Genomic DNA, 128,434 nt, shown 5'->3' with positions numbered 1-128,434 from the left:
ATTTATTGGAAGGGTTTGTCTCAAGGAAAACACTGAAGTGCTATTTGTAGTTGAGTAAGGAGGATAAAAAGCAAGCAGCAGTTAGAGTGGTGTCCCACAGTTAGAGTGGTGGAGTATTTAGGGTGTCCCTGTTGTCTGAAAATTAATATCCCCCCATAAGGTTTTGTACATCTGCTCCTACATAATGCTCAGCTGTGTGGCTTTCCATCTTCCTGGTGATGCTGGAGTCTTGAAAGCTGCTGTATTGGTGTAAATACTGAACAGTGAATACATTAAATTTCTAATTTAATTTCTAATGTGTTTACAGTGATTACAGTTTGAAAACATGCACTAACTTCTGTGCTGTCTCCAGCTGCTTGTTCTCAGACCAAATTTGTACTTCACGGCTTTTCCCAGGGGCATGGTCTATCCTTTCTGGTCAGCTGTCATGTAAAGTGTGCATGATCGTAATTATTAGAAGTGCTTTTTGGAGGATTATTATTAAAAGCTCCAACGGTAAGGTTTGATTTTACCTGGGAGAGTTTTCAGATCATTCTGGATAAGCAGCTCAACTAATTGTTGTTCAGTAACCGCACGTGCGAGAGGCAGAGCTCTGGAATCTGCACTGTTGCTGCGACCAAGGTGGTGTGGGTGAGCTATCTATCTGGGAGGGCAGCTTGGCCAGATCTCCAGCCTGGTTCCATCTCTACTTCAGGGGCTGCTTTACCACAGCTACTTCGCCCTAAGGGTGCAGTGTTTGGAACTCAGAGGCAGATGTTGGTGGAATGGCCATAGAGGTTGAATCTTTCCACAAACAGCTGTTGTTTCCATGTGACAGAGAGCAGTACAGGGGCAGTCTGGCAGAATGGAAGAGTGGATGAAGCAAAGCTGTGTCACTGAATTCTTCTGTGCCAAAAAAAAAAATGGTGCCCATTGACTTTTATTGTTGCTTGCTGAACATTGATGGAAACCAAAGAGCAGATGCGAGCACAGTCAGGAAGCGTGTGGTGTGTTTCAGCAGTGGTGACAGCAGGTCACTTCCAGAGGAGCAGATTTTTATGAGCATGGCATGCAGGCTCTTTTCACTGCTGGTGAAAATGCACCGCTCAAGGTAGTGGTATGTTGAAAACAGAGTTTTTAGGGTGAGAATTTTCTCTATCGAATACTATTACTTTGTTTTTTGTATTGGTTGTTGTTTCCATGGAAGCAAATAGGAAGCTCTCCTTTCAGAGTGACCTATGTATAGTTTTTATGCTTTTGCCCTACAGTTCTGGCTATAGGCTGCTATCCTTAAGGATAGGATGTGAGTGAGACCCTGGTCTTGTCCAGAGAAACCGCTGCTTGTAAAAATGAGACTACAAATTGAAAATCTATGGATATAAGAGGAAGGTAGACAAATTGTGTTATTTATCTTAGCCTGTAATGATTATATTTAAATCATGTGAAAGAAGCAATTCCACTTCCCCCTTGTGCCCACTCCCTCCTTATGCATACTTGTGAGGCCATATGGTGAACTGTAGTAGATAACCAACCTTGCTGAAAAACAGCTCTGGGTGATGTACGCTGATAGTAACTAGAGAAGACTTGCCACTTGCTATTACCTAGAAGCTGAACGATTTTATCCATTTGTTATATAGAATCACACAGACAATCTGCTTACCACTATTTTTTGTAAAATGGTTTTTGAATGTTATGCTTCACTTCTGTCAGGAAAGACAAAAAGAGGAGGGGGTAAAATCCATCTTGAAATGAGGAATTAGGTCATATTGGGCTTCTCAACCCCTTCCTCCCCAAAGACAACAAATTCAGACACTTCTATGTTTTGAGCCATTCTTCCTAACACCCAGCATATCTTCCAAGTAGTAATTGGTCCCCAGGCTTCTTTTATACATCTTTTTATAGAATTAGGGTGTTTCTTTTCTCTGCAGCAGGCAGAAGCATCTGTTTTCTTCCTACCTGTTTAGAAATTCTCTTTTGCAGTCTGCGTGTATGCTACTTTGGATTATTTTGGATATACATCTAAGGGCATTTATTCAGTGTATATTGAAATAAATTCATTTTCAAACTAGCCAGTGCCACATTCAGCACACAGCTGCGTTAAGAATAATTTTTTTCTGAATTAGATTTCAACAATTTCTCCACTTACGTGCTTAGGGCTCTGACATACCACCCTGTGAGAAAATCAGTGTGCACAATAAGAGAAGCACTAATCTCTAATTAATCTGTTCTCACTCATGGCTGTAATTTAATTTTAATGTTAGCTTCACTGAAACCATAGATAAGTTTATCTTCTCTAAAAATACTCCTTTGCCCATCTGTAGGCCTGCTTATCTTCTCTGATCTCTCTGGTTTTCCTCACTTGCTCTGACATATGTGGAAATAAACAGGTTTCTGAGCACAAGCAATCAGTTGGGGTTCTGGTAGGTGATCTCTTGCTTTCATGCTTCTCGTCTAGGGAGGTTGTTTTATTTTCTTCCTAAACCTCCTGCAGAAGGATATGAGATGATAGCCTGGAAGAGCTGGTACTCTCACCCCACGCTGTATTTTATACATGTAAATGTTCAGAATACACATCTACCTCCTTGACACAAGGTCTTTTTCTTGACCCTAAATGTTAATACTCTCCTATATAGGCTCGATTCTTACAGTACCATGGAGTTAGTCTCTTCTCCATCTTCCAGATGGATATTTATGCAAACAAATATTTGGCTTTAATTAGGTCTCTGTTAGAAATATGTTCAGTTACTAATGGATGTCAAAACGCTGGGGAGTAAAAGGCTTGACCTCTAGAGATGGAAATGTTATTAATGCTTAAATGATTCTATTCAAATTTCAATTAACGCATCAGTTGTTATGAATGTCAGTGTGTTTGTACAGTGCACTTGGTGATACAGGGCTATCATTTTTCCCACAGGTATAAATGAGTTAATTTAATTTGAAATGTAAGGTTTTGTGCCTCTAAAGATAAAGGTCTGTAGACTGTGAATTTGCAACTGCTCATATGTGTGCTTAGCTGTCATTTTTATATAGTTGTTTTGCTTTCAGGAGACGTTTCTTGTGAAAGGAGCCAAGCATGTGTCAGCATTCGTGAGATCAAGATGTTAATGTCTGGTTTTAGGCTGTAAGTTTCTGCTACAGGACAAATGTTCCCATTGCGTTGGTGGTACCAACAGGCACAGGAAAGGCACAGTGGTGGAAGGCTGGATTGGTCCATGAGCTAATCCCCCAGACACAATTGTTGATTTTAAAGAAGAAACATTTGGGCTTCCAAATCAGAGATTTTCAGTGTTGGATTATGTCCAAAATCCACTGTTTCGTCCCATTTTCTCCTGTATAATCTCTTTGCAGAGTCTATGTAATTTTTTTTGTGTTCTGCTTTGTTCTTCAAAGCACACATTAAACCACTCTTTTCTCTACAGATAAATTCCAGCAGCACTGGATGCTAGAGCAACCCTCCAATTTCACAGACCAGAGAGCCACAAGAAGAAATAGATATGGTTGAGCAGACATTTTTGTCTTGGGTTTTTGCAAGGTCAGAAACTGACAATAACAGCAAAAACGTCTGATGTTTACATATGTTTGTTGGATGCTGGCAAATTGTAAATATTTCAGCTAAGCAGAAGTAGATCCTACGCTTATGATTGTTTTTTAAAATTAAAATGTAAATTGGGAGCCTCTCCTGAGCAGCACCCCTTACTGCCCCCTCATTACTGCACCTCTGCTAACTGTATTCTCACCCAGTCAATGCAAGGAAAGTACCAGAATCAGCTGTCTTCATCCCAATACATAGCCAGCAAAATTAAGGAATTGTCAAGGTGAAGTAGTTTCGACCACATTTCTGTGCGTTAGTAGGATCATGGTCTGTGGTCCTCCTAATGGTGACTCATGCAGAGATGGCCATCTATCTTAGTGACATCTACAAGCTTCTAAAGCACTTAATAACCCTGTCAATAACTGTCAGACAGGAATTAATTCTGGGCCCACTTCTTTTAGTAGGAGGGAGACTGGAGGTTCATCATCCTTGAGCAAATTATTTGGGCTGGCATCTCCTCTGCTTTTAAAGGAATAGTGAGACATGACATCCCAGTATCAAAAGGAATCTAGCCTAAATGACTACCTGAGGGTTGCCAGACAGGAGTCTGATAGATGGGAACTTGCTTCTCTGTCCCCTTTGCTGTTGACCTCTCAGTTCCTCCTCACCCTTTGCAGGATCAGTGTGAGCTTCAGACTCGAAGCTCAGAGCTTTCAGGGAGTGAACCCAAATGTTGTTTAGGAAAGGTGCCAGGGCTGAGATGACACTTGAAGGTAAGAACTGCTTATGCCAAATCCTTGCAGCAGTCACACCAAATATTTTGACTTGTTATGGTGATTTCCTCTGTGCTGCATGCACTGATTTGATACAAATGGTAGCAATAGGCTCCATCAGGACCTACCCTGAGGGGTTGTTGATTCACTTTGGTCTTCACTGTTGGCAAGGCAAGGCGAATCCAGTGCCAATTTGCATCAACACACTGGAGATGACACACCCAGGTTTCAACTGATACTTTATTTGATCCTTACATTTGGCTGGGAGACAAGCAGCACCTTTGTGATGTGTTACCTTTATGAAAAGCAAAGTGACAATACTCCCAGTGAAGAGCTGTCACCACTGTGTTCTGCACCTTTGATTTCTGTGCGCTTCTGCATAGATTCAGGTAGGAGACATCACTATGGACCTTGGGGCTTCTGAGGTGCTGCAGTGGCTGGGACTGCCTCTGCACCACATTCACCTGAAGGCTTCCTACAATTCTTTATTTTATTTATTTATTTTTTTTTGGAAGGGATGAGCAGAGCAAGCAGCAGCTTGTTGATGGAGCCCTGATGGTACTGGCCTGACAGGATGCAGGAGACAGTTCCCACCCATACTGGGGGTTCCCACATATTCTGCACTGAATCTGGAGAGCTCGCTGGCACTCACCTGCCTCCCAGGTATGGGGGTTAAATACTCTCCCAGCACTTTAAAGGACCATTTTTTACATTCTCAAAGACAAAGCAAATGGAGCTGTCTTTCATCCAGGAGCTGCAGTTGACTCAGCTCTGCTTTGCCCAGTTTTATTTAAAGACCATGACTACCACTTTTGAAATGTTATTTGTGAATGCTATGGCATTACATTATCTGGTTCTCCATCTGTTAAATGCCATGGTTCCAGCAGCAAAAATACTACTGTCTGACAGTAGCAGCTGTGAAAGGTCTTATTTAGTAGTCTTCCTCAAAGAGTGGTATAAGAGTGATTACTAGTAAAAATAAGCCAAGTTTTGTTACAATAGAACTTTATTTGGAAGAGATTTTCGGAATGTTACTATTTATAGGAGCTCTAGGTTGTTATTATTGCACACTGGGGAGGCTGTACACATCTATATTTGTAAATGTGATTATTTGTTTATTTCTGATTTAAACAATGATTTGTCAGTGTTTACAACCCACCTACAAATGTATACCGCCCATGTAAATGTGGCCGCAGCATCCTGTGTGTGCTCATTGCCAACACTGGGATACAGCACCCAGGACAAGGCTGCTTCACACGGTATGTGTACAGCAGTGCTTAGGCCAAACCACCTCCCATCTTCTGCGTCACCCCCTGACCTCATGACAACCTGTAGCCAAACGTTGAGCAGAGCTGGGGAACCAGGCTCTGTCTGGACCATGTGCTGTGTGAGCTGAAGCCAGACACAGCACAACATGTTCCGGCATGGAACACGGTGCTCCCATGGCTCCAGCATTGTTCAGTGCCTGCTGGCCTCAGGCCACTGAGGGCTCCCACACCACTCTGGGCCTGTGCTGCACAGCACCCACCTGCCAGGCTCCCTGGGCCCTTAGGCTGTGCTGGGCAGGGGTCGTGTGCCGAGGGGAGGGCAGGGAAATGGAGTGAGGAGATGTGGCCATTGATAAGACTCTGAGCACCAAACCGGTCTCAAAGCGTGTGATCTGGCACCATGCACAGAGCTGTCGCTGGCAACACAAAAGATGAAGGATTGCAGGTCGTAGCATTCATTCTCCCAAGCTGGAAACGATTGCACTCTCAGTCAGGGCAGGCAGCTGCAGGTTTGGGCTGCCTCCTATATCCCAACAATGGCTGAGGTGGCACCAGCATCTCGCGGAGCCATGTTGCCTGGCCAGCCCATGCTCAAGGATAAATTTTAGAAGAGATTGATGCAGGGCACGAGTGCAAGCCCAGCCCTGTGCCGAGGCTCCACTCCATCTTCTGCTCACTTCTCCCGAGTAGAAGAGGGAGCACAAGGCTGGTGAGCTGAACAGGGTGCTAGTGACAGGGAAGGACCAGCACAAGCTCCAGTCTGGCGTGCCCAGCCCTCTGCCAGCTGTGCTGCTGTATTTGGAAACAGCAGATGGGTGTAACTGAAATGAAAGAGCTAACAGCCAGTAGCAGGGAGGTTTTTAACACTGGGGCAAATTAAAATACAAGGTCTGGCTTCTGATTATCAAACTGTAACCTCTATATCAAAATCTCTTATCAGGATTGCCTTATTTAATTATACATTCTTCTCCGATGCTGGTGAGGTTCTAGGAATGCCTACAGATGAATGTGTCCTTGAAATACAGAAAAGGAAAACAGTAGCTGCTGCGTGTTGCTGCAAAGGACTCAAGACTGCAGAGAGAATCCTGAGGACACTGCTATTAAGTGTGAAAATATCTACTTCTCTGGGACTGCTGCTGTATGATTGGAGCTGGGGAGGCACATGAGTCTAACTGTGCATCTGCTATGCCATGGTGCTGTTGATGTGACATCTTAAGCCCAGACACTAGGAGCAGGAGCTCAGACTGGCAAAGCAGCAGTCCTGCAAAATGCTCCTGTCCACTGGCTGATGGAAGTCATGTAGTCCTTTCACCACTGCAGTCAAAACATGGTTCCTCTTGCCCTGACTGGAGAGTCTTGCTGTTACTGGATAATTTATTCTTCTCTATTGTTTTCCAACTTTTCTCCATCTAGTCCCATTCATAGCCCTCTCTGCCAGCCTCCTCAGTGGCTGTGCAGCTGCTTTCAAGCCTGCAGAGATGTCTCCTCAGCTGATGCCTTGCTGCAAGAAGTAATGCAGCACAGACCTTCAGCAGCAATTATCCTGGAGATGAAAGTTGGGAAGGTGGGTGGGGTATGAAGGAGAAAGTGCTGCCTAAAAGAGCACCTGTTGCAAATCAGGGGAGAAAGTGCATTACAGCAGACTTGGGAAAGATTGGTGTTTATCTGTCACTTCTTTGCACAGGGTAGGAGAAGCAAAGGGCATCGATCAACAGCACCAGAGCAAGTTACCCAGTGCTTTGCATTAAAAGCTGTATTAACTACCCAGGCATGCAATTTGCTTCCTATGAAGAGCAACTCCAAGTCATCCTTTCCTGGGGAAGTGCAGGTAGCGTGTGTCCAGAGCCAAAGAACAACTTTAAAATGGAGGGTGGTAGGGAGAAAACCCACTGTGCACAAGGTACAGCACTCTACTTACTTTTCATGAAGAATCTCACAAAGCTTTTCCTTTAGGGTCACCTTACTGCGTGTATCTGCATAGGACCGGACAGTCTTTGCACATAAGCTATCAGAATTCATATGATATTGTGTAGAACTCACAGGAAAGCTTAATTAAGGTGCTCTGTGATGCATACAAGCCTTGAAATAGCAATCCATCTCCTTTGGGGGTCCTCCTGTTGTATGGGGCTATGACACAGCTTCTGGATGCTGCTGCAGTTGCAGACCTCTAGTTTTCTCTGGAAAGCTGCCTTTCAGCTTACAGGGGAAAATAAGGCCAAAAAACTCCACAGAAATAATTCTGAGAAATTCTTGGCCTCTTATTGCTTAATACAGAGTAGCATCTGTCCAGCCTGTTAGCACCCATCTGCTTCATTGGCAGAGGAAAGTGTTGAAAGCTACCAAACACCATCATCCTACTTGGGGCATTCTGCTTCTGAAAGATACGGCTGCCTGCTGATCCTGAGTCCTGGCTAGCACAGAGATATCTTTATGTTTCACTGGATATACAAAGGTCTTTTCTTAGAGGCTTTGCTCTCGGTAATTTTGCAGTATTTTGAGGGGAGGGTGAGAAATGGCCTCACATGGATCATTCTTTTATTAAAGAAGAAGAAGAAAAGCAAGGATTGTGTGGGCTTGGAGCAGGAAGAACAGTGTTCCCCAGTGCCTTGTGGAAATCTAGGAGGAGCTGAATTTAGTTTTCTAGAGGCAGGCAGGACAGAAGGTACTCTACAGGTGCTGCTAGGTGCTGGGAGGCCACAACCAGGACCCTGCTGTGAACTACCCAGACAAGTCAGGAGGTGACTGGAGGATAGCAGCACTGCAGGCAGCTGACCACCCAGGAAGCCACTGAGGACCTGGCTGGGTGCTAGAGCCACATGATGGAGGACAAACAGCACTGCAGAGTGGTTTGAGATGACTGAGGACAAGTGTGTGGGGGTGCCTCTGGGGAATGCTGCTCCGTTGATTTAGCATCATCTATTTCTCCAGCACTACTGCAGACAATTGATCAGGGATGTGAAACCTTCACTTCCTTGCTTTGCGGGCTCTGGTGGGAGCAAGCACCAGGTACTGTGTCCTGGTTTTACCAATATTTCATGTCATGACATCATATAGCAAAACTCCAGCTTTGCTGGTCCTGAGTAAGTGAAGTCTGCAGACAATAAGCGACAATTCTTGTTTCTCCTCAACGGGTTAACAGCTCATGCTCTTCCTTGAAGCAGGGAGAGGTTTCTGTGAGGAGGGCTGAAGATCTGTAAGGCACATTGCTATTGAGGCTACTTGAGGGATAAACTATCCTGGCCCACATGTAAATATTTGCAGTTACAGACAGGAGCAAGAGTAACTGGAGAAAAATGTGAAAGACTCATGAATTGCTGCTGTCGTTAAAGTTTGCTTTAGTGGGATTGAATGACTTTTAAGTCATTTCCATAGCAACTGCAGCACAACAAAGCCTGCGTCCCTGCGGTCAGTGACTGCCCACCGCCCACAGGAAGGCTGGTGACCAGGCCCCAGTGGCAGCAGGCTTTTAGCCACAGCCCAGCTCTCTGGGAGCTGAGTTCTGCCTTGCTCTACCCTGGTGAGAAAAAATTGTTATGGAAAAGAACAGGCAGTTACAGCAAAGGAGACACAGAAATAACCTGTTTTATTATTAAAACACAGCTCTGAGCATCCAACTAGTGCTTGGCTGCTCATGAATTAAAGATCACCTCAGGACCACAAAGCGAGCTGTGTGCTCTGCAATCCCATTTCAGGCAGTGCAATCATCACAGAACACAGCTTAAAACAGATATTAAAATAGTGGACAGCTGATTAATAAACTTCAGGCTTGGGTACATCAAGAAATGAAAGGCTTGCCTGTGTGTGCAGCTCACTGATGTTAAGAAGCGACACAGCCTCTCTCAATTGATGAGATTGGTGAAAGCTGGGGGTGAAAGCCAGTGGGGGGCAAGCAGGCCCCCATGCTGCCTCCCCTCTGGGCAGGGCCGCTCCGTCACTGAGTTCCCAAGCATTGTGTTCAGTTTAATTTTAAGTAACTTTGTCAGTGTGGCTGCCCCCGGGAGGCTCGGTTCATTAGGTCCATTAGTGCAATTAGGGACTTGACACAGCAGGCCACTTGAAAAACATTAGTCCAAAGGGCACTGGCAGCTGGTGCGGCTTCTTCATTACTTGCAGGCTCCAAGAGAAGGCTGTGTGAGCACAATGAGGATGCCTGAAAGTGCTGCCATGCCGGGAGGGACCCTGGCAGGAGAAGGCCAGGCTGTGCAGCCAGGAGGGGAGGTGCTCTGTGTCTGGAGCACAGTTTTCCATGTCATCCTGCTGACAACTTTCTGCTGAGTCAGAGGACAGGCAGTGCAGCAAGAGGAAAATCACTGCCCAGGGAAAGATTTGTGGCATGTGCTAAGGCTGTCAGGGGAGTGTTGTCTGGCTTCAGACAGCTAGTTTTTATTTGGCGGTGTGGGAGATGAGCATGGTCCTCTTTTCCATTTCAGTATGGAATAATATAAGATAGTATGTCAGTGAGAAATGAGCTTATTTATGCTAGAAATAATGTGGGCATGAGAAACCGGAATACCCATATGCTACACAGTGTTATGCCATGCTCCCCATGTACTTTTCTAGTTAGTTCCTTACAATTCAGTATGCTCTAAGTAGGAGCAGGCTGTGCTACGCTTCTGGCATTTGTGCAGGCAGAAAATCCTGTCAGAGCTACAAAATCTCTAAGCCATGGCCTGCATGTCACACGTGCTGCACTGGCAATTGCTATGTGCTGCAGGGCAGGCACCAAGTGGGCCAGGAGGGCTTTGGAGAAAGTCCCTGCAGGTGGCTTTTGGTCATGGGGAAAGGACAGATCAGCTCCATCCAGATATACCTGTGGATCACTTGGGGGGCTAGGTCAGGTTAGCTGTGCCAAATGGGTGCTGCTGCCTGCATCAGCCCTGCTGGTGCAGAGGGCAGCTCAGCATCCTTGGCTGCTGCTCTTGGTCTTTCCAGTGTCAAGGCAAGCTTGTACTGCTTGTACTGTTGCCAGAAAAACAGAAATCACTGCTGATCATGGGCAGTTGGTGGGCTTCTAAACCAGTGCCTCCAATTAACCAATGTTTATTATAATGAACAAATTCTTCTGTAGGCCATCTGAGCCACACATCTACAGTCTATTCAAACTAAAGTCAGCAATCACATCCCAGTGTATAACTGACCAAGCAGCTACACCTAATGCTGTGTAGGCAGAGGATCTGAGCATTGCAGCCTTCTGATAAACTCATGGCCAGCTGCATCTCCTGTTGCCATGGGAATGAACCTCAGCTCTGAAAGATGGGCTTTAAAATCATCACTCCTCATATTGGAAGAAATTCTGGGGTGATGTAAAGTAAAATGATGAAAGCAACAAGACTGTGGATGCCCCTTCCCTGGAAGCATGCAAGGCCAGGCTGGATGGGGCTTTGAGCAGCCTGATCTAGTAGGAGGTGTCCCTGCCTATAGCAGGGTTTTGGAACTAGATGATCTTAAAGGTCCCTTTCAACACAAACCATTCTATGATTCTATGAATGATGACAGAGCTTGTGGGATATCATTTTAGTTGGGTTTATTTTATAGCTGTGTTATGCTTGCATTTCTCTTGGAATTTTCTGGTCAAATGAATGCTGCTCTTCTGACCACAGCGCTGAGGAGTTAGATTCTGCCCAGATCCAGCAACAGGGAGAGCATCACTGAGAAAATGGGTTTGATGAGGAGAATCGTTTGCTGCAGCTAGCCAGCATGGACACAACAGATCATTTCTTTTATCTTGGCTGTCTGGCTGTACAACCACTCTTCCTTACTCCAGAAATCCTTGATCTAATGCCGTTATAGTATATGACAAAGTTCAGCATCAGTATGTCGCACATTACTGTCCTTTCATTTTGGTGTGTTCAGGCAATCTCCAGCATTGTCCTTGCCCTAGTTTCATAGGGTTTTTAGTTGTACTGAAAATGTTTGTGCTGGCATCAGAGTAACATCTTGCTAATCAAACAGTAATGACACAGAAAATTATACTCTGCAGATAAACTTGACCATGAGAGGAGAGTTTAAACTGCATAAAATTTAAAGCATTTACGGTAAAATTGTCATTGTAATCAAAGGTTGAAATATAGGGCTGCAAATAAAGAATGTGAAGGTTTGGAGCCATTTTCTCAGCCTATGTTTTTGTGGAAAAACTTTCTACAGTTGCCTTTCAAAGATGCCTGGAAAACAAAGTGTTCATATGCCAGTCTTAACTTTGGGATATTTTACTAGGTTGTTCTTAAGCTATTTACCTTTACCAAATTAGTGGAAGAGTATATTTTACTCTAATACCAGCTCGAGGAATAACATTGTGTACCAAAACTGTTGTTGCTTTTTAAATTACTACAGCTTATTAAGTTCTGTTCTTAAAATGCTTTTAAACCTGAACTGTGTGTATATCAATGTATTGTAGTGACACAACATGCTTTTACTTCTTGAAGAGTTCTGGTCTCTTACAGAACATGCATAAGTATTACTCTGAAGTAATGCTGATTCCGTGGATGCATAGATACTCCCCACTTTAATTTCTGTACTCACAGTGTGCTCATTTTAGTTATTCATCAGCTATTTGTTATGCAGATAAACGTTTTTTGAGGCCATCTACTCTCAATACATCCTTCATCAATCTTCTATAGACAGAGAAAATTCTTTAACTATTTTCATCTATTCTCCCAAATCTGACATGCTTCCCCATGTTGTCCAATGGTATTACTTAGAATGATCCCTAAATCTATGCAGAGAGTTCCTACTATACTTGTTTAAAGGGATTCCTGAACTTTGCACTTTATATATAAGGAGCTCTGTGGCAGAGATTGGGTTTTTGTATTCTGAAGGGATGCTCGTGATGAAGAAAGTTATAGCTTCTGTAGTAGCAGGCATTAGGCATGCAGCCAAACTCAGATCTTGCAGACCTCCTCCTGGCTATGCTTGTTAAACCCAGAGTTATTTTGATTAGATTGTTTTTTTCAGAAGATTTTATGGAGAGAGGATTGTGCTGTTTTCCTTCAGTGACTGCTTTTTTCATCCTTGGAGGCCAAATAAAGGCTCACTGATGGTTAATTAATTTCTGCAGAATCTTCTGATCACTTTCATGTGGGTTTTGTATGTACTCATTTTAGAGTCACGATTGCAATTCAGAGCACTGAGCAGCACTGAGCTGGTACATATTGCCACTTGCAGAATAGGGTTAAAGTTGTCCAGACTACTGTCAAACTACCACAGTCATTTCAAGTGCTAGATACTGGCACTGCCAAACTGGCACACAGTCTTTTGCTGCTCAAGAGACTCTTAGGACTGGAGTAGACAGGTAAGGATGATCTACAGGAGAAAAAGCCAGTAGCACAGCTCTGAAAAGAATCTTTCACAACCCTTGTCTTTTTTTTTCTTGTCTTTTTTTTTTTTTTTTTTTTCCCCAGAATGATTTGAAACCTGCATTACCTTTTCCTTGCATTAGTTCTCAGCCTCAGAATTAAGCCAATAGCAGATTTCCCACTGACTTTAAAGCAGTGAGTTTTGGTATTTAGAGGAAATCACTGTGAAGAACAACAGTACCATATAAACACTTCTGTTCCAAATGCAGAATGTAAATAACACTTTTTTATAGCATTTGTTTAAATCCCGAGGCACTAGTGGAAAATAGGTCTCCAAATAACCTAAATAGTTTGCCACATTAAACTCTCAGCCTTTTACAAATACTGGTACTGTTTCAAAGAATGCATTTTTAAGTGAGCAGTAAAAAGTAATTAGCCATGTAATTGTTGTTTTAGAGACCTAATCCAATTCCCAGTGCAATCAGTGGGAAGCTTTACATTTAATTCAAAGTGGGCAGGGTAGGGAAACAACACATTTTAAGAAAAACAAAGGTGGTGGTGAGTAAATCTGTACAAAATCAGAATCCAGAATTTCATATGTCTACATAAAATGCATACAACATACGAGATAGCAGCAGACATATTTTATTATCAGAAAGCATCAACCAACCACAACAGAATAAGATTCCCCCTCCCTTCCATGCTATGTCCCTTCTGCCACTTGACAGCCATGTAATTAATTAAAAGGACAATAAACTCTTTTGAACTTCCTGAAGACTTTGTGCAGGTTATTTGTTTGGTTGTTGTTGTTTTGTTTGTTTTTCTGTCAGATGTCCAGGATGTCATGACATACAATTTAAATTCATTGTATTTCTGTATTTGGCAGGAAATACAAACGTTGTCTTTATGGCAGTGTATAAATCATTAATGTGTTAAGCCTTAGAGAGCTTGTAGTTATCATTCATGTCTGACCTAAGTATAAGTTATCATAGCAGATAGCTGGAAAGTTTTGGTTTATATTTGCTGATGTTACTTGAATTGAAAGTAAAAGCTAGATTTAGTTTATAAGGCGAAAATGATATAGATAAACCATTCAGAGCATATTTGTGAAAATCAAGGATGGTTTAGCAATACCTATACACCAGAGATCTGAGTTCAGGATTATATGTACTTAGTTTTCTCATTGCTGGGCACGTGGATATAGCCCATTTGTTAATGCAAAAATGAACAACTAAAAACCAAGCCCCATGGATAAATCTTTAGACCTTCAAGTTGTTGGTAGTACATCTGAGGAGAAAATTACTCTACTTACTACATTTGCTTAGCATATTTTTTTTTTATTCCAGAGGTATGGCAACATCTCATTTTTAGCATTTCATTTTCTGCTGAAATGAGACTGCAGCAGGTGCCTTGGTCATTACCCACTCAGGTGTGCTGCTTTAGCTGCAGTCTTAATAAAATAGAAGAAGATGGATGTAAATGAGCTCCTTGGAGGTCTGGTGGAGTAAACGCTGCTTTTTAAAAAAATCTGAAAGACAAAATTAGGTTTTTCAGTTCTGTAGGGGCTGGCGAGCCAGAAGCAGCAGGCTGGCCAGGACCAGCTCCCAGGTGAGGCGATGGGCATTGCGGTGATCAGCCCAGTGCGAGGCGGTGCTCTCCACCTCACCTTAAAGGTGAGATTCTAGAAACAAACATGAAGGAACAACTCCTCTTGAAGCCTTTATTCAGGCTGGGAAGAAATGGCACTGGGCTACTCCGCCCAGTGATATTTTCCTAGTATGGCCCGTAAGGAGACATGACGCAACTCACTTCAGTGATATGGCAAAAATACATGCCCAAGGATTTACAGCCTCACAAGAAATAGATCTGCTGATTTACAGCGGCACCCAACAGAGCGTGGCTGCAGTGCCGCGTTCCAGTTTGCTTTACCTCGTCACAAGAACAGGGCTTTCAAATCAAGTGCACCAGAGTCCACTCTGCAATTTCTTCGGGCCACACAGAATTCATCATTCGATCCCCGGACCGCGCAGTGTGCCTTGCTGTGCTGGCCGGACCGCCAGCGCAGCGCACCGAAGCAGCCCCAGGCAGCGCCAGGATGGACACGGCCCGCGGCCTGCCCGCCCCGAGCTTTGCCTCCTGACCACTGGGTGCCACTCTTGTTCCACCGAAGCGCAGCGCCGCATCCGCCTCCTCCTCGGCCGGTTCGCTGCCTCGGGCGAGGGAGTTGCAATAGCGGGAGCACGTGCGATTTGCTGCAGAGCAGTGGAGGCTGGCTCTGAAACTATTCATGGCTTTCACTGCGGTCGATTGATTTCCCTAGGAGTCGCTGCTCACCTTGACGGACGGCCGCTCCTGGGCGCTGAGAACCGGGAGCTGAGGTGTTCGCAGGGTGCACTGCCACCTGCAAAAGGCAGAGGCTTTACTTCCACCTTTGTGCTAAGTGAGGCGCCAAAGCCACCTCTTCTTGCTTCTTGCAGCTGGTGACGCTGGAGCTGTGCAGGATTCTTTCAGACTGGTGGCTTTTCCCTGCCTGCAGACCTCTCTGCTAGCGCTGGTACCAAGGGGAGGGCGTTCTGCTCTCAGCTGCTCTCACTGCTGTCCTTGAGACCTCACCTCCAGCAAGAGGTGAAGACAGCAACTGCAGGCAGCAATACCTTCGGATGGCTGCTCTAAAACTTTGCTTATGGTGTTACATGCTAGCACTTTCCTACAAATAGTACACAAGGGAAATATTTTTTTCTTCTTTTCCTCTCCTCATGAAATGCATGCACACTGTTATTCCTTCTTCTACTGGCAGCATCACATACACACAAAAATGTTGGTTGTCTGAAATTAAAATCAGGACTGTGTTTCTCTAGCTGAGGGGCCCACAATCTCATTTTGTAGTCATAGATTTTATAACTGTATTTCAAAATCCAGCAAGTGTACTTCAGTCACCAGGGAAAGGTGACTGCCATCTATGTGAAGACAGACAAAAGGGACAGTATAACTTCTGATCAAGACCAGCACAAATCTACCACACTTCTTACTGTTTCTTTTGCAATTTCCAGGAGTTTAAGTAATTTTGATATGACAACAAACCATTTCTACTTTGTTTCCTAATATTATTTCTCAAAAAATAAAGGTCTTTTTTTTTTTTCACTGTGGGTTCCTCATGTGCTGAACCAAAGGTGTGTAAACAGATTTCTTTGGCCTCGTTTTAGGAGAACACTTCAGTTTCTTGTAAATCTTGGTATGCAAAGTAGAATGTCAGTTTTCATTTAAGACAGGCTGGGCAAAGTAACAACCTGTGTATCCCAGCCTAGCCAGCAGCCAAAGCGATGAGCAAGGCAGCTGTTCCCATCCCCACAACACACAACCTGACATTGTTTCTACAGCTGCTCAAAAAAAAATCTGAAGCTATGAGTGGGCTGTTGCGGTGTTTACTGGAATGCACCCTCTGACACCACTTCTACAAAAATGATTTCACTTAGGGATGTTTTTCAAGGTCTGTTTTTTTCCATGCTGTTTTAAGGCAGTTTGCTCTGTATCTTCAAATAACAGAAAACCTTTCTCCAACTACTTACCCACAAGAGCATTATGAACAAGTTACAATTGTCTTTCTAGTTACAGAGAGCTATTGTACTAGCAGTGTTTGCTATGCTTAAACTGGGTAGGTATAAGTTAAAGACAAGTTTCTTTTCAGATTAGGAATTAAGGAGAACACAACTCATGTTACAAAGATTTTGACATGATCTTTAAACATTTAGGCTTTAAACTATTTTGCTTCTTTTTTTGTTTTTGTCCTTGCTTCTCATGGAGACACAGTATGCAGGAGGCATGACATCTCCTTTCTACAGCAGAACTTTCTCAGTAGAACTGAGATACTGCTCATTTCCAAAATGTTTTCCTACATCTTAACTAGGAAATGATTTTATCTTAAGACATCAATTTGAGTATGGTATTTTTGCAAACTGGTTTCAGCTGTTGTTCTGCTTTGACATTCACTTTTTTTCCTACTGGAGAACAGTATTTGTGCGTGTAGTACTTACAGGAATCATCATTTGCTAAACTGAGTGATATAGAACCTGAGTGATATAGATAAAATTGCTTTTCTATGCTTTTGTTCAGGTCATCCTAAAACGAAGAAAGGGAGTTTGATCTAAATGACTTCAAGTGGCAAGCTTTCCCCAACTCAGACTGCAGTTCAGTAGTGCTACATGGAGCACCCCTCATGGGAGCAGTCACTTGAATCTAGTTGCAGCTGAGGACACTTAAGAACAGGAGTATCAGCTGTGTTCACATTAGATAACTGCTGTTTAATTGCTCTGCAAGCTAGTCACAGACCAGCTGAAGAGATGCAAGACTGAAATCATTATATTCTGTTGATTTTCTGACATTTTGATTTATTTGGTGGGTCTCAATCTGAAAGGACTGTACTGTGGTGAAGTATGATTATGGAAATTTTATATTCCTAAATCTTTTTCCTGTGGTTCATAGTGGCACCAGCTGAAAGCTTTAATTCTTCTCTTCTGATGCTTGTATAATTTCTTTGCAGTCAATAAATGATGTTGCAGTGAATCTCCTCGTGGAAGTAGGGCATTTGTACTTGCACGAAGATTAATTCCTGGTAACTCTTAGGCCAATGCTGCTCCATAGGAGTGGAAAATGAATAGTAAGCTTGTGTGAGAGAGCCAGAGGCATATTTATATTGACGTTTAATTTAAAAGAAATTGATGATCTGAAATTGTAGCCAAGAAAACAAATTACTCCTCCTGGTTGTGAAATGGGCTCTCCTGAAAATAACCTAAGCCGTTCTACGAATATGCACTTGATGCCTTTAGTGCCTCAGTTCCTACGTGTTTAATATTACAATATTAATTATAAGTCCTGCTCCTTTTTCATCTGATAACCAAACAGAGTTTGAGGTTCTGCACGTTATTTTGGGCAGCTGAACAATAACACAGACATGCTTATTTGCTGACAATAAAATAAGTCTTGCTGTCATGACCAGGGAGGAAGGAGTCAGGTAAACCAGAGCCTTGTTCTGTGGACATTGCACTTTTCTCATTCACTGCTTTTCCTTGAAATGCTATTTCGTAGCTTTTCAGAAACCATGCGTGAGTTTCTCTTCACCTCCTTGATGCTACTTTTGCTCTTCTTTACAAACACAGTACAACAATTGCAAACGTTTCTGAATGCCTTAGTATTTGGTGGTGGTATTTTCTCAACTGTCTCAGCAGCTATCCTAATGAAAAGAAGCAATTGAGTACACCAGAATCAGTGATGTTTAGCCTTTTCTATAGTAATATCTCAAAAGTGTAAGATCTCAAACAAATACTTGTGAATGTTTTTCTCATAGAGATTGAAGCAGGCATGGAAAATATTGTGTGTGTTCTCAGAAGGTAGTATATGTATAGCATGGGAAAGGGAATAAAGAAGAACAACTGTTTCATGTAATGAGTTGCTATAGATGCTATAATCAATGTATTTAATGAAGTATTTCTGCATCTCTGAAACCCTTCAATGTAGTTGAATTAAGTAGCATTGTCTGTGTATTCCTTACTTCATGCAAGTAGTTTCTTGAAAACACAAAAGAAAAGTCTAAAAAAGATTTCAGAAATGAACCTGAGTTCCTACATGTGCTGTAGCCATCTGATGTATTCTTTTCCAGAGAGCACTTTGGGATAAATCCAATAAGAAGCTTTAGTGACTGCAAGCAAGATGCTTATCACAGCTTACCTGTAGCCTGGATTTCCCCCCCCCCCCCACCCCCCCCCACCTTCCTCAATCCTTGATGTTCAGTTTGCTTTCTGTAGTGCTCCTCTGACATGAAGACTTAAGGGAGGATGCCTTACCAGGCAACAATAGCCCATCTCCTGGATGCCTTTATGAATGTTGCTGTGCATTAGTTTGATCAAACCTCTGGGGAAGAATAGCTTCTGTTTATCTAGCTTTCATTATCTAAACAGAGATTGACTTGAAATGTCAGAGTTAGATGGACAGAGTGCAAGAGGCAGAAGGACTTTCAGACAAAAATTGAATGTCTTTCATACAGTGGGATGATGTACAGGGAGAAAGAGGGACTGGATCACACAGGTAACCTGTGGTATGCAAATTCCACTTAAATCCTGCTGTGGGTGCCTGCATCTTCAGAGATGGCTGAAAGCACTTAGCTAGCCTCTAATGGGCCTTGCACAGGTAGATGTATGTGTTAAACTCACTGTACTACTGGAGCTTTTAACTGAGTTGTAACTGAGAGCAGAACTTAAACTGCTTACAGTGCACAGCACAACACACAGCCTGGCTTATGAAGTTATTTTTGTGCATGTGCACAAAAGAGACATGAAAGCCCTATGAGCTGGCCTTTGTTGAGATGCACTGGTCTTACATTAAGAGACAATAAAGGCGTCGCACTCTGCCACTGGCCTATTGCATAACAGGATCAGACATTTTAATGAGCTTCTGCTAGTCAGTGGTTCATCAGCTCTGCTGACTTGTAATGAAGCAGGACGCTGCTATAGAAACCACTCCACCAAAAAGCATTTTTGAATGTACTTAAAAAGATAAGTTTGAATTCAAGTGCAAATACAATGTGGATCAGTCCATCTCTTTCTGAATTGTAGCTGCTTCTTTACTTTCTTGTCCATGTTACAGTTTAATCCTGTTTAAATTTAAGTTCATAGAGGTGCATTTTGTATTCTGTTTCACAAAGCATCCTTTTAATCCCCATTCCTCCCAGTACTTATGTCTTTCTTAATCCCACTTTTTTATTAGTATTATTTTTTTTAGCAAAGAATAACAAAGAGTAAAGGATAAAAAAAGAATTTCTAAATTTCTCTATTCATTTATTCTATAAACTATGTTTATAAAAGAAATACGACAAATTTTAAGAATAATGATCTATATCACAAAGAGGAACAGCTATGAAATACCAAAACCAGTTTGGTTTTTTTACAAACTTGTAAGGCAAAGTGAATCTCCAGATCATTCCATCAATTAGATTCAACCCAGACAAGGAAATTATAAGTATGAAAAATAAACAGAAAACTCTTCAAGGAATTTCAGTCTTAAAATTTCAGTTACTGTCAAAAACCAAATATCAACTACAGGTTATTTATGGTAAGTTTGCTCAAGAGAGCACAAGAAATGCTTGATGTCCCCGACTGTGTCTCTTAAGAACCAAAATCTGCAGTGGGATTGCAGTTTTTTCCTTACTAAATCCTACCTACCTACTACCTTGGTGTGAACCACTTTGAAAAGGTTTGATTCTTGTCACTGTGGTTTAGGTAGTCTTATGTTACACTGAATTGGTGCATTATGAATAAAGAGCGGTGTTAGGCTACTTTTTATAAGGTAAAGTTTGCTCTGATTCTGTTGCCTGAAAGCATCTCATAAAGACTTCTCTGTTTTTGACCAGCCTGTTAAAACATAAACAAAACCCAGCCCATGATACACAGCAAAGCACTCGGGAATTTCTCATTTGAATAACACCAACTTCAGAAACAGCTGCTAAGATCAAATAAACAAAGGGAATTCGGCAACACCCATCCCATCCATTATCTTTTAAAGCTGCAGGAACTTAATCCTTCCCATGAGCAATGCCTGTTGTCTCACTTGCTGTTACAATTAACATATTGTATTCTGTGTAATACTACTTCCTTCTAAGAATGCACGTGCTGCAGTGTAGAAGTCCAAAGTTTCTGCAATTAAGCAGAATCATGAAATGAAACAAACATACATATATTGCACTGCGAGGATTTATTTCCTATGAACTAAACTCTAAAAAGAAGGCGTCATTAAAAATATTTATAATTGTTACTGCCAAACCAACAACCGGTATTTCTGCAAACACTGGGAGCATGCTGCCTACACAGCAAGGATTGATCAGTGTAGCAGCCTTGTAATAATTGTTCTCTATCTGCACAGTGAAGTAATCATGGTCTGCCTATGTAAAAGAGAAATGGCCTTAATTCCAGTCCCAATAATGAGAGTACATTCCATTCCCGGGAGCTGAGTTTTGATGAGAACTTCGAAAGACTGGTTTTGACCTTATTTTTCATTCTCAAGCTGAACTTCGAGAATCTGAAATGTTGAAAGCAGAAGATTCTGGAAGCAGAAAACGATGTGTTTAGGAAATGTAATGGGGTCACAGCTGTGTTTGTGGCAGGAGAACCTTTGGATTCATTTTCTTTTGAGATTTCATCCCTTGTTGCATGCCACAGGGCATCACTGTCCTCTTTGTCATTCTGTCAAGGAAAATGCTAATTACCCGTGATACAGCCAGTATCCTGCTACCTCCTTTTTACACTGACCATGGATAATGCTCATCAATATTTGCCGGCCTGGGTGAATAGCTGAGTTTATAAAAGGGTATGTAATCATACAGTTAAAAAATAAGTATTGTTTGTCCTAATTGCTTCAATTTTTTCTTTGATGGTAGCTTCCAGATTGATACTGTGAGTATGCACATGCATGATCACAGAATTTGATGTACTTGGATTTGAAGGTATGAAGAAAAATCACTAAAGATGTGAGTGAAGGCTGCAGTCTTGCAAACCTTGTAATGACGGTAATCATCTGCTATGGATCATGACTATTCAATTAATTTTTCTGAGTTCTTTTGGGTAATTTTATTAAGATCCTCATGGATTTCATGAAGTAATGCTGGATAATGTAATCTTGCAATTCGCTCTGTAGGGGTGAAGGGGGTCGTACAGGCTGTAAAATTATAAACATGGATCCTTAAAGGCTTTTTTCCGACTCCAGAATCTTTCAAACAAAATTTTTATATTTATAAGCAAAGAAAAATCTGGTCAAATAAAAACACGTGGAGGTAAAGACCTGTAGGACTTCTTCGTTCCTCTGATTAGTCTTGTAAACTAATTAGACTAATCACACTCACAAGATAGTGATGGTATACAGCAGGTTGTACACGACTGGGTTTGTGGTTAATCAACATTTTCTTTTGCAATAGCAGAGTGAATATGCTAACTGATGTTATCCAGCACACGATGGAGTCGCACCGAGGGAGGCTGGGACTGGATGTCAGGACAGAAAGGATCTCCTCCGGACAGGGCGACCATATGGTGCGTCCCCATTCCTGCAGGTGTTTAGGAGACGCGTGGCACCGAGGCACACTTTTTAGGGTTGGGATTCAGTAAGCCAGCGTTCAAATGCGTTTTTCAGACGAGCCGGTCCCAACACAGCACAACGAAACACTAAGTACACTCTGCTGTATGGCAGCAGACGACGTTCCGCGCACGGCCCTGCCCCGGGGCGGTCCGTCACGTAGCAGCCGTCCGCTCTGCCAGCGGCCCCGGCCCGCCAACAGGTGTCCCGCCCCGAGCAGGTGCGGCGCGGCCCGCAGGGGCGGTGCGGACCCGCGGGGAGGTCTCCTAGCAACCGCCCGGCCAATGGGAGCGGCGCTGGGGGCCGGCGCGGGGTCGATGCCGCGGCAGCTGCGGGACGCGGGGCCGCGCGGAGCTGGCCCGGGAGCCGGTCCCTCCTCCTTTCTTCCGTCCCTGCTCGCCGCAGCAGGTGGTGCTACGCGGGGCTCCTCCTCCTCCTGCCCCTTCTCACCGGCGGCGCGGGTAGGCGGGCGCGACGGGTAACGGGCGCTGGGCGGCCGTTGGTGACAGCGGGGCGGTCGCGCCTCGCCTCGGCTCTGGGCTGCCCGCGGGGGAAGCCGCTGCCGACCGCTGCGGTGTGGAGGGCGCTCCTTGGCGGGCCCGGGCTGACCCGTGGGGCTGAGGGAAGCTCGTCCCTGGAAGGCAGGCCCGGCGCCTTGGCGGTGTCCGCAGGGCGGCGAGCAGCGACCGCGGGAGGTTGGGAGCCCTGGCGGCTGTGCGCGGTGGGAGCGGGGCTCTGCGGGAGGTATTGACTGTGTGGCTTTGGCTTGCTTGCGTGTTTCGTTTAAAAAAAAAAAAAGAAAAAAAACAACAAAAATTGTGTTTACAGCGAGACTCCGTTCAATTTGAGGGTCGAATTGTAACACGGGATGCGCTCGTAGTGTTGCTGCAGCCCCCGTTTGCGCAGAGCGCTGTGCTGTGATGAGGTGGTTTCGCAGGGCTCCGTGTGCTGCCAAGTATGATAGGAATTCGGGATTTTCAGGGGAATGACTCAAATCGGGAGGCGTGCAGAATGAAACGTGAATGTGCGAGGTAAACGTCAGTAGTAAGCTTGAAACGGGATTTGATGCCGTTGATGATGGTTTCGGAAGAGTAGTGGGGGAGAAAAACGTTCTTTCTGTTCTGGGAGAGAAAAAGCGTAGTATCAGTCATTGGCTGGACTGGAGAGGGCACTGGAGGCTATCCCAGGTTCCTTGGGTTCGGCTTGTCTCTGAAAGCAGCTGGCAGCAGATGCTAAGGAAAAGACGATCAGCAGAGGCTGCTGAGCAGCGATGTCTGTCAGTGTCCTCCCAGCGCACTGCACTGTGGAGCTGAAGGATTTCCGAGCAGAGCTTGCTCCTCTTCTTACATTCATTAGCTTTTGATGTGTGCCTTTCGTATGATTTTAGCCTGCTTATGTAGTGATGTGAGTCTGTGATTTAACAGTGCTTCTTTTCCAGCTTTCATGTTTAATGTTTCATTTTATTCTGCATAGCTGCTATGTTAAATGAAGTGATAATTTTTTTCTTTACATGTTTCTGTACATATTTTGTCCTATTTCTCTAGCTATTCCAGAGGAAAAGTCACTGCTTATTAATTTCTTGTATGGAAGCATTGGCTGACCTTCTTCCACCACTTGTTTTCTGCATTTTGTATAGGGAAGCTCATAATGATGTGTGCTATTTCAACTGAGGAAGCTCAGCGTTTGTATGAAACCATTATGATGTTCATTTTTTTTCTGTCCTGGGCTCCAATGTTTTATTAACTGCCTGTGAGCTGCTACTTCCAGAGGAGTAATCACAGTGACTCTGTGATCTCTTGCGTGATAATGCTTAACTTAGAGCCAGTTGATTTAAGTACATAGCTGAGTCGGTGTTGTGGTTTTTTTTTCTTCCTAATAATAATAATAGGTCACAAACATGGATTTTTATTACCATTTGTGTAGTATGCATACAACCTTTTGGGGTTCTTATCATTCGATCCTGCATTTTATTTTTCTGAATAACTCTGTACCATGAGTAAATTTTCTCACTGACCCTCCCAGCACCTGTGAAAGTTCTCCCAACAACAGATCCCATTTGTGACTTAATTTTCTTTAGGGCTTTCATATAACGCTTATACGATACTTAAAGAAGGAAGAAGGGGAAAATATACAACTCTTTCCTACCATTTCTCCTTCTCCATGAATAATCAGTCATTAGTAAATCCCCTGGCATCACTGCTTCAGAGCTTTTGGTAGGGAACATTGTGAAAAGCTTTTTGGAAATCCAGTTATACTTTCTTGCCCAGGCATGTTGACTGATTCCTTCTTTCAGGGCACTGTAGCAGACTTGTTAATGTTTCTTCTGCATTAAGTTATGGTGACACTTCACCAGTCATATTTACTGCCAGCTAACATCTGCTCTGTGACTCGTGTAGCCTACAGGGCAACCGTTCTTTGAATCTGCTGGCATTCTGTAGAGAAGGTAGTTATGTTGATGATGTGCCATTCATTTTACCTGCCACCTGTTTTACCGTACAGGTTACGTGCTACTGAACCTTGTGAATTGCATCATTTCCGAGAGCTGGAATGCTGAGATCTGGCTCTGCCCTGTAAATATTATCAGCTTTAGGAACTGGTCAGACTTGCACTCCTTTCCCTCTCTTTTTGCTTTCTGCTTGCAGACAGCGAAGTTATGGTTAATGTTGAGTTCAGGAAAAGGAGGAACTACAGAAGACAGAGTTCCTGAGGCTTTTTTAGGCACTCATGATATGGGAAGGCCTTGTAGCTGGAATAGAATATCCTGCTATGTGTACAAATGATTTTTTATTTCAACAGAGGAATAAAATTCAGAAGATTAACAGAAATAGATCTATTCTTTAACAATAGGGAAAATCTTACAAAGATCCATAGTATTGGCTCAATGTGGGGTAGGACTTTGGGAGTCAGATGAAATATTTCCACGTGTTCCAATTTTTTTCAGAGGTTGCACTGATATCATTATATGCATATTGAAGGTAGAGCTGAATGTTGAGATGGTAGAGAAGTCCTTGTAACCTGAGTGTTTGGGACAAAGGCAGTAAGAGAACATTTGTCCAACATCACATTTTATCAGCTCTAAGGGTATGTTTTTGTGTGGTTTTACTTATTGAATATCAAAGAAAAAAATTATCCTTACAACTTTTTCATGACTCATTAAGTAAAATAGATCTGAAAAATGTAGGTAAGGGATCTTCCATGCTGCTGTGCTCATAGTGAAGAAGACTCAGCAGTACTCACAGGCTGAGTGGTGGGCTTACCTGTTGAGGTTACTTTTGACAATACTGATAAGTTTAGTTGGAAATTTGACACATATTAAATAAATGTTCTCTTTGAATCTAAATAAGTGGAAGGACGCACCCTTTTGTGCCTCCCTGCCTCTTCTTTCTTTCTTTTTTTAATTGCCACAGTACTGTAAGTGCAGGGAGGAAATATCTGGATCTGCTTTGGTTGCAGGACCTGTCATTGAAATTGCAGGATTAACGCAAGTCACTACGATTGTAATAGGTTTCTGCAGGTAAAGGAGCTCTTTCAGATACACAGTTACCATCAAATCTGAGCTATGTTATAGTGCTAATTATCAACTTTGTTATTAAAACAGCCATAGAGAGAGAATATTTATCAAAATTTTAGGGAAGAGATGGATGGACCTTCAAGGCAATTGCATGAATAAAATAAGCGTGTTTCTTGTGACATTATCTCAGATACATTTGTAAACCTATAATGTGATGACTAGTATGCACCTTAAATTTACATGGACTGTTATGTCTTTGATTTATCTGGATAAAAGCCATCTGTTTGGCATCCGTGGATTACTAGACAAATGTAATAGCCTTAAGCAGATTCACAGCTCAGCTTGGGATGTTACTGTAATTAGAAGGAATCATGTTGCCTTTTAAGTAAAAACTAACTAATGCTTTAATTTTCTTTCATTTTTTTAAAGTCAAAATCTGTGTATGTGTTGAAACTTGTAGTACTTATATGGAAGAGAAATGTTTGGTTGATGCTTTTTGGTTGATGCTGACTCGCATTTTTCCATGACATTGTAACACTGAGAGATGAGGAGAGCTCTTTTCAGATTGCCTTCACTTATCCACCTTAACTTAGGGAAAAAAGCTTTCTCGGTTACCAGATAATGCGTTTTTTCGTGTGTTGTAGAATCTTTTGAGTTGGAAGTACAGCTGGATCAGGTGCTTAGAGCCCCATCCAGCCTGACCTTGAATGTCTCCAGGAATGGAGCATTCACTACCTGTCTGGGCAACCTGTGCCGGTGCCTCACCACCCTTATTGTAAAAAAAACCTTCTTCCTTATGTCCAGTCTAAATCTCCCCTCTTTTAATTTGAAACCATTTCCCCTTGTCCTGCTGAAACAGACCCTGTTGAAGAGTCTTTTCCCTTCTTTCTTACAGCCTGCCCTGAAAGGTTACTCTCAGAGCTCCCTGGAGCCCTTCTCTTCTCCAGGCTGAACAGCCTCGGCTCTCAGCCTGCCCTCATGTTTCATCCCTGGATCACTCTTGTGACCCTCGACTGCTCATGCTCTGAACAGGTATACATCTGTCCTGTACTGAGGACTCCACATCTGGATGCAGTACTTCAGATGTTGTCTCACCAGCACATTGGAGAGGAGCAGAATCATCTCCCTTGCCCTGGTGACCATGCTTCTTTTGATGCAGCTGAGGATATGGATGGCTTTCTGGGCTACACATGCATGGCTCATGCCCATCTGCCACCCACCAGTATCGCCAAGTCCTTTTCAGCTGGACTGTTCTCCATCCTTACATCCACCAGCTTGTACTGATTGCCCAAGTGCAAGACCCTGCACTTGGATTTATTGAACCTGTTAGAGTTCTGGAGCACATCTAAGTCTCTCTGAATGACAACCCGTCCCTCAGGCATGTCAGACCGCACCACACATCTTGGTGTTGTCTGCAAACTTGCTGAGGGTGCACTCGATTGTGCTGTTGATGTCATTGATGAAGATGTTAAAGCTCCCAGTACCGACTCCTGAGGGACATCACTTGTCACTGATCTCCATCCAGTCACTCTTACACCTGTGCAATTTAGAGATGACCAGGTGGTGTAATGTGATCATGGTACATTGCTATTACAAGCTTTTCTCTCCTTATACAGAGTTGCCCGAAAGAATTTTATAAACTCAGATACTCCTACTTGCTTTCAAGTTTTAAAAACTATATTCGGATTTTTGGAAGTATACTGTGATGTATGAAGTTTATAATCCTAGTGCTTACTGCTTGTGGGTTTTGGAATTTGACAGTCTGAACTTAGGCTCACTTTATCTGATTTGTCTTGAATCTTGGCACAGTTGTTGACAGTCCTTCCCCTGCACCCCAGAGCACAAAACAGTGATTTTAAGAACCACTTTTGCTTCTCTATTTGTAGTGTAGCTTTCAAAGTTCAGAGTAAACTTACCTTGAAAAGAAAGATGCACGGTAATGAATCACGTAAGAGTTCATAGGGCTATACCTGTGGGCTTTTTTAAATATTAAAAAAAGTCAGCAAAGCTTCAGCTGCATTTACTAGGATTAAATTCTAGTATATTATCACGATAGCTTTAAGTTCTAGGATTTTTTTTGTGTGTACTTTCCTGCTAGTGATTCTTTGTTTGATTCTTGATATTAATCAAGCTCTCTGTGAATTTTTGTGTGTGTGTATATTGGTGGAAGGAGGAGGACACTTTGTTTCTTTGTTTTCTTTTCAGATTTTCAGCTTTTGTTAGTTGCAGTGGGATGGCTCTGCCACTCTGTTCAGCCATGTGAAATTGGCCCCCAGATCCTCCAAGGTCTTGTTCATCACTGGAACAAGTGTCACTGCCAGTAGGCAAAGTAGTGTCTGGCAGGCACTGGGTCGTTACAGATATTTGGGTGAGTCACTTCCCTTGTCAGTGAAATAGCTGCATAGGCAGAATGGGCGCAGAAAGAAAATCATTAAGTAGTTACAGTAGCTTGGGCTGTTGAGAGACTTGTTCTTTTCTCTTCTCTCCCACCCATAGATTTTTAGGTTCAGTGTGAGATTCTGGGAAACAGCAAATGTTGATTTATTTTTATTTTTATTTTTTTAATTTTTAATTTTATTTTTAGCTTCTTACTAGGTCTTACCAACAGGATTTAAGGGGATTGGGTGAGAGAAACAAATAAGAAAAACAACTTCAAAAACAACAACAAATCAATTTCTCCTCTTTCCCCCTCAAAAAACTGAAGCAGGAAACCTCTTGGCCCTTTTCTTTAGTTAAAGCTTTCCTGTGTTAAGTTGGATAGCCCAGAGAGATCCCAAAAACACTTGAAAATCTTTGCTATTTTATTTTTTCTATAATTAAACAAATACTGCCTCAGGTATGCATTGAATGCATTCCTCCGTATGTTGTGGTGATTAAAACAAGTTCTGCAGAGTACTAAAGGTGGAGTATCTTATGAACAGAGTGTATCCAAATTTGTTTTGCATCCCCACTGTCTTCTTTAATGATGCTCATCAGTCTCTTGCATATTTCAGTGAGTCTATTTTAAGATGTGTTGCTCCAGAGAAACTGCCTAGATTGGCAAGGAAATGTAGCTGATGATTCTTAATCATGAGGTAGCTTTAAAAATCATTGCTGAGGTCCTTAACTGGCAGCAGAAGCCACGTGGAGCTGATGAGACGGTCTTAGCACGGAACTAATGGCTTGTGGCATTCCCTTCTGCAGCTGACATGGGGATTGTCTCATGCACATCTGAGTGTGGTTCTACATACAGTGTATGAAGATGATGCAAGTACAAAATGCTGACCGTGCTCTTAACTGGGAACTGCTCCAAAGCTAGTGCATTCTTCTGATGCCGTGAAACAATTTAAACTACTTTTGAGGGTTGGTTTAACAGCTGAAGTTCTTTAGTTTAGCACTCACCAGATAGTGAATCTGTGATATATGTTTGTGAGTCTGATGTATTGAACAGTATGTACTGTATTGCTAGCTGCCCTTTCAAATCAAAAAGCTCTAGAATCCTACATGTGAGAAGAATATAGTTGCATTATCTAGATGGACGTTTTCATATTCCCTCTGTATGTTTGCATTCTCTATAATTGCTAGACATCCTTCTGGACCTGTCTTTCTGCTCATTTTCATTGTTGGTGTACACTCTTGTTGGTGTACCTAGAAACAAAGCTTTGCAGAAGAGGAGCCCTGAAAACCTTTTGCTGCGAGTAACACAGCATGCAAATTGCAAAACTAAAATATGGAGAATCATTGCATTCCACCACCTGCATTAGTCCTGTTTCCACTTCCAGTCAAGGGTTGTGTGGGTTAATAGATGCTGTGTCAAAACAGATTTCTCAGTGTAAAGACCTGTGGGTTGGTGTTATTGTACTTGGAGGTAATTTGGCTGGTAAGATCTCTTAGGAGTTTCTTAAAAAATAGAAGCCAGATTATTTGGAATGAATTGCATATCTGAAGTGTTGGTGGTATTTTTGTAGAATTTCCAACAGCCATTAATGGAATTTGTATGTTTTGAGTTTCAAATTCTTAATTAGAATGCAGGATTGCATTCTATATATACTCGTAGTTTAGTTTGCCTTTTTCCCATTCTTTCATTTGCAGGTTTCTCTCTCTGATGGATCCAGCAGAAGCCGAATGAGTATGTAAGAAGTGTCTTCATTTTATTTTGTCTTTTGAATTACATTTTTTAAAAGCACAGTTGACTTCATTGGGAAAAATGAGAAGACTGCCTTACGGGCATCAGAAATGACAAGCGTGAAGCCAGTCATTTCCCTTAGGATGTGAATATCCATTTTCTTTTTCAGCACATCTTAGTTTTACAGAAAGAAAATGCTGAAAAATGCAAATGGGCAGAGGGAAAGCAGACACAACTCTTTTTTGAATAAAAATGGCCACTAGATTGTTACAACACTTACGGTGTTTTCTCAGTGTCTTATGTGAACTTTCTGACATGTAATTTAGTACTTTCTGCACATTTTCCTCTCATCTGAGCAATGGTTATGTACTTTTTCATCCAGGAATATTTATGAACCTGCAGAAATATGCAGTGGGGTATTTTGTTTTCTAGTGCTGAATGTTCTGTGGCACGGCTGTATACCAGTATGACCTCTTAAGAAGTTGACGTTAATTTGAGTGCTATTTTGCATGCTTCATGGTGTCCAAAAGGAGATTAGTGTGGTTTCTTCTCTGTTCACAAGAGACCTTGTGGGTAACAGATCACCCACAACTGTCTAGTGGCTTAAGTAGACAGCAGTTTGGTTTTCCAAATGATAGCTTTCCCCATAATGATAAAAAAGCAAGGTTTTAGTGTCAGCATTCCAGAAGCTGCATTTCCAAGAGTGTGCTTAATAGAGCATTAGGAGGAGTTAATAGCAAACTCGTCTGTACTCTTTAAAAGCTATGGTGTCCATCTCAAACTGACTTGAGATTTTGGTCAGTAGTTGTAATTTTAAAAAATGGGAGCCTTCTTTCCTGAACAGGTGAAGAGTTTGTTTTCCTGTAGGTGGCTGTTCCTATAGCAGCTGGTGAGTTAGACTGTCTAGATCTTAAGTGTCAGAGCTGGATTTTAAATTTCTGGCAGTGCACCAGCTCTGATGTTTCATGCATCTTATGAATGTGTGAATTTCTTTTGGTTTTCAGAGGGAAGGTGCTATACTGAGTGGCTGTGCCAATGGAATAAGGCTTTTTCTATTCTATAGTCCTTCAGCAATTTTGGAGATGTTGCAAAGAATGAAGGCAGCTTCCCAGGGAAAAGGCAATATAGCTGTGTATAGGCACTACAATGAATTGTATAGGTTAAGTTAAACAGCTAAATATGTATTAGAAGTTCTTTTGCCTTCTCTCTGCCAATAAATCTCTTCTTTAGCCTTTAAATAATAATCTTACTAAGACAGATTCATGTTAAGATTCACAGAAATTTGTCTTGATAAAACTGCTTTCTGGTTATGTGGCAGAAAATTATTAGGTGGTTTGGCTTGCTGTGTTTTCTCTGATACACATCAACAGAAACAATTGAATTATCTACAGTCTCTTTATTCTTTTCGTGTGCAGGTGGTGTTTAAGTCTGAACTGATTGTTTAAAAGACGTAATGAAGTCTGAGCCTAAGTATAGATAGATGCATCACTTATACAGCATAATATTTACTGTGATTCTGGTGTTCTTTACAGTATAAAGAAGAAAAAATGTCACATGATTTAGGTCTAGTAGTCTGTCTCCCATGCTTACCTTAATCTTCTAGCTGTTAATCTAAAATGCTCTTACTATTTTAGGAGATGGCTACGTAACGCAGATTGCCAGGAGTTGTGCTAAATACTTCACTGCTGAACGGGTTGCTCAGGTACCCTGCCTGTTTTGTTGCTATGGGAGATTGGAAGACTGTAACTGTGCCAGTGCTGTCATCAGGTAAACTGGTCATATTTTAAATTTAGTAAATGTGCTAACTCTACCAGGGTGTTGGAGTTGGTAAAGAGACATTAGGGCTTTAAACGTGAGATTGATTTAGCATGATATTAACCAGTCTAATAGTACAGTAATTTTTTTTATTATAGAAATGCTGCTGGAATGCAGTCAAATTTTAAACTGTCCTTTTAAAATTATTGTTGTGATATATTTATTGTGTTTTATTTCATTCTAGATGAAGTTTTAAGCTCTAGTTTTGTGAACAGCTATGAATAATAATTTCAGTAAAGGGATTTCATTTAAGATTTTTGTATGTGATATCCTAAACTACTAGTCCTGAATTGTTTCTTAATATTTTTGTCTTTTAGATAGCAAAAATATATTTCAATATACCTCAGAGAAAAGGATATCTCCTCCAAACATGAACTCTCAAGTGCTACACTTGTCACTGCCTTCATCCAAAAGCATGCACAGCTTTTTCAGTGCCTTCTGCACGGAAGAGAATATTGAACAGAGTATATCCTATCTCAATAGGGTAAGCCATCTTGCTTACTGGAGGCTTTTTGAAAATGTCTGTATGTCAGTTTTGGTAATGAAGATGCACTGTATTTGGAAGGCTTCTTTCTTAATGCTCAGAAGCTGAAGTTGGTTTGCAGGAGAATACATTTTTTTGCCTTCTTATATAGGATTTCAACTGATACTGTTTATCTCGAAGATTTATCCAGTTATTTATTCCACCACCTTCTCCAATTTGTCTTTCACCAGGAACTGACAACATTGGGCTTTCCTTCTATTTATGCAGAGTCCAAAGGAAAGGAATTAAACTTAATATCTATCATAAATTGCATGAATGAATTGCTTGTACTGCAGCATAAGAACCTTCGAGCTCAGGAAGAAGTAGAAATGCAGCATCTGAAACTGGGTAGTGATATGGATCACTTACAGAACTGCTATGCTAAATTAAAGGTAGAAAACAAGATGGTTTCACCTGTGTGTGTGTGTGTGTGTGTATAATGCAGTGTTTGTGTTAACAGATACTGTACTTATCAGTGAATAATTTTTTTTTTACCTCCCTAGTACTAATTTGCAATTGTACTTTTATGAATATTTTTATTTTTTTGAATTTTTTCATTTGAAAATTCCTTAATGAGGTGTGAACTCATAAGACAACTTTAATTCTTGCTTAGAAGTTTTCTTTAACGATTTCTTCAATAAACGAAAACAAATGTTGACTAGTTCAGTTCAGCTCATTCAATTTGCCTGAAAGAATATGCCCAGCTCTAGAAGATAAATTCACAATGTAACCGTAATCAGTAAAAACAAAGACCCCGTGTGGGTAACTTTTCTAGTATGCATTGTCACTCTTCTCCTTAAGTCTTTTGCATTTCTTTTTGTCATTAGATTTCTTGGGTAACTGCCCACCAAGCCTTTTTATAAAGATTGCTCTGAAGCTATTGGCAAAACTTAGGTTAAGCTTTGTTTTATGTAAATTGTCCCATTTGCTTTGTTGTGGACACAGCATGCATATCTACGTACATTATTCTATTGTTTATTTAATAGAAATGCTCCACTAAAATCATTCCCAACCCATACGTGTTACTTACTATATCCTCTTACTCCTGAGTTATAGATACTTACAGAATCCTGATTTATTAAAAAGCAATAACTGTATCTTTGTTTTTTATGAGTGGGAGTATTTCTTGTACTGGAGAATCTTAGTGCTTGGACCAGAAAATAGAACTTGTTGAGAATGCAAGGTGAAACATTAGCAGTCGAATATGCAGAAAGGCTTGTCTCAAGTGAGGTGGTTTAGCTTTATTTTATTTTTTTTTTTTTCCTTCTATATCTTTTATCCTTAGCTATTTTTTTATTGGTACTGAACTGTGAACCTTTTTTCTAGGAGCAGTTGGAGTTATCTAAAAGGGAAATAGTTGGCCTTCAGGAAAGAGACAGACAACTGCAAAGCAAGAACAGGAATTTGCACCAGTTACTTAAAAATGAAAAGGATGAAGTGAGTTATGTACATCAATGCAAATTATTACATAGATTTTCAGTGCTGATTTTGCAAGGTGTCTGGTAGATGTTCACGCTGAATGTTTTTTGGTTTTTTGCTGTTGTGTGCTATCTCTCAGCAAAGTGAAACTGACTCCTTGCACACCAATTGAATACATTTTATAATGGATAGGTCCAACTTATGATTCTGTTAGAGTGTACTACAGAAACATGTACAATTTTATGCTTTGTTTTGCTTTTGATTATACATTATTTTATGTTTTGTAAATATAGAGAAGTGAGAGGGAGCTGTAGGATTCGGTCACTTTCTCAAATGCACACAAATGGGAACACTTTTTCTTTGTTACATTGTGGAAGTGCACAAAAGGTGGAGGGTGGGGAATAGTCCATGCTCATTAAACCTGGGAGTCTTGGAAGAACCCAGAGCAGAAAACACTATCATTAGTTTGGTGTCTGTTTCCATGTGGTCTCCGCCACACTGTACCTACATACTCCTAAATTTCTTTAAATGCTCTCTTCGTTCATAAATATTCAGCAGGCAATCAAGCATTATCTGTATGTAATGAACTTCAAAAGTTCCAGCTTAAAACCTGGGGCGTGTTAAGCTAGCTGTATGTTGGCAAGGTTAAAACTGAGTCAAAATCCTTCCAGCCTATTTGTGATCTGTTTTAATGTTCTTTTGGACTGAACAGTATCACCCTCTTTTCCCATCCCGTTGTCCAGAAGGAGCAAAGAGTTTGTTATTTTTTTATGTAAACCTAAATAAGCCTAATTTAATGTTAAATTAGGTACTACATGTTATTTACTGAAACCAAAACATATCTTTCTTTTTGTAATGAGGATATTGGAGAAGATATCACACGAATTGCCAAAAAGTGTACTCAGTTCTTCTTAAGAAGGACTATGACATTATAATGTGTTCCTTACTGTGTTGATTTGTGCATAAAAGTAACGCAGTTTCCTAAGCTAAGTCTTAAGTCAGAATCTGTAGGCTGTTGTCAGTTCCTTTATCCAGAAAGAGTTTAATGTAAGCACCATTTCACATCTGTTTGTTTCTTTTTACTTATTTATTTATTTATTTTAAGAAATGTGTTTATGTTAAGCTTTAGTTGACAAAATCTGCTCTCTTGTGGGATTGTTTTTAGGTTCAGAAGTTACAAAACATAATTTCAAGTAGAGCTACACAGTATAATCATGATATGAAGAGGAAAGAGAGAGAATACAATAAATTAAAGGAACGCTTACATCAATTGGTCATGAACAAAAAGGACAAAAAAATAGGTAAGTAGAGTGCTATGGCAAATAAGTAAATTTTGTATGATGTTATGTTCATATCCCTTTTCCTCAGTGCTGAAGTACCCAGTGGAACATATTGTGAAATTTTTGTTAGATGAAATGTGTTGACTGATGTCATTGGAAAGGAAGTCCTACTCTAATTTTTTTTATCCCTCCTGCCACCCTCCAAAACACTCTCAGCTGTTTGCCATCTATAGCATGTCATATTTTAGTGAGCTGGTTAATTTGCTGAGCCAGAAGACAACTAACTATTCATGTTGTGGCTGAGTTGGTTTTGCTTTTCTGAAACCAACAAGTAAAGTTGCAAGTAAAACAGACCACATTGGGACGCTGTATCAGGAACACCTATTTTGGCAACAGAAAGTAATTTAGTATCTGCACAGTAATCTCTGGAAGCCTCACACGTAAGTGAACAAAACTTTTTACGTGTTTTTTTACTCAAATTTGTTAATACTAATTGAAATATCAGTGAGGTCAAAATAACGAGACCTTAAGTCTATTTCCTGTTTCCTTGAGAGCTAATGAGAATTGAGCTTGAACTACTGTTCTGACATCATATTTAAAATAATGTATACACAATTAAGATAAAAGCTGGAACAGAGGGTGAGGGTATTCTTAAGAAGTGTATAAAATTTGTAAGATAGAATAACATCCCCACCCTGGCTTTCCAAACACAATTTTTTTCTATCCTTGTTTATTTTACTCTTGCTTTGTTAAGCAGAGCAGCATGGTCTCATTTTGGTCTTAAGACTGAGGGGGATACTTGGGTGATGCAGTCGTTTTGACAGTAATTACATCAAAAGGTAAAAGAAGTGTCATCTGAATATGTGTGTAATTGCACGTTGTTTCATGCTTTGAAATCTCCTTTTCGTTTGTAGCTATGGAAGTTCTAAATTATGTTGGTAGAGCTGATGGGAAGAGAGGTGCATGGAGGACTGATAAGACGGAAGCCAGGTGAAATTGTAGTTGTTTTAGAACAGCATTAATTGAAAGTATTTGTTATGTTGTCACCTTGTTACTGTCACATTTCTGCTTCCAGAAATGAAGAGCAAATGTACAAAGTTCTGCTAAATGACTATGAGCAACGCCAAAAACAACTTTTATTGGAAAATGCTGAGCTGAAAAAAGTTCTTCAGCAAATGAAGAAAGAGATTATTTCACTTCTTCCACCACAGAAACAAAAACCTAAAGAAAGGTCTGAAGATGGGCCAGTAAGTAGTCCTCTGTTAAGCTTAAGTCTTTGATAGTTTGCAATGCTGGAGCCATCTGATTATTAAAATACTTCTTGGAAGGCTTGCAATGGAAGGACCTGGAAAAATCTTTTCAGTATATAAGGGTTTTACTTTTCTTTGGTAAAACAAATCTATATGCGTATTTAAATATATATTTTTTGAGTGGTAAGATGGCTTGCAGCAGGCTTTGTTTCTATTTCTGCAGGTACTTTCAGACTTGGAGGAGGACACTGGAGAGTTAAATAAAGAGAATATGTGGGAACTGTCATGTGAAACTGTGCGAGAGCAGCTTACCAACAGCATTAGAAAACAATGGAGAATGTTGAAAAATCATGTTGAAAAGCTGGATAACCAAGGTGATGTTTAACTCTTACACATACACATAAAGTGCTGCAGATAATTCCATGTGGTGTCATGCTCTTTGGACTTACGTTACTGTATGTCTAATCTAAGTGGAAGCTGAAATGGAAAGGACTGTGACCTGGTAGACTTCCTGAAAAGACTTGTGTTTTTCCTTTTCTTTGTGAGTTTAAATTGTGGGAAGTTAGGAAAGCAGTCACCTTAGCAATCATCTTTTATCCTGAGAACAGACACACTGTAGTTTGTCAGAGTAAACAGCTTTCTTCAGAAAGAATTTATTTTTCTTTTGGAAGTACATGCTCTGTAATATGCAGGTCACTCCAAAAGTAACGCTCTCTATTTATTTCCATGGGAACTATAACAGATACAAAGATCACAATAGCACTATTTAATAGAGTAAATTCTGACCTGCATAATGGCATTTTTTTCAACGCAGTCGCCATCATTAGCTATGTGCTTTTGTCGGCAATGAACAAGAGCCTGTTGTCATGCTTACAAAAAAAAACAACAAAAAAATCTGCGTTAGTGGAGGTGACATGCTGTTATCGCTGCTGAAGCACACCACACACCACCTTGCTTTGCTCACATCCACTGTGTTTGGTCTCCGTGAACATTCAGCAAGCTTTTAATTTTCTGCATGGAGGAATTCAATGACACACCTTTGCTTCGTATGCATTTCCATGTCAGATGCCGTTACTGCCTTTCCGCTGCCATCTGTTACATGGCAACAAAATGTAATTGAATGCTGGTGGGAAAGTTCAGCTCTACTGCCATACCACCATTGTGTGCCTCTGATGTCTTAGGCCAACTTAAACAGGAAACATTATTTTCAGAGCATCCTTTGTAAATGCTGGTTGTATTTCCCCGTTTGTCTGAGCTGTTCAAGTAATTGCAGATATTCAGTTTCTTTCAAATTGTGATATGTGATACATAGATCCTTAGAGTTTGAGCTTGTCACAGCCGTATCTACTGCTTCTGCTGGCATTCTAAAATGAACTAGTTGATGGTATGGTGCTGGGCTCTCCTCGTTTCCAGCTGTTAAACAGCATTAAAAGACAGCTAAAAATATATAAAATTCTTTCCTAGTATTATTTTCCAGTGTAAGCAAATGCTGCTGCTACAACAAGGATGTTTGCAGTCAGGAATAAGAGTGAGAAGGTCATGAATGTAGTTGCAAATAAAAGAGCAGGTGGTCTCTGGTATAGACATATTCTCATAGAAAGGATTTTAAGATCACTTATTCTGAGTAGTACTTGACTCAGTATACTAACCAAAAAATAAAATAATTGTGAGCATCAGGAGAAAAGATTCAAGTATTTGCAGTTTTCTTGGAGTCGCTTTTTTTTTTCATTTTTGAATTTATAGAGACAACCATGTTCTTAGTGTTTAAATACTGTCATCAGGGGATCAAAACTTGGCACATTGCAAATGCTGTGGTAGTTGTATCTTTGTACAACCACACTGTACCTCACACATTTTATTCCTCTGTGATTCATTCCCTTTCTGGGTTAAAAATGTGCACACAGTGTTCCAACAGTTAGCTCTGTTTCTCCTTCGTAGAACATGAGGAAAAAATCTTTCCTTTTTTATCTATGATATATATAGTTACTGCCATACTCTTATGAACATACAGGCCCTTCAGCAGTGGGCTCAGAATAGGCTAACGATGTACCGCTGGAAAGAAATCTTAATTTGTCTTGATTTTCTTTTAAAGAAATGCCAAACCAAGTTGTGGTGGCTTTTTTTTTTTTTTTGGTTAGTTGTGTTTTTTTGTTTGTTTTTTTTGGTGGTTTGATTTTTTTTTATTATTATTATTTTTTTTTTCTGTGCAATGCTGTTGCAGCGCAGACTTGTGCTTTACCTGGAGAAATGTAAAATCTGAGGCAACATTGTAACATTCAGCTCAGGAAAAACAACAGTAGTGCTTAATTATGTGTGTAGCACCAGTTCTGGATCGTTTGTCCTGATAATAGTAATTCTGAGTGCATGGTTAATGTGTCTTTTGGAATGAAACTATTACAGTTTGAAAATCTTTGCTATTGCTTTGAGTCCTAAGTGTTGCGAAGAATGATTTCTAAATAACTTTTTTCCCATTTTTCCCCCTCCCTTAGTGTCACGTGTGCATTCAGGAGCTTTGAATGACAAAGATGTAATCTCAAGGGAAGACCATGAGCTGGAAACTGAAAAACTAGAGTTAGAACTTCAGCAATGTAAAGAAATGATCAAAACTCAGCAACAACTTTTACAGGTAGCAGGCTTTAAATTTTGTTATTTTCAAGACCTTTGAATTATTATTATTTTTAATGTCACTTATTGCTCACCTCTGAGTTTTTCTCCTTTTATTGACAGTGCTTTTTAAATAGGATGTCTTGGTGATTGGTCTAAGTGGGCTGTTCAGTTGATTAGTAATTTAATGAATTTGTAACCCTGGTAGGAGAAATTCTGGGAGAAGTTAATAGACAGAAAGACTGATGAGGCCAGAGGTGTTTTGCTAGCTGCTTGGAACTCTGCCGCCACCAACTGTGTTGCTCATTTATCAAACTTCAACTGTTTTTTGATGTAACTTAAATCTGTGGAAATTCTAAACAACTTAATAGTCACTCCAAAATTATTGTTTCTGTATTTAAATCTACAGCAACAGCTTATGTCTCCATGTGATGATGACACCACTCTGTTACTACAGGACTGCTATCTTCTGGAAGAAAGAGAGCGTCTTCAGGAAGAATGGAGACTATTTCAAGAACAAAAAAAGAATTTTGAGAAGGAACGAAAAAGTTTTACAGAAGCTGCTATTAGATTAGGACTAGAGGTATTAGAAAAGTGGAAAGGTATTAGAAAAGGAACTCCTATGGAAGAGAGTATAATAATAACTCTAATACACACTAAAAACTGCCTGATACACATTGTCTGCTTATATCTCTATACAGAGAGCTTGTTCTCGTACTGTGTAAAACAGCTCTGGTCATTGCAGCAGATCATTCAGCTTAAAACAAACAAAACAACAAACATCACATTATGTGTATTGGAATATGAGTTTGCTGCAACTAGGTGAATCATTTTTCTTGCAGCTTTGGAAATATCTAGGTACTTCTGAAAGATCAGTCTGCTTATTCATTAAATCCTTGATTAGAGGCTGTTTCAATTTAGCTTTCTAAGACAGCAAGGCTTATGCAAATCACTGTCAGATTGGGCTGCAGCATTGAATTCTCAGAGTCTAGATTTTCATGGAAAGCAGTTTTGCAGAAAGCCAAAATATATCTTTGCCTTAGTAGGGCCATTTTGTGTTCTTGTAGTTAATCTGGCTAGTAAACAGACTTAAGGAGGGAATTGGGTTGGGTATTTCTCTAAATGTGCTCTAGCACATATCTTTTTGTTGGCCAATAGTTAGGATCAAAACATGAAGACTACAAATTTAGCAGGGAGGAACGTGAAAGGTCAAGAACATAGAATATTTTGAGTTTTATTGAGGCACTGGTACAACAGTAGTTCACACAGTGACAAATATTGACTCAGGCCATTACATATGTAATCATGCATTCTTCAACTTTTTCATTTTCTTTTACTTACATTTTATTGAATTCTTTAATTTAATGTGATCTTGAATTTAGCTTTGTAATTTTTGATGGATAATAAATGTTTGTTCTGAAATACTTAAGACCATATTACAACATAAATGTAGTTACCTGTGCTTTTGAATATTAAAATACTTAAATTTGAAATAAGTAAAGAGAAAGTTGAAGCAATCCTGCAAGCCTTCATCATAGAGTGATTGGAAAAGGAAACATCACCTTTCTTTCTGCTCAGTTTTTTCCATGGAAGTGATCAGTGCTATTTTCAATGTCACTTGTATTTGTTTATGAGAAAGCTGAGGACTAAGATTGAAGCAGTAATCCTTATTAGCAACTGCCTAGAAATTAGAGGTATCTCCATGAGTTAGTGCAAGACTTGGGGGGCAAGGGGGAGCACAGGAGACAGTGGTAGGACACTGTGCCACTGGAGTGGAGAACAGTGAAATGAAAGGATTATTCAGACCTCTGAAACAAACCATGGGGTTTGGCTTGTAAATAAATACTTCCTCAGCTAATCCTTGTTGGAATGAAAAGCGTGCTTATATGACTGTAACTCTTTGTTTAACTGTTGGCTCACCTTAGTGGCATGGATATTCCATAACTTTTTATTTTTTTTTATATGGAATAACGTAAATTTAATGTGGACTAAGCTTGTTTGTGTGGTCGTAACTGTAAACAGTCATTTCTTTTCCTAGAGAAAAGCATTTGAAGAAGATAGAGGAGCGTGGTTGAAGCAACAGTTCTTAAGTATGTCTACCGATTACAAGCACTCTGAAAATGTGACAACTCCAAGTGCCTTCATAGGAAGCAAGTATTTGGTTCAAATTATGTTACTATAATATGCTTTTTCCTTCTTTTACCTGTAAGATGGTTAGGATATAATTCATTTCCATAGTAGAAAAAATTCGTATTTTTAGGAACAGATCTTTTGTCTTGTTGCCCATGAAGAATGAGTTGATTTTAATGATCTTGAGCAACTTGTGAGATTTAAGCTGTATACTAAAGCTACTGATTTATACTTATCTTTTTTCAAATTCTGGTGTTTCTGGCTATATTTATTATTATTCCAGTCATGCTGTAAGTTGGGAGGAAAGGTGTTTTTTGTTGTTGTTGTTTGTTTGTCCTTTCTTTTTTGATAGAAGACTTAAATCTAATCCTTCAAATGTTTTCAACTTGAGTGTCATCTAACTGATTTATGTATGCCTTCCAGCTTCTGACCAAGACAATCGGCTAGTGAACTCAATGTCTCAGCAAAGAAAACCTCACTGTATGGTGAGTGGTCCTGTTTCAGCTGAATCCTGCCAGACTTCCCAGTGTATTTCACATAACAGGTATCTCAAATGATGTTGTGGATGGTTTCTGTGGTTTTTGTTTGTTTGTTTGTTTTTCATGGTGCTGAACTCTATGTAGAGCAGTGAAACTGTCATAACTTACAGAATGATCTTATCTAGGTCTTGTGATTGATATGTAGAAGAATATGTTAAGCATCATATCATAACTGTATTGTGCTTCTCTCTGAAGTGTAATTTGTAACTGCATGTGCAGTTATTTACGCTGTAACTTCATCTTTTTACCAGTTTCAATGCTGCATTAAAAAAACCTGCTGGTGACAGCGAGCCAAATCAGTGGGAGGAAAGTGAGAAGGAAGAAACTGAGTAATGCACAGTCCCAGGAAGACTCTGAAGCTGGCACTCTGCTATGTAGAAACTTGCACATAGAACAACTGCCTTAGACTTCCTAGGGTTGCCTGCTGTTTTGTTAGAGATGTTCATAAACTTACTGTTCTGAAGTGTAACAGGATGCTGTGAGTTTGATCATTCTTCTGAAGGGTTATGTGGTAGGCTGAGCTGTGATGTGTATGTATGTGTGTGCACATGGCTTTTAATTTTTTTAGACCATTTCTTGCCTCTTTTTCTTGCAGCTCTTGAAAGATGCTTATTTAAAAGTATATTAAAGCTTTGGTATTTTTCTAGTAACAGAAGCTGTGATTCTGTGAATGAAGCTATGGTCTGAAACTTTGGCTGTAATGAAATACTGGATCGTAATGTTTTTTTCATCACAGGCAGATAGCACTTTTAGGAATGGTTTAATTATTGGAAACACTCATTATGAGAAACATCTCAAGCATAACTGGCATTAAAACTTCTTTTGCCTCAACTTGAATGTACAGTATACTGTAGATTTTTAACAAAACAAGTTCTATATTTATTAATTTGTGTGATTTGAAAATACCTCTTTGATATTTCAGATGACCTAAAGCGCGAAATCTTTATATATTTGTAAATAGACAAAATGATTATGCTGAGAAACCATGGAATGAAATGCATACATCCATAATATTATTTTACGTGGTATTTTAAATTGTTTTATAGTGATACTCTGTTTACAGATGCATTAGGACTTTCAATGGTTCATCCAGGAATAAAATTATTTCAAATGTAAAAAATAAACGTGTACGTCTGTTTTAAGAAACTGGTTCAGTGGTTGATGAATGCAAATTTTTCTAAATTACCATGGTAGTAGGGCCAAGGTTCACCGTGTGTTTGATGCTAGTTTTGTTTTGCTTATTTTTCATTTTAGTGGGCTCCAGAATTTTTGGTGTAGCTTTAGGGAAACCTGTTTTGTTTATAACCTTCTAAAAACAGCCGTGTACAGATGAGATGTCTCCTTCCCTAGTCAATTCATGTACTTCTCCTTGTCCAGTACGTGTCCATCTCTTCTGTTTTGGTTGCTCAAGCATTTGTTAATGTGTGAGTACAGCTCTGGCCCTAGTCACATTAAGCTTTTGGAATGTGCCTAAGAAACTTCTGCACTTCTTCAGGTCAGTGGAAGGAAATTAACTCTGAAACCTAGAATACTTCACTGATGTTGTGTTGCTGCTCTGCTCTTAATCCACAACTGGATGTAATAGATTGAGCGGGATACTGGAAAAAATAGCAGTAGAATAACAAGAAAGGGAAACTGGAATTCTCCAAGGAGCTGTGGTAGGAAGTTTTGGAGTTTTTGCTGATTAGCTCAGTGTGTTGAGCTTGATTTGAAATAGTAGTCAGTGCAAACTGCAGGGAATACTTGCTGTGCAAGAACTACTCCGCGTCCATAAAGAAGCAGAACTGTATATACTGATCTTGTTGGTTAGCACTTTTTCTGCATAGGCAACCAGATATGGAAAACAATACAAATATCATCCCATTGTATTTATTTTTAAAAAGGCTATTTTAAAATGTATTTCTCCAGTTCTCTGTCATTAAATAAGTGATCATTACTCATAAGTTCTGCTGAACTTACGCCTTCCGCGCAGTACTGGACAGAACTTGCATAAATATTAGTCATGAAAGAATAAAAACCTGTGTCTAAAATTAGACATTAGCTGAAAAATTTAAAATACATATTGATAACAGCATGAAGCTGTGTAAAGGCAGGTACAGGCTGAGTATGAGGAGAAGGTGCCTCACCAGAAAGGAAGTTGGGTGCTGGAACAGGCTTCCCGGGGCACTGTCATAACATCAACTGTTGGAGTTCAAGTAGTATTTGAACAGTGCTCTCAGACAACAGTTTGAGTTTTGGTAATCCTGTGATGAGGCAGGAGATGGGCTCAATCCTTCTGAATCTCTTCCAACTCACGATTTTCTATGATTTGAAGAGAGAATTTACTTGCAAGATTCTTATTTTGAAACCAGTTTACTCAAGATCTGTAAATCCATAGTTGACACGTGCCACTGTGAGTTGAGGATGCCACTAGGGGCTGCTGCTGTCCTGAGGTTATTGCTCTCTAATGTTTTCTGGAGGCACTTAAACATGTTCTTGCTGCATGCTTGGACTATTCTACAAAGCAATTTTTCTCAATGATCACTTTTAGGATAATAATTTTGAAGAGCAAAATAATATATTCACTTATTTAATCTGTTGTGCCTATTGAACGATTAGGAAACACGTTACATTGTACTAACTTTTTTTTTCTCTCTGTGACTCATATCATAGAAGTGGAAATTTAATTGAATGTTTGTATGGTAGAATCAAACTGTGCTAGAAGTATGTGTGCAGTTGAGTCCTGAGCTAGCCTCATGGGCCTGGGTACAGGGTCAGTTCCTTCTCTGTAAAGAAGGAGAGCACTGCCTAGAGTTTTTGGATTACTCTGTGCAGTGATGAGGAAGCTTCTAAGTGTGCAGCTGCTGCTGATAATGGTGTGAGTGTTGCAGATCACCTGGATGGTATTGTGGTGACGTTGTTTCCACCATGGTGAAGCATTAGAACTTCTGGAGCCTACTTAATCAGAGACTGTTGAGGAGCAGAGGGGGAGACTGCTCCCATGAATGCTGTGCAGGTGTGTCACTACACAGAGGCGTCTATCTGGGACAACGGGGCAAGTGGCCTACTTAAGAGAGAGTGCTAGTGAAGATGACATGTACAGTACACCTGTGGGTGATATTGAAAAGATGAATGGTGCTCTTACATTCTCTGTTTTATTTCACAACGTCGTTAAATATAACATGCTTTGTGTGCTGTTATCTAGACTTCTTTTTCGATCTACATAATGGGAATGTGTTTCTACCATAAATTCAAGCTTAATTGGGTAGAAGTTATTTTCCAGGTTTAGTTTACTTTTGTTAAGCTTTTCATTTATTTTCTTTCTCTGAGAATGATACAAAATAGCTTTTGCAGACTGCACAGCAAAAAAAAAAAAAAAAATTAAAAAAATAAATGAAAGCTTTGCTTATGAATTTTTTTCCCTCCAAAACAGCCCCCTTCCACGTTTGAAGTACTGCTTCTAGTAGCTGCTGCAGATTTGCTCTATGTAGATGCAGCAGGACAAATACATTCCTACATGTGTGAAAAAACACAGACCATATTCTTGTTCTTCTCAGAGGTTATGGTGTATATATACTTTAACTGGGCCAAGGAAACTACTTAATAAATCTCCAAATAATGCCAATGTAAACAGGTTATTTTTGAATGGAAAATATTTCTGGGTTTCCAGGACAAGGAGAATGCTGTGTGCATTGAATTCTACTACTTGTGTGCACTTGTTTTTTCTTTCTTTTTTTAATTTGGAGTTACCATGAAGCTTTTGTGGGTGAGACATGCTTACTTCTTTACCATCACTCCCACCAATTTAATCTGGGAGGCAAGTAAGTGACAAAGAATGAAAGGAAGTTGTAGTGGATCCAAAAACTGATCCTTGAAAGAAGCATTCAAATTGTTTGAGTTTACTTATTATCTGTTCCAATATGTCTGGTCTCTTGTGTTCGCTGTTCCTATCAAATCTGCAGTTTAGTTAAAGCATGAGTCCACAATGTATGCTATGTTTTACTTTTCACATTGGCATTGTACTCATATTCCTTTATTCAGGTTTTTGTTAGTAGCTTTGGATTTCTTTTATTTGTGCAAGGCTTACAACTTAATACAACATATAACTTTGTTATAAAGAAAGGGTCAACTATAAAAAATAAAATCAGTTACAAATATAGAGAAGGGCTGGCCATGCACTGTTGTGAACAGTTTACCAACTGAGGCACAAATTACACTTGACTGCTTGAGCATAAATTGATTGTGAATCCCTGCAACAACAGTGTAGTCTTCTGATGTGAATTCTGTAGCAGTTCCCAAAACAGAGGTAGGAGAACTCCAAGTGGAATTGAAGTCCAGATGAAATGCAGTTGAAAAAGTCAACAGCTGTGGGACTGACAATCCAGAAAGAGCAGTTACTAGCAACTACTGAAATAGAAAATGTACTGCGTTGTTGTCATAAAAACACTTTGCCACAGTACACTTTGCTGTGGTAAGTCCTATTGTGGGAACAGAAAGTAACCAAAGAACGAATATGTCATAGATTTTGAATTAGAATATAACTGAGTGTTTTCATGTGATTTGAAGATCACAATTTATTGCTGGAAGCTGTGCCTCCAAAAACATCCTCCAGTGCAGAAGATCATGTGCCCTTGTTCTTGTTGATTTAACTGCCACCCAGCTTGCTTTGGAGGACTAACTTTTTTGTAGGGTTGACAAGAACCCATTGATTCTCTTAATTCATTCTTTATCTCCCATTTCTGAGGGTACACGATGAGCTGTTCTCATGCTCCTGACGCTTCTAGAATAGAATAACAGAATGGCCTGGGTTGGAAGGGATCTCAAGGATCATGAATCTCCAACCCCCCTGCCACAGGCAGGGACACCAACCTCCCCATTTAATACCAAACCAGGCTACCCAGGGCCCCAGGCTGCTCTGGGCGATTTTGTGAACTGAACAGACAATTCTGTGAATGTGTTCTTGTGTTACCAATACAAATCACCGTTAGTGATGAAGTTGGCTGCAAGCCTGCATCAATTCAGGTACTTGGCTGCATTTTGTATTTAGTTCTGTAGTGAATGCGAAAGTTCTAGCTGACCTGCACTTCTGTCCCTCTTGCCTTGCTGCTGAGAATCTGTGCAGATTTTAATTGTTCACATTTTGCTGCTATTTACTTTGGAAGATAAAATATTTACAGAATGATTATGAAACTTTTGTTCATTTAAAAATATTCCTGGTCAGTATGACCGGAGCTGAAAAGGACACATTGATCCTGTGACTTCAATAAATACATAGATTCCGTATGTTGTTTCTCAGTAGCCTCGTTAAATCATGCGTGTCGGTGCACATATGAATACATAAATAGCAAAGGTTTATCTAGCTTAGTCTCTGGCCTACAGAAATGGCCATAAACCAAAGCTAAGAGAAGAGGGAGCGCACAGTCAATGTAGGTGACACTGACTGCTAATTGGGTTATTATCAGCTAGATAACAACTTGGGTCAGATGCCAGGTCAACATAACCTGGGCGAAACCAATCTCATCTGTGGCAGGACCATGTATCAGCAGCCAGCCATGACCCAATCTAGGAAAGCAAGTAACACATCTATTTTAAATTTATTGTAAATGCTGAAGTAGGAGTGTTTTATAGTGAAACATTGAAACTTCTGCTCAATCAGACAAAGGTTTTTTATCAGAGATGCCAAAGTAATACTTGATTTTCTTTACTCCCTGTGAAGAGAAGTTATGATTGCAGAAAGAGAAGTGTTTACATAAACTGATAAAAAACTTGAGAATTCAGCAGAAAACAGCCACGTGTTCTTGAACATTCTTCCATAAAAGTCTCGCCGTGCCTGGCAGAGCCCTATTCACCTTCGCTATGAGGGGGATCATACTGGCACTAGTGCTCACCCTTGTGGGTAAGCTTATGCATCCCTTCTTCATTCTTCTTCCCTGCTATTTCCTTGAGTTCACTGACAACAACTGGGTTTAGACCAGATATAACTCATGTGGTTTTTCTATCTCTTTTTGTAGGCAGCCAGAAGTTAGACATTGGTAAGTACATTTTTACCTATCAATTTGGTGACTTTGTTATATGTCTATTCATTAGAATATGCTTACAGCTTTTGTATAAATGGCTGTTATTCCCCACAGACCCAGGATTCAGTAGCAGGAAGAGTTACCTGTACAGCTATGAAGGTTTTATGTTGAATGGGCTTCAAGAAAGAAGTTTGGGCAAAGCTGGTGTGCGCTTGAGCAGCAAGCTAGAGATCAGCGGGCTATCAGAGAATGCTTACCTCCTCAAGGTACTGACCACATCCTGTTCCAAACATACCAACCAGTACTGAATTTAAGTCATGTTCATTTACTTGTGTTTTGATCACCTGTGTTCTAAGAAGGCCTATGGGAACAGAATTGGTAACTTAGCACTGTAGGTTTCAGGAAGGTTTGCAAACTGAAGTTTCAAAATTGAGGAGTGATTTACCATCCAATTGCTTACGTGTGCTTGTTGTGAAAATTATTTGTAGCAGGGGCTTCTCGTATGCAAAGTAGAGGTGTCAGTACCAGGGATTCTGTTACAAAATGTTTATTTCTAACTTAAGGCACTTAAGCTTCCTCTGATTTTAAGATTTTATTCAATTTTCAACAAATTTTTCCAAGTCCTGTGGGGAGAAAGGACTTGGGTATGTAAAATGCAGCCACACAGATGTAAGGTCATGCAGGTAATTAATGAGCATAGATTGTGTTTACACACTTGGGAAAAAGTGTGGAAGGCATCAAAAAGGAAATCTCTCAGGGGTTTTAGAAGAGCTGTAGAACTTCTGTCGTTAACGATGGTAAGATACTAAAATTATGAGTTAGGGATTGTACTTCTCACTGTTGTCTTCATCTTGAAATTGTTGTGTTAAGTGCCCCAAAGTGTGCTCAACTTGCAGTAACGTCAACAGAGTCAGTAAAATTGCTTCTGATTTCCCCCGTGTTTCTGTACATAAAAGGAAACGAGCAAATGAATGAAGAAGTGTTGGTTTAATCAATTCACAACAATGGATCAAATATGGTAGCTTGTTTAGTCAAAACAATAAGCATTTTGAGAGGGGAAAGAATTAAATTAAAACATTCTAAGAATATTTTGGGGGGAGTTAGAATTAGAATAATTTTACTTTGTAAATGTTAAATTTAGTCTAAAGCAGATTGTGGCACAGCTATTGTAGTTTAAGGCTTTAGTAAAATGGAGGGAATTTCATTTGACTTATTTGAAATGCTATTATATTACTTTCTGAATGATATTTTCCCCCATGTAGTTAATGTGACTAAACTGCTCACAATCTTCCCAAGAGTTAACAAGGACGTGTTAACTGCTTCTCTACCACAAAAGAGCAATATTGAGCCCCATGACTCGTACCGATTTTACAAAGTAAGCAACAGATAGAAGAATCAAAGAATCAACTCCTACATGGATATCTAAGCCTAAATTTGGAAGGAAGGAGTAGACAACTAGTGATTAGGTCAGTTTCTTCCAATCTGTTCACACTTTTAGTACCAACGTAATTTTATTCACATCAATATCTATTTTTAATTTCCTCTCAGGTCCGTTCTCCACAAGTGGAGGAATACAATGGGGTCTGGCCCAGGGATCCATTCACTCGATCTTCCAAAATCACCCAAGTGGTCTCATCGTGTTTCACCCGGCCCTTCAAATTTGAATACAGCAGTGGACGGGTTGGAAGCATTTATGCCCCAGAAGACTGCCCAGATCTGTGTGTTAACATAGTGAGAGGAATACTGAACATGTTGCAGATAACCATTAAAAAATCACAGAATGTCTATGAATTACAAGAGGTTTGTGTTTCCCATTTCATTTCTAAAACAACTTTGCTGGAAGAATGCGTTCTAGGTGCTCTTCATTCATGTTTCTCTTTATTTGAATCTCCTTTCAAGCATACATATTGAAAAACTGTTATTTTTCATTCACATAGAAAATACATGTGAACGTGTTGAAGGAATTACTTTTACTGGAATTCTTTAAAGACATTTCTTAAATTGCTTTGTTTAAAATGCAATGCCTTCATCAAAAAGGAGCCATTAGCTATGAACGTGTTTGTTACATAGCTTCTCTGCTGCAGCAACATGATCAATTTTATTTGTTCATTTTTTGTATTAATTAGTTGATTACTTTTTCTGAGTTCCTTGACCGAACTTAAAATATGTCTATTTCATGTGTTTGTGTTGTTTTTTAGTTGAGTAGGATTAATTGTGAGCAATGGGTAACAGCTTTCAAAACATAGTTCAGTGAATCCTTATCCAATTTGTCTTCAGCCAAAACGTGGCTCAGTGTATCCTTACCCTCCTACTGATTCTTCAAAGATTGCTCTTCTTTGGGGAAATCCTGATACAGTTCTCAGGTCTCTTTCCTTCTCCTGATCCTTTCAGGCTGGAATTGGAGGTGTTTGCCACACAAGGTACGTCATCCAGGAAGACAGAAAGAATAGCCGAGTATCTGTTACCAAAACCGTGGACTCGAATAATTGCCAGGAAAAGGTGCAAAAAAGTGTTGGGATGGCTTACATCTATCCCTGCCCCGTGGACATGATGGTATGTGAGACATGGGAAGACCTTCCTCACACCAAGCAGATGGAAAAGATGAGTAACATGAGCCATCTGCTCCATTCACTCTGTGGTCTCTCTGTGCTTCTCTAGAAGGAAAGGCTCACCAAAGGGACTGCTGCTTTCTCCTACAAGCTGAAGCAGTCAGACAGCGGCACGCTGATCACAGAGGTTGCATCTCAGCAGGTGTATCAGATCTCCCCATTCAGTGAGCCCACTGGGGTGGCTGTCATGGAAGCAAGGTAGGTGGGATGCAGGGCTGCTTCTCTAAGTGAGAATAATTGCAAGTTCTGTGGTCCCTTTCACCCCCGGTTGAAATGAGAAGAGACATAAGCCCAGCAGCAGTTGGGTAAAGCTGTAAGTACACATACTTTACGACACCTTTTTATTCCTCTCTGTCCCTTGACAGACAGCAGCTCACCTTGCTGGAGGTGAGAAGTGAGCGGGGCAGTGCCCCAGACATCCCCATGCAGAGCTATGGCAGCCTTCGCTACCACTTCCCAGCTGTACTGCCACAGATGCCACTTCAGCTGATCAAGACAAAAAACCCTGAGCAACGGGTATGGAATTTTTAGGTCTTTGAATCACTCTCCTAATTGAAAATCAAGAGCGACCAAATATGATCAGAAATATCAAGGGGTTTAATTACACGTCCCTTCTCTCTCTTGTGTTGTACAGATAGTAGAAACACTGCAGCACATAGTCCTGAATAACCAACAAGATTTCCATGACGATGTTGCATACAGATTCTTAGAGCTGGTCCAGCTTTGCCGGATAGCAAGTGTTGACGCTCTTGAGTCTGTCTGGAGACAAGTTTCAGATAAACCTCGTTACAGGTATTTCATTGTGTGACCTGCTAAGAAATTTTTCATTTCTGGAGACCTGAGAGCTAGACTTCTTTTTCTAATATGCTTTCAGGCGATGGCTCCTGAGTGCAGTTTCTGTGAGTGGCACCACCGAAGCACTAAAATTCCTCAAGACCAGAATTCGCAATGACGACCTCAACTACATTCAGACCCTTCTAACTGTTTCTTTGACTCTCCATTTGATGAAAGCTGATGAACACACACTTCCACTAGCAGCAGTGAGTAAATCCACATAAATCTTTCCAATTTGATAACAAAAAGAATGTTAATTGATGGCAACTTCTGATTGTAAAGTTCACTAGCGTGGGTTCTCCCATCACGTATACCAATTTTGCACAAATGCTGATGCATGATTTTTTCTCTTATTTTGACATTTTTGAGAAGATAATGCGTCTTCATTTTGCTATAGTGATAGAAGAGCCCTTCTCTCTTAACATAGAGAAATAGTACCATTTTAGTATGCTGGGCTAATGTGTCTTGCCTCCTACGGGCAAATCTTTCTTTGTTTGTATGGTGAATAGAATAGCAAAATCATTTATACTGAACAGGATTTTTTCCTATCTCTAGTCAGTATTCCTCTTCATAAGCAGGAAGCAAAATATATTAACTGACAGTGCTTTGTTAATGTAACTGAGACACACTCTGTTCTAAAGATGTTCTATTTATTAATTGATGTTCACCGTTAGTCCATAAACTAATATTTGTGTTTATTTATGTTGAAACCAGTGTGGAACTAAGGTCCTAAGTGAAGCTTGCTAATGAAATGTCTATAAGCTGACTTAATTTGTTTTGATGCGAACAACAATCATTCTGAAATTACTCCTCCTAGATAAGCTGTGATGATTTTCCTTCTCTGAAACCTATGCCAAGCACTGTTTTAAATGCTCATTTTAATTTTATTTATTTATTTTCCTTTTCTTTTTTTCTCCCCACAGGATTTAATGACCAGCTCTCGAATTCAGAAAAATCCTATGCTTCAGCAAGTGGCCTGCTTGGGATATAGTTCTGTAGTCAACAGATACTGTTCTCAGACCTCAGCATGTCCTAAAGAAGCTCTTCAGGTGGGTTGTTCCCAATAGGTTGTTAATGTACACTACTTTGGCTTAACTCTTTTTGGAGCTGGTATGAAAATGTCAACTGGACATTTTTTTATTAACTATCAATCAATTAGACAAATACACATTTCATTGGCCTCCGTAAGAACAAAGGCAATAAATCATTTTACTAAATTAGACAATAATTTCATCACTGAAAACGCAGCTTTCACATCTTTTTTTTTTTTCTTTTTTCCTACAGTCATCACTGGGTGCTTTTATTGGAACCATTTACTTTATTGTGATAGGCTTTTTACTGGATATGGGGAATGCTATGGACAATGTATATATATACATTAGGTGGAAAAGGTTGAACTGTGCTTTGTTGTCCATAGCCCATCCATGACCTTGCAGATGAAGCAATCAGCAGGGGCCGTGAAGACAAAATGAAATTAGCTCTGAAGTGCATTGGCAACATGGGAGAACCAGCCAGCTTAAAGCGTGTCCTGAAGTTCCTTCCAATGTCTTCATCCAGTGCTTCTGATATCCCAATCCACATTCAGATAGATGCCATCATGGCCTTGAGAAAGATAGCTTGGAAGGATCCCAAAACAGTAAGTAGCATCTATCAGGAATTTCTTTACTTAAGGAACTGAAGAAAGAAAATGTATACTCTGAGGGTAATTAATTCAATAGCATCAAATCTGTGGTTTCATTATGTTTGCTTATTTTTAAGAACAACAGAATACAAGCGTACATTTCAGCTAATGTTTTCTGGTAATACATAATAAATATTGTGCAGTAGGAAATTTCCAAGATATAAGCACTGTTTCTGAAGTCAACCGATATAACTAATTAAGTCTGATGTTTGTTATGTATGGTAGAAATTTAGCCACCTAGAAGTGGATAATTTAATCTTCCTCAAGAATCGGGAGGAGAGAGAGAGACCTTCTGTTGACTTCTCAGGCAAAACACTGCCATAGGGCTGTTTCTGTCAGACCTTTCTCTGAAGTTGAGTGAGTGACCTTCCATTAACTTGCATGGCCAGTGTAGGAAAGGCTTTGGCCTTTCAGATAGTATAGATAGCTAGAGGTGTTATATGATACAGACTCCAGTCAGACAGTCTTTGGTAATTCCCAACAATGTGTTTCCTCTCTTCAGGTGCAGGGCTATCTCATTCAGATCCTTGCAGACCAATCGCTTCCCCCTGAGGTGCGAATGATGGCTTGTGCTGTTATCTTTGAGACAAGGCCTGCCCTTGCTTTGATCACGACGATAGCTAACGTGGCAATGAAGGAAAGCAATTTGCAAGTGGCCAGTTTTGTATATTCCCACATGAAGTCTTTGTCAAAGAGCAGATTGCCGTTTATGTACAACATGTAAGTAGAGACAAGGATCAAGTGCACTGTTTTCTGCATATGCCATCAAACTGAATTCATTTTCTTATTCTGATAGAGTGTAGCTTCTTTCTGGATATATTACCTTTCTTTGTTTAGATCTTCAGCTTGCAACATTGCCCTTAAGCTGCTAGCTCCCAAACTGGACACGCTGAGCTATCGGTACAGCAAGGCCTTTCGAGCAGGCAGTTACTTTGGTGAGTAAAGCATTTCAGTGGCTTTAGAAATCCCTTTGTAAGGGTTCCCAAATCCTTTGGAGGAATGCAAATTGTCAGTGCCTGTGTGGTTTGCGTCTAGAAAAGTTTTTCCCCTTAGAGCTGCTGCTCTCTGCAAAAAGAGATTCTGTAAGATGCTTGCTAGGATTGGTTTCTGAAATGTTTAGTTTATTTCTTATTGAAAAATAAATCTATTTCTTCTTACACCTATGGTAGAAGCTTTCTCCTTTTGCTACAGAAATACATACTTAGCATACTTAAGGTCAGTTCAATGGTCTCTCTTGTTCTATTGTTTTCTGGTTTAATTTCCCTGCTGCTCCAGCCTCCTGTCATTCTGTAAAAGATTCTGCATTTGGATAAGAAATTGAACTAAGTGTGGCAGTTAAATATTTAAAAGAACAGGAATAAGTATTTATTAATTTGAACCTGAACAATTAAAAGTTATGCAGTGATGTATCTTAGAGTCAGTAACTGAAAAAGCTGCAGAAACACAGTCTTGAATTATGAGTAAAATGGTTAGAAAAATGGTCTTTTGTTTGCTTCCACCCCAGATAACTATAGATTTGGTGCTGCTGGAGAAATCTTTGTTATGAACAGTCCAGGAACTATGTTCCCATCAGCAATAATTTCCAAATTGATGGCAAATTCTGCAGGTTCAGTGGCTGATCTGATAGAGGTAAATATTTACTTAAATTAGTAATAAGGCAAATAGAACAATTTTCATATCAAAATTTGTCTCCTAAGTTTCCACTCTGTAAGTATGTTTCAGACTATTCCTTCTCACACTGTTTTTGTAGGTTGGCATCCGAGCAGAAGGCCTCACAGATGTCATAATGAAAAGAAACATTCCATTTGCTGAATATCCCACATACAAGAAGATAAAGGAACTTGGAAAGGCTGTAGGTGTTTTTAGTAGTATAATGCATGTGTTACATGAGGGGATATTTAGTGATGCTTACTGTGAAAGATAAGCTCATCTCAGAGGGTATATTACCCACCAGCAGTCAGTTTGAGTATGTCTGCAGAAGAGGGATCTGCAGTGAGACTGCAGGAGATATTCCTCCTGTAATATCTGTGATATCTTCTGCAAGTCTTGCTGCAGCCCCACTTCCTTCCCACTTCAGATATGACTGCAGAAGGAGCAGTGAGATGAGGGGAAGGTAGATGTCACAGTACAAAGATCACCCATGCCTGGCAGGTTTTCTCCTTCCTCCATTTTCCCAGCGTAGTTTATAAGAAATTCTCCTTATCTCCGAGAGAAACTATGATTTGGTGCAGTGCTTTCAAACTGAGTTTAACAGTACAAATGGCCTTGCTCCTCTGTATTAAAGTTCTTTCACTCTAAATAAGTGAACAGTGGATAGGGAACATCACAGTGATAGAGAGGACGTCTAAACTTGCAACACTACACTGTTAATAGAATACCAAGGAAATATGAGGGGCAAAAGAAGGCTGGGTTGGTCAGTAATAGTTGCCATTGCCTTGCTAAACTGCCATTTGTAAAGCATTGCATTAAGGAACTTCACTTGTTTCCTGATCTGTTCCCTAGCTGCTGGGATGGAAAGAGCTGCCAACAGAAACCCCCTTGATCTCAGCCTACTTGAAAATACTTGGACAAGAAGTGGCCTTCGTCAACATCAACAAGGAAGTCTTGCAACAGGCCATGAAGGTATCAGGGCCCCCTACTTCTCTTTGCCAGGCTTAACACCACTGTCCTTTCATTTCCTCACCCCTTGGACCTCTGTCCCCTGGCAGACTGTAGTGGAACCTGCTGATCGAAACACGGCAATGAAGAGAATCACCAGCCAGATCCGCAACGGCATCGCAGGGCAGTGGACGCAGCCAGTGTGGATGGGAGAGCTGCGATACGTGGTTCCCAGCTGCCTTGGCCTGCCGCTGGAGTACGGGTCCTACACCACTGCCCTGGCACGAGCTGCAGTCAGTGGTGGGTTGGGAAGCACGAGGTCTGCTGCGCTAGCAGGTGGGAGGGACAGGCTAAGAGAGGCTGGGGAAAGATGTAGGAAAACAAACAACCTAACAAAAAGACGTGATTTTTGTAGCGTCTTAAAATACAGGAGGAGAGGTAGTGAAGGTATTGAAAAAGAAGCTGGACACACATGAAAGCAGTGAGAGTTGTCAATGTGCTGGGGGGTCAGGCTGCCGCTCCTGGTGACAGGTTGGAGGGATGGCCTGGCAGGACGGTGCTGAATCCGTGGCTAAGGGACAACGTAACCCCGTGCGTGCGCAGGCTGGCTATTGCCCAGGCGGCGGCAGCTTTGCAGAAAAGGGCCGGGGAGGACAAGCTGATGGTGAATCGGCAGCGTGCCCTTGTGGTAGTGGATGCCAACTGCATCCTTGGCTGCCGAAGTTGAAGCAGAGCGAGCCCGAAAGGCTTTTTCTCCTTGGCACGTTTGAGGCTGCGCCTGACATTCTGTGCTCAGTGCAAAGCCCGGCAGCAGCACAGAAACGGTTGGAGGCCGAAGCACCTGAACACAGAGCAAGTTTTCTGTATATTTTTTTCTCTTTCAGATTTGAAAAAAAGACCTTTTATCTCAAATACCTTTCACTGTATGAAGAGAAAATATTACCTCTTCCTGAAAACTGCATCTTGCTTACACTTACATTTTAAAATGCTGTTCTGTCTTTTGCAGTTGATGGAAAGATGACTCCACCTTTAACTGGAGACTTTAGACTTTCTCAGTTGCTTGAATCCACCATGCAGATTCGGTCTGACTTAAACCCCAGGTATGGCAGATTTCTTATGCCTTAATTATAGATGGAAGTTTTCTATTTCTTTTTTTTTTTTTTAATATGACAGAGAACTCAACGTAAAAACGAACACCTTTCTTGCATACAACCACATCACTCTATTTCACTCTATTTCAGTTTATATGTGCATACAGTTGCAACGATGGGTGTCAACACAGAATACTTTCAACATGCTGTTGAAATTCAAGGCGAGGTCCAGACAAGAATGCCAATGAAGTTTGATGCCAAGATAGATGTGAAATTGAAAAATATTAAGATTGAAACAAACCCATGCCGTGAGGAAACTGAGATAGTGGTTGGAAGGTATGATGGCATTACTTCAGGATAATTTGTGTTGTGGAAATCTTATGAAGTTCATGATTCACTGACATTTTATGGAAGTTTCTAGACAAGCTATGTGTAAATAACATTTAGAATAAAGGGCAAAGAAAAATAAGGGAGTTGAAAGTCAGAAGATGCCTCAAATATTTAGGAGCTTAATTTTTATTTTAATTTACTTATTATTTTACTAATTCTTATTTTTAAAATATTTTTATTACATTTAATTTTTATTTTTTATGTCTCTCATTTTGGAAATTTATTTAAATTTACCTATGCTTTGAAAACTGTGATGTTCCTCGTGACATCTTAATTGTTCTAAACAATATTTATGCTAACAGTTGCATATAGAGTTCCCATGTTCAAAGAACATACTTCTGTCATAACACTTGACAGAGGCAGGACAATAATTTGTTTAATCCAAATACATGGGTTTACCACTTTCTATGTATATTTTCACAGACATAAGGCTTTTGCTGTATCAAGGAACATAGGAGAACTAGGTGCTGAAAAGAGGACCTCAATTCTTCCGGGAGATGCTCCATTAAAAATCATGGAAGAACCTTTCCAAACATCAGAGAGAGCTTCCAGGGAACGTTTAACAATGGTAACCTATTCCTTTTTGCTTGCATGATTACACTTACCCCTCATGTGCTACCTATACCTGCAGTTTTACTCTTGCCTACGATATGCTCCCAGTGGCATTCACATGCTCATCTCCACTACAGCAAGAGCCTGACAGCATGCCAAGGAAACAGTCCCATGGTTCTCAAGAAGATCTTCACCATGGCACAGGAAAAAGAACGCATGAACGAGATATTTGCCTCAAAATGCATCGTCTTGGCTGCCAGCTCTGCTTTTCCAGAAGGTCGAGAGATGCCAGTTTCATAAAGAATACATATTTGCACAGATTAATTGGAGAACATGAAGCTAAAATAGTTTTGATGCCAGGTACAATACTGAGCACAAGCCTTTTCTTATTAGGTTTGTTAGTGCCCCTTGAAGCGGTATAACTTTTTAATCTGTGCAATTTGTGTGCAGTTCCTACAGATGCTGATATGGACAAAATTCAGCTGGAGATTCAGGCAGGATCTAGAGCAGCTTCCAAAATAATTAATGAGGTAAACTCAGAGTCTGAGGAAGAGGATGAATCATCTCCATATGAGGACATTCAAGCTAAACTGAAGAGGATTCTAGGCATTGAAAATGTGTTCAAGGTAAGAGACTTGGAGCCTGCAAGCGGAGGATATTTTCCAGTAAATAAAGCCATAAAGGATTTGAAGGCTAGGGTGGAAAACTGGCATGGGAAATCCAGGATGGGGTTGCTTCAAAAGGTGCCAGTGCTGTCAGCCCATGTCACATCTGGACAGACTGACCTGAGAGGTGCGTCCAGCTGGAGCTGGTCTTCCTTGCTGGGGCACATTTTGGAGAGGAAGAGTGAGCTTCCATGGTGGGGCAGGAAAGGCTGTGGTGAGCAGCTTGTCTGACACCCACAGATTTTTCACATTGTAAATACAGAAACAGATGTTTCTCCCCTCTTATAATTTCCTATGAATTATTTTGCAGGTTGCAAACAAAACACGGCACCCGAAAAGTCGGCCATCTAAGAAAGGAAATGCTATGCTAGCAGAGCTTGGGACAGAGCCCAATGCAAAAACTTCCTCCAGCTCATCTTCTGCCTTCTCAACTGCCACCTCTTCTTCCTCATCTTCTGCCTCCTCCCCTAATCGTAAAAAGCCTATGGATGAAGAGGAGAATGATCAAGTAAAGCAAGCTAGAAACAAAGATGCAAGCAGCAGCAGCAGTAGCAGCAGCAAGAGCAGTGACAGCAGTAGCAGCAGCAGCAGTAGCAAGAGCAGTGACAGCAGTAGCAGCAGCAGCAGTAGCAGTAGCAGCAGCAGCAGCAGCAGCAAGAGCAGTGACAGCAGTAGCAGCAGCAGCAGCAGTAGCAGCAGCAAGAGCGGCAGCAGCGGTAGCAGTAGTAGGAGCAGTAGGAGCAGTAGCAGCAGCAGCAAGACAAGGAGTCGCCATAGCCATCAATCAGGGCGTCTAAGTGACAGCAGCAGCAGCAGCAGGTCAGTGAGTCACCACAGCCATGAGCATCACTCAGGACATCTGGAAGATCACAGCAGCAGCAGCAGCAGCAGCAGCATGCATTCCAAAATATGGGTAACTAATATTTCTTAGTACATTGAAAGATGCTAATAGTATTTGTGAATTGAATTCCTCATGGCAGCTGGCTTTGTATCAAGTTATTGACACAGTAAATATTAGCAACATAAAGTTTTAACGTCTATTCTGCAAACACAGCTGCAGTGTCAATAAGCTACAGCTCAGCTGTCCCTGAGAGCATCTCAAAAGTTTCTACAAGTTTGCTGAAACTATTGTTGTAGGCAGGGAAGCATGTTTCACCAATGTATTGCTTTCTGTCTATACAAATTGCTTGTTTATATCTTTATTTTACAGTAGGAACATTAATGCTTTATATATAAACCATTTCAACCATTTTGACTACTGCATTATGTGCTTATAACTAAGCGTACAGAACTATGCATGAATGATAGTTACTAAAATTCTGACTGAGTTCCCAGTGCTCAGAATTGAATACAATTGCAGCATTTCTTTTCTTCCAAGGCTTTTCATCTCCTTGTTATTATTTTCAAAGGGGCGTCATGAGATTTATCAGTATCGCTTTAGATCAGCACACAGACAAGAGGTGAGTTTTTCATTCTTAGTTAATTGAGTTTGGAATCTTTTATGAGCTAAATTAAAACCTTGAAGTCCACTTGTTGTCTTTGCTGAGGGAAACTGCAGTACTGATAACACCAAATCAGCTGTGGTAATTCTTCTGAGACTCATCTCAGTAATAAGCTCCATAGCAAAGGATATTCTGCAGCACTGCCTAGTGCAGTTTCTTCAAGTGTGATTTTAAATTACCTTCATGGTCATGATGTGTTTTCTTCCTTCAGTTCCCCAAAAGAAAACTCCCAGGTGACAGAGTTACCAGCAGATACTCCTCTACCAGATCCAGCCATGACACATCCCGAGCTGCTTCCTGGGTTAGTTGCATCATTTCTAGTGACTTTTGACAGCTTGGAAGAGTGGCAGAGTGGCTGTGCATTTGCAGCAATTGTGCAGCTAGGGCAATGGGAACAGAGAAACACTAAATTATCAAGTTTTGAATATCAGTGAAGAGTGAGACACACATTGTAGATCCCCTACATGCTTTTCATGGTTCAGTCATTTAATGGTGAGCATGGTGTAGTTCAGTAAATGGCACAAATTCTCAAATATAGTGATGAGATCCTTTTGTGCTTGCAGGGGCACACTCATGCTAAGGCACATGCATGAGAATATGTGCAGTATATACGCTGCTATATATTTGTAGTTTTGTTTTTTTATTTGCTAGATCTTGCATTTAAAATGCTCCTTTGTAATGTTGTTCTTTGCAAACTCTGTCTCCCTTCTTCTTAGCCTAAGTTTCTGGGTGACATCAAAACCCCAGTGCTGGCTGCTTTTCTGCATGGCATTAGTAACAATAAGAAAACAGGAGGCCTCCAGCTTGTTGTATACGCTGATACAGACTCTGTCAGGCCGCGGATGCAGGTATTTGTGACAAACCTCACAGATTCAAGCAAGTGGAAGCTCTGTGCAGATGCTTCGGTCCTCAATGCTCACAAGGCAGTGGTAAGGTTCAAAAATTGTCGCATGCAACCGCATACATAGCAATAAAATAATGTTCCATGTTTTTAACAATGGACCACTTTTCGCTCCATTGTAGGCTTACCTGAAATGGGGCCGGAATTGCCGGGACTACAGGGTTTCTACTGAGCTGGTAACTGGACGGTTTGCTGGGCACCCTGCTGCACAAGTGAAGCTGGAGTGGCCCAAAGTTCCTTCGAGTGTCAGATCGATGGTTGAATGGTGAGGTTTTAACCTTTAGTGGCATTTGTTTATGATACTGGTCAAATGTGAAAAATCGCTCTCCACCCACGAGGTTCTGGGGAATAAAGTACTAGCTGTTTTTGAATTCTGTGAGCTGAGTATTGCCCTTGGACGCAAAACCTGAATGGGAGATACCACCATCCTGTGTACAGTAATACCTTCTGCTGGTCATACTGAAAACCAGGGAACAGGTTCTTTCTCTGAACACTGATCAGTAAAGCAGGGAGTGGTTATGGGGATGTGGCCAGCGATCCTGAAGAACCTGTATGCCACTTCTGCACAAATTTGAGGCTGCCTGGTTTGGATGAGGCCTCTTTTTGCCTCTCTGTTTCACCAGATCTTTCCTTTTTGAAGGTTTTACAAGTTTGTCCCCGGGGCTGCATTTATGCTGGGTTTCTCTGAGAGAATGGGCAAGAATCCTTCTCGACAAGCCAGGATGGTCGTGGCTCTAACTTCTCCGAGGACATGTGATATTGTTGTCAAGCTGCCTGATGTAAATATGAAATGCTGTCATTGCTCTCCTATGTTTTCCTCATAGAAAAGTGAGATTGTTGGTGTTGTTTAATTGTACGGGGCCAGTTCTTAGAAGGAAAAGCTAAGCAAAGTAAGCATCAGTTTGGGTGTAAATGATGAAAGCAGCTCTTACGAGTGTTCCATCTTTTTATACTTCATCAAAGAATATTCATACAGTGGTTTCATTCTTGCAAAAAGAGTATGGTGGGTATTCTTGAAGAGATGCATTTCCAGCTGTGGGAGCTCCCTAAGTGTTCACATAAACACATTTGAAAAGCAAGTAATATATTCTGTCATAAACACTAACTGAATTATGACCCATACCATGAAAGAAAATTGCAAACAGAAGCAAAATCTCGTGCACAGTGAGTCAGATGAACACAGTTCATAATTTCACAAAAATTCTTTGTCAACCGAGGCAGAAGAGATTGAAATTGATTTCCATATAGGAGAAAAGGTTATCTGAGCTGTTTGTTGTGAATACTTGGTACAACTACACTTTTACAGTGCTTGCAAATTCTTTTTCAGATGACCCTCTATCAAGAAGCCATGAGGCTTCCTCTATCGCTTCCTGTGGGTCCGAGGATCCCAGCTTCAGAGCTGCAGCCTCCCATCTGGAATGTCTTTGCTGAAGCCCCCTCTGCAGTGCTCGAGAATTTGAAAGGTCAGAGTTGGATCAGGTTCAGAAGCAGGATGTCCTCAGTTTCTGGAATTAATTTGAACATCTTCTGAATTTTAGTTTTTTTTCTTGGATTATTTGTCTCCAGTCTATTAGGAAATGGAATGCAATAGTGCAGGGATGGTTCAACTGAGAGAGAATATTGTGCATATATAGAGAAAGCATTTCAGGGAAATCAAGACTGACAATTATCTGAAGTGGTAACATAAACTTTCTGGCAATTATTTTGTTAGACAGAGGACTGTGTTTTTCATGCATTTTTTTAGAAGTTATGGATGGCTGGTGGCAAAAAGTCCCTATAGCCTATACAAAAGTATCATATAGAGAAAAAAAAAAAAAAAACAAAATAACCGTGAAATAACATAGCACTAAAAATACAACATGTCCTCTAACGGGTTTTCTTAACAGAAAAGCAAATATTCACTGGCATTTTATTTAACCAGCTCGCTGCTCAGTTTCGCACAACAAGATCACAACATTTAATGAAGTCAAGTTCAACTACTCGATGCCAGCGAGCTGCTATCACATCTTGGCTCAGGATTGCAGCTCTGACCTTAAGTTCCTGGTGATGATGAAAAGTGCTGAAGAAGCTACAAACCTTAAAGCCATCAACATCAAGATTGGCAGTCAGTAAGTAACTTCTGCCAGCTGCCATCGCGTGACGGACTGCATTGTCCACATTGGGTGGGAGAGGAGCTTGGATCTAAGCTTTCCTCAGCTTTGTTCAGCAGCCCATGGGTTTTCAGCGTTTTCCTTATTTACTTGCTATGCACACTGAACATGATGCCTATGATGTTATTTGCATTTAGGTGGCAGGAATGCACTGATGTAATTTAAACAGTTGGAATGTGCTTATGTTGTGCCAGTGATATTTAGTGAGCAAGAAAATCACTTGGTTAGTGTATGTGTATAAATGTGATACAAGCAGGATAAAAACTCTCTTCTTTTAACAGCGAAATTGACATGCATCCTGTGAACGGACAGGTGAAACTGCTGGTGGACGGGGCCGAGAGCCCCGCAGCCAACATTTCCCTCATATCTGCTGGTAAGTGGCACAGCATTGCCTTGTTTTCATTTTCATGTGTATGTTAGGAAAAAGAGGAGTAGACAAAAGAATTGTATGAAAGATCTTCCACAAGTTTGTATTCTGTAAGTATTTATGCCCTTTGCTGTCAGGTTGTTAGTTAAGAATTTGCATGTTACTTGCTTGCACGTGAATGTTTACAAAGATCAATTAGAGCATGAAACACTCGAGGTGGCCAAGCAAAGTAAAGTGTAACTACTGTTTCGTATATTGCTGTGTCTCCCACCAGAACTCCAAATTGGAGAAGTGTATAAGTTATGGAATAAAACCTTGCTTGATAAAACCTTCACTACCCTTGTAGAATACAAGATGTTCTCATTTTGCTTCATAGGTATACATCTGGCTAGCATTCTGAAGTCTGCACAGAGAACTGTGCATGTACAGGAAAACTAGGCTGCTTTCTTATTTCCAAGCAGGGATATTTTTTCTGTAAAAGGACACAGGAGGACATTGTTTCATTCTCTGCTACACAGCTGGAGGAATGCACACTGCAGATGCTTCCTGACTGTATCTGTGGTACAGGATTCAGGATAAATCTTGCTGAAATTGGGTTAGCATCTGCCAGTGCAGCGCTCTGCCCTAATTATTATGTACTTAGTGAGCAGTAATTGTGCTAAAAATGTCCCCAATGACAATTGTGTTGTTTTTGTACTTTCTTACTCCAATGCAGTGTAGTCAGAGTTTTGAATAGCTGCACAACTACACAGGTATTATAAGCAGCTCTGTAAGCCTTTCTAGGAATAAATATGATATGCTATTAACCCCAAGAAAAACAAGTAAACCTGTGATAATTATAATTATTTTCCAGCTTTTTACAAACACTTGTTATTCTTGTGTACACTCTTCTTCATTTTTTTTAAGTCTATTCTTCTTGAGAACTAGTGAGCAATTCAAAGCAAAAGAGGCAAAAGAGCATTTTTAAAAAATATGATAGCTACTTTTTCCTCTATTAAAAGAGACAGTTTGGGTCTGCTTGAAGTGTTTTTTTCTTTTTAAAATTATTATTTATATTTTTTTTTCCTCTAGGTGCTTCTCTGTGGATTCACAATGAAAAACAAGGGCTTGTACTTGTTGCCCCAGCCTTCGGTATCGATAAATTGTACTTCGATGGACAAACATTCTCGGTATAGTTTCCTCTTCATAAATCTAGATGACTTATTTCTGCAGGATCTCCTTAAATCTTTAAGTATGAGTGCAGTACTGTGCGGTAGCAAAGCTAAATCTGTCCAGGCCCTGCCCCATCTCCCCCCGCCAGAAAAAGGAATGTAAAAGAAGATAATGCAGCCAGTGCTGCAGAGTCCTTCTCTGTGTTTCTTAATAGGACATCCAAGAATACTTCACCAATACTGATTTACTCTTGCAGCAAGTGTGTGTGCTGGAAAGTGGGCCTGTGAACATACATAGTTTGAGTCAGCAGTGTATCTGCAAGAAGAAAGAGTTTTCAGCTTCTGTCCATGTTTGAAAGGCTGTACTAGAAAAATGGGAAACAGAAATGTAAGAAAACCAATATTATCGTGCTGCAACTATCACCTACTGGAAAACATCAACCACACAGAAGCTTCAGAATAATAGTCAAAACTAATAATTACTTAATAAGCTAGCCAGGCACAGCAGGTTTTAAAGGCTGCAACGGAGCTAAGTGCACCACAGCATCATGGGAGTTTGGCATCTGACTGTGAGGGATGTGTGAGTTCTTAGCACAGAAGGAAAGCATTTATATGTTTGTGCGTTGCCATGCTGGAACTAGATGATCTTTGAGGTCCCTTCCAACCCAAGCTGCTCTATGATATGTTATGATACTGAAAGGTACATACATAGCAAAAATCTGTTCCACACTGTTGTTGTGTTTGTTTGTTTTAAATTTGAAATGTTTTTTACTATTCTTTTCTTGAAGATTCAAGTTGCCTTATGGATGGCAGGGAAAACATGTGGAATCTGTGGAAAATATGATGCAGAATGTCAACAGGAGTATCGGATGCCCAATGGATATCTAGCAAAAGATGCTGTGAGCTTTGGTCATTCTTGGATCTTGGAAGAAGCGCCCTGTAAAGGAAGTATGAAAACTATGATTAATTTAATTTAGTATTGTTTAGAAAATGTTAAATCTGTAAATACATTGGGAAAAACATTTGTGAAGGTCTCACTCTTCAGTTATATTAAATATAACCAATATTTTTCAGCTTAGAAAGGAATAAGAAATTAGAAGTTAGTCAAATCCAAAATAAACCCAATCGGTTGAAATTAATCAAGCTGAAATGAAACCACTGTTTTGAAGTGAAAACTAAGAAGAAGAAGAAGGTTAAATAAAAAAAATAAGAAAATAAATTCACTTAGAATATTTTGGTGTAAGCAAATATAACTTTCCAGCCAACATTTGATCCACCAAAAAAGCAGATGGGGATTAGTAATTACTATGGCTCACCACCTGAGTTTCGAACCAGTGCAACCTGTCAAACATTTGAGCACACAAGTAGCTCCAGTGACTTAATTACATAGTTGAAATGAATGAAAAAATAAAAGGGCTGTATTTTAAGAGTTTCAGTAGATTAGGATCTTACAGTGTGCTCCATTCCCTCAGCTGAGGTTATGATACAACAGCATCCCATGGAGAAGGGAGGAGAACAAGCACATTGCCTTTGTGAACCTGATGGGAAGGACTTACTGTTACCTGGAGATGACTTTCACATGTCCATCTGTATATCAACTGTCATTCTTCTATGTGTCTTCGTAAAGAATACTGGCATCATACTTGCTTTAGATGTATATGCAGTTCATAGGTGTGCACACAACAAAATTCATCCTATTGCTAGTTGCAGCACTCTGTGTTTCCCTCCTCCAGCATATGGTGAAAATGACTGACATACTGAGATTAAAGCTTAGACGTGGTTCACTTAGCTACTCACACACTTGTAACTTGTCCTGGGAATCCAAAATGGGACCAGTATTACCAGCTGGCAGCAGTGATATTTGCTCTCTCTGCAGCAGTTTTGAGTCTGAATGATGGTGGTAATGGTGTAATTCTTCAGTTATTGTTTTCATTTGTTTGGAAACACCCCTCTCCTCTTTCTACTGATGAATACTCAAAGCCTTTGTATATGGTTTGGTGGCTATTCAGTGAGCCAGTTTACTTTGCAAAATGTTTATTGGAATGTATTCCAGACTGTTTTTACACGTTAATCTAGAAATTAAGCCAGTTACAGTTGAAATTAACTTTCAATAACTCCATATCTAATTAGCTGATTTGAAAAGCTTATCAGTCAGTGATGCAGTGCTGCTTTGCTTATGATCAACATTCAGTCTTTATAGAAGCAATTTGCTTGCAGGTTGGCAGATGGGTCAGTCTGGGGAGATTTGAACATTTTGCACGTAAGAACATAAACTACCATCAGTGATTCTGTTACAGCTTGTAAACTGCATCGCTCATTCGTGAAGCTTGAGAAGACGGTTCAGCTTGCGGGTGTTGATTCCAAGTGCTACTCAACAGAGCCTGTGCTGCGCTGTATGAAGGGATGCTCAGCTACCAAGACAACTCCAGTCACTGTTGGTTTCCACTGCCTCCCAGCTGGTAAGCCCGCAGAAATTGTAATTTTGTAATTGTAATTGTTGTAATTTTACTGCTCGTCATGGCAGTGGCATTTAAAATCTAAACTGATCTCCTCTTCATGATCTTTGAATCTAACACTGTAAGGAGAGGGTAAGAGCACAGTCAACATGTGACTCGGCTGTATTGCAGCATGTGATAATTCAGGATTGTGTTCCACACCTTGAAACAGTGATCCTCATCCTGTATGTTTTCACTTATCACTGCCTTTGGGCATAATCCTGTTTTCCTGAGCTGATTTAGGCCACAGAAGGGCAGGTGTGAACAGGATTCCTGCCCGCAGGTGTGGCGATACTCAACATATCCCTTCTACAACTATATTGTAGAGATATTGCATATCAAACAGATTAGATTAGATAGGTATAGATCATATTGATTATATGTTTGTGTGTGTTTTCAAAGTGTGTTTTCCTTTAAGACCACAATTTCTTTTTCTAAATGTATTCTTAATAAAATTCTACATGGAAGAACTGGTTTCCAATGTAGAAATGACTTATTAAGTAAGTGATTTTCCTGGAACATCTCAGCTTGACTTAGCCGAGTATAAATATGGATGACAGCAAGGAGAAGCCAAGCCTGGTTTAATTAATGATGAGTGCATGGTAAATGCCATACCTTGCAAAACTGCTTCTAAAGCATGCTGCTTGCTTTCCATTTCTTGTTAATCATCAGATTCAGCTACGAGCCTGGCTGACAAACAGATGAAGTTCGACCAGAAGTCAGAGGACATGCAGGATACTGTTGATGCACACACAGCATGTTCATGTGAGAATGAAGAATGCAGTACATGAAGCTGTACATTGCAGCACTGGAGAATACAGAAACATTTTAGTTTTTATTGTGTTGTGTAAGAAGACTCATCTCAAGAAGCAATGGAAACGTTAAATTAAATGCTTAAAGATGTGTGGAATTTTCACAAGTCATTTAAAGTATTAAACTTTATTATTGTAGAAACTATTCTAATTGCCTATAACTATTTGATTTCATAATAAATACATGCATGGAAAAACCAGTGAAGGCTTCCTTCTTTCACTGACTGTGGCAAGAGGATGTCTGCAGTGCTTCTCTTCACCCCAGTCGAAGCTGTGGCAGCCTGCTGTGTAGATGTACGTCAGGCAAGGGTCTGTGGCAGGCCCCACCTGCGATATGGGTCGAGTGGAGTGGCAGAAGCTGCCTACCAGGCTCCAGCTTGTTTCCCCTGTGCTTCCTTCCCTGTTGCTGAGATCCTGGCCACCACAGTAGGAATTGGTTGGCTCTGGGTGAGACGCGCCCTCTGAGGCAGTAATGCAAAGAGGTGCTCTGCAGTGACAGTGTGTAGGGAACAGCTTTCAGGGAATGAACCTGAACCTCAAGCATATGGACAAGGCTGCTCTGGGGGAGGAAATGTGACTTTCCTGACGCAGCACACAGAAGCTGGTGTGAGTCAAGAGTCTCTGAGCAGAGCTGGGGTGCAAAGCCCACCCACAGCAGGTCTCTCTGGGCATGGTGAGGGATGTACTTGGCTGCCCTGAGTGCTGGAGGCCATAGGGTTCCAGGTGTGTGCTCCTGGTTGGTCTTTCTGTCTGCTCTGGGCTGGACTGGCAGGCTGCATGCCTCTAGTTTTTTGGTAAATTAATTAAAAGAGAAATAAGTGACTTGATTCTTAAAATAAGGAGCAACCAATGAAGGCAAAACTGCACTTTCCTCTTAGCACATGAATGGAAAGATGGTTGCTGGGCAAAGGGATTGAGAAAGCTCTATACATATTGTGTCGTTCTGCTTTCTCCAGCAGCATGGGCACTTCAGTGTTTGTATGTATGTGGGTTTTATAGTTTGGAAAGGTAATGTCCTCGATACTGAAGGGAAGCTGTTGGAAAGTCAGCATGAATGGAAGACACCCGAGCAGTGGTGGAAAGGTCTAGGGGGCTCTCAACCCAGGCATCTGGACTTGTGGGTAGTAGGAACCTCAGGGAAGCACAGCCCTGCCCAGAAGCATCCAGCACACCAGAGGCTTCCTGCAAAGGTGGGCTGCTGGCTCCTTTCCTCAGCCAAAGCTGCGGTGTCGCTGCTGGGGGCCCTGGCCTCATCCTGCCCTGTGCTGTAGGCACTGTTTGGAGCTCCACGGAAATCATGTTCATGGCTGCTCCTGGGCACAGCAGAGTTGATCATTACCTCACACTGGTGATTTTTTTTTCCTATTTCCCCTCCCCCCCAACTTTTTTTTTTTTTTTTTTAATTCAGGTTATATCCTCTGGATAAATGTAAATGATGAAGAGGTGTGAGTATGTGGGGATGTAAGGGGCCATAACGAGAGTTTAAATTGACAGGCTGGAGAAATGGCCCACAAAGATTAAGAGATTCAGATCTACACAGAAAAACGCAAAGATGAAGTCTCCACTGACAGACTGTGGGGCAGCATCAGAGAGGATCCTGTCTGGGCCACAGCATGGCAGGGTGCTTGGGGTGCAGTATTCGCCACCTGGATGTTGGAGTGGGGTGGGTGAATGCAACAGTGAATAAGAGATGAAAACGGAACACTCCTCTGGGAGTGCCAGCTTTGCTGGGAAAGGGCTCCACCACAACTGAGGGCAGTTTCCTCCCTGACAGGTCTGTAGTATTTGGAAATTACATCCAGAGGTATGAGGGAGCTGGTTCCAAACTCCTTCTGTATTGGAATATGAGCTGCTATACCTCAAAGTCCAGACATGGCTAAGTTACATAGGTAGGGTTTGTTGGTTGGTTGTTTCATTTTTAAATTGTGCAGCTGCATATAAACGTTCAGTAGTATGTTGGATTTTGAGCCCCTCATCAGGTGCCAGCAGATGTGTGTCCTTTAGCTATGTTTACCGTTTGCCAAATCTCAGAAGACATGACACAACTCCCTGGAGCTGCTCACTGCTTGTATGGTTTAGCTTCTCTGTCATACTCTGTCACTTTGATAGAAGAAGAGGTTAAAACAAACAGAACCAGGATACAGTACTGGTAAAACATCCTTGATGCATGAACAAAGTCTAGTGTTTCAGGTATTATAAATTATATCCTAACTGCTCAATTATAAAAAAAATATCATCTGAAAAGCCTTAGGAAAACCAAATTGTCTTGAATAGGAGTCCCTGCTGCATTGATTAAAACTGAGATGAATTCTGTGCCCTGTGAGCCCATGCCTCCCATGGTGGTTGAGAAGAAGCTTTGGTTCCCCTCCCCAGTTTGTCTGCACACACTGGCAGCCCCAAAGGAGAGAATTCAAATCCCAGGCCCAGGGCTGCTGGGCTGCCTCTCCAACAGTTCTGCAATGGGAGCAGTGCCCACAGCCCTGCCACCATTGTCCAACTCCACACCTCACCAGAGGACAAGGGACCGGAGGCCCAGCTGAGCCTTGCACCTCGAGCAGCCTTATGGAGCTCCTGAAAAGGGAACCTGCTCACAGACCCGCTCATGGAAAGCAGCAGGGTAAGTGGCAGCAGGTGGTTGGCTGCTGACTGACAGAAGGGACCCCACTTTGTGAGGATGCTGCCCCTTTTTTTTGGCAAACCAGAGTATGTGCATCTTCATCAGCTGGGAGCCTTGTGTCCACAGTGTCTGGCAGCCCCTCCAGGTCCCTCCTCACCCACATCTGTGCGTGGCTGGCAAGAACACTGATGTGATGTCCTGGTAAGAAAGGCAGGTAAGGGAGACACGCATGTGAGCAATTGCTTTTTGCTGCAGCCTTTGTGACAGTGGTGGGAATTAGTGTTGCTAGGTGGATTCCCCACCCTCAGGGAGCAGTGCTGTGGATGACAGTGTGTGCAGCAGCCAAAGGGCATCAGTGCAGTGTCACAGGAGTGCTGCCCAGGCTTTGCATAATCCTTGTGAAGCACTATCGGTTAGATAAGGTTTGTTCCTTTTGGTCCGGTCAGGATAACCTGGGCAAAGTTAGCGCAGGCTGCAATAGCACCAAATGCTTCCAATGAGTAATGATAGTAATTTTCCTTACACAATAAATATTTTGGCTTTAGTGATATTTTAATACTTTTAACCATCTTTTCCAAAAGGTGCTTTCTGAGCATTTAGATGGTGAGGTGAGAAGATTGCCTGTGATGATTTTGGCACAGCAATGACTTTGGTCAGGAGTCCCCAGCCCTATCACCAATCGGGTTGGAGTGGTCGATAAGAAACTGATAACTCAACAGAATTCCCCGGACTTGTTAATAATTCTTCTATAAAAGGTGCACATTTCCCCTGTAGTGTTCAGTCACTTTTAGCATGAGGGGACTCATCCTGGCCCTGGTGTTCGCCCTTGTGGGTAAGTCTGAACTTTACTGGTACCACAGAGCTGCAACGGCTGCTGTGCTCCACAGGCACCTCCTCAGAGCCTTTCAGGGACATTCCCACCATAATCTGCTGAAGCTTTTTTCTGACTTTGACTGTCAGCTGTTGGATTTATGTGCCTGAGCACAGCAGCATGTAGCAAGCAGGGCTGGAGTGGGCTTGGAGTCCCAGGGGTGTGCTCCCGAAGCCCAGTGCTGGCTGTCCAACTGCCATCAGCTCACTGAGTAAATGAACAATAAATGCTAAAGTGCCCACAGAGTTTGGGTTTCTTCACGCACTCTTCTCTTTCCTCTCATGCAGGGGCCCAGAAGTATGACCTTGGTAAGTGCACTCCCCATATCTGCCAGTGGTATGTACTTCCTTCCCACCCCTTCCAATGCTGGGACGGTTCATGAGGCTGATAGCACAGCAGACATAGTAAAGAAGGCATTTCTATCATTTATTTTTCAATAGAGCCTGGTTTTCGTACTGGCAAGACCTACCTGTATGACTATGAGGGCCTCATCCTGCATGGGCTGCCAGGCAAGGGGTTGGCAACAGCGGGGCTGAAGCTGATCTGCAGGCTGGAGATCAGCCGTGTGTCTCACAGCGACCACCTTCTGCAGGTAACTTCCCAAGGGTATGTGAACCCATCCCTCCTCCTGCACCACACAGCTTGGGATATAGTTCCTGCTGGAAAAATAAACAAGACAGGAATACAAACCTTGCACAAAACCTTAGGGTCCTTCCAGGTGTTGAGACCACCCCACAGTCCCGGTGTCAGACTGAGTGGCTTTGCACAGGCAGCACTCTCACCCTGCAGATCTCTGGAGGGAGGCAGAGCTGCTCCAGTGCCTGAGCCCACTTACAAATCGTGCTTGGATTCAGCTCCATGGAAAGACATGGCAGGCTACTGCTTTAAGGCAGTGCCCTTAAGATAGTTTTAGTAAAGGCAACAATAAACTTGAGTATAAAAATTAAGAAAATTCAGGTATGAGGAATTTGTGTTTTTCAGCCCGGTCCATGACGTGAGAAAAACTCAGCGCTAAAATTCATTCTTTACAAATGAAATTCACGTCTGTCTCCATTATATTCCTTTTGACATTCTTCAGATAGACTTTAATTCAAATGTAAAGAATTGTAATGCTCTCACTTGGCATAATGATATCAGATCTGGAAGTGCTGTTACACATAGGAAAGATTAAAACAAACATCTTAAGAAACTGTCACAGAACAAAAGACAATAGAGGAGGGATGACTATGTGGAGAGAGCTCTAAGAGGGCGCTTTGCATTTGTCCTAGAGTTTACTGAACCTGTAACTCTGTGCATCTATTACTGCAACAGTGAGAGGGAATATCTACTTCCAGATACGACACACTTTAAAAACAGCAGGATTTTTTTTGTAGCCTCACTAAATTTGGTATAACCTCAGCAATTACAGAAAAAAAAGTCTTGAATAGGATTTACTTTAAGAGGCAAGCCACCGCTGTAGCTCTGATTAAAAAAGCCCAAAATAGAGCCCTAAAACCACACCATTTCTCTCTGCGCAGAAACATGCGCCTCAGTGCAGGAGGGCTGGAGGCATGTCTGTGCGTGTGACTGTGTACGTGTGTGCATGCAGGCACACGCTTCCCACTAGGGAGCAGTCCAGGACTTGCAAGCAAGCTGTACAGCCCGATACACTCCGAGTGATGGCAGCCACTTGCAAAGCAGCTGCCAGCCCCTGCTTCCCTGCTTGCTTCTGCTTCCCCAGCAGCCCTGCCGCAGCTTTGCTGCTCTGGGACGTGCTCAACCAAGAGGCAACACCAAAACAGTCTAGGTGGCAGCTTGAGGGATGGCCTGCTGACTTGCAGGACTGAAAGGAGGACACGCTGAGGAACTGGGGAAAATAGGAGATGCCCTTTCCATACAGACCCCTGGCAGCCAGGCTTTCACTACCCAGTAAGCTTCACTGTGCTTACTGAACTTATAGACACTGCTTGCATTACCTTATTTTTCTGGCAGAAATCCTTTGGGGAAATTTTATTTGTAAGGTGGTGTCCTAGGCGTAGTGCAAGAGTCTGAGGAGAAAAAACATCTCCTGAGTGCTGGAGAAGTACCTGGCCATGGACTAGGAGTGTCCAATTGCACTGTTATTGCACTGTTTCAAGCTGATGGTGAACAAGATGAATGTTTTCCTGATTCTGTTCACAGATCCGATCACCAAAGCTGGAGGAATACCATGGCTTCTGGCCCGGAGACGCCTTCACTCTGTCTCCAAAGCTCACAGAGACCATAGCTGCATGTTTCAGCCAAGCCTTTAAGTTTGAATACACCAAGGGAAAAGTGGGAAGTATTTACGCCCCTGAGAACTGTCCCATCCTCTGCACTAACCTTGTGAGAGGGATTCTGAACATGATGCAGATAACTGTCAAAAAGTCACAAAATGTGTATGAACTACAAGAGGTTTGTTTCTTTCCATTCTGATTTCACATTTATGCTCCTTTACTGTTACATAGTAGCTTGCCCATACATAACCCTTGCCAGGTAATTTTCACTGACCTATATGCTGCTGTAATGAAAGTGAAATTTCTAGTGAAATTTTGTCATGCTTTATGAACACTCACAGTCCGGGATTGAAGGCATCTGCCAGACCAGATACGTTATCCAGGATGACAGCAAGAATAACCGTGCCACCATTTCCAAGAGCAAGGACCTGACGGACTGCCAGGACAGAGCGGTGCAGAGCACAGGCATGGCCTACATCCGGCCCTGCCCCACCTGCCCCATGGTAGGCTGCATGCCTGGCCAAGCTCTCCGCTGGTGCTGGAAGGAATTTGTCTTGTCTGTAACCAGTTAATGATTTTCACTTCATATTTGTGTCTTTCTGAACCTTTAGAAAGTCAGAAACATGAAGGGCACAGTGCTGTTCACTTACAAGATGAAGTACTCTGACAGTGGAGCCTTGATGCTGTCTGCCATGTCTGAGCAGATGTACCAGATCTCCCCCTTCAATGAGCCTGACGGGACAGCAGCCGTGGAAGCCAGGTGAGTGCAGTGAATGTCAGCAGTATGGCAAGCAGTAGTGAAAGCTCTCGTCTGTCTGGTGACATTTCCAGACAATGCAGAGCAATGCACAAACCCTAGATTGCTCTGCACTGTGGCACTGCGGCTCAAGTGCTGGGCACCCTCATCCTATGGCCCTGGCTGTATATGCCCAGCTTTCATGAGATGTGACACACTGCCACTGAGGCATTTCTGTCTTTCTCTTCAAGACAAAAACTGGTTCTGGTTGACATTAAAAGCATTCCCATAAAGGCACCAGATGCTCAACTGCAAAATCAGGGGAGTCTTCGTTATCATTTCCCAGGAGGGCTGCTCCAGATGCCAGTTCCTCTAATAAGAGTCAAAAATGCAGATGTGCAGGTAGTAGAGGCTTATTTTTCACACTTTTTTCATTATTTATGATGTTTACTGATCATTTGACCTGTTAACAGCTCTGAAAATTACTTGAGGCATGGCACCTTTCAACTTTCTGTTTTTTTCATCACAGTTAAAAGAAACACTGCAACAATTAGTTCAGAATAATGAAGAAGGAGGCACTACAGAAGCTTCAGTTAAGTTCTTACAAATGGTCCAGTTGCTTCGTGTAGTGACCCTGGATGAAATCGAGTCTGTGTGGGTGCAGTTTGCCAGTGAACCGCCGTACAGGTAACTGCACTGCTGTCAGGTGGGATTCCCAACCAGAGAAATGCTGAGCAATTCAGTAATGAGTTCTCCCCTCCCTGGCAGGCACTGGTTCATGAGCGCTGTGTGTGCCGCTGGAGCTACCGACACGTTCCAGTTCCTCAAACAAAAAATTCATGATAAGAATCTTAACATCTGGGAAGCAGCTGTGGCTCTCCCTCTCGCCTTCCATTCTGTCACGCCCAGTAAGAAAACCCTAGAAGTTGCCTCAGTGAGTACAAATTATCCTCCCGCCTGCTACCCTGCCACTCATTTTGGAGGTGAATTCACACAGCTACAAGCAAAGAATGCAACGTGTTTTATTCTTATTTTGTAAAATGCAAGCTATTAACAAAAATGGAAAATAATTTAGAAAATGTTTCCAAACATTTATTGCAAAAAAATTGTAAGGAATATTTTTTAAAACTTTCACTGTGAAATTGCTTTTGATTTCATTTTGCCAAAGTGTAGTTTAAAAAATCAGGCAGACTGAAGAAATTGACACAAAGTAACCAACACCTAAAGTGCATGAATCAGAGCTGGAGCAGCTATACTTCAATCATAGCTGAATCACTAGCATTTGATTCAAATTCTGAAAATATTTATGAAAAATCCAAAGTAATTTTATTTACTTACTTTTCAGATATAAATGTTTCACTGCATGCCAGCTCTAATAAATCAAAATATTAACGACTATTACTTCTTTCTTCTGCAGACTTTTCTAACCTGTCCCCAAATTCAGAAAACACCAATGCTGCGAGTACTTGTTTACCTGGGATATGGTAGCTTGGTAAATAAATACTGTGCTCAGCCTTCATTTTGTCCTAATGAACTTCTTCAGGTAGGTGACTCTCAACTCTCATTATTTCATTAGGGGTGAAGAAATTTTTAGAATGCCTCTAATTTGCCTCTCACAATGCTGAAAGTTTGGCAACGAGGTGTTTACGTGCCTCATTCTTAGCAGTGAGTCCTTCTGGGAGAAAAATCCGAATGGCTTTACTGAGGGTTTTGCACCAGAGGTCATTTTGTTTGCTATGGCAGTGTATATTTTTATGCGGTATTGCAGGATTGCTGCCTGATGAAATTAACAAAAGTCTGCTCTGATTTCAGCCACTCCATGACCTTGCTGCTGAAGCTTCCAGCAGAAGCCGTGTTGAAGACATAGCCTTGGCCCTGAAAGCTATAGGCAATGCAGGAGAGCCAGCCAGCATCAAACGCGTCCAGAAATTTTTGCCAACATTTTCACTTGCTGCTGCAGAATTACCGAGCAGAATTCATGCTGATGCCGTGCTGGCCTTGAGGAAAATAGCCAGAAAAGACCCTGCAAAAGTAACTGAAATTATTATTTATGTGATTACCCTCGAGGGTGTGATTTAGGCTGCCTTAGTGATGAAGGGATAATAAAGCCATCGGATGATGTTAGGAACTCTGGGCAGATTTTATAGTAACAGGTTTTCCTCTTTCCCATGTTGCAAATCACTAATATTATCCCATCCTTGTTGACATCCTGGGAAGGTAGTTGCTTCAGCCACCATAACACTGTTGCTAACAGCTCTTTCTTCCAGCTCTGTTTATTATGCACCCAGCAATATCTTTATTTTCAGTGACAGGCTCCATGCTCAATGTTTTGGGTTTTGTTCACCATTCACTGCAGATCAGACATGAACAGTTTAGGAAACACCTCTTCCTGAGCAATCATGAGCAATGCATGCATTGAATTGCATGAGCAATTCACAGGTTGTATCTTCCTCCTCTAGGTAAGGGAGATCACTCTCCAAATTTTTATGGACAGCACACTTGCTCCTAATGTGCGCATGACGGCTTGCATTGTCCTCTTTGAAACAAAGCCTTCTCTTCCTGTTGTGGCAGCCATGGCCAGCTCACTGCTGACGGAGACCAGCTTACAAGTGGCCAGTTTCACATATTCTCACATGAAGGCGTTGGCAGTAGGTGGGATCCCACAGCTCTACAATCTGTAAGCAGATGAAGTACAATTTTTAGTTGCAAATGGTGATATAAATTTTTCTCAGTTTTCTAAGAATTTGGTCACAGTTGACTATCTTCATATGATTTTAACTCTTTATTACTCAGATCTGCTGCTTGCAACATTGCCATTAAGCTTCTGAGCCCCAGATTTGGCAGGTTGAGCTATCGTTACAGCAATGTCATTCATGCTGGTGGTTATTCCTGTGAGTATCAGATGCCCTGTTCACCACTTAGGCTTACATAGCTCAATGCTTCTACTGTGTGTCATAATTTCCACCCAAAATCCTGCTGTGGGCTGTGGGCTTAGCACACCCTTCAAACAGAAGAAAGCACCAGAGCCTCCTAAAATGCAAAATCTTCTGAAGGTGTTCTACTACTCTTTGGGTATCTGATGGGGAAATAAGTATCTGTGCATGGATTTAGACCTCCTAATTTGATCACTGTGATTTTTTTGACTCTGCCCTCAAACAAAGATCCCTTTTTGAAGTTACAAGCTTGAGGACCTGTGGGGCTGAATCCTGGCTGAGTCATTTGCTGTCTAGTACAGTATGCACCTAAGGTAGCTTAAATTCACCGGACACCTTGGAGACCCTAAAAAAATCTTTTCTGCTTTTTGTTTGTTATAGATGTGTATAAGACTGGTGCAATTTGGAGAGTTTATCTAATGAACAGTCCCAACTCTATGTTTCCATCTGATATAATAACAAAAGTAAGAGGATATTACGCAAATACTGCAACAGATATTGTAGAAGTAAGTATTTCATTAAAACAAGCTACAACTCAGCTACAGACATCATTATTTGTTAATGCATGCATTGTTTGACTGTCTGTGAAGATTGATGTGGAAGGGAAAATTTATATAATGATTATAATTTTACTTGTATCTGGGCTTCTTGACAAGTGGTCTGAATACTTTCAGTATAGGCATGAAAATCTACAAGAGCAAAGGAAAGCTTATGTAGCAGAGTATTTGTCTGCCTACCTAAAATCATATGACATCTGGGATGTTTTATGTAAGTACAGGGAATGAGCAGCTGAAATTAAATTTCGGGCAGCAGCACAGCCCCAGCAGCACAAATCTCTATGTAACAGCATGCAGGCATTAACTCGCCTTCTTGGGTAAGTTTTATAGCCTGTGCTGATCTTTGAGCTGCCCTAAAATTATCCCTGCTGACTAATTCAAAGCTAGCTCAGCACGCCCTCAGCATCTGAAGTCATAGCCAGCAGTCACCTGCCAAGTAAGCATAACCTTGTAAGTGCTGTGGCTTCATGTAGTATGCATTTAGAGTTGCCTTGGTGAGTGTAATGTCAGGTACAAAGGTATTTCTGAGTTTTCTGGTACTTGAGCTGTGATGCTCCATGCTGTTTCCTACAGATAGCTCTTCGGTCACAAAGCCTAACCAATATCATCCGGAAACAGAATATTCCCTTTGCTGAATATGATACATACAAGACCCTGAAGGAACTTGGTAAAACGGTATGCCTTTATCCACCCTCCTGATTTGTTTGAATAGACAGTTCCCACCAGAACCACAGTTGCATCAGCTACCATCCTAGCCACCCCTTTGATGTTTCAGTCAGCCATCCTGTTTGGTCACAGAGAGATGCATTTAGTTAGACTGTACTTACACTGAGCACAGATGCCATCTTTTCACTCAATGTGTGTCAGCACACCATGCAAAGCTGCCCTTAATGTACAGTGCAAAAGATGATGACAATGACGTTAGGCAAAATTCATGTGGTTTGAAGTGTATGTTAAAACACAGTAAGTGGTTGCTCTTCTCTCTTAAAATGATTAGTGAATAAGACTTTTGTTTATGAGCCCTTGGGTGTCACCCAGTACTTAAGTAGCAAAAATTACCTCACTTACCACACTTTTATGTAGGGAAACACCCACTGAAGTCAGTTAAGCAACATGAGAAAGGCCACATCAGTTCACGCCTGTAAGATGTCTACCATTTTTTTGGCTAAGGAACTATAGTCAGTATGCTTCAGATGTGATCTACTCTTTGTTAATACAATGATGTATGTTAAGAAACTGTTTCTTCCCTTTCTCCTTCACCTCTCCTTAACACTGCAGCTTCTGGGGTGGAAAGAATTGCCTCCCGAAGATCCTCTGCTGTCTGCTTACATCAAAGTGTTGGGCCAGGAGATTGCCTTCATTGACATTGACAGCAGCATCATTCAGCAAGCCATGAAGGTAGTGGCAAGGCTGTAGCCTTTTCTGTCTGTGTTGCTGAATAATTTCCCTTCCCTGACTCACCACGCCTGCTCATTTAACCCATTTCTCTGTCTTCAGAGTCTAACTGGATCATCAAGCTGGCAGCCAGCAGTGAAAAGAGCAGTGGAGGAGGCCCAGCGAGGTGTTTCAGGCCGATGGGCACTGCCAGCAGTGGTGGCCGAGCTGCGGCACGCCGTCCCCACGGTGCTGGGCCTGCCGCTGGAGCTCAGCATATGCGGTGCCGCGCTGGCTCAGGCTGCGGCCACCGGTGAGCGTGGGGCACCTAACAGCCATTCCTTCCCAGCAGCTGCTGTTCCATCTCTTTGCTGGCATTAATTCCCTCTGTAATCTTGAGAAATGCTCTTGTAATGTGGAAATACTAGTGCCCAGGAACATCCAAAGGGGCTGGGAAATAATTATCATGCTGCACTTAGGACATATTTGTATAATTCTGTTTCAAGAGTAATGATCTTCAAATAACCATGGGAAGCATTTAAAAATGTAGAAGCACAGCTTGTGTATTAACTACTGTGTTAACTGAAAAATTGCACTTCCAGCTTTTTTTTTTTTTCTCTGCTCATGTAATTTCACTCTGTCTTTTACAGTTGATATGCAGATGTCACCACCATTACTGGACAACTTCAGACCTTCACAGTTGTTGGAAACCAACATGGATATTCATGCTGATGTGAAACCAAAGTATGAATGACATATATTTTCATATGTATATACACACATTCATTTATATTTACTTTGTTTGAAGTAGGTGTGCTGGTTAAGGATGTTGTTTGTCCCAAATTTGGGATGGCTGTACTAGTCCTGAGCAGTGAACCTGTAAGCAAGCAACACAATCATGTGATGCTTTGTGACCCTGCAAGCCTAGCAAAGTGCACAGCGTCAAAAAGGAATGTGGTGACGTTCTGCCATTGCTGAAAATGCTCACACTTGTACCTGTTCAGTGTCTAAAGCTACTAAGTTGTAAAGACATGTTTGCTTATGTATAATTTCTTCATCACCAGAAGCTGCAAGCTGGGGAGATTTTAGGGAGAAAAGGAAAACACTTCTAGATAGAGAAAAGCAACAGCAACTGTACTAACAGTGATAATAGTAATAATGATAATAAGAATGGTGATAATAATAAGCAATTAGACAAAATTGGAAGCTAGAGGAAGATTCTGATGTTAGCTTGTCCTCAAGCAGTGCATCAGTGATAAAGCAGTGAGAGGATCCATGTTCACTTTGTTCATCAGATAAAACCTTTTACTCTCCAGTGGCACTTCAGCTTTTTTATCCTGTTACATCTTTTTAATCTGTCAGCAGTAGTTCTTGCAATAAACAGAACACTATGAAAATTCAATTCTGCATTTCAAAGATAAAAATGCATATATTAATTTGTAATTATGCATGTTTTTATTTCACACTTTCAGAGTATATTTTCATATGATTGCAATGATGGGTACTAATACACAGTACCTTCAGAGTGGTCTTGAACTTCATGCAGAGTTCAGTGCCAACACTACAATGAAATTTGATGCCAGGATAAATATGAAAGAGAAGAATGTGAAGATTGAAACCCTTCCCTGCCATCAGGAAGTTGAGCTCGCAGCTGTAAGGTACAGAAGAGTTGGCCACACATTGCTTGTTGTGTTAACCGATTGTGAGCTCTCCTTCATAAATTATGAATGCACAACTCCTTTTCAGACTCAGCTGTACTTTGGCATCCATATGAAGCATAGTATTCTCTTTTTCATTGCTCATCTCTCTCCACTATTAAAGATGGTGGTGGTAAGCAAAATTAGAAGATGTTATTTGCTTTCTTTTTATCACCTCCACAGGAGTGAAGCTTATGCTATTTCAAGAAACGTGGAAGAAGTAGATTCTGAGAAGAAGTCCCCTATTCTCCCCAACGGAGAAATGCCAACTGTCTCCAATCAGCATTTCCAGTCATCAGAAATCTTTTCAAGAGCCAGAAGCTGGGAGGTAACAAGGCCTGTACTGCAGGCAGGTAGAGAACAGACAGCTTCCCAAATCCCAAGAGAATCCCTGCAGGGAAGTGCAGAAGCCCATTCTCTGCAGTGATCTTCAGCTTCTCAGGCCTACGGCTGGCAAGGGATGGATATGTTGAACTGCTGCGGGAAGACTGTTATCTCTCCAGCAAGTCCTGGAGGTTCTCATTTGGGAGTCAGTTTGATTAGCACTGCCTGGGAAAGGCTGGCTAGGTGACCTGACCACAGCACATTTGGGGTTGGACTCGATGATCTCTGGAGGTCTCTTCCAACATCCACGATTCTATAATTTTGTGATTATGTGGTTTTGGAAGAAACCTCACTTCTTCCAATGCTTGGGTGTACAATTTTAAGCAATGTTTCCTTTCTCAGACATGACTGTTACCATTTTCATCATTAGTAAGAATATAGAAAAGATCTTGAGAGCTGTAAGATATTTTACCTTGTTTTTATTTAATGCAGCAAAGAAATATTCGCAGTGGGATATCCAGAGGACACTTGCAAGGTTCAGAAGATGAACATCATCATGGTGAAGGACAGAGGTCTTATGCACGCGTCTTCTGTAGAAAATTAGCCAGTTTGGGATGTTCTGCTTGTCTCAGCCTAAAGTCACGGAATTCTGCTTTCTTAAGAAATACCTGTCTGAACAAATTAGTTGGAGAACTTGAAGCCAAAATAGTTTTGCTGCCAGGTACAGTAACAAAAACAAGCTTTTCTGTCAATCTCTGTGAATGATACTCAAATAGCACAGTGCTGGAACATGAGTATCTTGACTTTAGTTCATACAGGTGCTGATATTGAAAAAATACAGCTAGAGATACAAGCAGGAGCCAAAGCAGCTTCCAAAATAATTGATGCAACAAGTTCAGGACCTAAAGAAGAGAAGGAGCCATCTCTGTATGAGAATATTAAAGCTAAACTGAAGAAGATTCTAGGCATTGAGAATGTGTTCAAGGTAGGAGACTTTGAGTATGGAAGGTAGGAATGATTTCCCTCAAATGATGGCAAGGTACAATGTCTGCAGCATATGGGGCAAAGAGATTGTATTTCCTTGAAAGACTGTGGAGAGCAGTTTGACAGCCAGAGAAATGTTACAGAGCAAGCTGCATATAAGCTGTTCATAACTCTTTGATCTGTTTTTGGAGGTTGCAAATAAAACACGTCGTCATAAGAAGTGGATTCACGATAAAGTAAAGGCTGCAGTTACAGACCTCTGGGAAGATCCCAGTGCATCCCCACTCTCCAGTTCGTCTTCTACTGATTCCTCTGCTGAGCGTAAGGAGCCTGGAAATAAACATGAGAAAGATGAGGTGTGGCAATTTGGGAAGAAGCATGGCTCTGGCAGCAGCAGCAGCACTGGTTCTGGTAGCAGTAAGGCCTGCAGCAGCAGTAGAGAGGACAGCTCTGGAGACAAGCTCTGCAATGTGAACAGTGAATATTTCAACCAACAGGTAATTCACTCAGACTGGATTTTTGATATTTCTGTGAATGTTTTTGTACCAGAAATCAAGAAATTGTGCCAATAGAGAATGGATCAGTGAAAAACAATTTGCTGCAGCATGGACGAGGTAACCTAGTAAAGCTCTTTCCTGTTTTCAGCTCTCTGAAGCATTCCAGTTCAGAATTTAACATTCCAGAAGATTTTAGTTTAAAATGCTTTAAAATTTGCATCTTGTTTTGCTTTTTCTCCATACTCAACACTGATTTTTTAATGCATTTATCAAAAGTTATTTTTCTTCTCTTGAATCTTATTACACTTTACTCATCTTCACAGGCAGATCTACCAATTTACCAGTTTTGGTTCAAGCCAGCAGATGAACAGGTAAATTTTCTGCTTATGCTATGGGCAAGGCCTATAACTGCTCTCATTAGCTTTACTGGAACTTAGGTTAGTGAGAATAAAATCATCAGAAATAAGTTCTACAATAACTTGCAGTGGTAGACAGCTAACTTCAGAGTGATTTTCTGTTGTTGCAGGACTCACCAAGGAAAGTTCAGAACAGCAGCATCAGCTCCTCTTCTTCATCATCTAGCGATGAAGGCATCTCTGTACCTGTGTCTCAGGTGAGAGTCCTCATATACAAGAAGTATTTAATGTATGTTTATGATAATTGAATAGGAAAAAGTATGCTGACTCTAAGCCCTTGCCAGCACCATCTGGACTAATCTTTCCATAGACTTCATTGCTTGTCCCCCTGCTTCTCTCCTTGGCCAGGTGGGCATCTCTGTCCCTCAGCTCTGGTAGTACAGGAACATCCAGGGCGGCTGCTGCCAAGCAAAGGGCTCTGAATTTGAAGGAGTCACAGGCTGCTACATGTGCAAGCACCCCGCTCTGGACAGCATGACCTCCTCGGATCCTTCCATCAACAACTATCTCAGTTTTAAGCAGGGGTCTAAATAATTTTTATCAGAAAGATGATTAGTGAAACTAATCATCAGCAATGCTGAGCTGGGCAGTGTTGGTTCTTTATACAACAGGGTCCCACTTCATGCTTCCTTTTTGTTATACTGAAATTATGCTACCAAAAGATTCACAATGTTATACTGTTTTACTTTTGTAGGTTGTAAGAGCTCTCTGAAAGAGCAAAACTATACACTAACTGTATTGTTTGCATGGTGGTCTATGATGCTGTCATGTAGTTTATATGAAAAGACTTTTTGTATGAAACTTCACAAATGCTTTTTTGTTTGTGATTTGAATATAGTAATTTTAGTGCTTTGTTTACGTCTTTGGTCTTTCTTCTCTACTGACTTAAGCCTGTGTTCCTGGGAGACAGCAGGCCACCAATACTGGCTGCAGTTCTTCGTGCCATCAAAAGAAATGAGCAGCCGACAGGATACCAGCTTGTGCTGTACACTGACAGACAGGCCTCCAGACTGAGGGTGCAGGTGTTTGTATCAAGCATAACAGAATCAAATAAGTGGAAACTCTGTGCAGATGCATCAGTAGTAAATTCCCATAAAGCATCGGTAGGTTTTAAATGTGATCTGCTCAAATGTAAATGAAATTTAACAATCTTAATGTGCTTTGTACACAAAATATGTATTCTCCTCTACTAGGGTACCCTTAAATGGGGTAAAGATTGCCAGGATTATAAGGTTGCTACTCAGATTGCAACAGGACAATTTGCTGCACATCCGGCTATACAGGTGAAGCTAGAGTGGTCAAAAGTGCCTTCAAGTGTCCGAAAAACTGCCAGATGGTGAGTTTTTACTCTGTTTTTTGAAAAATTGAACTATGTCACTGTTCAGATAATCATAGAATCAATTCTGCAAATCTGAGCTGGAAAAATTTCCCTTAATCATTCCCTTAATCAAATATGAGTTTATAATATCAGATGACAAGTCTGTTTTTTTTCTGTGCACTCATTTCATCAAAACTTAGTGCTTTTTTGTTTGCAAGATAATCAACTGAAACAAAGAGGATGATGGGATTAACATAATTTCCTGTAGGCTTTTATTTTAAAATGCTGAATTAGGAACTTGGTCTCCTGATGCTTCGTAATCAATGTAGGCTCTGAGCAGAAGCCTATATTTGGTTCTCTAGAGGAGCTTTTCTCTTACAGACTGTTCAGTGTGCCTTAAGAGACTCATTTCCTAACATAGGAAATTTACTTCCAGTTTCTGAAAGTGATGTGAATATTTTGCATATGGCCTATTGCACACTAACTAGCAAGTGATGCATGACATTTAGTACAAGAAAACTGCTGTACTCAGTTTATATGTGCATCTATCCATATATGTCCATCTATTATATTCATTATCTGCTGTATTCATTCATCCATTATACTTACCCACATTGCATTTTACCCACAGTAATGCAGAGACCCATATAAACCCCCATCTTTTTAACAGTGATGCCAAAATACAGGTATATATAATAATGTGGTTATGCAGGCAAAACATGTCAAAGGGGTACAAGTGATTTAGTTAACAAATGTCTTCTGAAGAGGATAACTTTTTCTTAGATTGTATTACCTTGATGTGCTTTACCTGCCATTACTATAAAGGAGGAAAGCACCCAACTGACTATGCTGGAGCATAGCCACAGAATTCAGCTTCGTTCTGCCCTGACACTATAATTCTTTTTTTTTTTTCTTTTTCTTTTCTTCTTTTTTTAGCAATGTTTCCTGTATTTCTCCATTTGAATCCCAAGCCTATACTGTCTGAGTATAGAGATCCCTCTGTCATCTCATTTGACAATCTTAGTGCTAAGATTGACAATCCCTGCTAAAAATGACCATTGCAAGACTAAAACATTAATAACCAGTCATCTGTTTTTTAGGACTTCTGTCATTTAGTTTTTATTTAACTGGAGTTCACTTTTTAACTGTGTAAGTCTTTAAAACTAGTTAGCTGTACTTTTCTTCTCATATCATGCTGCTGTTCAGTCTCTTGAAGGCTGTTTCACCCATTAACACTGTTAAAATCTTCCCATCCTCCTTCCCTTACAAAACACCATGTGTTAGAAACCCTGCTACATGATGTATATCTAACAGAGAGTACATATCGCTATAGGGGCTGTTTTAGTCTGAATGAATGATAAAGAATCTTTTCAAGGATGGATGGTTTCAATCACTTACTTCCTTTCTTTTCCAGGTTGTACACATATTTTCCAGGAGCTGCATATATGCTGGGCTACTCCCAAAAGCAGCAGCGTGGTCCTTCTCACCAGGCAGCCATGGTGATGGCTCTGACGTCTCCAAGAACCTGCGACGTGGTCCTAAAGCTACCTGAGGTAACTATTTCCAACATCTTTTGTCCAGAAGCACTAAGTACTTATGGAATTGAGGGTTAATAGCTTTTTTAACTCACCATCTAAAAAAAAAATTCACTTACTGATCCATAAAGAAGCTTCCCCATCAAGAGGGCATTGTGTTCACATTGATGATTCCATTATGAAAGTGTCTTAAAAAGTTTCTCTTTCTCTCAAGTAGTGTGTAAACACATGAAATAAGAAAGAGGCTATAATATCTTAATCATATTGATAACACCATAGCAATTACTGACTAAGGAGTCTACTCCTCCAAAACTCTTCAGGAGGAAGGCAGGTTTTGCTGTGCCTTCAGAGAAAGAATGAAAGCAGGCTGTAGAGAACCTTGACAGCCCAACAATAGCCCTCAACATAGGCAAGAAAAAGGTGTTCATCTCAGATAAGCAAACCATTTGGACTGTGAGCATGATAAACAACTCATGAAAAACTCGTGAATTGATAACTTAATTTATAACACTGCTATTCTATTGATAGCAGATGTGTCAAGCTACAAAAATATTTTGTGCTGTAGAGAGAGGACTTGATTTATTTTAAGCTCTGACCTAAATCTAGGTTCTAATTTAGATTTCAGTAAGTACAGGTTTGAATGCTATAAGAAAATTCTATTTCATCTCCACATTGCATATGACATTTGCATTCATTCATGTTTGTTTTCTGACTGATTTTCAGCTCACAGTTTACAACAGAGCCATCAGGCTTCCCCTGCCACTCCCTTCAAGCTCAGATACACCAACCTCACCACTTCCATCCTCTGACTGGAACGTCTTTTACCAAGCAGCCTTTTCAATCATTGAAAACCTTAAAGGTCAGCAATTAGCTATCTGCACAAGTATTTAGATCTTCAACAATCAGCTGGACTTCACTTGGAAGTAATTCTGTCTGAAATGAAAATCTATGAGACTGCAAAGACGTGAAGAAAAATAAACTTGTGTTGGCAAGAGTAAATGTTCAATTCTGTGCCAAACAGCAACAGTACATCTCTACAGTACATCTATTTAAACTTCACAGCAGATATTTATTGTTCCAGGAGGAAAAGCATTTAAAAATTTATGAGAAAGATGTTTAAGTGGATTCTGTTTTGGTGTGCTCCACTTGAGTAGTACTGTTACACAGCAGCTAACCAGCTTCAAAAATGCACCCATTACTTTCACTTCTTGAAGGTGAAATGTAAAAAATTATTTTTTTTGTTAATGCCTCTAAGAGATATATAGGTTAAATTTTAAATTGAAAGGCCTTACACCAAAATTGGTCTGTTAATTAAAATTGATGTAAAATAGTTTTTAATTGGAGCAAGTAGAATTTCCAAAATACAATTGCAGTGAAAAAGGAAAAAATCTGCTACGGTGTTTTGTTGGTTGTTTTTTCTTCTCCCCATTTTCTTACCATTTCTACTCCTGATTATGTCTCAATATACATAACAACAACAGTTGTCACTGAATTTACTCTTCTGCTAGTGATATGTGAATTGTTAACAACAGTCGAGATGTTCTTTTGACTACAACAAAGTTACCAAAGTGGCCAAAAGGCCACATACAGAGAGCTGCACCCATTCTGAGCAGAATTTATTTCTTGGTGACTGAATTGTGAATGGGTCGCTGTGCTGATTGTGGACTGACTACGTTTTGATTTGCAAATTCAAAAATTAATCTGAAGGAATCATTTTTCTTTTACATGGAAGTAGGTAAAACCAGAAAATGTTCAACAGTAAAACAATAAAAACAATAAACCAATCTAAAATAGAATAACTGTCTTAAATATACAAAATGTTTACTTTTGTGGGTTTTTTTTCAGCTCGTTGTTCAGTTTCCCAAAATATGATAACAACCTTCAATGGAGTTGAGTTTAATTATTCAATGCCTGCAAATTGCTACCACATCTTGGCTCAGGATTGTAGTCCAGAATTGAAGTTCCTGGTGATGATAAAAAGACTTGAAGAATCTACTGACCTTACAGCAATAAGTGTCAGGCTTGCCAGCCAGTAAGTAACTGCAAATGTAATGACAGATTGATGTCAAGCTGATGATGCTGTAAATGTGAAGACCAGGTTGTTTGGGCAGATCAGTACTAGCATAAAACTCATGGAAAAATTACTGACGTCAGTGGAAAGATTTCCAGGAATGTCACTGAGGAGTAGGATTGTGCTTTTCCTTTGAAAAGTCCTTTGTTTCTGAAACACACTGTCTGAAACTCTTCATTAGTTTGTTAGTATTTAACTGTCTTATTTCTTAGTAATTAGGTAGAAACATAAACTATAAATCCAAGAGACTACTGTAATAATTTAGTCTGAACTCCTGTGCTAAACCAATAACTAGGACTAGTTAATGTCTGCAGTCATCTCATCAGTAATGTTGAGAAGTGAGTGTTAAATAGTGCCAGTCCCATTACCCACCCCTGGGGAACCTGGCTCATCACTGTTCGCTACCTGGACACTGAGTTATTGCCTGCAACTGCTTGAGGGCAAACACCTAGACAGCTCCTTGTCCAGTGAGTGCTACAGCCATCACATCCATGTCCCTTCAACTCAGAGACAAGGATGTTGTGTGGAACACTGCCAAAGGCTTTGCACAATTCCAGGTAGATTATGTCAGTTGTTCCTCCCTTATCCACCAGTACTGTAACCCTGTCATAGAAGGCCACCAAATTTGTCAGGTGTGATTTGCTCTTAATGAAGCCATGGTGTCCCCAATTGCCTCTCTGTTTTCTACATGCCTTATCATAGTTTCCAGGAAGATCTGTTCTGCAATCTTGCCACACACACAGAGATGAGACTGACTGGCCTGCAGTTCTCCTAGTGTTTACTTTTTCTCTTAATGGACACACAATTTTCCAAATCTATTTGAAACTAACTTAAGACAAGCTTTGTTTCATCTTGAAACAGCCATGGGTTCTTTTTTAAAAATATAATCTGATTAAATCTAAAATCTAAGTAGTATGGGATTATGCATACCAAAGTCATTGCAGGGAATAATCTTCAAAGTGCATATATAAACTTTGATCTGTATGGTTTAAAATTATCTGAAAATAGTCTGCCTAGATGTGCCATAATGTTAGAGAAACAGAGAGAAACTAGTATTCCCTGCATTGTTTTGCCAAAAAACAGAAGGACGCTTGCTTTATTAACCAAATTTTTTTGTGATAAAGACATTCCTTGTCACTGCGTTATTCCTGACTGTTTTTGTTTGTTTTTTTTTTTTTTACAAGTGTACTGACGTGTTTTTGATGTGTCTGTGCATCAGGCTTCATTAGAACAAACACTGCTCTCAAGAATATACTACAATACACAGGCTATTCAATCTGTAAGAGATTTTAATTGATGTAAGGAGGTCATTCTTCCTCTGAAATGCAAAGCACCTCCAATTTATATGAACGTAAGAGGAACTATAGTGTTTTGCAGCAAGGATACATGTAGTCTGGTGTCTGACTGCCTGAACTATGGCCACAAGCAGACACTCAGAACTCGACAAGACCAGGGAAAGAGCTTTTGTGAGCAGTCCCCTGGAATACTTTCCTGGGTTCTCTTAACTTTCCTCACAAAAGGTAACAGGTAATTATTCTCAGAGTGATTCAAGCATCCTGCAGTGTTGGTTCTACCAGAATTAGAAACTATGAACTGAATGGTGAGAAGCATTTATTTACACTCATTTTCTTTACTTAAAGTGAGGTTGACATGTATGTTTCCAATGGACTAATCCAGCTGAAGATTAATGGTGTTCAAACCCCAACAGATGTTCCATACACATCTAAGTCTGGTAGGAGACTCACCTTTATATTTTGTTTAATCTTTTCTGCTCTTTTGAAAAATTACATGATCTTGCAAACCCCTCTCAAGATAGAGATCATTCTATTACGAGAAACAATTAGATGATTTCATTATAACTTCATCCTGACTTCCACTGGAGTGATAGGAAAGATGGGCAAAGAAACAGATGCCAATCCTGTGTATCTGTAAACAATGTAGTGCAAGGCTATGGTCCCTTGTGATGTCCACAGAGACTCACAGAACAGGCAACCAGATCTCCCCCAGCCCTACCCACTGACTGCAGTAAGGCCCCAAGAATTTGACCTGTGGTTAAGGTTGGATCCTAAAATACTAACCTCTCATTTCGCTCATTTGTTGCAGGTCTGCTGATAAGCAGTGAAAAGGAAGGCTTGTCATTAAAAGCCCCTGAATATGGTGTAGAAAAACTGTACTATGATGGACATAAACTTGAGGTATTTTTTTATTATTGTTTTCGAAGGATTTATTTTTAGAAGAAAAACACCTAAGAGTGTCTTTTCTTTATTTCCACAAAGATTCAGGTTGCTTTCTGGATGGTTGGAAAAACATGTGGTATTTGTGGAAAATATGATGCTGAGAAGAAAAGGGAGTATCAAATGCCCAGCGGATATTTAGCTAAAGATGCAGTGAGTTTTGCTCAGTCCTGGGTCATCTCAGAAGACGTATGTACTGGAGGTATTTAGATTCCATCATTACTGCTTACTAATTAAATAGTCACATGAGTAACTGTAAGATTTACATACCTAATTTATGTTATCATATTATTTTTGTCATTACTCTTCTTGCAATGAATGGAAAGTTAAAAATATTTTTTTCCTGAGTTTGGCAGTTCACTGCAAAATCTGGATTTGTTGCATTCTTGTGTAACTTCTTCCACATTACCAAACTAGTTGAAATGTCTGTGTTCTAGATATAATTATAAACCTAAATCTCCCTAAGATGATAAATTAAAATGAAGGCGAGGTAGTTTGACTGTTGACAAAAGATAGGGTGTCTGTCCATAACAGTTGAGGGGTTTTTGTTTCCTTCTTTTTTTTTTTAATTTCCACTGTTATTTCAAGCTTTTAAATCCCATTAAAAGATACACACATATCTAGCTCTGGCTAAAAACACAGAGGGAACCTGAGGTGGGAAATAATTATTTTAATTTACTCAGGGTAAAGGTGGAATTGATCTGAAAATTTCAGGCTGTGAATGACTGTTCTTCCCATTTAGCTCCTGTACAAAAACATCAGCATGAGCGTAACTGGACACAGTAGGGTATGCTGCATTTTGTACGGGAACCAACTCTGGGGGCAAGCTGTGGCGTTTTTGGAACATATCCTTCCATCAGTCTCCCTTGAGGACACTGGTCTAGGCATGCTCAGCCATGGCAAGGCTGTGATGGCAGGCACAGTGCAGAAGTGGATGTACGGATGTGTAGGAGCCACAACAAAACTTAAGTGCTGTCACAGTTTGGGTAAAGCTTAGTGTCAGCTGAGCAAGGTTTTCACAAGTGTATATCTTTTCTGATTTCTTCACTTGTGCCTGTGCTGGGGATTGTATCCCAAATGCCCCATTCTCTCACAGAGTTTGTCAGAAAACAGCCTTCCCTTCAATGAGAGTAGTTTTATATATCTTGTGTCCCTCAATATGTTCACTGGTCTTAATCACAGTTAATACTACATATTGAATTCAAAACAGTTATTCTTAGAAATTCTCTAGTTTATTTAAAAGAATTCATGTTTTATAGCTTGCAAGCTGCAGAGGAAGTTTGTCAAAATTGAGAAGCCAGTTGCATTTGACAAAAAGGCCTCAAAATGCTTTTCCATTGAGCCAGTTTTACACTGTGCAGAAGGCTGTTCAGCAACCAGGACTGTTCCTGTCTCTGTTGGTTTCCACTGTGTACCATCTGGTGAGTACACAAACTATGTACTTGTGCAACATATGACAGTGCGTGTGTTGGAGTGCAGTTCCTCAGGCTCAAAGGAGACCTTGCTGTTCTCTACAACTTCTCAAAGGAGGTTGTGGTGAAGTGGGGATCAGCCTCTTCTCCCATATAACTAGTGATGATAAGAGGTAAAGGCCTTAAGCTGCATCAGCAGAGATTCAGAATGGATACTAGGAAAAAATTATTCTCTGAAAGAGTAGTGATGCATTGGCACAAGCTGCCCAGGGAGTTGGTGGAGTCACTGTCCCTGAAGGTGTTCAGAAACCATGTAGATGTGGCACTGAGGGACATGGGTTAGTGGGTGCGGAGGGGATGGTTTGATGGTTGGATTTCATAATATTAGAGGTCTTTTCCAATCTTAATGTTTCTATGATTCTAGGATTCCTACCCTCATGCTGCTCCCTACTCCTCCTCATCACCACAGTGAAATACAGAGCCATAGCCCGCCTTAAGGCTCCATGGGATACAGATACACAAGCTCAGTTTGTGTGTATAGGAGAAAAAGCTCAGTCTCAGACAGTCTCAGGCATTTCATTTCACCCTCTCTGGATAAAAAATGAGGATGTAATATTTCAAAATCTTTGCACACCAGCAAATAAGCCTTATTAGAGAGCATCTTAGCTAGAATTCATGCTACCTAAATATAAATGATCAAAGAAGTGAACTTACTTTTGTAACAATTACATCAATTCAACAGTGAAACACACTGATCACACAAGCAGGAGCCTACTCTTGCTTTCAGGACTTTTTGTGGGGAGCTATACCTACGCACTCATTTTGGGATGAACTTCCATGCTGTTTATGTCACGTACACGCTGATGTGAAAAGCTGTGAACCTTTCAGGTTGATCATAGTTAGCACTGAGTACCTCGACGTATTAAAAAACCCCTCACGTGGCTCCTTTCTCCTCTCATTTACAGACTCCACACTCGAGCTGGAGGAGGAGCAGGCCAGGTTAGATCAGAAGTCCGAGGACTTGGTGAGCAGCGTCGATGCCCACACGGCGTGTTCCTGTGCCCAGCAGCCGTGCGCAGCGTGACGCTCCGTATCACGCGATGCATCACGTTTGCTATCAGCGTTAGCGCTCACTGCGGAACTGCGGACACAACCGTGTTGGCCGGCAAAGCCGAGGCCGAGCCTGCTTCACACTACGCTGTTTTCCTCCGCAGTTATTTTCAGCTCCTCACAATAACTGCGGATTCCCTTAAGCCGGTTTCACCTTTTAATAAAACACTGCTCTTTAAAAGCACCTCAATGGAGATTATCATTTCCTCCTGCACGCGTGCCGCCCCAATCAGAACCCTCCAGCCCGGACCCGGCCCGGCCCTGCGGGGAGGAGCTGCAAGCCCGCGGAAGCGGAGCGAGCAGCGGGATGTGACATGGCGTGCCGGGGGGGTGCGGGGCTGCTGTTGCTGCTGGGCCTCCTGCAGCTGCTGAGCTGCGCAGCTGCGTGTCCCTGCCAGGACCCGCGGCTCTGCCAGCCCATCGCGGGCACCGGCGGCTTCGAGGTGCGCGTCCCGGTGCTGCTGGAGCTGATCCTGCGGGCCGGCTGGCGGGGGGGAGTGGTGGCAATGCGGGGTGACCTTGGCTGTCCGGGGCGAGCCTGGTGTTTGGGGCTCTGGTGGTGGCCGTGAGCAGCCCTGGGCACCACAGCTCTTGGCTCCCTGCGCTGGTCCAGCAAAAAGTCGTGCTTTGCAACGGAGAAGGGTTTAGAATTGATGAGATGGCCTCTTACCACCTCTAGGTCTTTGTGTTCGATGTGGGGAAAGAAGCCTGGAAATCCTATGACTGGTCAAAAATTACAACCGTGGCGGCTTTCGGGAAATACGATCCAGAGCTCCTGTGCTTTGCTCATTCCAAAGGCGCCAGGGTAGTACTGAAAGGTGGGCTGCTTCATCCAAGTGTGGGTATTTGTAAGTTGTCAGGAGCATAACGTACGTAGCACTGTAATACTGTGACATTTCACATTTGCTGCTATGCAAGGTATTAAAGATCAGTGAGGAGTTTAATTACTAAGAGGATAGTGCACTCAGGGTTCTCTTACCTTGACATTTTGCATGTGCTGGAATGCAGGGTATTAAAATTAACCTCGTTTTATGCCACAGTAACAACAAAACCATTCCAGTGACATCATCTCTAACAGAGAGCATCACAGCAGTAGGAGAGCAGGAAAGAAGAGAGGAGGAAAACCTGTAGAAGAGAAATACTCGGGTCTGTCTTCTATATATCGTGTGCAATACCCAGAAGACAGGGTAAAGACAGTGGTTGCAAGTTATATTTAGCATTTTTAGCATTTTTCAATCAATCGTGTGTTACAAGTGTGAGTTTGAAAACATGAATACTCAGGAAGTGCGTGTACAAAAGCTCATTAGAAAGGCAAAGTTCATCATGTCAGTCTGCACGTGTGTGCCATAATCAAGTCTAGGATCTGTCAAGGCAAAAACAGGATCAAAGATGACAGTGTGGAAAAGGAGTTAAATGTAAATGCATGTGCATCAAAGCAAAAAAAGGCAGTTCTTCTGGCTCTCTGGAAATACAGGAAATCAATTGACTTCAAGAAAGGAAATTTACAGTGGCTGAGAGTAGTAGGCCGAAGGAAGGAGATGATTGAAATTGTGGAAAAAAAATCCAAAAGGAACTTGGTTTTAAACACATCTGTCTTAAAGAAATTAGGTAATCTCTCCTGGTGTGGGTTCTCAAAATTATACTTAAAAAAAATAAATTAAGCCTTTTCTATTATCCAGGAATGGCACAAGGATGAAATAGATGTCAGTATACTTGTGGGGATTTTTACACAGTATACTTGTGGGGATTTTTATTTTCTGGCTGTGTCAGTTAGCTGAGTAAAGACAAATCTTTTCTCCATACTGTGATACAAATACATGTTGACTCTTGGAGCCCTCCTGCCCAGGTGATGTACCTCTTAAGGAAATCGTTGACCCGGCTAAAAGAGCAGTGTGGATATCCCAGCAGGTGGACCTTGCCAAAAAACAATATATGGATGGAATTAATATAGATATAGAGCAAGAAGTTAATGAAACCTCTCCTGAGTATTATGCATTAACAGAGCTTGTTAAAGAAACTACAGATGCTTTTCACAAAGAAATTCCAGGATCACAGGTAATGAAAATGTACCTTTTGCAAACATTAAGCTTAACTTAATGAAATACAAGGAGTTTTAACAACACTGCATGTGAATATGAAAAGACATGCAGAGCTAATGTGTGATATTATCATCAGTGGTTAATTATGGATATTAGATATGATATTCTGTCATAAGAATCACCTCTTTGACCTATCTGAATTTAAATGGAAGAAGGGTTTATCTGAGATTTGTAGGTACAATGCTATTGTCAATGACTGAGATGCCAGTTAGTATGGCCTAATGAATCCTTTTAAAGTAGGGCCTTCTAGTGAAAAAACAGTAAACTGATTCCTAAATTTTTTATGATTTTGACATTATATTTTAATTTCTTTGGTTCTTGAAAATTAAGTGGTAAATTGTGGAAAAACAGGAAAACAGCATGTCTTGAATTCACAAATAATGACAGTCTCTGATTATTATCTAAAGTTTGCTTTGTCAGCTGAGCAGCTTCTCCTACACTTTATTGGTATCACTGTGTGCTGAACGCTGTGCAACGTTTGGGAAATGCTGTCTTTAAAAGTTACAGCTCTTTGTAATCAGAAAACGACTGCCAAAGTGCCATGCATGATACTAACATGTGATCTTCCTTGAGGTAACATTTGACGTGGCCTGGTCTCCTGCATGCATCGATAAGAGGTGCTACAACTACACTGGGATTGCAGCTGCCTGTGATTTCTTATTTGTGATGTCTTACGATGAGCAGAGCCAGATCTGGACCGACTGTATTGCAAAAGCCAATGCTCCTTACCTTCAGACTTTAGTTGGTGAGGACAGGACTTGTCCAGAAATTTAAATATTTGTATATTCACAATGTGAATGGTTAGAAAAGATTGCCTCTTCTTAGAAATATTTTTTGGTTGTACTGAGGTTTTCTAGTAGCCTTAAATACATGTTGTCCTGCTGGGAAAATACCATCTCAGATCCCTCTAACACTGAGGATAGACCTTTAGCAGTTGCGTTCTCACTTGTAAAATCATCATCTTGCATTTGTGGCTGCGGAAGAACACTTCTAGCATGACAAAAGGCAGCCAAATCAATGGTGTCTGCCTGGGCTTGCAAAGAACCTGCAGCATTTGTCTCATCCTTGCAGTGCAGATTCCTTTGAAGTTTAAGAAATGATTCCTTTGGCAACAGTGTGGATTTATTTTCTGCTGGTGCAACTGTTCATGCACATACACAGTGAGCTGGATTACAGAACAGATAGAATTGTTTAAAAATGAGGATAAAAGAGAAGCAATGATTTTAAATTGGAATCAGTTCTCTGATCTGGCTCCCCACACAGTCCCATAACGAACTGTCAGCACAGGCGAGCTGAGAGACAAATGAGAATCATCAATCTGATCAATCCAGGGCTGTCTGGATTTTGTTGTTGTTGTTGTTTTGTGCTAAGAAATACCTAGAGAGGATAGCGTGAATTACTGTGAATGTGTTAATGCTTATCAGCTCTGCTGAGAAGACTGCTACTGGCAACTGGAAGAGTTTGAACAGAGCCAATTTGGGACTGTGCTGGTAGGAATTACACCTTAGTTTCTGTCCAGGGATCATGCAAGTCCTGTGCTAACTATGGCTATAAGTCAGTTCGGAAAATGCATTAATGCATTTTAATTTTTCCTTCCATCAAAACTAGGGTATGAAGAGTACATTACTATGGGCATTGATCCTAAGAAGCTTGTGATGGGTGTCCCCTGGTATGGCTATGATTATGTGTGCCTAAACCTATCCGAGGTAAGATTAAATGTATAACTGCAAATGAATAATACTTTTTTTTTTTTTTTTTACTTTTTTTTTTTTTTTTTTTTTTTCTTTTCTTCTAAGGAAGAAACCAGCTAGATACTAGTAATCCTGTTTTTGGATTAGGAAATACTGTGGTCTGATGGCTTATAGCATAATGCTGTGACTTGAGACCTTTCCTTGCCCTGTTTGCTTAGCAGTTATCATCCTTATTGGTAACCTGAACCCTGTAATACCCAAGCAACATGTTTGACTGACTAAAGAGCTATAGATGCTATCTGTATGAGATGAGATGGTATCCAAAGTAGTCTCTGCAATGCTTGTATCTGCCTTTTCAACACAGTGATTAAGCTTCCTGCTTAATTAGCTGCAACAAACAACAGTAAACCTGTAGCTGTTGCAGTAGAGCAGCATATGGATAAATCATGGAATCTCAAACTACACTGTACTTAAGAAAAAAATGTAAGAGTGAATTAGAATTGGAAGGGAAATAGATAAGACAGTTGTGTAAGGTGAATGAGAACCAACCAATCCTGTAACGCTATGGTTTAAACAAAATGCAACTGTTTTAATTTACTCCTGTCTGGAAACAACATGACTAGCACAGATACTTGAAGATCTAGGAGTTTTGTACTCCCAGAGCCTTTTGTGACTTTGTTCTTGTCTGTACTGCTGTTTTGGAGTTCAATAACACTGTAATGTGAAACTCCAGCCTTCTGCTTTTTCTTTTCCTTCAGGATCATGTTTGTTCCCTTTCTAAAGTACCATTCCGTGGTGCCCCTTGCAGTGATGCTGCAGGGCATCAGGTGCCGTATGGAACGATAATGAAGCAGGTGAACAGTTCTATTTCAGGAGCACTATGGGATGAGGTACAAAACTCTCCATTTTATGAATACAAGGTATGTGTCTCTTCATAAAACACCACACGTTGTGAACTACTTGTTTGTGAGCCATAGTTCTTTGACTATAAAATTTTCAGGGTTGGACATTTGTGTTTTCTAGTCTCTCTTTTTTCCCCCCATGTAGTAGATGACTGGATTTCTATCTCCTCTGTTTCTAGTCTGAAAAGAGGATGTGGTGACTGAGATTACAGGAGTAATGAAGGTTTTCACTGCTCCACAGCTATTCTTGAGAGAAAAAGTATCATGTCAAAAAGGGTATTTTGTTCAAAAGAAATCCTTTAGCTTGAATCTTCACTGTTACAGATTTGTGATGTTGAGGACCAATTTAAACCAAAAGAGATTCTAGGATGCTCTTAAGTTTTTCTAAACTAGTGGTTTGGGTGTTCGTTTCTGCATTTGATTTCTACATAGAACTACTAAAAGGGTCCACCAATGATTGTACTGAACATGAACACCACTGTTGGTTTCTTTGGGCAGAATTTTCATTGCAGGTTATATAAGATCAGAAGGCGTTAAGCAGTGACCAGGTAAAGACCACATAACTTTCCTAAGAGTTTTACAACTACCTCTAAAACCATTTATTGCTGGAAAAAAGGGACATAGTTTCTAACTAAATTTACCTGCTAGTTTAGATAGCATGTCTGAGATCATAGCTATAGTTAACAAGAAACATTAGAGATTAGTTAGGTCTTTTCCTCTAACTTCAATTAAAATGCATCACTTTTTTATAACTTAAATTCTCTATGTAAAATTATAGTCAAGTATTTGACTTAATTTTTTTAAATTGTCCTGTGTGAGAAACAACCATAAATCAGGAAAGTGTTGTAATATAAATACACATAGCTTGTATATCCAACTGTATAATTGTACTTTTCACTGTATTGAATAGAAAGTATAATAAAACTCAATTAACTTTAATATATCATATTTATATAGGTGAGTGTATACTGACATTATCTGTTTGCATGTTTTTTTAGGATTCTCTTGGTCACTTTCACCAAGTATGGTATGATGACCCTCACAGCATCTCTCTAAAAGCAGCATATGTGAAGAATCGAGGCCTAAGGGGCATTGGCATGTGGAATGGAAACAGTCTTGACTATTCCAGGGATGCTATAGCAGAAAAACAAACTGAAGCAATGTGGCAAGCCCTGACACCATAAGTAAGTACATGAAATCGTGAACTACTTGATTTAGGATTATGAAAATTGGTCATTTCTGATGATGCATATAGCATGACAGATTTTGACTTTTTATAAATACACCATGATTGCAATCAAAACTTTGAGAACTACTGAAATTCATCTTGCTACTTCGTATGTAAAACTGTATTTTCATTCTTTGTAAAGTTCCAAGGTTGCTTTACCTGTGCACTTTAAAAGACTTCTCGTCTTTTTCATTTTTCAAAACAATAGTAAGCTACCTAAAGCTCAAACCTAGCGTGTATCTGGTGACAAGACCAAGTGAATTTACAGGGCCCATATAACAATGGTCCAGTAAAAGGCTGCCTGGTGCAGCAGGTAATCAGCCTATGGTCACATAGTTGCAGACTCAGCTTTCTGACTTCCCAGCCCAACTTGCATTTCAGCAAAGTCATTCCTGAGTATGGCTCAACACAGATTACTGATAGGCAGATTGCTGCTTAGGTGCAGCTTGGTGAAACTTGTGCTTAGAGAGAAAATCTTTCATACATCAAAGGAATTATGTAACATGAAATAATTGCCCTTAAAGTTTTTATCATTCTTCTTCTTAGAAAAGAGCGTTCAGTAAACACAAGTTTCACCATATCTGTGTATCATGTAAACTCTTTAGTTTCAAAAGCCAAAAATCTTGGACTTTATCTTGAAGAGATAGCATTATTATTGAAAGGACTGGGATGGTGTTTTCTACCACTTCAAACTTTTCTACTTCCTCAAAACTAGAAGTCAGCTTATTTAATGAACTGCATACATCTTTCATATTTTTCCACACACTACAAGATCCACTCAGTTGTCTTTACTTTGTTTTTATGTGGTGTTTCCCCTGAGATAGAAGGGGATTGTATTTTCATTCTAGTTAGTTAATATTTTTCATATAATAATAATAAAATAATTGTGTACCTTGTTCAAGTAACAGCAGTCATGGAGAGATTGTCTACTGTCCACAGGATTTTTTTATTAAATAAAACACGGCCTTCTAAGATTGATAAATGCTGTTGTCTGTTTATGCATGACTTGTTTCACACCTTACAGCCACACAGCTTCTCTGCTTCCCAGAAGTGTCTCCTAACCAAAGTACAACCATGCTCTGCTTGAGTGACTCTACTAATTAAATTTGAATTAGACACACGGAGCTGGCTTCGCCATTTTAATATTAATACTTTAGCACTAAAATCTTCATGAAATCCTTTATTGAAAAAGAACTCAAAGGAAAGCAGACTGTACAGTACTTTAAGTAGCACCAAGATCGTAATTATAACTTATTGAAGACAAAGCTTGCGTCTTCCACTAATTACAGAATAAGGCTAATGTTTATGCAGCTTTCCTTTGAGAGAGGAAATAAAACCACCTAGATATGAAAGAACCAAAAGATTTTGTTCATACTTAATAATGTAGCAATAATACATTGATATTTTATAGACAATTATACACATAATGACTAAAATACACTTCAGTAAATAGCTAAGGAAAGATTACTTCTGCTCTACTTCTGTGTAAGATGTATGTTAATCATGTATCAAAAAATTAAATGTGTGCCCCAAAATCTGAACAGAAGACTTTAGATTTTAGGTTTATTTACTTAGTAGGTATGAAGGATCATCAGCATACTGATGTGACGTCACGATTCACCGATTTACATTTTAAAAATAGTTTTGTTTTAGACACATGACTAGGTTAAAAATGTAGATTCATGTAGCTGATAAACCTTTCAGTAATGAGATTGAAAAAGAGGTGAGTTGCAGTACATTAGCAGGCTAGTGTACAAATTCCACATCACTTGCATTGCTGATGCCTTTTTACAAGAGAAATTTAAGAGCGTACAAAAAGCAACACAGATGTTCTGAGCTTCCATATACATTACTGTTGAGTCATGCTCTTAAATTCCAGATTTCCCAGACTGGAGAATTAAAGCTGAATGAATCTTCTTCTGTGTTAGTTCTGCTCTCAGTGCTCGTAAATCTGCTATTGCCTGCTTTCTCATCTGCAGAAGAACCAGACATTTAAGGAATTGTAATTTAAAGTAGCTTTTGGAATTGGTGTGTTTGTATAGCTAAGACTGACTGACTTTCATGCGGGACGGCTGAATACAGGATACATCCTTTATCTTTAAAATCTTACACGTCTAATTAGATAGACAGCTTTGTTTTAGCACTTGGCCGTGGTGTCTTTCTTTAACCATGGAATTCATTGCTTTTTCTACTCCTTGTAATACAATGAAGGAAGCATATCCACCCTAGATTACACAGTGCCACAGACAATCTCTGTGATGCAGAGCACTGAGATTTCAAGCGTTCAACACTGGACTGCTATCCAATATGAAGGGCTCTACCATCATCTTCCTTTCTAAGGGAGCCATAGGCAGCACTGATATGGAATAAAGCAGTTGACAACAGCTTGCATTTTCCTGGAAAATCATTCTGCCTTTTTTTTTTCTTTATACCTCACCTAGTATGTTTCTTCAATTACTTCTTATGAAAGAGATTGCAACATAGTACCTTGAAAGTGTAAGTAAGAGCTTTAATGCCAAACTTCCAAAAATACATCTACTAACCTCATGCTCTGAAGTAATTTGGCTCAAGTGCTAAGTTATGATAACTAATACCATAAGAATAAGAATACAATAAGAACTTGAAAATACCAACTGTTTAACAAATATTTAGATCTTCTAATGTTTGAGAAGATTTTAATAGGTAGTAACATTTTGACTGCTTTAATTAAAAAGTAAAACAAAGGCAGAGTACCTTAATTTCTATTACGAGTTTCATTTTTGTATCATCCAGCTTCCTTTTCAGTTGATCAAGTTCATGCTGCACTGTAGTAATCTGGATGATTCTGTTATTCTACATGAAAAAACAAAACAAAACAAAACAAAACCCAAAAACTTTAATGTAGTTCAGCATTAAGGCTTCTCTTCATTCCCTGAGTGCTACTTCACCCCTCAGAAACAATCCTCTGGACTCTTTCCAGTTCTACTCTCTTCCATCCTTCCGTGCTTCAACGCATGCTTGCTTGTCCAGGTCTGGAAGCAGTCTGCTTGCCAACAGAGGGCGGCTCTCCTCAGCAGCCAGTGGCCTTCCTCCCTTCTCCCTCTCATTTCTCAGATCAGAACTCCTCAGTAACAGCATACTGTTTTGCAGTTTAAGTTGTGCATATTTTATATATAAAGGCTCCTTGTGCACAGCCCAAGAGCCTGAGAACTCTGACTCTCCAAAAAGGAGTCAGCATACTTAGACAGAGCTTGTAATAAAAATGTAGTATAAAAACTTCATATTTTTATGTTTTAGATATTTATGTTAATGTACATTTATATACATTGTACAATCATAGATTATCTCCCACTTTTCAGTCAAGCATAAGATACTCCATGTACTTCCTACAGTTCATATATTTTCCTAGTCCAGACTCAGATTTGCAAATATTCTTGCTTCTATGATGCATTTATGAAATTAGCAGCTGTGACTATTGAGATGCACGTTTACCGTTTCGGGTTTTGTTGTTTTTTTTTTGTAATTCTTCTATGAATTTCCCCTATTTCGACATCAGCAGCACAACACAAACCTCACAGCTGCTCAACAGTCTAAGTGTAACCATTTCAAAAACTTCAGAGATGTCTCTTCTTCAAGCATAATTACAATTCATTACCTCTTCCCGTGAAATTTTGGATTATAAGAGCAATGCAGAACTGAACAACTCAAAGATCGCACTGAACAAAAGGATATTCTGTCATGAGACAGTGCTGTACAAACACAAAGCAGAAAGACTCAAAAGCTCAGATTCAAGCCTTCAGCCTTTTCAACAAGAACAGGATGGAGTAACTTCATAGTGGCCACACCCCAGGTTACTGAGGAATATTTGACTGTTATAGCTAGTTTAGAAGTCACTGGTTGATGATGAATTTGTTACTTTCATTTATATTTTATACAAGAAAGAGGTTTTGTCAAAAGATTAAATAATTTAAGTACATACCTTCATGTTTGTTGCATTGTTTGGTTGTTTTCGGCAATATCTGGCTTCTAATTGCAAGAGTAATTTCTGGTGGCAAAGGTCTAAATCTTGTCCCAGTTTGCTTAAAACATCCTCCAGTGAAACCGTAGCTTTCTTAGCCTCAAAGTATTTCTTCTTCCATTTTTCACGATCTACATAGGAATATATAATATTGTTTGGTTTTGTTAATCTTATTTTAAGGTCTACTGAAGACTGTAATGACAAACTGATCTCACAGGACTCAGTTGGCCAATGCAGATATTAAAAAATAGCAGTAAGTTTATTTTAAAAAGAAAGCAATTTGTGAAAATCTTTGTTAAAATTACATTCACTAAAAATGCATTAGAATTTTTCACACAGTGACTTGCAACATGAAGCTCTGTCTCTTAAGGTATATCAAAAGGTCAAAAACCCAGAATTCTGTTCAGCCTGGCAATTTTGCAGATTTCAGCTGTGCAAGCCCTCCATACCTGTTAAGATTGGGATACCTGCCACAGTCTGAAGTCCACAGCATCACTGTAGCAGCATTAAAGACTTTATGCAGAATTTGAGCTCTGCAGGGTCAGAGATTTTGAACAAAAGTCCCAGGGTTATGGAAAACAGTTATTTACCTTAAAATTTAACTATGATTTCTTGAGCTGTGTTACATGTTAGCAGCAGCTGGCTTATAGCAGTGTTGCAATCTGATGGCTACATACATCTGCTATTTTGCAGTGTGTGAAATTTATTTTAAGGCATATTTAGGAAAGCAGGATAACTGCTTCATTAGACTGTTCATTAGAAACAGTCTTCATTAGAGACAACAGTCTCTACTTCAACAACTGAAGACTACAACAGTCTTCATTAGAGACAATTAGAGACTTCATTCAACTGTTCATTAGAAACTTACCAGAAAAAAAGTTCCACTGTTCAAACACTATATAGTATGTAACCAAAAATGACTGTCAGCATGGCAATCTTAGGATGAAATTAAATACAGACTGCATTGCTGTTCCTAAAGAACATACTCATCCCTTTGTACCTTGTGAAAAAATACGAATGCACTCTCTTCTGAAACTGCATAGGCCTGATAAAAATAATTTGGAGGTACTAATGCTTCTTAAAGAACCTGAGAAGCTGCTGAAATCCTTGTGAAATAATCTTAAATTTACCTAACTGGGTAGTGTTTTTTAAGAGAATGCAGGAACCATTTAGGACAATCTCAGCAACGTAAATTGAACTTGCCTTGCAGACTCATGCTACTGCAGATTCTCTCCTTCCAGTGACCAAGTTTTCTTTTTCAAACTACAGCTTCACCGTGCTGTAGAATGCAGCATGGCCATGCCCTCAAAGGACAACTGGAAAAAATGGCACGTCTTTTCCCTTTGACAAAGCTACATATCAGTTAGATAACAGTTGATATTCCTTGTGATTCAGCTGCATTTAAGTACAAAGAGTACTCTAGAAACATCACAGTAATTAAACCGAATCTCTGCATAACTGGAATGTGACTTCAGGAAAGCAGCTTAAGTATAAACTTCAAAATAATTTTATTAAGAAAATTTAGGTGAGATTTCAATGAAATAATTACCTATGTTAAAAAAAAAACAAGATTAGTCAGACTTGCCATGATAGGCTTATTAATTCAGCATGCCATATGCTGAATACATTAGATAGCAGGGGAAAAAGAAAAAAGAAAAGAAAGCATTAATCTTGCAATTAGAACAGAAGGGCTATCAACATGCCAAAACCTTGGCAAGCATCAGCTAAAGGGAGTTTTAGAGTGCAGTTTTGGGATCTGACATACAACAGCCAGCAGTAGCTCTTGGGAGCTGTATGTACCCAGGACACAACTTGATTTATAAAAGCCACAGTATTTTCAGATTTATAGGACTGCCACAGAAGTGCTTGAGAAGGCATTTCAGCCTTTCTACCATACTATTTCTTCTAATGAGCCTTCTCATTATCAGAGCTCTTGCTTAGCCAGCTGTGCTTTCTGTAATTAAACTCACTGACAGAGAATTTGACTAACATTTCCACATAGGTTTCAGCATTTCTCTATTATTCCAAATTCCAAAATAAATTAAAAGTGTACCATGATATCTCTTCAGTTTATTTTGTTCCAGTAGTGTTTTCACTTTTTTGACCAGCTCTTCTCTGTTTTTTTCCATGAGCCTTCTGTCTTTCTTCATTTGTTCCAATTGTTCTACCATCTTGTTTTCTAAAGATATTACAATTATATTTAGCAATCATCCGGATACTGCAAGGAGGAAAGATCAATCAAGATTTTTATAATTCACCCCTCATATATCATGCCAAAAACTTTGCTAGAATAGGCAGTAGAAAATCTTTTATTTTAATAAACCATCTAAATTTTGGAAATGGCTGTCACATTAGAAGAAACTGAGAAGTCCAGCATGCATTCAGGCATTTATATACATGCAAACAGTACAAATCCTGTTAAATGCCTGTGGAACATATTGGAATAATTACTTTCAAAAACTATTTAGATGCATATGCATTGAAAACTCCTGACAGATAAGGATAAAAAAACCTCTTGAGGACTACTTCCTGCTTAAAATATTTCTGATAAAATCTGTAGCAAAATCTTGCCTTAAACGATAGATGGCAAATAGGTAAGATAATATCTCAGACTTTAACTAGCGTGCAACTATAGGTCAATCACGAACATTTTTGATGTATTTCTCCTATAATCCAACTGAGGATCATCAGCAAGTGACCATCTTTGCTACATTCTAATGTAAACCAACAGTATTTTACCCAGTCTCCCTCCTTATCTCCGCCATTTTCCAAACACAAAATTTGTAACAATCTGATGAGTAAATATATGCACAAATTCTTTCAAAAGGTAAGTATTTCCATCTTCATTAACCAACCTTGATTACATGGTAACTCCCCAGAAATTTCTTGGAAGCACATACTTTCTGCCTGAACTGTTGGAACTTGAGCTGGGCTTACAGAAATTGCCAGAAGAGGTAGACTAGGAGAAGCATATTCTTTTGGACAAGTAGGATCATTTTGCTTGTTGTCATTTGCCTAGTGAGTCAAAAGACAAGTACATGATTTACAATCCAGAATAGTACATTAAACATACATTCTGAGAGTGGTCTGAGTGATTGTGACGGATTAATGGATCCTGAATACGATCTCTTTTTTATTCTGTGTTACCTGTAGGAGTGATTACTAAATTCCCAACAGATGGACATCTGCCAACAGAATCAGAACAGTCAACACTGAAACTGCAGAGGAAAACACAAGGTCCAAGTTGTACACTATTGCTAAATATTCTTGTCCACGTCCACCAGATGCTGACATACCCATATGATACCAGAAATAACTGGCTTTAAAACTATGCTCATTGGGTAACAAAAGCTGGACTGCCCATTTCTAAACTAGAACTTATAATAGCTCACAGGTGACAAAATAATAGTGAAGATATTAGGCTGTATGACTGCAGACTGTGTCTTCCTAAATATGTCTTTATTCTGATGCTATGACAATTCCATGCATATGCTTTAAATAATTTTGTATTTTTAATGAAATGTTTTGCTTGAGATAAAACTAATATTTATCCCATTGGAAATAACTAAATTATAGAAAATGCCATTGATAAAGTCAATACAATGTCACTATCAAGAAATTGTAAATAATAATAATAATTAATAAATTGGCTAATATTAATAAGATTGAGGTGGTTACTATATAAATAGATTATAACCAAAGGTATCACTTCCCATGATTTCATTATTTAGAAATATAGTTGATTTTCCTTAGCAAATCTCCGAAGTAGCACTGAGTGAATTAACTTTACTCAGTTACTGTAAAATCTACGTCAAACATTTCATATTTCTAATGAAATTAGAAATATTGAATATTTCTAAATATGAAATTACTCGTCTTATAAAATTACCCTTTTTCTAGGTGGAGGATTATGCTTACTGCTCCACATTACAAAGAACATTCTAATTTGAAAAACAAACCTCACCATCCAGGTTTTCACCAAGAACAGTTACAGACTTGCTAGTTCTGTGTGGCAGCAACCTAAAGATAAAATTGAAGAATTATGTAATAATTAATGGAATGATGTGGGGTTTATTTTCCATTTTCTTTCACTTATTTGAAGCTGGTAAAATAAGCTTCTAGTCATGAATTGATGGTATTCACTGTTTTGTCAGAATCATTATTTACTAACCTTTGGTTTTTGTGTATGTATTCTGTGGTTTGGTCTTCCAGTGTTCTAAGAATTCCAGAATGCTGTGTTCTGTCTCCTCTTAGTTTGCCATCTTTTTGGTGATCATTATTTTCCACTTTTGTAATTAGCCTGCTGTTCAGTTCTGTGACAGGATAGTGATAACCAAAACATATAGATTACAATCATAAACTTCAAGCACTTTTGACCATAAGTCAGTTCAATACATAAGATTATCTCTGGGGTAAATCATGTTTTTGTGATTTAGGAAATAAATAAATGAAAAAAACACTTGTTTTAACAATTTGTATCTATCTCATTCTGGTAAATAGTAGAGAAACATTACAGCAGATAAAGAAATAATTTAAATTACATTTCCTACTACTTTCTGCCTTTCAGAGACTGAAATTCTCTGACAAACTGGTAAAGAAAGCCAGCAAAACATTCTGCATTTGAATGTTATCAGCTTTAAGTTGTATACAGTAAATCTTTCAGAAGAAAACTGCTGACAGACTTTACCTACACTTTATGCAACAAAATCCCACATCCTTCATCATTCAAAACAAAGTTATGGAAAACTTTTGTGTATATATGTAAATACACATATATATGTATTCTGCATTGACAGGCTTCAAACTTCAGTTGACATGATAATGGAGGGACAACGCTATTATTTATGGATTATGAATAGAAACTGAAAAGCCTTTTCTAACACACTCTTCAGACATGTCTCAAAGAACACAATATAAATTTTTTTTTGTTTTCTTACTCAAAATACTATTTATCAAGAATAATTTTAAATGAGATCAGTAAAGTGCCCATAACTATGACAAAATTGAATATAATCTCCTTTAATAATTCCTTATTAAAAATTTGCAACAAAAGAAGGTTCACCTTTTCATATTAACTGTAAAATTATACACAAATATTAAGATTTGTCTTTCAAAATTATTTCTTAATAATTTATTTTATCATTTTGATGCTAATTTAATAGTGGTCACTCAAATCCAATTTGAATGCTTTGGTCACTTCTTCATTTGTAATTACTAGAAATTTAGGACCATTAAGAACATCAAATAACAGTTTAAAGACAATTTCCCTCAATATCCTAAGGCACCCCATTTTATAGAAAATAGTCAATAGATGTCTCTCAGACATTTTCTATCTGGGAGCAGAACTGCTACCCAGTTTATGTGAGCTTTAAATCCCTCCATACTCTTGTACTGTCTTCACTATAGTCTGTTCAAAGAGTTCTCTTTAAAACTGCCACTGTTCACTAATATTAAATAACAGTAAATCCACATGACATAGGAGAGAGGGTAGAATGCCGTTTCCCTTCAGTAGCAACATAGCCATGGATAACAATGAAAGATGAAGTGAATGAATTGCTTTCCATTGTTTCCTGATAACAATTTTTTTTTTCATTTAAAATTGCTTTTGAATTACAGGATCATTACCTTCTTTGAAAGATAATATTATTTTTAAAATTAGAGTACTGCTCTGACAGCAATATTCCAACTTATGCTGTACCAACTGATGTTTTTAAATTTAGCTTTGCTCTGCCAATTTTCTAGAAAGCTTGGTTTAGCAACAAGATGACAGTGAACCGTACCCTTTGGATATGTCATGTGATTTTGATGTGTTTGGTTATTTTGGTCTTGTTCATCACTGTGGTTTACATGAAGAGTAAGAGCAGTTCCTTTGGCTTTGTCATTCCACTTAGGAGCAGGAGGCTCTTTTGGATCCCAGCTGAGATGGCTATGCTGGGAGTTCTTTTGTCCTATACAGCTTTTTCCAGTCCCTTGATCTACAGGATTTAAAAGACTTGCTGTGAAGAGAGATCCCTTGGATCCAATTTGATCTACAAAATAATTGATATAGAAAAGAGAAATATTATTTCATGGTAAATGTTAACTATAATAGTTCTTTTTCTTCACTGCACTGGTTAAACATACCTTTCACTCTGAACTGTGCCTGTGTTTCTGTAATCATGTTGTGGTCTTGCTCATGACTCATATGCAATATGGGAAGAGATTCCTTCTCAGACCATGCTGCAGGACTGTACACTTTCTGATTTTCTAGCTGATGACTGCTCTGTGTGTTTTCTAAAAATTGTTTGCTTTCAGTTTTCTGTTGGGGAAGGTTAGGAAGTCTTGATCCATGACCATACCTATTAGTTTCTGCATTAAAGTGATGTTTTTGTTGTGTTGATGATGATAATGGATAAACATCTTCAAAATAGTCCACTTGAGGTAATAAATATAATTCAGGATACAGTGCCTAAAATATGCAGTATATTAACCAGACATAAAAGAAGAAATGTGCAAAGCTTTTGAAAATGATATCTTAAATGCCATAAAATACATACATAAGGGGGAGCAAATGACTTCAGTTTCAGCTCTGCTTCTTGCTTTGCTTTCACCTGGAAGATAAAAAACAGAAGATAACTGATAAAATACTTCTCTTACCAATAATGTTGTGCATTTAATAATTAGTGTTGTTAATTTGTATTCTATTTTCTGTCTTTACATACTACGTTTTTCTTCCGCAACAGCCTGATGGAGAGAAGAAACACAGAATGCTACTCCCTTTTTTCTGACATGGCACTAAAACTATTCTGTGTTTCAAAATTTAAATCAGACACACAAGTATACATGTATGTGTTTCTGCTGTGGTTCAAAGGACTCAACCCAACAGTGACAGCAGTAGAAAGTCCGTCTTTACTAGAAGTTGCTTCAAGTCAACTCTGAATAGAAATGCCAAGTCTAACATAAATGTCTCTATTCACCTCATACAACAATGCAGCATATTTGGTGGCTATAGAAAAAAAAAAAATTATAATTCTCCTATGTCTTATAGTATTTATTGCCTTGCTATTCTTTGTGTGATGTATGTTTTCAGATTTCAACAGCTGTTATAAAATAAATAAATCAAAGATAATCAATATAAACTGGAAAGACCATTAGAAAACACCATTAGAAAAAAAATAAAAATTCTGAGCTTGCAATTAAGCAATGAAATAACAAAACTGAATTAGACAAGGGGCCAAATTCGGTTCTCAAAAATGGCCACGCAATGAGACACAAACTACATAAAAGGAAGAACAAATTAAAATAGTTTTGTCTGGAGTTCATTTTTCATTTAAAGACCTACACTTGCAAGCAGAATACAACTCAGTACTGTTTACATTGTAATCGTTGTGAAATGGAACACTGAGAAAATAAACAAACTCAATAAATATTTGATCATGGAGAGGTAATTCAATTAGGTTACCATGACCCTAACAATAAATAAACTAGTTATTTGGTTCATTGTTAGTTTTTTGGTTCATTGTTTTACCCTCTGTTACAAAGCAAATATAAAGCAATGCTAAATTATATCTTTAATTCATTGCTAAAAACCTTTACTTGTACCTACTAATATATTTAATTGTCTATTAAAAGCAAAATATGTTATTAAATCCCTTGTCATTCTCAAGGGAGCTGGAAAATTTCTCCATTTACCTCAGATCTAACAGTGAGGAAGAAAATATACCATCTCAGTTGCTATCATCCAGTTAAAAATATCTGAAATGTTTGAAGGTTTATGCATATTTTCAGATTTAGGTTGCACCACAGTCCTGAAGCTCCTGTTCAAGCCTTTCCACCTACTTTTTACACATTACTTGTTATTTATTTTGGATTTCTATATGGGTAATTTTAGTGACATTGACTATAAATGAAATCAAGACCAACTTTCTGCCCTGTAATTAATTTCCAAATCCATTTCCAAGCAGGTGAAAAAAGTCTTTAATATCTATATACATGTATCCATATATATATCTGTCTACATACATAAGTATATAGGTTTTTTGTGTGTTAATCAAATGCACTTTCAGTCAATCTGATTTTCAAGTTTATTTACTTTAGCTATAGTTTGTAGCATAGCTAAATATAGAGAAAATCAGAGTGAGGAACAATTATGATTCAGAGACAGTTTTTTGATTGCAGAAGCCTCCTCAAGCTGTATTAGTGGACTGATTCAAGGACATTAAACGTACCTTCAGAGAAGCTTTCATTCAGAGACTGATCTTTAAAGGCTATTGGACAGGTTGCAGGTTCCTCCCTTTTAAGGAATTCTGACTTACTCAACTCTGTTGCAAATTCTTCAAATGCCATACTCCTAACCATGTACTGGCAATAACGACCTTGGGGGTATGTTTTTTATTCAGCTAGAATAGTTACATTTAACCTATTGTCTTAGCATCTTCCACTGGATTGCAACTAATTACATTTGATGATTTAAAGGATAACATTCCTGTCCACCTGTGTGTTTGTATTTGGGGAAACAGACAAGAGCTCATTCTTGAACGCATCTAAAAACGAATGGTGACAGAGCACCTAACGTTACCTAGTGGGTAGCATCCCTGCCCAAGGCAGTGGGGTTGGAAATGGATGATGATTAAAGTCCCTTCCAACCCAAGTTGTTCTACAAGGGCTGCTCCAAAAGTAGTGCCTCCTGTTTTACTACATTGGCCCACAATGTCAGAGGTGGATGTTGGTGGGATGGCAGTAGAGGTTGAACCTTCTCACCAACATCCCATTAAATTCTGTTGCCATACGACAGATGGCAGCAGAGGGGCAGTCTGTCAGAATGGCGTCTGACATGGAAGTACGGATGAAGCAAAGGTGTGTCAATGAACTGCTCTAAAAGGAGCAATGGCACCCACTAACATTCATTGATGCTTGCTGAATGTTTATGGAGACCAAACAGTGAATGTGAGCACAGAGAAGTGGTGGGAGGTGCATTTCAGCAACGTGAAAGACAAGCCATGTTTTGGACAGCTCATACGCATTTCATATCATGAAATGAAAAGTGTCTGTCAATCAACTCATCTACACAGTTGGCTAATGGTGGTGACTACATTGAAAAATAGTACTGTGTGTAGCTGAGAATTTGTTCTATCAAATAATGTTATTATTCTCTTTGTGTATGTTGTATTTTCCATGAAAATAAACAGGAGGCATTACTTTTGAAGTAACCTACATATGATTCTGTGATATTTTCTAAACGACAGGGACTAAATCCATAGTTTACATTATAAAGAAGAAGTTCATTAAAGGAAAAAAATATATATGTATATATATAAATGAACTTACCACTGCAAGCTTTTTCCCAATGCATTTTAAAAATTGGAATTTGTCTGCAACTGCAACTCCACCCAGGTACTCTCCAAGCTTCTCCCGTAGCATTCTTAATGTAGTGTGAGGAGACACCCTAGAATGTAGTTATTCATTAATACATCTGTAAGATCAAACAATGATGGCTAGCTAGTAAGAGGGGAAAGATAATGATATTTAAATATTGGTTTGCATGGAAAGAATGAACAAAAAAGGGAACTGTTTTCTGAAACAGTACCTTATTACTTATAGGTAGAGATGTTTGGTGTGGTAGAAATCAGTACTTTGTATCATGTTATGGTAGACTGTATTACAAAGGCTGTCATAACATCAGCTAGCAATATTCATACTTAAGGAATCCCATATGAAGCGAGTATATGAGAGTGTCTGAAATTTGAAAAAGATTCCTTTAGGAATCCTTTAGGAATGAATAACAAAAGCATTGGAAACTACAGTCATACATTTCCATTTGGGTGGACTGTCGGACATCCACATTTAAACACTAAGGACAACAGGATAATTCATCACTTTAAGTGCCAAGCACATTCCTTTGGTTTTCTCTTCTCCAACACTAATTTATAGTAGGGTGTGTGTATATGTACACGCAAATGTATTTTAAATCAAAACCAAACACTGTATTGTAAACATTTCTATCATAGTTTCAGGATGAGAGAGCTTATGCAAACACAAATTAGATAATTTAATCTACTACAGGAAATTATGCAAATATCAAAGTAATGAACTCAGTACCAAAATCATCATATTACAGAATCATATCTTCAGCCTGGGTTGAAAAGGACCTCAAAGATCATCTAGTTTCAACCCCCCTGCCATTGGCAGGGTTGCCAGGCACTACTAGACCAGGCTGCCCAGAGCCACATCCAGCCTGGCCTTGAATGCCTCCAGGGATGGGGCATGCACAGCAACCTGTTCCAGTGCGTCATCACTGCATGACAAACTTCCTCCAAATATCTATTCTAAACTTCCCCTATCTTTGTTTGAAACTATTCCCCCTTGTTCTATCACTACCACTGTCTTTCCCCCTCCCTTTTACATGTTCCCTTCAAGTACTGGAAGACCACAATGAGGTCTTCCCAGGGCCTTCTCTTCTCCAAGCTAAACAATCCCAGTTCCCTCAACTTTTCTTTAGAGGTGCACCAGCCCTCTGATCATCTTAGTGGTCCTCCTCTAGACTTGTCCCAAGAGCTCTGCATCTTTTTTGTGGTGGGGGCCTCAGGCCTGGATGCAGTACTCCAGATGAGGCCTCACAAGAGCCAAATAGAGGGGGAAAATCACCTCCCTCTTCCTGCTGGCCACCTCTTTTTTAATGCAGCCCAGAACACAGTTGGCCTTCCGGGCTGCAAATGCACACTGCTGGCTCATGTCCAGCGTCTCGTCCATCAGGACACCCAAGTCCTTCTCTGCAGGACTGCTCTCAAGGAAACCTTCCCACAGTTTATATAAATACCTTCGGATTGCCCTGGTCCAAGTACAGCACCTTGCACTTGGCCTCGCTGAACCTCATTAGGTTCTCATGGGCCCACTTCCTCGCCTGTCCAGCTCCCTCTGAATGGCTTCCCTTCCCTCCAGAGTATCAACCACAGTGCTCAGCTTGGTGTCATCTGCAAACTTGCTGAGGGTGCATTCAATTGCAATAATAAATATGCACCTCCACAGATTGAAACCAAATGTGCAAGAGTCACAAAAAAGCTCTGCATCACAACATGAGCAGTTCTAATTGCTTCTATGTTGCCATATAAAACAAACCAGGGAACAAAATCAGGCCTGAGACTGTTAATCATCCATGCTGCTGAAGTGTTAGTACATTACCTAGCAGCATTTCATACCTACCAGGGTTTTGGGCCAGGCCAGCTGTCACTCTTCAAGAGATGCTCAGATATAGCTTGGGGTACGGGACATACCGTTCTCAGTAAACAGTATGGACAAGGACATACCAACCCTTCATCTTGGGCAGATCTTCAGCACTGACCCAGCGAAGTTGCACTCTATGCCTTCATTTCACATCCATTGTATGTAAAACACCCCCAGTTGCACTCAATAAAAACTGTGTTTCAGTGAGCTACAGTGTTTCCTACATGTTATTTCACACATGGGACTCAAACGACCCTCCTCAGGATTATAATTCTGCCTTGGAGCACAGGAGCTCAGGACACCCAGGGCCAAGCAGTCTGCAGAGTGGACACATCTAGGCCATCCTACTTTGTCCCTGAACATTTAGCTTCTGCTTATTTCTTTGCTATCCACTTTTTGCCCACATCTGATGCAGATTTTGGCCCTAATGTCATTTATTTCAAGTGTATAAAGAAATATGTGAAAGATGAAAACATAATTCAACACACACCCTGCCAGGGCCGTATGTGAGAAGAGAGATGATCTGTAATTCAAATATGTCTCCTCTAACCTTTTCTCAAACTGATTTCTCAAAGAAGATATGTCCTTTGAACTATCTGCTGAAATCCAAAAATTGCAAACTCTTTTAGAGGCAATTCTAAAATTGTGCATCCTTCACTGATAATGCCCTTTCAAACGAGCAGAGAAATCTAAATCTAAGGTATGTATGAACAGCAAGGAAAACAGTCAAGTAACTATGATAATGTATCACAGAAGAAAAGGAATACACAACAGAAATTAATTGAAAAATGTTTGCTAGTGCAGCTGCTATGAACATATAATGATGTATTTCTTACTTGCTGCCACTGGCTAACAGAAGCCTAGTCACACTGAGTCATTTCCTTCAAAGTGTTCCTTTAAAAATGATGCAAACTAGAGTTTACTGCAGCAATCTCATCTAGAAATAACAAAAGTATTGGTTCTGTGGTGAGGAATGAGGAATAAATAAAAAATCATGTATGCTGAGAAATCAAGTTCATGGGAACAAGAACCCTGAGCTGCAGATGATTATACACTTAATATTTTCCTCTAATTTCATGATTAATGGAAGTGGCCTGTACTTACATCTGGCAGTCCTTTGTTGAGCTGACACACACAGTAATAGGATCACCAAACTGGATGGGCAGAGCTATCAGCACGATTTGCACAGGCAGGGCTGCTGTTCCCTCTCCCAGGTTAAACTAGAGAAGGTTCTTAACATATTTTATGTTTTTAAAGACAGTGATAAGCTGGTCCAGTGTTAGTTACTGCTAGAGTCTATGTCCTGCAGCATTGTATTGCACCACTGAATAATTAATAATTAATTACTTTACACTCTTTAGTATGCAACAAATACCTAGACATATCACCAAACTGCAGAATGGCTTGGGTTGGAAAGGACCTCAAAGACTATCTGGTTCCAATTTCTGCCACAGCAGGGTCACTCCCACTAGATGAAGCTGTCCAGGGCCCCATCCAGCCTGGTCTTTAACACCTCCAGGGATGGGGCATCCACAGCTTCTCCAGGCAGCCTGCTCAGTGCCTCATCACCTTCACTGTGAAGAAGTACTCATTAATACCTAATTTAAATCTACCCTTTTTTAGTTAAAATTGTCATCCCTTGTCCAGTCACTACAAGGCCTTGTAAAAAGTTTCTCCCCCTCCCTCTTACAAGCCCCATTCATTGCTGAAAGGCTGTAATAATAATTCCCTGCAGTCTTCTCCTCTACTAGGCTGAACAAGCCCAGATCACTTAGCTTGTCTTCATATGAAAGGAGCTCCAGCCAGGAGAGGATATCCAGATCATCTCCTCTCTGGACCTGCTCTAATAGATCCATGTTTCTCTCGTGTTACAAACTCATTGAAATCAATTAGAATCCTAATTTAAGTTGTTGCTTCAGAACTGAGCCTTAATGAAATAAACTTACTCCAGAGTATGCAGGGCAGACACGTGAAATGATTTACCACTCCTTCTATGTATTTTGCACCTCTACTGCAGATTTGTTCATTAGAGTGGATATGTGCACTTACTTTATTTGGTTTTGAGCAGAATTTCAACAAAAGAAGCTGCAAGAATGAATACATTCTGCTCTAAATGCTCACACCTGGCTGCTGCCAATTTTTTCAGTTACATAATATATTGTCTTCAGGGGACAATACAAGCTTAAATTTAAACGAGTTGAAACCTGCAAATCCAGCTAAGTTGACAGATTTTGCACATGAACAGAGGAGATGCATGTAAAAGCTCCATTCCAACACAAACCTTTACATTATCTGACTTTCTCTGCAACTTCTTCCTATGGCAAACACACACAGATTTTGTGAGCAAAGTGTTTAGGAGCACAGACCAAACTGTCAAAGGATTCTTCCACAAAGTCCTCTGAGAGCTATCTGAGAGCACACACTGTGGGCAGCCTTTTAGAAATATTACAGAAGGAAGAAGATATGCAGATGGTTTCTCAGGCTCTAATGCATCCCTTTTAGGTATGTGGCTTAATCTTTTTCTTTAGATGAAGAGGGCTCAGTGACAGGCTTTCCCACCTCCACTGAGCCACTCCATCTCAAAGCTGGTACACCATGGAAAAGAATTTAAGATTTTAATAGTCAAACTCCAGAAGCATAAGACTGTGATTTTACAACAGAAAATATTCTGCAGCAATACTAGCACTGCTCTGAAAGTACATTTCAATGGTTTAAATCAAGGGCTGCATTGGCCTGGTACAGTGCAAACAGAACCAGAATGAGAGGTAATAGCTCTTAATTGTGCTGGGGAGTTTCAGGTTGGATATTAGGAAAAATTTCTTCTCTGAAAGAGGGGCGAGGTGTTACACCAGGATGCCCAGGGAGGTAGTAGAGTCACTGTCTTTGGAGGTTCAAGAAACTGAGGGACGTGGTTATTGGGCATGGAGGGGATGGGCGGGTGGTTGGACTTGGTAAACTCAGTGGTCTTTTCCAACCTTAATGATTCTATGAAATAGACACAGGCATCACTTATTCTCCAGAGATGAGTAGAGAACAAGCCTCTTCTAACAGGCATAATTATACTTGGCGCTTAACCCTAACGCTTACAGAGCAACAGCTAGACAACAAAGACCAGATGACTGCAAGACAAGAGAGAGGACCAACCAAGTTTTATAGGTGTTATCACATTTGGGAGTAAGAGTGTGCTCACCTTATAAACCCAGCTGAGATGAATTTGCTGGCAAGAGCCACAGAAACTGTATTCAGCTTGAAGTTCCACACTTCCTCTGGGACAAAAAAAACATGGAGCTCCACCAGCTAAACAAATCAAATAATTGTTAAGATGGTCTTAACAGTAAATATATATTATAATTCTCTTCTTATTAACTCTGTTTTGCTGGACTTTCAGTTTTGGAGGGAGGAATGGTTTATTTAATGTCCTACAGACCCAAGCAAGGCTATATCTGCAGTGATGACCCAACAGATTAAAACAGCAATGAGCAGAACAGTCTGTGACTGCCAGGTGATGGCACAGAAATAACTCACATCAGAACAAGTGGAAATGAGAAAACAAGAGAGAAATGAGAGATACAGCTCCTGTTGTATGTCACTATGACAGTGATGGATACAACCTAACAAAAAGCATATGGCATGAGTACAAGAATACTTCAGCTAAAATCAAGCTTTCATTCATTTCATGAAAAGTGAAAAGCCATAAAATCTTGATCCAAACTCAATAGAAAGTGTCAGAAGAAAACTTTTTTTTTTTTCCCTGGTAGTTATTAATAGCACTAATCGCTCTGGAGCACAGAAGGGCTCTTGGTAATGCTTGCAATGCTCTGAGCAGTGTTCACCCACAGTGCCTTCAGACCTGCAGTCCTGGTGTGGACCTCCTGGCCTGTGTCCTGGTACTTTCAGAGAACATCAAATGGTGCAGGCAAGGATGAGACACACTTCTGAAAATCATTCCCAATTTCTACTCCAGACACCGTGCAAATAAGCTAAATTAAGTATTTATTCAATTGTTCAGTTACTAAATAAAAACTTGGAAAGGCACGTTCTTCCTCTCAGGTTTCCCAGAGGCAGCGTAGTCTCACTTGTAATACATACATACATACATACATTTATTCTTTTTATGAAATCTAAAAAAACTCTATGGAAAAGTCCAAAACCACTCACCTGGGATGTCTGAGGCCTCATTTGGCCAAATGACATACATGCTGCTAGCTGTGCCTGACTACAGTGGGTGCCAGATGGGCTTCTTAATTTTCCTTCTGATTGAAACATTCTTTAAAATTGAGTTTCATGACAATCTGTCGCCAAAGAGGTTACTTTATTTTCCTTTCCCACTTATGAGATGCACGTATCTGTCTCTGTGCCACAGCGTGGCCCCTGCTCACCACGCACACACTGCCCACACCTCCAACACAGCCCGTCACCTGGCACCCACTTGGCCCCGCCGCCCTCACACTGCCCGCGGCACTTCCTCCTGGCATCTCCCTAGGTGACTTCCTACACAATTGTTCTGTGTGCCCAAACACACAGACGGGACTCCAGCAGGGCCGGGACTGATCTCTGACCAAGGGCCAACGCAGCGAGCCGAAGCCCAGCCACTTGCACGCAGCACATTCCACGTCGTACTGTCCAAACACAGCACGCCATGGAAACCTGGCTGTCACGAAAAACCCGGTTTGTCCCTAACGTTAATACCACAGACCATCCCATCACTTCTCCGCAGCGGCTGCCGCCCGAGGACATATCACAGCTCCCCCGGCACTCCCTGCACACACACACTTGCTGCCGCTCCGTGCCCTCGTGTCACCAGCCCAGGCGGGCTGCACTGCCGGTGGGCGACGGCCACGACCCGCTGCAGCTGGAACACAGCCCCAGCGCTGGCTCTGCGGCTCAGCTCTCCCCAGCAGGGGCTTCGGCCGCTCAACGCGGCCAGCACCCTCCCGCACGGCGCTCCCCCGCCCCCGCCCCGCCCCGCGGCTCCCGGAGGCTCCGCAGCGCCCCCCGAGGCGGTCCCGGTCCCGGGGCGGTTGCGCAGGCGCCTCCGGGCCGAGAGTTTGGGACGCGCCGGAAAGTTGGGTCTGGGTGTGCCGCCTGCCGTCGCCGCCACCATGTCGGGCTCCTCCAACGTGGCGGCCATGAAGAAGGTGGTGCAGCAGCTGCGCCTGGAGGCCAGCGTGACTCGCGTCAAGGTGAGCAGGGGCCCGGGGCGGCCGTGCCGCCATTACCGCTGGGGGCCGCGCTCCACGGCGCCCCTCGGAGGTGGCCAGGCCGAGCCGCGGGGCAGAGCGAGCGGGGCAGGGCCGGGCCGGGCCGACGGCTCCCAGCGCCCCGACGACCCTACTTGGCTGCGGCGCGTAGTCCCGCGCCCCGGCTGTGGCACCGGAGGCCGACCCGCGCCCCGGAGCATCACCGCTGAGCCTGGCCCCGAGGGCGGCCGCGTCCCTTCCCTTCGCCCGCCCCTCCCGCTTCCCCCGGGCCGGCGGGGGCTGCGCTCCGTCCCGAGCCGGATGGCCGCGCCCCGCTCTCCCCTTTCATTTCTGTGCTCTGGGAGCGTCCGCTCCCGTCGGACTGCTGCTGCCCGAGGCGGAGTAGCAACAGGTTGCTTGGCCGGCGTCTCGGCCCTGCGCTGGAAAATGGAGGCTCCGCTGCCAGGCGTGCCGAGGACGTGTCACGGCGCTCCCGGGCTGCGGCTGGGCCTTGTCTCATTGGAGGCACTCCGAGAAAACAATCAGTCTTTGTGCGTTTAACAAAGCAACAAGGCTGTGTCTCCTCGAGACATAGCTTTTCTTTCACGTTTCATACCTAGAGGCTTTTTATCATTAAGTTTTCAATAATTTCTATAACTTGCTGACCGATAAACCAGAAAACGATTGTATGACATCTGCTTAGGGTGCACTGCTAAATCACTTACCAGTGTTGTATTTCTTGCTGCAATTACATCCCCTGCACAGTCTGATCAGTGAGTGCTAACACCAGCTCCTCCTACGCCCAGGTTTCTCAGGCTGCTGTGGACCTGAAGCAGTTCTGCCTGCAGAATGCACAGCATGATCCCCTGCTGACAGGAGTATCATCGAGTACAAATCCATTCCGTCCCCAGAAAGTTTGTTCATTTTTGTAATTACGTGGACTGCTTAGGTATCTTTCAGTGGTAAGTTCTTAAAGACTCAGACTTTCTTCTGTCATTAAAAACATCCTGCTTTAAGTGGGACTGTCTGTGTTTAAACCATTCCAAAGAGACGTCTGACTTGTACAGCTGGTGTTGATCTGGATCCCTGTTTTGGTCATTTCCTCCCAGAGTGGGAGGGTAACTCTGTACCAGACAGATTTCATAAGTGAGTAGTAGTTGGATGTTACAGGGCTCCAACCCGTTTCTGCTATTGTAGCCAAAGTAGTTGGGGGCCAGCTGTTACTGAGCTGCTATCTAGATTAACCTGGCTGTAATGTAGCTTTGCTGCAGTTTCCTTCTATGTTAAAAGCATCATTTCCTTTTTCTCACATAGGATTAGTTGCCTGAAGGGTTATGGAGTGAATGCCAATTGTAGCAGATAAAGCAGATTTTAGTTCTCAGGACTTTGTTTTTAAACTCTTAAGGAGTACTTCCCAAAGAGGTTAGGTTAGTGATGCTCTCAAAGGAGAGCCCTGTCTGCTACAGAAAATACCCTCTAAGTAAAAAGGAAATTACATAGGCCAAGAATTGTATCAACACCCAAATTCCCCTAGAATAGGCTACTACACAGATTGCAGTTTAAATAACTAGAAACTGTTAAGTACTCATTTGTACTTTCACTTTGAAACTTTCCTAGGTTCATTAACACTACTGCTGTCACTATGAAGACAATTGATCTGGCATTACCTAAAAATTCTGGTGATAAGACAGAGATCAGGTTTAGATTCACAGAAGTCTTATAAAGACTGAGTCACGGAGCTCTTCTAGAGTAGTTCTTCTGAAGTTTCTTTATTATGAATTTTATAAACTATTCATTTTTAGAAGATAACATTTCTGAACTGACTTGCCTTCCTAGTATTGTTCTTCAGCTTTAAGCAGTAATTCACATGGTAGAACAGGGTTAATATTTTTCTTAATTATTGCCCTTAAATGCCTTTTCTGAATTTGGAATAGAGCACTTCTTTTTGCTTATGGCTACAGGCAAAAGGCATTAGAATAGCAATTTAAGCTACTTGCATGGAACAAATTTTTTTTCTCCCTTTCACCTCTTGCAAGTACTTCCTCAAAACAGTGAATTTCTTAGTTGTAATCTTGCTGTTTATGAGATGAACCAATAGAGTTCATGCTTGCACAGTCTGTACCAACTCTGTAGAATGAAGAGGAAGTGAGATTTGTTAAGTTACCCAGACTCCCCCTGCTTTTCAGAAGTGAAGTAGATTCTCAATACTTCCATAGTCATCAAGCGACCAGAAACAACTTACTCTGCCCTCCTACTTAATTTGGCTTCCAGAAGATGCAGCATGTTGATTGTTTTGTTGTAACAGCTTTGATTATCTTCTTGTACCCCCTGGGGGATGGCTTCGTGGTTTTGAAAAGCTTATTTTATAATTTAAGTTCTACTAAATAACTGTAGAAAAAAAGGAATTTTTTTAAGTAGTATGCATATTCTTAAACGTAGGATTGCTTGTTATCTTCTAACCACCTCATTTTGTTTGTTTTTCAGATCTTTTAGCATCTTTTCCTAGCTGCTGATGTCTGTCGGGGCAGAGCGCCTCAAGGAGTGGCCTGGTTTGAAGTCTGTACAAAAGCTTAGCTTTCACGTGCCAAATCTAACTGTAAAATTGCTACTGTTGTCAAACCTCTTACCATCTACCTCTCCAAAAGAACCGTATGCTATTTACAATAATTCTGTTCATGAGGGAATCAGTTTTATATACCAAGCAAAAAATAAAAGTGTTTTGACTTAGTTTTGTGTTGAAGTTTATCTCAGAAGTTGGGATATGTTGACACCTCGTCAGCTACTGCATCATTTTTCAGCAGCTGAAGATAATCGCAAGAGCTTATCTTCAGGTGTTCTGTGGTGCTACAAATGTGCCTTGGGCTGATACTCTTAAGAACTTCATCACTAGTATGCTCAGAAGCATAGTAGAACAGGGAAAAACAGGTTTTGGCTCTTCTTTTATGATTGAACTACACAACTACAGCTAACTTTCCTTAAAGAGCAATTTGAGTCATTAGTGTACCTTTAGCCCCTTTATGTAAATACTAAAAAGCACTACTTAGGTACACAACGGAAAGAAAGTAATCCAAAAGAAAACGAATGTGCAAATCTAAGCCAGAACAAAAAGTTAATTCCACAGGTAGTATCAACTCAGTGATAGTTATCACTGCTGGAAAAAGCATTAAAAGATTCTAATGGAGAAAATCTTGTTCAGAGATCTCACCTGTTCTACTGAGCTTCATTTACTTCCTGGAAGCTGGCCTAATGATTTAACTGTTCTGAGTAAATATAAATCAGTCTGTATACAGCTTTCTCAACATCCTCCAGGCAGGATACTGGTGTTGGTTTGTTTTTTGTTTCTCTTGAAAACTAACACTGTTAGAGGTTTACAATATTTATTTCTTACCTGATTAAAACGTAGAATGACTCTGTTTAGCTGCTTAACAGGGAAGAAAATAAGCTGTATATGTGAAAATATTTTATTTTGAAAATATTTTTAACAGTTTTCAGTAAACACTGTTATTTACAGTACATCAGCAGTCATAGCAAAGCTTCAGTGATAACTGAATTACAGCCTTCTCTAGCATTACAATAGATCTTCCTGCTAAACTCTTTGTCACGTTGGATTTAGCTACAACCACAGAAGAAATAAAAAGATGCAGTTGTACTTAAACATTAAAAGTTTCTACAGAAACAGTTCATATTTTGTCTTTCTGCAGCCAGACACTGTTCAGTGTTATTACTAGTTGAATTTGAGATGATCCATAGTTCAAAGATACTGTCATATTTCTGGTCGTGAGCAGTTGGCAAGTAACTGTCCCTTACAAGTGAAATTTTCTTCTACTTGTGTCCATTTCTCGACGCTGAAATTTAAGAAAAGTTATTAACAGCAAATTCGTACACCAGTCTGCAGTGACAACTCAGGTTTACACTAATGCAGTGAAATGCACTACAGAGCAACTGAGTTATTGTAGTCAGCTTTTCAAGACAAGGGAGAAATGTTGGAGATCAGTTGTTTAGAAGCGTATATACAGACAGCAGTCACAGCATCAAACACACAACATTATACACATCATGGCCTACATCATAAACACTAGATTTTTTCTTCTGATGTAGCTCAAATACCATGGAATTGCAGTTGATAGGCAAAGTAACTACCAATGTCATTAACTGTTAACGTAAAGTGCACTTCACCTGAAGGTGTGATGAAGTCAGTGTTAATACTGAATGGAAAGTAAGAATTAACGTTTGAGGAAATAGCTTAATTGTTTTTACATTACAGTTCTAACCCTGACCTTGCAAAAAATGTTCTTAGTCAAGCTTACTAGGCTTCCAGTAATAGATCATACCAAGAGAGCATTTATCAGTTTTGCTTATATTGGTATATGTTCAAAACCTTACACAGCATAAGCAGTCATGATATACTGACACTCATCATCCTTGCTACATAGCAGAATGCTTTTACTTTACTTCTTTGACAAGAAGTAGTTCTCAGTGTTTCACTTAGGCATTTCTGTTTTGAGAACTGCACTTGAAGTGCTTTTCTAGGTTGAGATGTGTGGTCACATTTCATGTCAGATGTATTCTCTGTTCCCCAGCAGATTTAGTATAATTCAGACATACCTTATGAATCCATTCGTATTCTCCAAATTTGGAATCAAAGGTTCCCTTCTGAAGAGACCTCAATTTTAATGTAAAACGTGGCCCAAGTTCTTGAATTCCCACTTTCTTTTCACTCTTGAATATATACCTTGAAGAGAAAAAAGAAAAAAGATTAGTTGTTAAGCTATGTGAACAATATCTCTCATTCATGCGTTCTGGGGCAAGAAGTTACCTGTGGAATCTGAAAAAGATGTAGTCTCTCTGGTTGTGAAACGTAGCTACTTGTCTTCCAATGAACTGAGGATCATGTGGGAAGAGAGAAGCAAACATACGACCAATAGAATGGCCCAGTCGTGTTGTGAAATTATTCAGGATTACTTCGGGTGCATGTTCTGTGGGTTGTTTCCCCTTTCTCTGGAGTGAAAAAATGCAAATATTAGATGGTACGCAAAATTATTTTAATGTACTATCAAAGATAAGATTGAGATAAAATAGGGTGTAGACAACCAGGGCCTGATAATATGCCTAATTGTTTTTTGAAAAAATTTATACAAAGTTTGTAAGTAAGTAAAGCAGAAGGTGCTAACATAAGGATCTTTGGATTAACGATACAAACTTAATGAAAAAGCACAAAGTTGTGTATTTCCTCTCTGCTGCACTAATTGTCATTCCTGGCAGCACCCACTACAGTAAAGAATTAGGAGGCTGAAAATCTCTCCAGACATAGCAAGGAGGAATATCTGGAACAGCCTTTAGATGACATTTTAAAAACTACTTAATTCAAAAAAGAAAAAAAAAAAAACATTATACTGCAAGTCATCTTTGGCTAAGTAAGCAATACTTACTGTAGAACAGGTGACAAGGCTGTAAGATAAGAAAAACTAGGTTTTATTCAAGACTGGGAACTGCATTTATTGAAATCTTGTATAGCACTTACTTTACACACCCTGCTGCACATGTACTATACACGGGGTGTTAAGTATCCTGTATTAATGTTAGATGATATGGCTATATATGGCAGGCAGTCACATTCAGTGGGTAACTCTGAAACTTGAAATACACCGCTTATGGAAGTAGACTGTTACGGTCTTTAGCCTCCTGCCAGTTATGAAAAAGCATCTGTACACGATCAGATGAACTTTACAAAAGCACAACCAGTTTGGGCAGCTGAATGAACTGAACATAGTTATTGATAAACCAAAGTACAGGTTTTTTTTGTTTGTTTGTTTGTTTTAAGGTTTTGTTGGAGTCTCACCTTTATTTCTTTACGCAGACGGACGCTGCTCATTCTAAAATGAGCAGTCGGACCATCAGGAAGGTGGCTTAAAACAAGCCCATCTGTTCATAGAGTTAAAAAAAAAAAGTTTGTAAAATTTGAAATGTAATTTACGGAGAAGCACGTTCTGTTAAATGCGGTATGGTATCACCATATTACATCCATTAGCTATGCCTAATTTACAAGGTTTAGTTATGTTTTCCAAAATACATTCAGAAACTAGTTAGCTAGTGTTCAAACAGATCCATTAAGGTTTGTTTCAATAGCTAACCTGTTATATTCTGTCATCTTTTCAGTACTTATCAAGTCAGCAAAACTAAATGAAACTTTCTGGTCAGGAAGGGAAGCTAAGCTTACTGAAACAAACAAAAACAACAACAAAATTTAATAATTTCAAGTGCCACTAACCATCAGATACTTCAGTTGGCACAGTGATTTTTAACTCTGTAATTATCCTATAAACAGCAAAATGGAGAAAAAAAAATCCAGAATAAAGGAGATCTTAAGACACACACACTGAAGAAAAAAAGTTTCCCCTTAGCCTAAAGCTAACATTGCATTCAGTTTAGTATATACACAAAGGATACTTGGTATTTTGCGATCTTCATTAATGACAATTAGATCTGTGAAGTCCCTTGCAATACACTGTGGAATAATTCTTTTCAAAGCCAATCCTCTGCGATAGTAGACATGCGAGTTGGGTATAACAGAGGACAACTGTTCACAGAATCTCACTGTTCTCTGTAAAGCAGATGAGTTAAATCACAACGCAGTAAATACAGCAACAAACCCAAATACGAGGTGGGACAGAGGACTGCTCACTGACTGCTCTCCTTGATGCAAACTGAGATACTGGAAATAAAAAGCCATCAACAGGCTAACAAATTGTTTCATTCAGTTGCTGGAAAACTAATTTATTGGCAGTAACTGCAACACACTAGGGACAGCTTTTTGGAACGGATTGTTTTCTTTTCATAGTGAAATGGGAAAATTACAAAATCATAACATAAAATCGTTATTTTTAAGGATCTTGTTTTACAAGGCGTTGTTAGTACTTCAGTAGAAATACTGCCTCATGTACTATACATACATCTGAACTTCCAGAGAACCTGTTAAGAGATACACAGTTTCTTATTTCTAAAATCACTTTCTAATGGTTTTCACAAAGCGTCAGAAATCTTCCAAGTTAGGTAACGCACACCATCACATACAGGAACGTATACTTGAGCTTTTTAATGAAACAAACAGTGCTAAAGGAGCTAACGGACTGCATACACATAAAGTTTCCCAAGAGTCACTAAATTAAAAACAGCAGCAAAATAAACCCCAAGGAAATATCAAGTTCTGTAGTTTTTTCCTACATATGATTGTATGCAGTCATCATGGACTTATACATCATGTTAAACTTGGAGATTAGAAACCTTAGTTAGATTAAACCCATCTTGAATGGTGCTAGAACCCAAGAGACACTTTCTGACCAAAAAGAATCTAACAATTTAGCACAAAGTATCTCCTGCTCATCAAGTTTCCTTTGTCTCTACTGACAGCATACAAAGAAGTTGTGTTTTTTAAAGTCATTTCTATACTAAAAGTGTAATTAATTAATCACATGAAAACTTCGGTACTGTGCAACTGATTGCTCAGAACAATCTGAGCATGGCATACACACCCCACGAGGTCTGTCTGATGTTGTAATAAGAATCTTTGGAACTGTTTGTCTGTTGAAATATGGTGCAAATTCATCAGTCGCTATATCGAAAGCAACCTAGAAGAAAAGTAGGCTTGTCACATATTAAATAATTGAAGAACAGTTGTTCAATCTGATCTAATTTGATGAAATGAAGTTTAACAAGAGAAATCCCAGTTTGCAAGTTCTGTCCTATAACTATTTATTCTAAGACGTGTGGTTTTTGCATTTTAAACAGTCCAGAATAAAGAAAACTGACAGGTTTTGCCATCAATAGCTGTAACTTAAAGGACAATTATTTAAGGTAAATAATAAAAAAAGGACATCGTGTTTTGATGAATCCAGCACATGAAAAGTAAACCATTAACATCTTAACAGAAAAGTCAAGAATAATGAATTTTATCCATACATTTTAAGGCTCTTCTTTGTGGAAAAAAAAACAAACCAAAACAAAACAATTAACAGCATCTGCAAAAATTAAACAGTTACCTCTTCATCATTGGGATCTACAGTTGTTTCATCATAAATTCTCTGATTTTCAATAGTCTTTGGAATGGCTTTCGGAGGTGCCTAAAATAAACGTAGATTTATTAATGTAACACACTCACATCATTGTAAAGCAACACTGTAAAGTACTGCAAAAGCTACCACGAGACCGTGCTACCAGAAGATCTGTGTGCAACAGGAACATGCTGTCTTTGCACCCACAACTGAACGACAGCTGGGATGTAACAACGCTCACCCCTTTACTCGTGCTGCTGTTGTAGAATTATAATACAGGAACTTACAACTTCCTTCCAACCATCAATATGTTTTTGCAGTAGGTTAGGAAAAGAAGCCAATAAGGACAAGCAGACAACGGGTGTGCGCATGGTTTGGGCAGGCTGCATGACAGCAGATCAGCGAGGCACTGTGGATGAGAGCACGCCCGCGGCGATGCCCGCAGCGACCCCTCTGTCGGGCGCTGACAGGGCCCTGCTCGCACCGCCACCCACGACCCACGCAGGGCTCCGCCGAGGCCGCGCCCCACAGGCCCTCACCTTGTCCCCGAGGGCTTCTCGCTCCTTCCTCCTCTTCTTCTTGAGCGCCAGCTTCTCCTGAAAGGAGAGGGAGAGCCGTCAGCCGTCAGCCCGGTGCCCCCCGCTCACGGCGCCACGCCGGCCAGCGCCCACCTTCCTCTGCTGCTGTTTCCAGCGAAGGAACATGAAGTGCCGCCGCTGCTTGTTCTTGATCTCGGACACGCTGAAGGTCGGCGGGAAGAGGACTCGCTCCGGGGCCGCTGGTTCCACATCGTGCCCCGCCGGGCCCGAACCCAGGCCTGTCCCCGCGCCGCCTCCCGCCATGCCGCGCTGCGCCTCGGCCCTCTCTCGGCCCCGACCCTGTGCCGGGCGGCGCGCTCGGCGCATGCGCCGCCGGAAGGAAGGCGGGAACTTCCGGTGCGCATGCGCACTGAGCGTGACGTTCGGGGCGCTAGGCTCAGCGTGAACGGGTGGGGCTGGGGGCCGTCGTAGGGTGGGTGAAGTTCTCCCCGCCTGCGATTGGCAGGGCTGGCAGCCACCTGATCGGGCTGCCCAGCGCCCTGTCAGCCTCGCTCCGAGCACATCCAGAGATGGGGCACCCACAGCTGGACAGCTGTACCATTGCCTCACCACCCTCTGAGTAAAGAATTTCTTCCTAATACCTAACCTAAATTTCCACTCTTTTAGTTCTAGCCGTCCCGCTTGTCCGATCACTACTAGGCTGGGTAAAAGGTCGGTCTCAATCCTGCTAATGAGCTCCCTTTAAGTACTGGAAGATTGCAACGATTGCTTTCCCCAAAGCCTTCTTCAGACTGAACAAGCCCAGCTTCCTCAGCCTTTCTCTGTAGGAGAGGTGCTCAGCAAGAAAGCAACCTTGCAGTAAGATGGGAGATGAGATAAATTATTGCCACAGTGTAACTCATAATCAGGCTTAACAAAATGAAAATGGAAAGCTTTCAACAAACATGGCACAGTGATGGTTTTACAGAAATGATAACACGCACATGTTACAGGCATTTGCTTGCAGAGCTGGAATAAGTGAGTTCATTGGGAGCTTCTACTTGAAACAGGATTTTTTCACAGAGCCATAGGATGGTTTGAGTTGGAAGGGATGTTAAAGATCTTACAGTCCAACCCTCTGTCAGGCACAGGGACACCTCCTGCTCAGAGCCCTGGCCAGCCTGACTTCAAACACAGTGGCAGGCTGTCATCTGCAGCTTTGCTGGGCAGCCTGTTCCTGGGCTTTTGATAGTAACTTGACTGCAAATTACTTTTGTTCAATTAAAAGCTGTTAAAATTTATGTTAAAATGAAACAGGAGACTCCCTGCAAGCAGTCAGAGATGAAATACACATAAAGTTGGAAATGCAGATCTCTGTAACGTAAACGCAGTTTAAGTACTGCTCCTCAGTGGGACTGATTAGTTCCATTTATTACTAGAATTGTCTCAAAACATGGGTATGTCTACTACTTTTGTATACAAATAATATCTTCCATTTTCAATTTATTTTCATAGAGAAGTGAAAAAGAAATGTATTAACACAATTGCATGAAGTTAATGGAAAAAGACCTGGAAAAAACTGAACTGGACAACACATCAAATCTGCTTCTCTTGTGTAAACTAATTATACTGTGTAACTCAGCTTGCTTCATTGAGGTTATTTCTAATTAACACAGGAGTAGATGGAAGATCAAAGGTCTCATTACACACAGACCCAATTTTTATGA

General features: G+C 40.4%; 7 protein-coding genes across 20 annotated transcripts; 5 read left to right on the top strand and 2 right to left on the bottom strand.

Annotated features, from left to right (window-relative positions):
- Positions 1 to 22,288: 22,288 nt before the first annotated feature.
- On the top strand, positions 22,289 to 43,103 carry SSX2IP (SSX family member 2 interacting protein). Of its 12 annotated transcripts, none has more exons than XM_052666501.1 (16): positions 22,304 to 22,416; positions 27,680 to 27,834; positions 29,538 to 29,574; positions 31,206 to 31,338; positions 31,704 to 31,870; positions 32,101 to 32,301; positions 33,236 to 33,346; positions 34,494 to 34,629; positions 35,523 to 35,598; positions 35,684 to 35,855; positions 36,082 to 36,232; positions 38,348 to 38,484; positions 38,872 to 39,045; positions 40,501 to 40,612; positions 41,016 to 41,136; positions 41,383 to 43,101. In XM_052666501.1, exons 4-16 carry the CDS (start codon positions 31,296 to 31,298, stop codon positions 41,462 to 41,464), a joined length of 1,683 nt encoding a protein of 560 aa, XP_052522461.1. In that variant the 5' UTR covers positions 22,304 to 22,416; positions 27,680 to 27,834; positions 29,538 to 29,574; positions 31,206 to 31,295; the 3' UTR covers positions 41,465 to 43,101. The 12 variants fall into 12 exon arrangements, 10 of the variants coding, with proteins under 10 accessions (XP_052522468.1, XP_052522464.1, XP_052522459.1 ...); XM_052666502.1 differs by having other exon boundaries at positions 29,538 to 29,578; XM_052666503.1 differs by lacking the exon at positions 22,304 to 22,416 and adding an exon at positions 22,435 to 22,650 and having other exon boundaries at positions 29,538 to 29,578.
- Positions 43,104 to 43,396: 293 nt separating this feature from the next.
- LOC128072577 (vitellogenin-2) lies at positions 43,397 to 67,110 on the top strand. Its single transcript, XM_052666498.1, has 35 exons — positions 43,397 to 47,006; positions 47,122 to 47,142; positions 47,242 to 47,393; positions 48,676 to 48,927; positions 49,519 to 49,680; positions 49,786 to 49,934; positions 50,102 to 50,252; positions 50,371 to 50,528; positions 50,611 to 50,776; positions 51,494 to 51,619; positions 51,988 to 52,206; positions 52,754 to 52,971; positions 53,089 to 53,186; positions 53,756 to 53,880; positions 54,002 to 54,103; positions 54,754 to 54,873; positions 54,960 to 55,149; positions 55,856 to 55,949; positions 56,091 to 56,276; positions 56,754 to 56,898; positions 57,020 to 57,242; positions 57,333 to 57,508; positions 57,858 to 58,460; positions 58,957 to 59,007; positions 59,261 to 59,350; positions 59,766 to 59,978; positions 60,073 to 60,215; positions 60,591 to 60,729; positions 61,278 to 61,413; positions 61,872 to 62,058; positions 62,382 to 62,473; positions 63,539 to 63,636; positions 64,407 to 64,566; positions 65,916 to 66,077; positions 66,786 to 67,110. Exons 1-35 carry the CDS (start codon positions 46,967 to 46,969, stop codon positions 66,902 to 66,904), a joined length of 5,466 nt encoding a protein of 1,821 aa, XP_052522458.1. The 5' UTR covers positions 43,397 to 46,966; the 3' UTR covers positions 66,905 to 67,110.
- Positions 67,111 to 70,302: 3,192 nt separating this feature from the next.
- LOC128072382 (vitellogenin-2-like) lies at positions 70,303 to 91,976 on the top strand. Its single transcript, XM_052666099.1, has 35 exons — positions 70,303 to 70,374; positions 70,701 to 70,721; positions 70,854 to 71,005; positions 72,574 to 72,825; positions 72,989 to 73,150; positions 73,259 to 73,407; positions 73,635 to 73,785; positions 73,913 to 74,070; positions 74,152 to 74,317; positions 74,801 to 74,926; positions 75,196 to 75,414; positions 75,843 to 76,060; positions 76,177 to 76,274; positions 76,698 to 76,822; positions 77,447 to 77,548; positions 78,152 to 78,271; positions 78,371 to 78,560; positions 78,898 to 78,991; positions 79,720 to 79,905; positions 80,128 to 80,272; positions 80,761 to 80,989; positions 81,078 to 81,253; positions 81,444 to 81,749; positions 82,073 to 82,120; positions 82,276 to 82,362; positions 83,056 to 83,268; positions 83,359 to 83,501; positions 84,898 to 85,036; positions 85,742 to 85,877; positions 86,864 to 87,050; positions 88,730 to 88,821; positions 89,193 to 89,284; positions 89,366 to 89,525; positions 90,583 to 90,744; positions 91,701 to 91,976. Exons 1-35 carry the CDS (start codon positions 70,335 to 70,337, stop codon positions 91,817 to 91,819), a joined length of 5,163 nt encoding a protein of 1,720 aa, XP_052522059.1. The 5' UTR covers positions 70,303 to 70,334; the 3' UTR covers positions 91,820 to 91,976.
- Positions 91,977 to 92,130: 154 nt separating this feature from the next.
- Positions 92,131 to 110,954, top strand: CTBS (chitobiase). 3 transcript variants are annotated; one of them, XM_052666024.1, is made up of 8 exons: positions 92,131 to 92,288; positions 92,525 to 92,663; positions 93,692 to 93,900; positions 94,518 to 94,689; positions 95,553 to 95,650; positions 96,394 to 96,555; positions 97,536 to 97,721; positions 108,485 to 110,954. In XM_052666024.1, exons 1-7 carry the CDS (start codon positions 92,160 to 92,162, stop codon positions 97,719 to 97,721), a joined length of 1,095 nt encoding a protein of 364 aa, XP_052521984.1. In that variant the 5' UTR covers positions 92,131 to 92,159; the 3' UTR covers positions 108,485 to 110,954. The 3 variants fall into 3 exon arrangements, with proteins under 3 accessions (XP_052521984.1, XP_052521982.1, XP_052521983.1); XM_052666022.1 differs by lacking the exon at positions 108,485 to 110,954 and adding an exon at positions 104,916 to 106,352; XM_052666023.1 differs by lacking the exon at positions 108,485 to 110,954 and adding an exon at positions 99,645 to 101,701.
- Positions 99,315 to 117,835, bottom strand: SPATA1 (spermatogenesis associated 1). Its single transcript, XM_052666027.1, has 13 exons — positions 117,120 to 117,835; positions 116,152 to 116,258; positions 111,069 to 111,186; positions 108,299 to 108,352; positions 107,886 to 108,210; positions 107,543 to 107,791; positions 105,934 to 106,075; positions 105,722 to 105,782; positions 104,663 to 104,777; positions 103,816 to 103,941; positions 101,724 to 101,893; positions 100,499 to 100,597; positions 99,315 to 99,738 (listed from the first exon to the last, which is right to left on the bottom strand). The coding sequence occupies exons 1-13, from the start codon at positions 117,225 to 117,227 to the stop codon at positions 99,634 to 99,636; spliced, it is 1,779 nt and encodes a 592-aa protein (XP_052521987.1). The 5' UTR covers positions 117,228 to 117,835; the 3' UTR covers positions 99,315 to 99,633.
- A 148-nt stretch (positions 117,836 to 117,983) lies between these two features.
- Positions 117,984 to 120,868, top strand: GNG5 (G protein subunit gamma 5). Its single transcript, XM_052666026.1, has 3 exons — positions 117,984 to 118,144; positions 118,948 to 119,103; positions 120,626 to 120,868. The coding sequence occupies exons 1-2, from the start codon at positions 118,064 to 118,066 to the stop codon at positions 119,071 to 119,073; spliced, it is 207 nt and encodes a 68-aa protein (XP_052521986.1). The 5' UTR covers positions 117,984 to 118,063; the 3' UTR covers positions 119,074 to 119,103; positions 120,626 to 120,868.
- Positions 120,869 to 121,588: 720 nt separating this feature from the next.
- Positions 121,589 to 127,085, bottom strand: RPF1 (ribosome production factor 1 homolog). Its single transcript, XM_052666025.1, has 9 exons — positions 126,861 to 127,085; positions 126,729 to 126,785; positions 126,178 to 126,258; positions 125,671 to 125,766; positions 124,589 to 124,742; positions 123,981 to 124,063; positions 122,958 to 123,139; positions 122,747 to 122,873; positions 121,589 to 121,986 (listed from the first exon to the last, which is right to left on the bottom strand). The coding sequence occupies exons 1-9, from the start codon at positions 127,029 to 127,031 to the stop codon at positions 121,945 to 121,947; spliced, it is 993 nt and encodes a 330-aa protein (XP_052521985.1). The 5' UTR covers positions 127,032 to 127,085; the 3' UTR covers positions 121,589 to 121,944.
- Positions 127,086 to 128,434: the final 1,349 nt, after the last annotated feature.

The sequence above is a fragment of the Tympanuchus pallidicinctus genome, unplaced genomic scaffold, assembly GCF_026119805.1.
Source record: "Tympanuchus pallidicinctus isolate F22 unplaced genomic scaffold, pur_lepc_1.0 scaffold7, whole genome shotgun sequence".
NCBI lineage: Eukaryota > Metazoa > Chordata > Aves > Galliformes > Phasianidae > Tympanuchus > Tympanuchus pallidicinctus.
This window is presented reverse-complemented; position numbering and strand designations above follow the sequence as displayed.

Bases quoted from the DNA above. Each gene is read 5' to 3' on its own strand.
- RPF1 (XM_052666025.1), bottom strand. From the start codon at position 127,031: ATGGCGGGAGGCGGCGCGGGGACAGGCCTGGGTTCGGGCCCGGCGGGG. The intron at 126,259-126,728 runs GTGAGGGCCTGT...CGTTTATTTTAG, and splicing joins GAGAAGCCCTCGGGGACAAG to GCACCTCCGAAAGCCATTCC. The intron at 125,767-126,177 runs GTAACTGTTTAA...CTTTTCTTCTAG, and splicing joins TAGATCCCAATGATGAAGAG to GTTGCTTTCGATATAGCGAC.
- GNG5 (XM_052666026.1), top strand. From the start codon at position 118,064: ATGTCGGGCTCCTCCAACGTGGCGGCCATGAAGAAGGTGGTGCAGCAG. The intron at 118,145-118,947 runs GTGAGCAGGGGC...TCCTACGCCCAG, and splicing joins CCAGCGTGACTCGCGTCAAG to GTTTCTCAGGCTGCTGTGGA.
- LOC128072577 (XM_052666498.1), top strand. From the start codon at position 46,967: ATGAGGGGGATCATACTGGCACTAGTGCTCACCCTTGTGG. The intron at 49,681-49,785 runs GTATGTGAGACA...GTGCTTCTCTAG, and splicing joins CCTGCCCCGTGGACATGATG to AAGGAAAGGCTCACCAAAGG. The intron at 61,414-61,871 runs GTCAGAGTTGGA...TTATTTAACCAG, and splicing joins AGTGCTCGAGAATTTGAAAG to CTCGCTGCTCAGTTTCGCAC.
- SPATA1 (XM_052666027.1), bottom strand. From the start codon at position 117,227: ATGTTTCAATCAGAAGGAAAATTAAGAAGCCCATCTGGCACCCACTGT. The intron at 116,259-117,119 runs GTGAGTGGTTTT...TGATTTGTTTAG, and splicing joins TGAGGCCTCAGACATCCCAG to CTGGTGGAGCTCCATGTTTT. The intron at 104,778-105,721 runs GTTTGTTTTTCA...TTGACTCACTAG, and splicing joins GTGAAAACCTGGATGGTGAG to GCAAATGACAACAAGCAAAA.
- LOC128072382 (XM_052666099.1), top strand. From the start codon at position 70,335: ATGAGGGGACTCATCCTGGCCCTGGTGTTCGCCCTTGTGG. The intron at 76,275-76,697 runs GTGAGTATCAGA...TGTTTGTTATAG, and splicing joins TCATGCTGGTGGTTATTCCT to ATGTGTATAAGACTGGTGCA. The intron at 78,272-78,370 runs GTAGTGGCAAGG...CTCTGTCTTCAG, and splicing joins TCATTCAGCAAGCCATGAAG to AGTCTAACTGGATCATCAAG.
- SSX2IP (XM_052666504.1), top strand. From the start codon at position 31,296: ATGGGAGATTGGAAGACTGTAACTGTGCCAGTGCTGTCATCAG. The intron at 31,871-32,100 runs GTAAGCCATCTT...GTCTTTCACCAG, and splicing joins GTATATCCTATCTCAATAGG to GAACTGACAACATTGGGCTT. The intron at 33,347-34,493 runs GTGAGTTATGTA...GATTGTTTTTAG, and splicing joins TTAAAAATGAAAAGGATGAA to GTTCAGAAGTTACAAAACAT.
- CTBS (XM_052666024.1), top strand. From the start codon at position 92,160: ATGGCGTGCCGGGGGGGTGCGGGGCTGCTGTTGCTGCTGGGCCTCCTG. The intron at 93,901-94,517 runs GTAATGAAAATG...ATCTTCCTTGAG, and splicing joins AAGAAATTCCAGGATCACAG to GTAACATTTGACGTGGCCTG. The intron at 95,651-96,393 runs GTAAGATTAAAT...CTTTTCCTTCAG, and splicing joins TGTGCCTAAACCTATCCGAG to GATCATGTTTGTTCCCTTTC.